The sequence below is a fragment of the Molossus molossus genome, unplaced genomic scaffold, assembly GCF_014108415.1.
Source record: "Molossus molossus isolate mMolMol1 unplaced genomic scaffold, mMolMol1.p scaffold_m16_p_12, whole genome shotgun sequence".
Classification (NCBI taxonomy): domain Eukaryota; kingdom Metazoa; phylum Chordata; class Mammalia; order Chiroptera; family Molossidae; genus Molossus; species Molossus molossus.
The window spans coordinates 101805163-101938053 of record NW_023425347.1 but is presented as its reverse complement, the minus strand read 5'-3'; the positions used below and the strand labels follow the sequence as shown (position 1 = coordinate 101938053).

The following is a 132891-nucleotide window of genomic DNA, read 5'->3' as shown; positions in this document are numbered from 1 at the left end:
GGGCTGAAGGGGCAGCTTAGCCAGCACCCCGCACCTTTCTCAGGTGGTCAGGGGCGAGGAGAGAGGCAGCAGCAGGCAGGAGAAGCCAATTAGCCCCCAGGGATCCAGTGGGTACCTTGACACCACCCCGTCCACCAGGGTCCTCCCCTAGAGTGCAGAAGTGGCGCATCAGGGACAGGACACAGCCCCAGGCCCAACCCCTGGCCGGGGCCACCGGTGACCGCAGGCAGGGCCCTGGGCCCTGCTCCTGGTGTCTCGATCAGTGTTGGCGCTGATGCTGCCTAACAGCGAGCGGCTCTCTGGGTGCCACCGCCAGGCCAAGCGCCCCAGAGCTCAGCCTCCGTGGGCAGCGGGGCACGGGGCACGCGGTGCTGGGCGCGGCTCTGGGCGCGCAGTCGCCGGGCAGGGGACAGCTCGCAGACAGCAGCCTCAGAGGGCGCTCTCGCCCAAAGGTCGATCCACTGGGCAACGGCAATTACACTTTCACAACGACTGGCATTTACTCAGTTGTCATCTTATTAAATGTCCCTCCTCCTCGACTAGGAAACGTGTAAGTCAGAGTTCTTCCGAGTACAAGGGTGCTCCATTCCGACCGTGAGGAGCGACGTGCCGAACACACTGGTCAGCGCTCAGGCCACGGCCCTGTTCGTCGGGAGCCGGTGCCAACAGCCAGCTCCTCTGTGTTCCCGCCGACACCCGACCGGGCCCGGGGGCATCTGAGTGGAAGCTGGCACAGGGTTCAGGGAGGACCACGCTGCCATCGCGGGACACAGGCCCAGCTGCGGCTTCCAGTCTCCAGGAGGGTCCCAGGACCACACCAGAGTCTCCCCAGCACGGACCCTGGGGAAACCAGAGACATCCCCACCCCCTTAGCCAGAGTGGGGAACCACCGTCACCCCCACCCCACCAGCCTGCCCTCGGGGCAGCACGAGTGACCAGGCAGTGGGCGGGGGCCAGGGCCCCTCCACCCTTCACATCCCTCGCGGAGAAGCCAAGACCAGCCGAGCTGGCCGAGTGGGGGACTGTCTCCTCCCCTAGGCTGAGAGCATCTCAGAGGGGAAGAAGCCCACAGAGAAGGAAGCCAGCTGCTGGGCCAGGTCGGGGTGCACACGTGTTGGCAGGGACAGCAGGGCACCCCAGTCAGCTCCGCGCCCTGAGGCTGCCTCTACGGGAGTCAAGCCCACAGGGAGCGTGTGGGGCCTCACTTGCCCCTGGAGACCGGGAGGCTTCTCCCTTAGGTCTTGACGCAGACAAGAGAGAACACCTTGGGGAGACCCCTCACCCGCCACGCCCCGGGGAGGGGCTGTGAGCTGTCCCAGCTCCTCGTCACTGCGTCACGGACATTCCGCCAGGGGCACCCTCCTGCGTTAGCCCCTTCGGGCTGTGTGACAAACATACCATAGACGGGGTTTGGGGGGGCTTTAGACAACAGAGACCTACTTCCCACAGCTCTGGGGTGCAAGTCCAAGAGCAAGACGGCAGCAGACTCGCCTCTCCTGGTTCACAGACCGCCTCTCCTGGTTCACAGACTTGCTCTCTCCTGGTTCACAGACCGCCTCTCCCTGGTTCAGAGACCGCCTCTCCCTGGTTCACAGACTCGCTCTCTCCTGGTTCACAGACTTGCTCTCTCCTGGTTCACAGACTTGCTCTCTCCTGGTTCACAGACTCGCTCTCTCCTGGTTAACAGACCGCCTCTCCCTGGTTCACAGACCACCTCTCCTGGTTCACAGACTTGCTCTCTCCTGGTAAACAGACCACCTCTCCCTGGTTCACAGACTCGCTCTCTCCTGGCTCACAGACCGCCTCTCCCTGGTTCACAGACTCGCTCTCTCCTGGTTCACAGACTCGCTCTCTCCTGGTTCACAGACCACCTCTCCCTGGTTCACAGACTCGCTCTCTCCTGGTAAACAGACCACCTCTCCCTGGTTCACAGACTCGCTCTCTCCTGGTTCACAGACCGCCTCTCCCTGGTTCACAGACTCGCTCTCTCCTGGTAAACAGACCACCTCTCCCTGGTTCACAGACTCGCTCTCTCCTGGTTCACAGACCACCTCTCCCTGGTTCACAGACTCGCTCTCTCCTGGTTCACAGACTCGCTCTCTCCTGGTTCACAGACTCGCTCTCTCCTGGTTCACAGACTCGCTCTCTCCTGGTTAACAGACCGCCTCTCCCTGGTTCACAGACTTGCTCTCTCCTGGTTCACAGACTTGCTCTCTCCTGGCTCACAGACCGCCTCTCCCTGGTTCACAGACTCGCTCTCTCCTGGCTCACAGACCGCCTCTCCCTGGTTCACAGACTCGCTCTCTCCTGGTTCACAGACTCGCTCTCTCCTGGCTCACAGACTCGCTCTCTCCCTGGTTCACAGACTCGCTCTCTCCTGGTAAACAGACCACCTCTCCCTGGTTCACAGACTCGCTCTCTCCTGGTTCACAGACTCGCTCTCTCCTGGCTCACAGACTCGCTCTCTCCCTGGTTCACAGACTCGCTCTCTCCCTGGTTCACAGACTCGCTCTCTCCTGGCTCACAGACTCGCTCTCTCCCTGGTTCACAGACTCGCTCTCTCCTGGTAAACAGACCACCTCTCCCTGGTTCACAGACTCGCTCTCTCCTGGCTCACAGACCGCCTCTCCCTGGTTCACAGACTCGCTCTCTCCTGGTAAACAGACCGCCTCTCCCTGGCTCACAGACTCGCTCTCTCCTGGTAAACAGACCGCCTCTCCCTGGTTCACAGACTCGCTCTCTCCTGGTTCACAGACCGCCTCTCCCTGGTTCACAGACTCGCTCTCTCCTGGTAAACAGACCACCTCTCCCTGGTTCACAGACTCGCTCTCTCCTGGCTCACAGACCGCCTCTCCCTGGTTCACAGACTCGCTCTCTCCTGGTAAACAGACCACCTCTCCCTGGCTCACAGACTCGCTCTCTCCTGGTAAACAGACCACCTCTCCCTGGCTCACAGACTCGCTCTCTCCCTGGTTCACAGACTCGCTCTCTCCTGGTAAACAGACCACCTCTCCTTGGCTCACAGACTCGCTCTCTCCTGGTAAACAGACCACCTCTCCCTGGCTCACAGACTCGCTCTCTCCCTGGTTCACAGACTCGCTCTCTCCTGGTTCACAGACCGCCTCTCCCTGGTTCACAGACTCGCTCTCTCCTGGTAAACAGACCACCTCTCCCTGGTTCACAGACTCGCTCTCTCCTGGTTCACAGACTCGCTCTCTCCCTGGTTCCCAGACTCGCTCTCTCCTGGTTCACAGACCACCTCTCCCTGGTTCACAGACTCGCTCTCTCCTGGTAAACAGACCACCTCTCCCTGGTTCACAGACTCGCTCTCTCCTGGTTCACAGACCCGCCTCTCCCTGGTTCCCAGACTCGCTCTCTCCTGGTAAACAGACCACCTCTCCCTGGTTCACAGACTCGCTCTCTCCTGGTAAACAGACCACCTCTCCTGGTTCACAGACTCGCTCTCTCCTGGTAAACAGACCACCTCTCCCTGGTTCCCAGACTCGCTCTCTCCTGGTTCACAGACCACCTCTCCCTGGTTCACAGACTCGCTCTCTCCTGGTAAACAGACCACCTCTCCTGGTTCACAGACTTGCTCTCTCCTGGTAAACAGACCACCTCTCCCTGGTTCCCAGACTCGCTCTCTCCCTGATTCACAGACCACCTCTCCCTGGTTCACAGACTCGCTCTCTCCCTGGTTCACAGACCACCTCTCCCTGGTTCACAGACTCGCTCTCTCCCTGGTTCACAGACCACCTCTCCCTGGTTCACAGACTCGCTCTCTCCTGGTAAACAGACCACCTCTCCCTGGTTCACAGACTCGCTCTCTCCTGGTTCACAGACCGCCTCTCCCTGGTTCCCAGACTCGCTCTCTCCTGGTAAACAGACCACCTCTCCCTGGTTCACAGACTCGCTCTCTCCTGGTAAACAGACCACCTCTCCTGGTTCACAGACTCGCTCTCTCCTGGTAAACAGACCACCTCTCCCTGGTTCCCAGACTCGCTCTCTCCTGGTTCACAGACCACCTCTCCCTGGTTCACAGACTCGCTCTCTCCTGGTAAACAGACCACCTCTCCTGGTTCACAGACTTGCTCTCTCCTGGTAAACAGACCACCTCTCCCTGGTTCCCAGACTCGCTCTCTCCCTGATTCACAGACCACCTCTCCCTGGTTCCCAGACTCGCTCTCTCCCTGGTTCACAGACCACCTCTCCCTGGTTCACAGACTCGCTCTCTCCTGGTTCACAGACCACCTCTCCTGGTTCACAGACTCGCTCTCTCCTGGTTCACAGACCGTCTCTCCCTGGTTCACAGACTCGCTCTCTCCTGGTTCACAGACCACCTCTCCCTGGTTCACAGACCACCTCTCCCTGGTTCACAGACTCGCTCTCTCCTGGTTCACAGACCACCTCTCCCTGGTTCACAGACCGCCTCTCCCTGGTTCACAGACTCGCTCTCTCCCTGGTTCACAGACCACCTCTCCTGGTTCACAGACTCGCTCTCTCCTGGTTCACAGACCACCTCTCCTGGTTCACAGACTCGCTCTCTCCTGGTTCACAGACCACCTCTCCTGGTTCACAGACTCGCTCTCTCCTGGTTCACAGACCGTCTCTCCCTGGTTCACAGACTCGCTCTCTCCTGGTTCACAGACCACCTCTCCCTGGTTCACAGACTCGCTCTCTCCTGGTTCACAGACCACCTCTCCTGGTTCACAGACTCGCTCTCTCCTGGTTCACAGACCACCTCTCCTGGTTCACAGACTCTCTCCTCCCTGGTTCACAGACCACCTCTCCCTGGTTCACAGACTCGCTCTCTCCTGGTTCACAGACCACCTCTCCTGGTTCACAGACTCGCTCTCTCCTGGTTCACAGACCACCTCTCCCTGGTTCACAGACCACCTCTCCCTGGTAAACAGACCACCTCTCCCTGGTTCACAGACTCGCTCTCTCCCTGGTTCACAGACCACCTCTCCCTGGTTCACAGACTCGCTCTCTCCTGGTTCACAGACCACCTCTCCTGGTTCACAGACCGCCTCTCCTGGTTCACAGACCGTCTCTCCCTGGTTCACAGACTCGCTCTCTCCTGGTTCACAGACCGCCTCTCCCTGGTTCACAGACTCGCTCTCTCCTGGTTCACAGACTGCCTCTCCCTGGTTCACCAGACCTGCCTCTCCCTGGTTCACAGACCGCCTCTCCCTGGTTTCACAGACTCGCTCCTCTCCTGGTTCACAGACACCTCTCCCTGGTTCACAGACCACCTCTCCCTGGTTCACAGACCACCTCTCCCTGGTTCACAGACCGCTCTCTCCTGGTTCCACAGACCTCCTCTCCCTGGTTCACAGACTCACTCTCTCCTGGTTCACAGAACCATCTCTCCCTGGTTCACAGACCACCTCTCCCTGGTAAACAGACCACCTCTCCCTGGTTCACAGACTCGCTCTCTCCGGTTCACAGACTCACTCTCTCCTGGTTCACAGACTCACTCTCTCCTGGTTCACAGACCACCTCTCCTGGTTCACAGACTCGCTCTCTCCTGGTTCACAGACCTTCTCTCCTCTCTGGTTCACAGACCGCTCTCTCCCTGGTTCACAGACTCGCTCTCCTACTCTGGTTCACATACCCCGCCTCTCCCTGGTTCACAGAACTCGTCTCGCCTGGTTTCACAGACTGCCTCTCTCCCTTGGTCTACAGACCGCCTCTCCCTGGTTCACAGACTCGCGCTCTCTCCTGGTTCACAGACCACCTCTCCCTGGTTCACAGACTCGCTCTCTCCTGGTTCACAGACTCGCTCTCTCCTGGTTCACAGACTGCCTCTCCCTGGTTCACAGACCGCCTCTCCCTGGTTCACAGACTCGCTCTCTCCCTGGTTCACAGACCACCTCTCCCTGGTTCACAGACCGCCTCTCCCTGGTTCACAGACTCGCTCTCTCCTGGTTCACAGACCACCTCTCCCTGGTTCACAGACTCGCTCTCTCCTGGTTCACAGACTCGCTCTCTCCTGGCTCACAGACTCGCTCTCTCCTGGCTCACAGACCACCTCTCCCTGGCTCACAGACCACCTCTCCCTGGTTCACAGACTCGCTCTCTCCTGGTTCACAGACTCGCTCTCTCCTGGCTCACAGACCACCTCTCCCTGGTTCACAGACCGCCTCTCCCTGGTTCACAGACCGCCTCTCCCTGGTTCACAGACTCGCTCTCTCCTGGTTCACAGACTCGCTCTCCTCCTGGTTCACCGACCGCCTCTCCCTGGTTCACAGACTCGCTCTCTCCTGGTTCACCGACCGCCTCTCCCTGGTTCACAGACTCGCTCTCTCCTGGTTCACAGACCACCTCTCCCTGGTTCACAGACCACCTCTCCCTGGTTCACAGACCACCTCTCCCTGGTTCACAGACCACCTCTCCCTGGTTCACAGACCACCTCTCCCTGGTTCACAGACCACCTCTCCCTGGTTCACAGACTCGCTCTCTCCTGGTTCACAGACCGCCTCTCCCTGGTTCACAGACTCGCTCTCTCCTGGTTCACAGACTCGCTCTCTCCTGGTTCACAGACCACCTCTCCCTGGTTCACAGACTCGCTCTCTCCTGGTTCACAGACCGCCTCTCCCTGGTTCACAGACTCGCTCTCTCCTGGTTCACAGACTCGCTCTCTCCTGGTTCACAGACCACCTCTCCCTGGTTCACAGACTCGCTCTCTCCTGGTTCACAGACCGCCTCTCCTGGTTCACAGACCGCCTCTCCCTGGTTCACAGACTCGCTCTCTCCTGGTTCACAGACTCGCTCTCTCCTGGCTCACAGACCACCTCTCCCTGGTTCACAGACCACCTCTCCCTGGTTCACAGACCGCCTCTCCCTGGTTCACAGACTCGCTCTCTCCTGGTTCACAGACTCGCTCTCTCCTGGTTCACAGACCGCCTCTCCCTGGTTCACAGACTCGCTCTCTCCTGGTTCACAGACTCGCTCTCTCCTGGCTCACAGACCACCTCTCCCTGGTTCACAGACCGCCTCTCCCTGGTTCACAGACCGCCTCTCCCTGGTTCACAGACTCGCTCTCTCCTGGTTCACAGACTCGCTCTCTCCTGGTTCACCGACCGCCTCTCCCTGGTTCACAGACTCGCTCTCTCCTGGTTCACAGACTCGCTCTCTCCTGGTTCACCGACCGCCTCTCCCTGGTTCACAGACTCGCTCTCTCCTGGTTCACAGACCACCTCTCCCTGGTTCACAGACTCGCTCTCTCCTGGTTCACAGACTCGCTCTCTCCTGGTTCACAGACCACCTCTCCCTGGTTCACAGACTCGCTCTCTCCTGGTTCACAGACCGCCTCTCCTGGTTCACAGACCGCCTCTCCCTGGTTCACAGACTCGCTCTCTCCTGGTTCACAGACTCGCTCTCTCCTGGTTCACAGACCACCTCTCCCTGGTTCACAGACCGCCTCTCCCTGGTTCACAGACCGCCTCTCCCTGGTTCACAGACTCGCTCTCTCCTGGTTCACAGACTCGCTCTCTCCTGGTTCACAGACCGCCTCTCCCTGGTTCACAGACTCGCTCTCTCCTGGTTCACAGACTCGCTCTCTCCTGGCTCACAGACCACCTCTCCCTGGTTCACAGACCACCTCTCCCTGGTTCACAGACCGCCTCTCCCTGGTTCACAGACCGCCTCTCCCTGGTTCACAGACTCGCTCTCTCCTGGTTCACAGACTCGCTCTCTCCTGGTTCACCGACCGCCTCTCCCTGGGTTCACAGACTCGCTCTCTCCTGGTTCACAGACTCGCTCTCTCCTGGTTCACCGCCGCCTCTCCCTGGTCACAGACTCGCTCTCTCCTGGTTCACAGACCACCTCTCCCTGGTTCACAGACCACCTCTCCCTGGTTCACAGACCACCTCTCCCTGGTTCACAGACCACCTCTCCCTGTTCACAGACCACCTCTCCCTGGTTCACCGACCGCCTCTCCCTGGTTCACAGACTCGCTCTCTCCTGGTTCACAGACCGCCTCTCCCTGGTTCACAGACTCGCTCTCTCCCTGGTTCACAGACCGCCTCTCCCTGGCTCACAGACCGCCTCTCCCTGTGTCCTCTCGTGGCCGAGGGGCCAGGGAGCTCTTGGGGTCCCTGCTGTGAGGACACTGATCCCATTCACAAGGGTTTCGCCCTCACGACCCAGTCACCTCCAGAGGCCCGGCATCCTAATACCATCACATTGGTGGTTAGAGTTCAGCATACAAACTTGTGAGGCACACAAGCATTCAGAACACAGCATGCTGCACCCCCAGACTCGGCCTCCTGATGGCAAGGCCCAGAGACACTTGAGGCTGTTCCCTCGGAAACAAGTCAGCACAGAGCTGAGGTCCCAGATTCCTCAGTGTGGGGTCTTACTGCTTCCAAAGGGGTCAGGGAGTGGGGTTAGCCTGGGGCGGCACAGGCCACAGGCACCCCAAGGGCACTAAAACTGAAAATGTGGAACCCCAAAACCTGTGTCCGCAGCTGGTGAGGGTCAGGTGCTGTGTTGGACATTTTCCCTCCGTGTTATTTAGCAGGTGCCATCATTGCCCTTACTTCTCAGATTGGAAAGGGGCTCAGAGAGGTTAAATATCTTTTCCAGAGTCACACAGCAGCTAAGCAGCGGTTCAACCCAGGCCTCTGAAGCCACAGCCGGAGCTCATGTCACTGCTTCCAAAGACCTGCGCTTTTGCACTGTGCAGTCTGGCCCCCCGCCCTCCCGCCTCTGGGGCGAACACCCCTCTGTCTTCAGGGCGGAGGCAGAAAGCCTCCTGGGACAGAGCCCTCGGCCCAAGCACCCTTGGAAAGCAAGTTGGCCCCGAAATGCTAGCCATCTTTCCCCTGCCAGGGACAGGGGCTCCTTCCTAGGTTTGGGGGTTCATTGTGTCCCCTCAAAAGATGTTGAAGCCCTAACTCCAAGTCCCTGTGACCTTATTTGGAAACAGGGCCTCTGCGGGTCTCAGGTTCGGACAGGTCATTCGGGTACAACATGGCTGGTTCTCATGAAGGGGGTGTCCAGACAGGGGCGCGTGCTGGAGGGTGGGCTTCTCCTCCGCGGCCCTCGGAAGCCACCGGCCTGGCAGCAGCTTGACCTTGGATTTCTCTAGTCTAGACCCAGAACTGTCGGCCCTTCCCGCCACCCGCCGGGTGCTTTGCCGCAGCAACCCGGGCAAACCAGCGGCCAGACCAGGTTTCTAGAACCAGCAGAATCCAGCGGCACCAGGGACAAGTAGGCTAACCAGCCACCGAAGGTCCTCTGAACAGGCCGCGGGGCGGGGGCGGGGGCGCCCCGGGCGGATGGCTCGGGGAGAAGGACCTGGAGACAGGCTGCGACCCCGGAGGGGGCAGCGGAGCCCAGGCAGCAGCTCCGAGCGCAGGCGGTCCGCGGGGTCACGGAACTGTTTACCTGGGATTAGTCTAGAGCGCTCGGCCGCTGCCCGGATCCGGCGGTCCGTCCTCAGGAGAGCGCGCTCGGATCCGAGCTGCAGGAGCAGGAATGTCTGCAAATTCCTGGCAGATGCTGCTCTTTTCCCCACAAAACAACTACTTACAGAGCCTGTGGGGCAGAAAGAGCATCTCAATGAGGACGGGGCCTGGGCCTCTCATTCCAGGGACGAGAGCGCCCCCTGCTGTCCCCTACAGGCCACAGCTGCCCCTGAGCCCGGAGCCCGCTGCTGTCAGTGTGAGGCCACAGTGGGGTGCTGGCCAGGGTCCCCCAAGCCCCGAGGGCCCTGAGCGCCCTCTCTGGGGGAGAGGGGTTGGAGGGAGGACATAAAGCAGCCGCAGGAGCGAGAGAACCTCACACGGGCACCTCACTTCACGATGGGCTCCCAGACCCTGCTCCGGCTCCCTCTGCCCTTGGAGACCCTCCAAAAGCTACCGGGGACTCTCGGGGACCCTAGCCCAGCCATCTTTAAAGTTTCCCACTTGAACTTTAAAGTGCAGGCTCACTTTGCTTTTCACTCCTCGTGCATTGATACTTTCTAACATAAAAACGATGCTCAGCCTCGAAACCCTACAGCAAGAAGTGCTTGGTGACGCCTCTCGTTCAGATGACGATGACTCAGAGCAAGACTCCGGCCGCCTCCTCGCACATCCCTGGGCTCCCTGCTGCGCCCGAGTCCTGGCTCAGCTGCTCTCCTGGCTGGGCGACCCTCTCTGCCTCGGGGTTCTCATCTGCAAAGTGGGGCACTCATGCCTACTCCACTGAGAGGGGGAGAGCTGAATTAGCTCATGCAGGCTGTGTGCTGGGAACAGGCGGGCCCGATGGTTACTCCTGGAGTGGTCCCCTCGAGACATTGTGAGGAGTCAGGACAACTGGGGAGGGGGCTTCTCTGCAGAGCTCAGGAGGCCACACACTTCCTGACACACAGGCTGGACAGGGGCAGACGTGGGCGAGCCCCCACCCCGCGGACCCGGCCACCACAAGCCAGAGCCGGCGGGGTGGCCGGGAAACCCAGATGCCCACATAGGTGCTCCATCACAGCCCGCTCCAGGAGGAGCCCTCCGCCCCCACCGCCTCCGGGCCGAGCTCCTGAAGCCGGAGGTCACACCAGAGCTTCTGAGAGTGTCTGCGGCCCTTTTTGTCCACAGCGACCGAGCCCACGCTGGCCTCCGAGCCCTGTGCCTGAGGTCCCGCTCCAGCCCTCTTCACCCGACGGCCTGAGGAGGAGGAGGTGTTCCTGGCCACACAGCCTCACTGTCAAGGGCACCGCCCCTCCGGCCGAGCCAGTGGGGGTACAACATGCACGAAGGACACCCCGCAGACCTCGGGGAGCTCTGCAAACCAGCTCTGACGCCCGGAGCCCCAGGAAGCCCACCTCGCTGAAGCGGCAGAGCCACCCTCAGAACCACACCCCAGAGATGGCGAGAGGGGCCTGCATCTGGGCGGGAAGGGATGCCATGTCCCGCCTTGCTCCAAACACAGGCTGCGGAGGAGGCTGGGGACTGAGACCCTGCCATCCACCCGGCCCTCTCTCTGGCGAGAAGAGCGGAGAAGTCCCCCGTAGGCTTCCGTCACCGCCATACCAATTGCCAACTTAGTGACCCGACCCAGATCAGTGATCTCACAGTTGTGCTGTTAGAAGGCTGGCTGAGGCCGCCTTGAAGGCTAGAATCGGGGCGTAAGCAGGGCTGGTTCCTCTGGACGCCCCTGCCTTTTCCAGCTGCGGGGGCACCTGCCATCCTTGGCTCCTGGCCCCTCCTCCATCCCCAGGGCCGGCGGGGTCTCTGTCATCCTGCCTGCGGTAACGCATCCTTCCTCTGACTCCCCGCCCCCTCCTCCCGCCGCCAAGGTCCCTGTGATGACGCTGGGCTCCCCTGGATTGTCCAGGACACTCATGAGCGACCCTGACTCCTGGCTGCCATGCCCCCTAGTGCATGTACGAGGAGGCAGACTTAGACCACTCTGAGGCCCTTCATCTGCCTACTGACATCATTACACGGGCGATGCCAACCGCCCTCACATGCACGTCTTTGCTGCTTCCTGGGTGCCAGGACGGGTCTCCGTGCTGTGTTGCGTCGCGTGTAGTCTGCCTCGTGATGGCCCTGCGCCGTGACCGCTGTTCTCCCCTTTCTACACACAGTGGAGCTGAGGTGCTGGGAGGCTGGGGGATTTGCCAAGGTCACTGGCACCCCTGGTGAGCCCAGGCGTCTGGCCCAGGAGCCCAGTGTCAAAACTGCTTTAATGTCAGGCCCTAAGGGACAGGAACACGCCTGAGCCACAGAGCCTGAGCCAGGACCCTGAGCACACCAGGTTCCCGCGGACATGAGCAGGAGCCTGTGGGCCAGGGGCCGTGGGGAGCAGGAACGAGCTCCGTGAGAAGCACCCGACCGGCAAAACCCACGCACCCGAAAAAGGCAAACGCCAGCACCCGGGCTGCGCAAAGGCGGAGCCGCGGAGTCTGCGGGGAAGCCAGGCATTATCTCAGCCGCCGCGGCCGCCCCCCGTGGGCTCCGGGCACCCGCAGAAGTGAGAACATAGCACAGTCGGGTGGCAAGTCGGAAGGCGGCTCATCTAAACACTTGTCATAGCTCTGGGCCAACTGTGAAGACAACGGTGTGGTTGTTATTACAAAGGAATAGATGTTTATTGTAGGAATTTTAGAAAAGGCAGATGAGCCAAAAGAAGGAAATAAAAATCACCCCAAGTCCCACGCGGCCCGCGTGCCCCTTGACATGCTCTGTCCGGCCTTCCAGGAATTCTCCTAAGCTTCCTGCCCATGCTTTCCAAGTCGAGCTCCCCGAGAATGGGATCATACTTCCCTTCCTACTTGTACCGTGAATATGTGGGGAGAGAGTTTTCTCCCCTTCTCATCCCTCCCCCCACCCCGATTCCTCCCCCCACCCCGATTCCTCCCCCCACCCCGATTCCCCCCCACCCCGATTCCCCCCCCACCCCGAATCCTCCCCAGGAAGGGGAAGCTGCCTGACCAGAACCCAGGTCCCAAGAGGGCTGTCTTTCCTCACGAAACTGCTTCCACATGAGTGGCCATGAGTTAATAGACCACACATGTGCACATGTGCAAATATACACACATGCATACACATGTACAAATGCATATACACTCACACGTGTGCACACATATATATGCATGCACGTTTATACACATGCACACATATATACCTGTATGCATGTGCATATACACATGTATATCCACATGTGTGCACATGGGTGTGCACATGTACAAATATATACATGTGCATGTCATGTGTGCATATATGCCTATACACATATGCACTTGACAGTGCACATATATGCACATAGATACATATGAATGCACATATGCACGTGTGCTCATACATACAGCGGTGTGCATGTGTGTGTGCATGTGTGCACTTGTGTGTTTGCATGCACCCATACACATACATATGTGCGCATATGCACAGGTACAGATATATGCATATGCGTCACATGTACACAAATACACCTATACACATATGCACTGCACACACATATACATGCACACATGTACACATGCATACACACACATATACACTTATACACACAGGTGTGCACACCTGCATATGCATGCACATGTGTACACATGCATGCACACACATATACACGCATACACATACACATAAGTTCTACTCCCTGCTCTCTCTGCACTGGGGTGCCTCCTGCCCAGGGCTGTTCCTGGGCTCACTCTGACTGTTATTCTGCCTTCACGTGTCCTCACATGGGCACCCTGGCACTCTCCTCCATGGTCTCTGCCATCTGCTGGTGAGCAGATCTGACCTCGAGAGAGCAGAAGAGCTACAGCGCCACCTGTCGAGTAGGCTGCCTTGCTCTCCTTGAACTGCTTTGCATCTTTGTCGAGAATCAATGGTACACATTTGCGTGGGCCTATTTCTGGGTTCTCTACTCTGCTCCACTGGTCTATGTGTCTTTCCATTTGCCTGTTTGACACGGTCTTGGTGATGGGAGCTATGTAACAAGTCTGGATTCAGGTAGACTGATCCTTTCTGCTTTATTCTTCTCTTTCAAAAAATGTTAAACTATTCTAGTTCCCTTGCCTTTCCAAATACATTTTAGAATAACCTGGCCCATAACTACAAAAAAAATTTTTTCTGAGATGTTGATAGAAATTATATTAAACTAGTGTGTTAATTTAGGTAGAAATGACATTTTTATTATGTTGAGTTTCCCAATTCCTGAACAAAAATATATTTCTCCATTTATTTGGATCCTCTTATATCAGAATTGTGCAGTACACGGCATAGACATTCTGCACATGTTGTTCGGTTTCTACCTAAATGTTTTGTTTTTGGAGCACTTGTAGATAGTACTCCATGTGTTTATGGCCAGTATGTTGAAATACAGTTGATCTGTGTGTGTGTCCATGGGTGTGTGTGTGTGTGTGTGTGTGTGTATTTATTTTGTATGCTGCAACCTTGCTGGACTCATTTACTACTTCTAGGAGGTGGGTTCCTTGAAATATTCTATCTTAATAATATAATCCACAGTGCAGCTTTATTTCTTCCTTCCTGATCTCTATGTTTTTGTTTCCTGCTCCTGCCTTCCAGCGCAGTCTAGAATTTGCTCCGCGGTGAATGAGAACCAGGAGGGGGAGTCGAAGGGGGAGGGAGGAGAACAGGGAGGGAGGAGCAGGGGGTGGAGGAGAGGGTGGAGGGAGGAGTAGCGGGTGGAGGAGAGGGTGGAGGAGAAGGGGGAGGGAGGAGAAGGGGGAGGGAGGAAAACAAGGAGGGAGGAGAACAGGGAGGGAGGAGAAGGAGGGAAGGAGGAGAAGGGGGGAAGGAGGAGAAGAGGGTGGAGGAGAGGGTGGAGGAGAAGGGGGAGGGAGGAGAAGGGGAGGGAGGAGAAGGAGGAGGGAGGAGAAGAGGGTGGAGGAGAGGGTGGAGGAGAAGGGGGAGGGAGGAGAAGGGGGAGGGAGGAGAAGGGGGAGGGAGGAGAAGAGGGTGGAGGAGAAGGGGGAGGGAGGAGAAGGGGGAGGGAGGAGAAGAGGGTGGAGGAGGGGGGGAGGAGAAGGGGGAGGGAGGAGAAGGGGGAGGGAGGAGAAGGGGGAGGGAGGAGAAGAGGGTGGAGGAGAGGGTGGAGGAGAAGGGGGAGGGAGGAGAAGGGGGAGAGAGGAGAAGGGGGAGGGAGAAGAGGGTGGAGGAGAGGGTGGAGGAGAAGGGGGAGGGAGGAGAAGGGGGAGAGAGGAGAAGAGGGTGGAGGAGAACAGGGGAGGGAGGAGAAGAGGGTGGAGGAGAAGGGGGAGGGAGGAGAAGGGGGAGGGAGGAGAAGAGGGTGGAGGAGAAGGGGGAGGGAGGAGAAAGGGGAAGAGAACAGGCAGGGAAGACATTTCTGCCCTGTTCCTGGCCACAGGCGAAAGCGTCTAGTTTTTCAGTATAAGCTCTGCTGCCGTAGATATTTCGTAGATGCGCTTTATCAGATTGAGGAAATTCTCCTCTCGTCCCATTTTTCCAACGTTTTTGCCATGAATAGGTGTGGGATTTCGTCCAATGCTGTTGTCTCCCTCAGTTTAATAGGACTGTGTGGTTTTTGTCCTTTAGCCTGTTCACATGGTGGGTTACATGAATTTGTCTTCAAATATTGAACCAGCCTTGCATTTCTGGATTTCCTTGGGAATTATACATAGTTATATATTGCTAAATTTATTTATTTTTGTACGTGCCCTCAGTGGGATCCGAACCCGGGACTCTCTGGTCCACTGGCCGACGCTCCAACCATTGAGCCAAACTGGCCAGGGCTATTTTGCTAAATTTTATTTGCTAATACTTTGTAAATATTTTTCATCTACATTCTTGAGAGAAACTGGTGTGTAGTTTATTGAGGTGGGGGTTGTTTGGTCGTGTTTCTGTGCAGGAGGCAACCGATCAATGTGTCTCTCTCACATCAATGTTTCTCTCTCTCTCTCTCTCTCTCTCCCTCCCACTCTGTCTGAAAATAAATGGAAAAATGTCCTCCGGTGAGGATGTTTTAAAAAGAGTGTTCATAATTGCTCAGGGAGCATTTTTATCGTGGCTGCTTCAAAATCTTTGCCGGGTGATTCTGACATCTCTACCGTCTCTGTGTTGGGATTTATCGACTAGTTTTTCGTTCCGTTTGAGACATTCCTGAGTCTTAATATAATGAGTGCCTTTTAAAGAAAAACAAAAACCTGGCCACAGCGGTATCACGTTGAGACTTGGGATCTTATTTGAAGCTTCTGTCAGGCGTCTTTCTCGGTCAGACATTTACTCCAGCGATGGGGCAGGAGAGAGGCGATGCGTCCTTCCCTCTGGTGAGCCTGAAGGCCCCCATCCACCGCCCCTGGGGGCCGGGGACTCCGCATTAGGGCTGGGCAGGGGCGGGAGCTCCAGCTGCCCGTGTGGGTGACCTCGTTCCTGCCTGGGGTGGGGAAGGTCCGGCCTCTTCACTGGGCCTCCTCTGATACACTCCGAGAGGAGAGAGGCCGGCACCTTGCTGCCTGCAGGTGGGGCGGAGTCCAGGCTTCCTGTGTGGTCTCCACTGACCCCATGAGAACGGGGGGCCTTGTTCCTAGCTGGCAGGGGTGAACGTGTCCACTTGGTTCTCTACGTGGCCTTTCCAGCTGGGGGTTTGGGGACACATGTTCTGCAGGCTTTGAAGGCGTTGACCTTGACACAGATAGACCTTTCCAATGGATTTCCTCTCTGCCTCCCACCAACATGGCAGCGCTGTGTCTGTGTGGGTCCGTCTTGAGCTTGTCCAATGACCGACGGACATCCGCAGATGGGGTCTCGCCCCTTCTCCCTGCTGGTGTCGGTGTGCGAAAGGTCAGGATGTTTCAACGCCAAGAAGATCTTGTTCTGAGGACGCAGCGCTGCGCCCCAAAGATCGAAGAGAAAACGCGTCCGCTCTGTGCAATGACAGCGGCGGCATGACCGGGGACCCGGAGGGCACATTCTTGTTCCCATCTCCCTGCCTGCTCTGACTTACGGCTGTGATCCCAGCACCGCAGACAGCGTCCCCGAAACCCGGAGTCGCAGACCGCGGGGTGGGAGGTGCAGGGTCATGAGCAGTGAGGGAATCAGCATTAAACGCATGGGGGTCGGGGCGGCAGGACTGAGGGGGTCCTCACCGCGTGGATACAGACGGGCTCCCGGGCGCCCGGCTCGGAGCAGAGCTGCCTGGCGGCCAGCGGGAGAGATAAGCTCAACGGGGAACAGCATTTAACAACAGGGACCCGGAAGGGAAGGTGTCTGGGCCCCGGCAGGAAGAGCTGGTGCCTGGACACCCAGAAGCTTCCTGTCTAAGGAACAATGACCGATACAGAAGTGTCATGAAGAAGCCTCTGCACCTCCCGCGGGCCCGGGCCTTGTTCACGCCGCCACAAAGGCCGAGCTGACCGTCATTCCTCCAGCCCGGTCTCTGCTCAAGGTCACCTCTTCAGAGAGGGCCCTGCCACCCACCTTCTCTCCCCAATTCTGCCTCACCCTTCTCTGCCCTTATCACCTCTGACATGGTCTGTGTTCCTCTGTTTGCATCTGTCTTTCCAGCAGGACGCAGGGTCTCTATTGCGAGTGCGCACTCCAGAACCACAGACAGCCACAGGCAGGGCAGGGGCCACGGCCCACGGTGGGGCGCACTGGAGCGAACGTGGGGGGCCACGGTGAAGTTCCGAATCGGCCTCAGCTCAGAGCTCGTAGCCTGTGGTCCCCAAAGGCCTTTCCCCGATGCAGACACCCTGGCCAAAGGCCGTAGGTCCCAGTGAGGAAGGCTGGGAAAAAAAACAGTGTCAATCTCTGACAGTGTAGCAGGGTCCTCCCTCAAGGGGGCCCGGGTTCCCCTTCATTCAAGGGGCTCTGGTCCATGAACCGGCTCAGTCTGAGGTTCTGCGGCTCTACCTGCCCTCGGGTGACTGCCCCAGCAGCCCGCCTTCAGGGAGCAACGGCTGTCCTAGAACAGTGCTCACGGTCTTCCTCACACTGTCCACACTGTCCGGGAGCAACAGAGCGGCCCAGGGGCATCACACCTGCAGCCCGGGCAGGAAGAGACCCCGCCCAGCTGGGGTGGGCAGGAGGCCAGCGGTCCCCCGTCCTGGGCCAGAGGAAGGCGAAAATACAAGGCAGGCTCAGATGGAGACCTCCCTCCTTCCCCGCCCTCAATTCAGACTCAGGGTCCCTTGCCGGATGGAGTCAGTGGGGCCCCACTTCCCAGCCCAAGAGTGGACCCTCCAGACCAGCTCCACCGTCCAGGCAGGAGGGGGAGCAGCCACACCCAGTGACTCCAATCTCGCGTGGCCTTTCCAGAGAAGAGGCTGGGGTGGGGGCGAACAGGGTTCCCCCCACAAGAGGACAGGAGGGTCTGTGCCCACATGCTGGGCTGTGCCCACACCCAAGCCCACTGCCCTGAACAAAAGCCATCGGCTTAACCGGAGCGTGGCCCTCCAGGAACACCGTCCTCTGCTTTTGTTGAGCGTCTGTTCGCATATCTGGGGTGTGGGGGCGGTTTAGTTGCTCCCTCTCTTTGCATTCTAAATGTGTGTTTTACAAAGATCAGGAAATATAGGAAAAGGGGGAAAACACACTGGTCATTTTCCACCCTAATGAAAACATAAAGTAATAAAGCTGCAGCGCGGAGCGTTGGCGCACAGAAGGGAGAGCGGAGGGTGCCTTGGCTCCAGGCCAGCACGTCCGGCTCCCACCTCGCCGGCCTCCTCCCCGCCGGCCTGGCCCCTCGCGCCGCCCCAGCCCACGCCGCTCATCTGCGCTCCAGCCGTGGATCTGCCTGTTCCCGACACCCGTGTCCACGGAGTCAGACACACGTGGTCTGTGGGGACGGAGCCGCATCGTTCCTCAGCCTCACCCAGAAAGATGTTTGCTGTGCGGACACGGCCCTTTTGCTCCTCACTGTCGTCAAGTCCCCCATCCTTCCGCGGGTGAGCCCAGCGCTTGGCTGCGTGCAGACGTCTTTAGTTAATAAATCTGGAGCCCACTGTCTCCAGTGGAGTGGGCTGGCCGTCTGGAGTCACGGCAGGTCCCTCCACCTTGGCCCTCGCGGCACGCAGGGGTATCACACTTCCTGGTGGTCCCGCTGGCTGTAGGGGGTTGGCAGCTCCCCTGGCCTCTACCACGCCTGCAGTAGCAAGAGCGCTCCGTAGGGGGCAGCAGAGCTCAGCGTGAGGGGCAGGGCCTGGGTGGATGTCCCAGCAGGGCCTGGGTGGACGTCCCAGCCCTGCCCCTTCACTGCTGAGTCCCCTGGGCAGGGTATTCGGCCTCAGTGTACCCACCTGTAAAGTGGGCATCCACCACCCAGGGGTTTTGTGAGCTTCAGATGTGAAAAGAAATAAACAACATTCAGCGAAGGATGCAGTACACGCCCGGTGCCCCCCAGAGGTCAGCCCATCCTTCCTGCCAGTTTGATCTGAGAGGCCCCCTTTCCAGCACACGGCTGCCCGGAACCACAGCCTCAGTGCCCAACCCGAGGCCCCTGCCAACCCGAGGCCCCTGTCCACACAAGGACATTCCGCCAGTGGAGGCGTGTCCGCGGTGGGGGGGCAGCTGTGACATTCCGCGGGCCACGCCCCTCCTGGCCGCCAGCCTCCAGACCACTCCCAGCCCAATGGGCGTCTGTGTTTCCCACAAGCAAACCTGCGGGTCAGGAGCCAGCGCGGGGGCTGTCTCTGAGGGTAAGTTCCGAAGGCTGAAGTTAGAGACCTGGTTAAGGACGAGCTAATGAGTTGGACAGAGAGCAGAAGCAGGACAAACCCAGGGTGGAAGTCAGGTATCAGTCATCGGAAGGCGAGGCTTGCACGGCGTCAGACGCCAGCGCTGGGCTGACGGGTGGCAAACAGCAGCCTCTCCAAAGAGCTTCCCGAAATCTGGGGGGCAAATGGCAGGGACACGGGGAGCCGGGGAAGTCCCAGCAGCCGGGAGAGACCGGTGCGTCCCTGGAAATGAGGGGAACTGTCAGCTGTCCCACGCCCCTCGGAGCTCATGTTCCCCCAAGGTGCTGGGTGGGAACTGTGGGCAGGAAGAGCCCCCTCTTCATCCTTCGCTGCCCTCAGCGATGACATGAGTCACCTCGGGCCCTCGCACCGAGTGCTGCCCAGGACACTGGGGCTCCCAGATGGCACTCAGCAGTGCCGCCGGGGCTCCAACCTGGGCCCTCTGGTACAAGCCCCGCCCTCCCCAGCACCATGCGCTGCCCCCACCCCTGCCGAGGGGTGCCTGCCCACAAGCCACGGAGGGGAGGGCAGCACAGTGGTGTGCGTGGCAGAGAGGGAGCCATCCTCCCACCACGTCCCAGCCCTGCCCTCGGAGCACCCCGACAGCTCCCCCTGCCCAGGGCAGCAGCTGCCCGCCCTTCAGGAAAAGCCCTGGTCCCCTTCCGAGCAGGACGGGAGCAGAGGCACTGGCCCTTCTGCATGGCCAGCCCTGCACTGCCCCTCGGCCCTCTGCTGGGCCAGGCTGACGGGCACTGGTGTCCCGGACCAGCTCCTTGGCTGCTGCGCTTGTCCCTGGGGCTGCCCCCTAACCGAGGGCTTTAACCAACAGACATGCATCTTCTCCCCGTTCCAGACGGCAGAGTCTAAACTCCGGGTGTCGGCAGGGCTGTGCTCCCTCTGAGGCTCTAGGGGAGGGTCCCTCCTGCCTCTCCGAGCTGCGGGCGGCTCCAGGTGTCCTTGGATGGTGGTGTCGCGTCCCCCAGTCTGCCTGTCTTCGCGCGGTGGTCTTCCCTCTCCCCCGCCTCCCCCGCCTCTTCTCCTCTTCTTTAAGGACGCTGGTCCCTGGATGGGGGTCCCCCTGAACCCCATATGACCTATTCTCCATTTGTTTACATCCGCAAGATTCCAAACAAGGTCACATTCACAAGCATGGACGTCAGCATATCCTCTGGGGGACCCCGGTCAACCCCTGGGGAAGCTCGGACGTGTGTTCTCAACCATGTCATCCGTGGACCAGCAGAGCCTGCCTCGTCCGGGAGCTTGTTAGATACAGGACTCAAACTGCCCAGGGCTGCTGCGCGGGACCGCACCTCACGAGCTCCGGGGGCACAGGGGACTCTTCTGCACCGTCACACAGAGGCCCCAGGGGGCCCGAGCCTGCCGGCCTCGACCCAACGCTTTCCCGGCCACGTCGCGTTCCCCTCCGAGACCCTTCCTGAGGTCAGCTTCCCATCAACCACGCACACCCGGGGCCTGTCTCAGCGTTTGCCCCTGGGGACCCACCTAGGAGAGGGGTCGAGGGCCCGAGTCCACATCCGCTCTCGAAACACAGCCCATGGCTGCCAGCTCACCCCGAACACAACCCCTCGGGTTGTTGTCACCACCAGGCCCGCGAAAGGTGGAGGGAGAAGGCATGAGAGGAGCCCCCAGCTCTGGCCGGTGTGGCTCAGCAGTTAGAGCGTCGACCTGCAGACCAAAGAGTCCCGGGTTTGATTCCAGGCAAGGGCACGCACCTCGCTTGTGGTTCGTCCCCGGCCCCAGTTGGGGTCCTGCGGGTGGCAGCCAATTGATGTGTCCCTCTCACCTCGATGTTTCTCTCTCTCCCCCACCCCCACCCCCCACTCTGTCTGAAGATAAATGTAAAAATATCCTTGGGTGAGGATTAACAAAACAGAAAGGAGCCCCCAGCACCAAGCGAGCTGACGCAGGGCCCTGGGGACACACGGGACTGGGTGAGGGCTGGGCATCAGCTACTGCAGAGCAGCTGCCTCCTTGCCAGCCTCCCCTCCAACCGCGGAGCCCGCCTGGACCCCAGGGCAGGGAGAGAGGGGGAGGGGCCATAGGTTCAGCGGAAGCAGAGGAGAAGCACCCCGCCCCCTCCTAGGCCCCTCAGTTTTCTGAGGGACATGTTTGGAGATGAACTCGCCTTTGCCCACCGTGACTTTGATCTCTCCCGGCCAAGGAAGAGCGTGGCAGTTGCTGGTCCCCCCCGCTCGGAGTTTGCCACATGGGCACAAGGACCCCAACGTGTCTGCTTACCTCTGGCCTCTTTTAAAATGTCCCGAAGAACAGGTTGACCTGGGTGTTCCGGGGCTGTGCTCCCATCAAACAAGGAAACTGTTCTAAGGAGAAGCGGAGTCCAAAGGCTCCGTCCATCCACACGCAGGCTTCAGTCTGAGCAGCTCTGCGGGGTGCAGCCCTCCCAGGCTCCCAGAGGGTCGGAGAAGGGTGTCTGCGCAGGTCTGCGGGCCGCGCTGCTGGGGTGTCCGCTGCTGGACTGCCATGCGAACCCCCAGGCACAGAGCTCGGCATCTGCAGATGCCCAGGAGCGCGGGCCACATGGGATGTGGGCACACACAGGCCACGGAGGGGAGGAGAGTCCAGCTCAGCTCCCAGCAACCAGGATGAGTCTGATGCGCTGCACACTTATTGGAGGGCTTGGGTGGGTGGGTGGCCGGGACCGGGGAGGGGTCCGCCAGGGTCCACAGCGGTGGGCTCTGGGCGGCAGCCTTCGGCCACGGGACTCACCCTCAGTGGACGCAGGAAGGAGACTGTCTTACCGTACCTCAGGGTCACTGTGAGGAGCGGCCTTCCTGACGCACACAGTGTGGTTAGCATGGCACTTGGGGACAGTAACGGAAACCCACACAGACAGGCTGGGGTGCCTCGGCTTCCTGATTGGGACCTCCAAGGGCTGGGACTGGGGTGGGTGTGTGTGTACACGTGCGTGCACACGTGCATGCTCACATACACACTCCCTCTCTCTCTCATTATCCAGCTCTCTCCCGACCTCTCAGCTCCCCACTCCTCTGTGTGGCTTCCTTTCCAGGCATGGTCTCCCCCATGGCAGCAGGATGGCCACCAGCAGACCAGGAGGTCCTGGTTTTGACCATCTTTCCCCCATTGACGAGAAAGAGAGCGGGAGAGAGAGAGATCGCGTCTCTCTCCATTACTCCAGATAAGATCCCAGGAGTGAATCTGATTGGCCCCGCCCACCCCTGAGCCAATCACAGTGGCTGAGGGACGAGGCGCTGCAACTGGCCAGCCAAAGGCACCCGATCCATTCTGGGCAGATGACAAGTGGCCAGTGGGCACTGCACCGTCATGGCAAATCCTCAGGCGGCGTTGCCGGCTTTTCCGTTAGTGCACAGATACGGAGAGGACAGGCGCCCCGCCGGCAGCCCCTCAATTCCCGGCACCCCGTGCTCAGCCCACAGCCCTGTGGGAGCTGCCCGGCCCCGCCCTCCGCTCCCCTCCACTCCTCCCCTACTATGGGCACTGCCAGCAGCTGCCGGAGGCTCCCCGGCCCAGCCTGGCCATCTGCCCTCCCTACTCACCAACTGCTCAAAGTCCTCGCCCGACCTGCCCTGGCCACGCCCGAGGACAGCCGTCTCGACCATCTGCCTGAACAGCAGAACTGGCTGCTGGCAGTCAGGGGCTGCTGGGTGTGGCCGGGACCCTCAGGTCTGTGTTGAGGCTGCAGGGCAGGGGGAAGGGCCACAGCCCAGACGGTCACTGCCTGCGGAAACGGGCCCGGGGGCACTTCTGGGGGACAGTGCCCTGGCTGCTCACCACCCCCACCTGAAACAGATCAGAGCCGGGCACAGAAGCGCCAGAGACGTCCTGGGAGAGCCTGGTCCAAGGCGGAGGGCCCTGTCCCAGGGACCGGAAGGGCGGGGAGGAGGAGCACCCTGGGCGCTGAGCCAGCAGGTGCACAGAAGGAACTCAGGTCTGCCCACCAACAGCGCTGGCCCCTGCTGCAGAACAGGCTCCACCAGCTCTGGGGGCCGCAGCCCCCCAGCTCCCTGGGGACCAGCCGCCGGCTCCCTGGGGTGCGCGCACGCACGGAGGAGAGCTATCGAACCTGCCGTTTACAGAAGGTGATGGTGCAGTTACTAACATCCATTGATCAGGGCTGTGGGAAGGGTTTTCAATGCACAGTGCAGGTGACCTTGGTCGAATCACCACGGTAACCCACCTCCTTGCACCAAGCAAGGCACCCACAGCCCCGCTGCGGCCGACCAAAGCTGGAATTCAGTCCGGAGCCCCTACCCTGGCTGCTGCCCGCTGCCCGCTGCCTGCTGCCCGCTGCCTGCTGCCCGGGGCAGTCCACGGCCAGGGGTGAGCAGCTCTGTTGGTGCAGAGGGGACAGAAGCTGGCGCTCCAGGCATGGACCGCCCAGACCACCATCGTCTGGAGGACAGACGGGCCGTACGGTGCAGCCTGAGGACCTGGGCCAGGACCTGAAGAGAGGGCGGAGTGATGTCTCCATGGACACGTTTCAGGGGCTCTTAACCTACATGGGGCTCATGAACCCCCTGGAAAATTTGGCCAGAATTCCGTGGCTCTGTCCAGGTCCCCTTTCTGAAAGACTCACCGGGGTCCATGACCCCCCCCCCCCAAGTCATCCCAGTCTGACGGGGTGGACACAGCACCTTCTACTCTGACTCACTTTCCTACAGGGCACAGGGACCTGGGCTCTGCTCACCCTGACGCCGGGTGCCTTTTGCTGGGGACACCTGACTCTCTCCAAACCTGCTCACCTCTCCATGAGACCTGCCGAGGTTTTGTTCCCACAAGGGCAGTGCCCACAGGAAGGAGCCAGGTGGGGGAGGACCCGGGAGGCTCCGAGCACGGGCCGGTCCTGTTCACCCGAGGACACTGCAGGCGGGTGGGGGAGAGGCTGCAGAGCCCAGGCTGGGCAGCCCAGTGGGGACAGTGGGGACCGAGAGCCCTGCTTTCTCCCCAGAGGTCACAGTCATGGAGGGTCTAGGCAGGCCGCCCACCTTACCACTGTCCCAGCACATTCAGGGTTGTCCAGAAAGCCCGAGACCCGACACAGGCTGGAGCTGGAAGGAAACCCCAGGACAGCTTCAAGCCGAGGGCAATACAGTGTCCGATCAGTCTGCACCAAGGGAACTGGGTCTGGGGACACAGGTGACGTGGTCCCTGCACCGAGGGCACGGAGGCCTGGGTTCCAATCAGCTCTGCCACTTCCCGCTGGGTGACACTCACACATTTCAGTCTCTTGGGGTCTCAGCTACATCATCAGGTGGGGGCTGGCAGCGGGACCTGCATCCCAGGGCCCGCCATGGGGACCAGATGAGCTGGTTCGGGCCCAGCACTCAGGACAGGGCCTGCCCAGGAAGCCTGCAGGGCTGGCTGCTGCTGTTACATTGTAACTCTCGCCGTATTGTTACATATTAAATCACTGTACTGTATGTTACAGTACTATAGTGTGTCATGTTCTTACATTATAACTATTCTGTATTACAGCGATGGCATAAATCCTGTGGCTAATTATAACACATGCCGTTATCATCGTCACGGCGGGACAGCAGACCCACCGCTTCCATGAGTCCCTGTCTCACCAGGCCTCCAGCAACTCTCCGAGCTGGAGGCGTGTGCGCCCATTGCACGGATGAAGGCAAGGCCCAGGGAGGAAGGTCGCGGCCCAAGGTCATACAGAGGCACGCACAAAGCCCTCCCGGGCCTTGGCAAGGGGGCAGCAGGGCACCGAGTGGCCCGCACACTGCCCAAGGGGGCAGACTGACTCGCAGGGGGCCGCCCGCACGCCAGCTCCCATCACCTGCTGCCAGGCCCTGTCAGACCCCAGGGACGCACCGCTTGTATCAAAGACCACGACAGCACTTTGAACGCTTTACACTTTGAAGCTGCCTTTGACTCTAATCCAGGCCTGCAAAATATCTCTGCAGAAAAACAGGCTCGGTTTGTCATGGCCCCGACGCGCGTGTCGTCCCTTGATCCATCTCTGGCTGCCAGCCGCTCCCCAGTCTCGCTTTCAATGAGAACATCCACAACACAGACAAGAGGCATGGGGGCAGAGTGGGAAATCGCTGTAAGAAGAAATAACTTTCATAAACGGGAAGACAAATTCCGTCTGCGGAGAACGGTGCCCAGCCCCGTGACAGATGGGCACCCCAGGCCTCTGACCGGCCGCGGACAGCGCGGAATGAGAGCGAGGCCGCTCAGGAGCGGGTGATGGGATTCGGAGCCCTCCATTGGCAGGTCACTGGTTTTAATTTGGCCCAAACGCCCTGTCTCTAGGAGTTGCTCCGTCCGGTCGCTGAGGAGGAACAGGCCAAGCCGGGATGTTGACGGGAGGTGGGGACCGCGGAGCTGGTCAGGCTGCTGCTGCTCAGGAAGGCCAGGTGCAGAAGGACAGACGCCAGGGTCCCGTCTGGAGTTGGACGTCAGTCTGCGGCTGGGACGGGAAGGGCAGGTCCGTTTCACTCTGTCAGCCCGCTGTAGCCTTCACTCCAAACTGATGGAGTCCAGCCTCGGCCCTGGGTCCCAGCTTCTCCCTGCCCTCGTGGGAACTCAGCACCCTCCGTATCCGGCCCCTGTTCCATTTCTCGGGGCTCAGAGAACACCCAGGTCTGCCCTGGGTAAGAAAGGGCCGGCCTCACACCCAGGTGTGGGTTACGGCCAACTCCGTGGCCGCTCACTCAGTCCAGTGGGCAAATTTCAACACGCAGCGGGGTGTCTTCAGCCTCTAAGAGGAAGGAGATTCCACCCTGGTTGGTTTGGCTCAGCGGTTAGAGCGTCAACCCATGGTTCAGTTCCTGCTAAGGGCACGTACCTCGGTTGCAGTTTGTCCCCGAACCTGGTTGGGGTCATGTGGGTGGCAGCCACTCGATGTGTCTCTCTCACATCGATGTTTCTCTCTCTCTCTCTTCCTCTCTCCCTCTCGCTCTCTCTGAACAAAATATGGAAAATGTCCTTGGGTGAGGATGAAAAAAATAAAATAAAATAAAAAATAAAAAAAAGCAAGGAAGGAGATTCTAACACGTGCTACAATGAGGATGCGCCTTGCGGGCACCATGCCAAGTGAGATAGGCCAGACTCAAAAGGACAGAGCCCACTGACTCCACTTGTACAAGGGTCTTAGAGGAGTCAGATCTATGGAGACAGAAAATAGATGGTAGGTGCCAGGGGCTACGGGAGGGAGACGGGGTGAGTGTTGAACAGGACAGAGTTTCAGTGGGGGTGATGAAAAGTCTGGAAAAGGATGGTGGTGATGTTCGCACAACAGTGTGAATGTATTTAATGCCACGAACTGTACACTAAACATGGTTACAATGGTTAGACACGTCACATGTACATTTGACCACCGTCTCAGGCCGTCCCAGCTGCTGTCCCAAAGGGCCACCAACTGGGGAGCGATAAACAACAGAAAGTTATTTCTCACGGCTTTGGAAGCTGGAAGTCTGAGGTCAGGATGCCGATGGCCAGGTTCTCTGTGTGTCCCTCCATGGCGGAGGGTGCCCAGGGGACTCGCCGGTGTCCCTTTCATAAGGGCACCAATCCCACCTATAAGAACTCCATCCTCTGACCTAATCACCTCCTGACCATCACCCTGGGGAGGAGGGTAAGATTTCAACATGTGAATCTGGGGAGACACAATCAGACCATAGCAACCACACACACACACACACACACATGCCCCTAGACGTGGTCCCCTTCGTGTCCCCCCAGCACTGGGTCCCTTTGAGACCGGTCGCTCAGTCTTCATCGAACAACCGTTTCTTACGGACTCATTAGGTGCCGGGCGCTCTGCTGGGCACTGGGGCTGGAGATCAGAGATGATTTCTGCCCGGGGAAAACTTGAAGCTCGGGAGGGGAATGGGCCAGAAAACACAGCTCCTGACTGTGCCTCTGTGCCGGGTGCCTGGGCGGGAGAGGGGCCGGTGGCCGTGGAAGGGCAGCAGGGCCAGGGGCGTCAGCTAGAGGCTCAAACATTCTGCTGCGGAAACCTCTGGGCCGCGCAGAGAAGTTAAAGGTGTGGCCAAGCTCCCTGCCCCGCCCACCAGGCGGTCTGTCCCCTGTGGTCTCCGTGGGAGTGAATGGCGGCCGTGCTCACGGGAAGAGAAGGATGTGATGTTGACCGGCCACCCCCCTGGCCGTCCCTCACGCTCCATCTGCAGGAACTGCGGAGAGATGGACGGCCACCACCTCCCACGCCCTGCTCCCCGGGAGCCGCGACACACGAGAGCCGGGTCCAGAGCTGTCCATCTCGGCCGTGCTGCATCCCGACAGCTGTGTGAGGGTCTGACATTTCCATCCCGAGGCTTATTGTTCACGTTAGACCACTTGTCAAAAGCACTTGGTCCCGCCGTGATTTCATCCTGGAGCCCTCGGTCCGTCTGGCTGGGTCTGAGCCCGCGGGATGGCGTTGCTCACGTCGAGTGCAAGTTCCATATCCGGTCATTGACCAGTTCATCTAAAAAGGACCCATTCAGGGGGCCAGCTGTGCCGCAGGTGACGGTGCCGTGTGGGTCTCCTGCCACGTCTCCATAAACACGGGACGTGTCCCCTGCTGGGGATGGGCCCATGTCACCAGGTCAGAGGCAAGGCTGGCCCCAGCCACCTCCTGCTCGGGAGGGATGCGCCGTCATGTGAGGGGCGTTGTGCTGGACTTGGTCCAGGCAGACCCACCGAGGCCGATCGTGGGACAGCTACAGCGGGAGCGTCACAGGTGCTTGGACACCACACGCACATTGAATGTCTCAGTTAGCCAGTTGGAGCTACGGGCCCGCAGGCCCTGGGGACTAGAGTGGGGGCGGGTCACACAGGCGTGTCCGGACTGTGGAGGGTTGGCAAGTCGGCCATGAAGGAGCCCTGAGCCTCAGCACCTGGGTCGGACATTCAGCCACGGCTGGGGACCTTCCAAATGCTGTCCCATCGATACTGTTGCCACCAGGCAGGGATCACAGTCCCCTCTGGATGGTGCCCCCCTCCACAAGGGTCAGCCCCCGCTGCCCGCTGGGTCCCGTGGTCCACCAGCTGAATGCAGCCGATGGGACCAGCAGCCCACACCTGACCCGAAATGCGTGGTGGGCCCCCTGAGAATGCCGGGTTCCAGCCAAGAGACGTTGCCTGTCTGAGCAGGTGGCCTGTAACCTGCCTGCTCGGGTGCAGCCAGGTGGGCGGGGAGGGACTCCCGCCACAAAGCCGAGGAAGAAGGAAGAGGAGCAGAAGGAGACAAAGGAGAGGAAGGGAGACACGCTCCTGCCCGCCTGCAGCTGCCCCGTGCCTGGTGTCCGCAGTGTGAGCACTTCCCTCCCAGCCCCGGCGAGCAAGGGGGACGGTCCGCGTGGGCTCGTCCCATCTCAGAAAAGGTCAGGTGAAGGAGGAGGGACCAGGCAGCCCAGGTCAGAAGAGCCCAGCGCTGGGCCCAGGACAGGGTTTTCATGCTTCAAGAACAAGACAAGCCCTGGCCTGTTTGGCTCAGTGGTGAGAGCGTCAGCCCGCGCACCACAGAGTCATGGGTTCGACTCCAGTCAAGGGTACGTACCTGGGTTGCAGTTCATCCCCAGCCCTGGTTGAAACATCAATGTTTCTCTCTCTTTCTTTCTCTCTCTCCCTCCCTCCCTCCCCCCACTCTATCCGAAGATATAAACAAAATAAATAAAATCCCTTCACCGTGGTCATGCAAGTGACCTAATCACCAAGGTTTGAGGAGGCCCTGGCATCCTGGTGACCTTGGGTAAGAGCCTTCTCTTTGCTCCCTCCAAGAAAAATGCAAATAGAAATGGCTGCTTGTGGCCACTCAGAGATCTGGGAAGAGGTGAGGGTCCCCACAGGCGGTGCAGCCCCTCCCTCTGTAAACTGCACCCACAGGGCCCCTGCTGTGCCCCCCCAGCCCTGCAGAGGACAAGGAGGAAGGGGGTTGGCTTCCGGGGTGCGGATGGCATGGGGCAGGGGCAGGGGCAGCGCAGGGAGGAAAGGGACCCCGTCCAGTCCCCGCTCCATCCTCTCTGGGCACCGAGTCCAGACCTCCGTGTGTGACAACCGGGACCTTCTGCAGACATCAGATGTGAGCAGGGACCACTGTGGTGTGGCAGTGTTTGTGATGTGCTCGGATATTTTGCTCAGCTTCCCGGACTTGGTCGTTCCTGCGAAGGGGGGATTGCGGCTGGCTTCCTGGAGGAGGAGGCATGGGCAGGGCCGGGCTCCCTGGCAGTTCCAGACCCTGAGCGTGGGCAGCTTCCCTGTTCCTGGGTCCACACGCACACCCCTCTCATGTCCTCGAGTCTGAAGAGGGGACGGGGTGACCTTTGCAGACTTGGGAAGACTCACGGTCACATCGTCCACCGATCTGGCTGCAGGTTCTGGGCCCCGCCCTACAGTGGTAATGGTGACTTGTACAGCCTGTGACACCCGGGGTCCCTGCTCCCCTCAGCTCTGCTTAGGCCTCTGTGTAGGGCCCCAAACTTTCCCTACCGGCTCTCACCGTGAACGGTTGTTCTCTAACACGGGCTGATCAACCATCTGTGGAAAAGGACACATTCCCTTTTATTTTCAATTTGTCACGGACCAGTGCTTTGGTAAAATACATTGAAAATGAATGACTAGAAAAATGAAATGAGAAAAAACACATGCCCAAATTTTGTATCAGAGTCAACAGACATAAGATTACCCTGCAAATTGCTACAAAGCTTCCTCTCAATTTCTGCACTTGCCTTATCCAACCACTAACAGTGTGGGGACCACCCAGTGAGCAGCAGCAGGAAGCAGCACCGTGAGCCCGGGAGTTTCTGAGTGAGGTGCTTTAACACCTGTGAGCAGGCGTGAGCCAGAGGCCCTGCCCGGATCGTCTGCCCTGGGGCCTTGGCCGGCAGGCAGGCTCCGTGTCCCCTGGGAGCCGGGGGCCACGTCTAGGCAGTCCCCCCGATGCCGATGCCGGTGCTGGCCCAGGACCTTCAGCTTCTCTGGGGCCAGAATCAGTCTGGCCATGAAGAAAGCAACACCTGCCTTGAGAAAGCCGATGTTCTGGTTGGAAGAGCAGACAAGAATGAATGGAATCTGTGACGCCAGGCAGGAGACGTCAGCAGAGCGGGATGGGAGGGCAGCGGTATGGTTATGAGGGCCCGACCAAGGAGGTCACAGTCACCTGGAGGGCCCGACCGAGGAGGTCAGACACCTGGAGGGCCCGACCGAGGAGGTCAGACACCTGGAGGGCCCGACCGAGGAGGTCACAGTCACCTGGAGGGCCCGACCGAGGAGGTCACAGTCACCTGGAGGGCCCGACCGAGGAGGTCACAGTCACCTGGAGGGCCTGACCGAGCAGGTCACAGTCACCTGGAGGGCCCGACCGAGGAGGTCACAGTCACCTGGAGGGCCCGACCGAGGAGGTCACAGTCACCTGGAGGGCCCGACCGAGGAGGTCACAGTCACCTGGAGGGCCCGACCGAGGAGGTCACAGACACCTGGAGGGCCCGACCGAGGAGGTCACAGTCACCTGGAGGGCCCGACCGAGGAGGTCAGACACCTGGAGGGTCCCACCGAGGAGGTCACAGTCACCTGGAGGGTCCCACCGAGGAGGTCACAGTCACCTGGAGGGCCCGACCGAGGAGGTCACAGACACCTGGAGGGCCCGACCGAGGAGGTCACAGACACCTGGAGGGCCCGACCGAGGAGGTCACAGTCACCTGGAGGGCCCAACCAAGCAGGTCACAGACACCTGGAGGGGCAGGAGGGAGCCACGCCAACAGGCAGCCACGGGTGTCCCAGGCAGTGGAACGGCCGATGCAAAGGCTCTGGGTAGGCCGTTCCAGGGAGGACCTCATCCAGGAGGAGGTGGGAGGAGGGAAGAGCGGGGGGGGCAGGGCATGGGGACTGCCAGCTCACCACGGCAGAACGTCTCGGCTGGCAACAGAGCGAGAAGCAACCACATCTTGCTCTGTAGTCCCAGATGGGCCTGGGATGCAGTTTGGGCCGGAGCCTCTCTCTGATGCAGCCAATTCGAAAGAAACCACTGACCTCTCTGAGCCTCTCTCCTGCAGAAGGACAGGACACACCCACACCCGAGGATGTTGCAAACATTTCATGAGAAGCCACGAAAGGTATCTGACACCCAGGCTGGAGCATTCGACGGAATGACTCAGCAAACATTAACAAGGAAGAAAACAGAACGGTGAACTTGGAAGGAGACACACTTTAGGCCTAGTCAGTCATTTCCACTTTAGTGAGAAGTAGCCTCAGAGTCTTTCCCTGGGACCTCCAGTGAGAGCTGAAGGGGAGGGAGTATCAAGGCCGACTTGGCCAGGCCTGTATCCTGCCAGGGTACCACCCAGTCTGAGGGAGCTGACCCCCCTCAGAGTAAGAAGGAATCCTAGAGGTCAGCCCATCCAGCCTACCCAAGGAGGCTCCTCTAGGCTTGAATGCCCCTAGACTTGGGCACTCACTGTCAGGTGGAGGGCACGGGGCAGGTGGGCAATGGTCCGTCACTCCGAGCCTGGTGTGAAAGTTTAGATCTTTTCTCCTAGAGTCATTCTCTGAACTACGCCTGCGTCTCTTCGTGGCCCCTCCCTACACAGAAAGGACGGGAGCTTCTAACCCTGATAGATGATTGCTCCTGCTCCGGGGCGGGGCAGCAGCAGGGACCTCTTCAGAGCGGTCGGGATGGGATCCCCCTTGCCAGCTGTCCAGTGATCTCATGCCGCCTCCTACACAGACGCATAAACTCACACCCACACTCATGCACACACGCAGGTATACGTGCATACGCACACACATGTGTGCATGCTCACAGACACACATTGAAACCCACACTCACAGGGACACATGCATGAGCACACACATGCCTATATGTACACACAGACATGCACACAGACACAGTGCACATGTGCTCACATGTACATGCACACACCCACATTCACATGCCTCTGTGTGCATGCATGCGTGCACGTACGCATGTGGACACGCATGTACATCACAACATAGAGGCGCGCGCACGCACACACCCGCGCAGGTTGAAAGGGTGAGCCAGTGTGGGCTGAGCTTCTGCTCCACAGGACACCCCGCAGGGCCACCTGGAGCCTGCAGGGAGCTCAGCCAGAGCCCTGCCCTCAGGGCAAACGAGGAGACCGGGCGGGGACTGTGCTCGTGGATTTGAAAGGGCTTGCAGACACCGCCATGCCCAGCTGCCCACCCCATGAAGAAGGGCCAGGTCAGGCATCGATGGCCTGTGGCCAACAGTGTCCACACCGCCCGCCTGTTCCATTCGGGAGTCCTCAGTGGAGAGGAACTGGTTGTCACCTGACCATGCTCCAGGCCTGCAGACACCTGACAAAACGAAAACGTACTCCCCACTCCACAAACAGGGATCACGCAGAAGGCATCCCCTTCATCCGTGAAGACCCCGCACCGAGGCCCCTGACCCCAAAGTGTGGTCCACATCTGAGAACCGGAGGAGAAAGTCTGCCCGGCAGGCCTGGAGGGAGGTGAGCACATGGCAGCCAGGAGAGAGGGGTGCCCGGGGACCGAGGCCCTGCGCCCAGTGGCCCAGCTCCCCCTGGGGGGCTCCCGGGAGCCAGATCTGAGACCACATGAGCAGAAAAATGGGTAATGACCACAACGGGTTAGAGCCCACTGCAACAGGTCAACCGTGCGTTCGTCCACATACACACCAATGAAAACATTCATTACTACACGGTTTATAGATGGCATACACAAGTGTAATAAATATGATTATGATGAGTTTACCAAGTTAATGGGGGAGAAGAGAGAACGCTCCCTGACCGGAGAATGCCTAGCGACACATCTAGACGGAGTAAGATCAGAAAGTCATCAGCTCACGCTCACGCTCACTCGTGGATGCTAGGCTTTGCCCAGGAGCACGATGTTCACCTCGTCTCCGAGCGTCCCCCTCAAATCACCTCCTAAGGGCAAAGGGAAAGGGTGACTTACAGGAAGTGACAGAGGCCTGGTGGGCACCCCCGGGCCAGGCGAGCCAGGTCGGCGTCACCACCTCTGGGACATCCCGCCCCGATGTGACGAGCGAGGCCCAGCAGCGCCTCGGGAGGCTGCCTGCCCAGACGCTTACCCCACATCCAAACACGAGGCAAAGACAGAAACGCAGACTGAGGGACATCACAAAACAACCAGGCTGTTCTCCTTTAAAACGGCAAAGTCAGAAATCCCAGAGAAGGCTGAGCGTTCACCCAGGCTGAAGGGGAATAGGTAACATGTTGACAAAACACACTGTGTGACCCTGGATTAGACCCTGGACAATGGGGAAAACAGGGATAAAGGGCATTATTGGACCCAGCTGGTGTGGCTCGGTGGTTGAGCGCCGACCCATGCACCAAGAGGTCACCAGTTCGATTCCCCTCCAGGGCACATGCCCAGGTTGTGAGCCTGATCCCCAGTGGGGGACATGCAGGAGGCGGCCAATCCATGTTCTCTCTCATCGATGTTTCTGTCTCTCTTTCCCTCTCCCTTCCTCTTTCTCTAATATCAATAAAGAAAAATTTTTTTTAAATAAAGGGCATTATTGGGACAGTTGAAGACATTTGAAGATACAAAGAGAAAGACTGATAAAGCAAATTGGGAAAAATGTAAGCAGCAGTTGGATTTGGGTAGAGAATGCTAGAATTCCTGCTCGAGCTTACAACTTTGGTACAGATTTGGAATTACATCAAAATTAGAAGCTACGGGAGCTCTCAGGAGGCTCTGTCCACCCACGAGGCACGTTGCTCTGGGGGTGAGGGGTGGGGAGGTCTCCGTGTCTATCCTAAGGTTCAATAATTTTCTGGAAGGATTCCCAGAATTCAGAAAGGACGTGATACTCGTGGCTACGGTTTGTCACAGTGAGGGGACACTGACCCAAGCCACCGGGAACAGGCCCATGGGACGTACAGACAGCTCTCACTTCTCCCAGAAACGAAGAGTGAAAATGTGTACACGGTGCCCTCCCCCCACCGGAAGCTCAGCCAGGCCTCCGTGCCCAGGGTCCTCCTTGGTGTGGTCGGTAGGCACCGCCGATGGCTTGTGTGGCTGACCTTGTCTCAGCTTCCACAGAGGTCAGATTCATTCCCTGGGGCCCAAGGCCCCACCTTTAACCATACTGCCAGCTTCTGACTGGCCCAAGGCCCCAGGGGAACAGAGGCACTGCCGTAGGGCAGGGCATTCCAGGGGCTGAGAGGTGACACCCAGGAGCCAGGCGAGGGCCAGACCTTTCTTTGGAACAGGCAGGGTTTGGACAACCCAGACCCGCTGAGTCTGTCCTTCTCTGCAGCAGTGAGCAAACTAGCGTGGGAATAGGTCAGAGGGAAGGAGCAGGAAGCAGCAGGGGGGTTTGCAGAGGACAGGCTGGGTGGGTGTGGGGAGTGGGCCTTGGGGACAGTACGGTGAGGCCACCGGAGGCCATCCGGGAGGTCACCGGAGGCCATCTCATGAGGTCAGCAAACCGCATGAGAGCTGGGAGCTCAGACTCTAGCTCACAGTCCCAGCCCATGCTCTCTTCCACCCTCCAACGACCACTCGCAGAACCCTGGGGCGTGCTGATTCTGGGACCGTGGAGACGGCCAGGTCCCCGCCTCCCGCAGCTGACGGTCTGAGGGGGGGACAGACAGTCCCTAAGCAAGCAGGTCATAGAAAGGCACTGTCCCAGGCCCGGCTCCTGGCCCTGCCGTGCCCCGGGAGGGAGCTCCCTGACTGTCCGCCTCCTGTTCCCGCTCTCAGAGGACGGGGAGGCTTCGAGAGGACCCCAGGCTCCCCCCGTCTCTTTCCTTCATGTTTCCTTCAGTACCAGTGAGAACCCAGCCCATGCGCCCGAACCAAAGGCAGCTTCGACAGCCCAGACCTGCCAAGGCTGCCGGGCTGGGAGGGGTCCCTGCTTCACCTCCCGCTGGCCTCCCTCCCTCACGCCATCTCTGGGTCCCTGTGGGACGCCAGGGACGCCAGCAGAACCCCCCCCCCCCCCCGGCAGGGATGACAAGGAGCCAAGAAGGGCCTAGAGGCTGGAACCAGCAGTCGGGCCGCCCCTCCTACGCAGCGGTGATGCGCGGTCGTCCTTGTGGGATTTTCTCGTCGTCCCGTCTGCGGGGTGGAAGAGGGCACCTCACCAGGCGTTCTCTGGTCTCTGTGTCTAACGCAGGGGCCGACGGGCCCCCAGTAACAGCTCACGGCAGCACAGCAGGGTTCTCAGAGCATGTTGATCGTGTTGATCAGCAAAGCCCTGGGTCTGTGTTGCTCCCGTTACGGTTCCCATCAGAGGGACGAGGCCACTGGATCCCAGAGCCCGGTGACCCCCGCCCAGTGCCACCCCTCCTCAGCGCCCCTCAGAGCAGTCCCCACCCCTCCCCTGACAGCCTCCTGGAGGCCTAGGGGTCACAGACACGATGGGGTGAAAGATAGGTGTCGCCCTTCTCCCACGGAGCACACGGCCTGGGGGGGGGGGGGGGTCAGCCGCTCACCAAACACCCAACAATACTTCTCACTGCAAATCACGACGAGGGCGGGCGAGGAAAAGAACGCGGTGTTTCCAAGAGGAAATACCCGGAGGGACCTCGAATTTAGGCTGTGGCCGGGGAGAGGGGTGGTCCGGGCGGGACGGACTCGGGCAGGGAGGCAGCACACACCCAGGACCTGTTGGGGCTCAAGAGCGGCCAAGACACGACACCCCGACACCCCATCTCCCTGGCTGAGATCTGAACCAACGGTAACAAGGTAAAGTGGCGGGTGGGGGAACAAAACTGTCGGCCTCCTTACCCTCAAGGCGGAGCTGGAGTACAGAGAGACCCGGGTTCGGTTCCCGCTAAGGGCACGTACCTCGGTTGCAGTTTGTCCCCGGCCCTGGTTGGCCCTGGGTGGGATCCGGAATCAGAGGGAAACCATCGGCCCCCTGGAGCAGACGGGTGCTGGGCTCCAACTTGAATTTGCTTTGTTTAATTTCTTTTTCTGAGCTGTCACTGATGTGTAACATTGTATACGTTTCAGGTGCTGGTTTGATACATTTGTATATTACAACGTGATACCACCCCGGGCTAACACCTCTATCTGTCCACATGAGCAACATTCAAACCAGCAGAGAATTTCTGAGTTTATTTGAGCCAAGCTGGCCACAATCGCCAGGAAGCAAAGTCTCAATGCCTGAGATGATGCACCATAGAAGGGCACTTTCACACCTTATTTTATACACGACAATCAAAAGAAGGGTCATCAGTGGGTTACATGAAATCCGCTGGTGATAGATTAGGGGGGTGGGAGAAAGTAGACAGGAAACCTCTGGGATTGGATGGAAGGTAAGTGATAGACACGTGCATCTTTTACACAGGTGGGTACAGGATGGTTAACAGTCAACAATGAACATGATAACAGTAACAATGAGAGGACCATGGTCTCCACCTTGATGCACGGGTTGTGACCTGAGGGGTCTGGAAAGAGGGGAGTTACCCTGACATTGCAACGATGTTATCGTAGATGGAAAAAAAACAAGTGAAGGTACAAACTGACCTTTTTGGGAAGATGCCGGCCTAGGACAGGACGACCTTCCATAAATTGTTGTAGTTGAAACGTCTTCATCGCAGACCATCCTGTATGGGTCTCTAGGTCTGAGTTTGCAAGGCCGCCACGCAGGCCTCCCCTGGGCTCGTCAGGTCAGCACGGGGCCCCTTTTCGTCCCCAGCCCCATAATCCTCACTTCTCACAACTCGTACCTGTGCTGTCATGTTTATAACCCATAACTGATGATTGGTAAATTATTGTGCTGCCCCACACTTGATTGGGAAAGTCACTGTATGCCCTCTAGCTGAACCTGTTTAGTCAAAATAACCTCAGTAAATTGGAATACTCCCTGAACCAAGACATTGTTGGGAGCCTGCTGCGTGTCTGACAGAGTCCACGGAGCCTGGAGGTCTTGAGTCAGAGACTCGACCTCCCCCACAATCTCAAGGAATCAGGCTTGCACTGTGTTTGTGCAGCTCGGGGCTAAGTGTGACCCAAAGGACCTTGAAATACTGAAATACCTGGGTGTTCCTGGGTGCACCTGGGTGTTCCTGGGTGTTTCTGGGTGTGCCTGGGTGTTCCTGGGTGTTCCGGGGTGTGCCTGGGTGTTCCTGGGTGTGCCTGGGTGTTTTCTGGGTGTTCCGGGTGTGCCTGGGTGTGCCTGGGTGTTTCTGGGTGTTCCGGGGTGTGCCTGGGTGTTCCTGGGTGTGCCTGGGTGTTTCTGGGTGTTCTGGGGTGTGCCTGGGTGTTCCTGGGTGTGCCTGGGTGTTTCTGGGTGTTCCGGGGTGTGCCTGGGTGTTCCTGGGTGTGCCTGGGTGTTCCTGGGTGTTCCTCGGTGTGCCTGGGTGTTCCTGGGTGTGCCTGGGTGTTCCTGGGTGTGCCTGGGTGTTCCTGGGTGTTCCTGGGTGTGCCTGGGTGTTCCTGGGTGTGCCTGGATGTTCCTCGGTGTGCCTGGGTGTTCCTGGGTGTGCCTGGGTGTTCCTGGGTGTGCCTGGGTGTGCCTGGGTGTGCCTGGGTGTGCCTGGGTGTGCCTGGGTGTGCCTGGATGTTCCTGGGTGTGCCTGGGTGTTCCTGGGTGTTCCTGGGTGTTCCTGGGTGTTCCTGGGTGTGCCTGGGTGTTCCGGGGTGTTCCTGGGTGTGCCTGGGTGTTCCTGGGTGTGCCTGGGTGTTCCTGGGTGTGCCTGGGTGTTCCTGGGTGTGCCTGGGTGTTTCTGGGTGTTCCGGGGTGTGCCTGGGTGTTCCTGGGTGTGCCTGGGTGTTCCTGGGTGTGCCTGGGTGTTCCTGGGTGTGCCTGGGTGTGCCTGGGTGTGCCTGGGTGTTCCTGGGTGTGCCTGGGTGTTCCTGGGTGTGCCTGGATGTTCCTCGGTGTGCCTGGGTGTTCCTGGGTGTGCCTGGGTGTGCCTGGGTGTGCCTGGGTGTTCCTCGGTGTGCCTGGGTGTTCCTGGGTGTTCCTGGGTGTGCCTGGGTGTGCCTGGGTGTGCCTGGATGTTCCTGGGTGTGCCTGGGTGTTCCTGGGTGTTCCTGGGTGTTCCTGGGTGTTCCTGGGTGTGCCTGGGTGTTCCTGGGTGTGCCTGGGTGTTCCTGGGTGTGCCTGGGTGTTCCTGGGTGTTCCTGGGTGTTCCTCGGTGTGCCTGGGTGTTCCTGGGTGTTCCGGGGTGTGGCTGGGTGTGGCTGGGTGTGCCTGGGTGTTCCTGGGTGTGCCTGGGTGTTCCTGGGTGTTCCTGGGTGTTTCTGGGTGTTCCTGGGTGTTCCTGGGTGTTCCTGGGTGCACCTGGGTGTTCCGGGGTGTTTCTGGGTGTTCCGGGGTGTGCCTGGGTGTTCCTGGGTGTGCCTGGGTGTTCCTGGGTGTGCCTGGGTGTGCCTGGGTGTGCCTGGGTGTGCCTGGGTGTTCCTCGGTGTGCCTGGGTGTTCCGGGGTGTTCCTGGGTGTGCCTGGGTGTGCCTGGATGTTCCTGGGTGTTCCTGGGTGTGCCTGGTTGTTCCTGGGTGTGCCTGGGTGTTCCTGGGTGTGCCTGGGTGTTCCTCGGTGTGCCTGGGTGTTTCTGGGTGTTCCTGGGTGTGCCTGGGTGTTCCTGGGTGTGTCTGGGTGTTCCTGGGTGTTCCTGGGTGTGCCTGGGTGTTCCTGGGTGTGCCGGGGTGTTTCTGGGTGTTCCGGGGTGTGCCTGGGTGTTCCTCGGTGAGCCTGGGTGTTCCTGGGTGTGCCTGGGTGTGCCTGGGTGTGCCTGGGTGTGCCTGGGTGTGCCTGGATGTTCCTGGGTGTTCCTGGGTGTTCCTGGGTGTGCCTGGGTGTTCCTGGGTGTTCCTCGGTGTGCCTGGGTGTTCCTGGGTGTTCCGGGGTGTGCCTGGGTGTTCCTGGGTGTTCCGGGGTGTTCCGGGGTGTGCCTGGGTGTTCCTGGGTGTGCCTGGGTGTTCCGGGGTGTTCCTGGGTGAGCCTGGGTGTTCCGGGGTGTGCCTGGGTGTTTCTGGGTGTTCCGGGGTGTTCCTGGGTGTTCTGTGGTGTGCCTGGGTGTTCCTGGATGTTCCTGGGTGTGCCTGGTTGTTCCTGGGTGTTCCGGGGTGTTCCGGGGTGTGCCTGGGTGTTCCTGGGTGTGCCTGGGTGTTCCGGGGTGTTCCTGGGTGAGCCTGGGTGTGCCTGGGTGTTCCTGGATGTTCCTGGGTGTGCCTGGTTGTTCCTGGGTGTTCCGGGGTGTTCCGGGGTGTGCCTGGGTGTTCCTGGGTGTTCCGGGGTGTGCCTGGGTGTTCCTGGGTGTTCCGGGGTGTGCCTGGGTGTTCCTGGGTGTTCCGGGGTGTTCCGGGGTGTGCCTGGGTGTTCCTGGGTGTGCCTGGGTGTTTCTGGGTGTTCCGGGGTGTTCCTGGGTGTTCTGTGGTGTGCCTGGGTGTTCCTGGATGTTCCTGGGTGTGCCTGGTTGTTCCTGGGTGTTCCGGGGTGTGCCTGGGTGTTTCTGGGTGTTCCGGGGTGTGCCTGGGTGTTCCTGGGTGTTCTGTGGTGTGCCTGGGTGTTCCTGGATGTTCCTGGGTGTGCCTGGTTGTTCCTGGGTGTTCCGGGGTGTTCCGGGGTGTGCCTGGGTGTTCCTGGGTGTGCCTGGGTGTTCCGGGGTGTTCCTGGGTGTGCCTGGGTGTTCCTGGATGTTCCTGGGTGTGCCTGGTTGTTCCTGGGTGTTCCGGGGTGTTCCGGGGTGTGCCTGGGTGTTCCTGGGTGTTCCGGGGTGTGCCTGGGTGTTCCTGGGTGTTCCGGGGTGTGCCTGGGTGTTCCTGGGTGTGCCTGGGTGTTCCGGGGTGTTCCTGGGTGAGCCTGGGTGTTCCGGGGTGTGCCTGGGTGTTTCTGGGTGTTCTGGGGTGTGCCTGGGTGTTCCTGGGTGTTCTGTGGTGTGCCTCGGTGTTCCTGGATGTTCCTGGGTGTGCCTGGTTGTTCCTGGGTGTGCCTGGGTGTTCCTGGTGAGCCTGGGTGTTCCTGGGTGAGCCTGGGTGTGCCTGGGTGTTCCTGGGTGAGCCTGGGTGTGCCTGGGTGTTCCTGGGTGAGCCTGGGTGTGCCTGTTATCCACAAGGCAAACTAATTCTGCACAGCATTGCTGTGGCCCTGGGCATTCTATCAAGAAGGTCCTATTTGCTGTAGGGTGTAAAAAGCATGTAATAAAGCATATGGGGCTGGTTCCGAAGACTCTGTCACAGGGGTGTTCGGAGTCAGACGCCGGCTGGCTAATAAACGGCTCTTGCTTGGACTTCAATTCTCCAGTGGTCTTTCTTTGGCTCTGTCGCTCGCACCACAACATTCGGAGGCCCCAGGGCTGGTCTCCGAGAGCTCGGGGTCAGTCGCCGGCCGGCTGGGCTCTCTATTTGGCTTTAACTCGGCTCTGGTGGTCTCTCGGTTCTCTCGCGCCACAATAGTGCCTACCTCGCTGCTGGGGCGGTAACCACAGCGTAGTGAATATAATTAACAATACGTATTCTAAACTCCTATGTTGCTAAGAGACTATATTTTAATTGTTCCAACTTACGTTTTCAAACGAGGAACCATGGAGAACGGGTTGAGGGGGGAGCAGACACGGGGGCGCCGGTGGGGAGCTGGCCCTCAGGCCCAGGACAGTGGTGGTGGCAGTTCAGGGCGGGCAGGGCCGTGACAGCTGGAGGGACGTGAGAGGCGCACTGGGCACAAGCAGGCCCGGCGGTCCACCCCGAGGAGGGCACCTCACACCCTCCACCGCAGGACTGTCACCAGCGCCCCAGCACCACGTCTTTCTCTCAAGCAGGTATTAAAGGAGAGGAAGAAGATGCACTTCATGATGCTGACGCCGTGGCGATAACCCGGTTACCGTTCACAGGAAGGGAGTAAAGGGGAGACTAGCTCGTTTAATACTCCAGGTCTGATCCCCGAAGGGGATGGGGGAAGGAACTGGACAAAGGCACTTTAGACAAATGGCCAGTAAGGTCTGAGAGACATGGGAAGGTGAGGGCCTGGGAGGGAGTCGGTGGCCAGAATGGGCCCCTGCAAGCGCGAAACCTGAATATTTACTCTCCTAGGCAAAGGAAAGCGCGTTCTCTCTCTCTCCCTCCCTCTCTCTCTCTCTCTCTCTCTCTCGCTCACTCTCTCTGTCTCTCTCTCTCTCTGTCTCTCTGTCTCTCTCTCTCTCTCTCTCTCTCTCTCTCTCTCTCTCTCTGTCTCTGTCTCTCTCTCTCTCTCTGCCTGTGCTGGACTCCCAGGCCCTGCATGCTCCCCACATGGCCCACAGCCACCTGGACCCACTCAATGGACTAATGGACTAAATTCAGCCTGTTCCTGACCTGGACCCAGCTGCACCATGGACAGACTCTGGCCCTGTTTCTGGCCTTACTAACCCCACAGCTGCCCTTTGCCAGAACTGGGTTAAGGGGACTGGGACGCTAAAACCCCAGGAATATAACCCTGCACCCATAAAGACCATTCATTCTCCCACTGGGCTTCTGAAAATGCCCATTTCAGCGGTACCCCGGAACCTCACACCCATGATGTCGGAGGGATGTGGCCCACTCGCCCCTCTGGTGACAATGCGATGTGGGGAGCAGTAGGGTTCTCGTCCCAGGCTTCTAGGCACACAGTGGGCGGTGCCGTGGCGGTGGGGTTCGCCGCACACGTGGGGAATGCCCGGCCCGGCGTGGCATCCAAAAGACACTGGAGAGAGAAACAGAACTGCCTTTTCAATCATGGAAACAAAGCCCCTCGGCGTTCCTTTGGAGCAGACTGGGGGATCGGGAGGGCGTTTAGCCCTTACAGAGCGAAGCATCCTGTTAAATTACTAAAGGGGGAGATTCAGGTTTCTGTGAACCAGAAAGATGAAGTAATTACTGAACCAGGACTCACAGCAGGAGATGTTTTATGGAACCTAATTAAAGTGAGGCGGGAGGAGCGAGTCCTCAGAACTGTGTGAAGGAAGACACCGTGGGGCGCCCAGTGTGCTGAGCAGAGCGGAGCAAGCAAGGAGGTGGCCCTTCAGGGACGGGAGGCATCCCACTCACGCAGACAGCACACGGGGCGAAGGCGGGACAGTGCTGTGCTGGGCAGCCAGCTCCTAAAAACACGGGGCTCTCTAGGGTCCCCTCCAGCTTCCCCCTGAGGGCAGGCCACTTGTGCATGCATGCACACACACACATGCAGACATCATGTGCATGTGTATACACACACACAATGCATGCACACAACACATGCAGACATCATGGGCACTGTACACTCACACATACACAATGCATGCGCACACACATGCAGACATCATGGGCACTGTACACTCACATACACAATGTGTGCACACACATGCAGACATCATGGGCACTGTACACTCACATACACAATGCGTGCACACACACATGCAGACATCATGTGCACTATACACTCACAAATACACAATGCGTGCACACACACATGCAGACATCATGGGCACTGTACACTCACATATACAATGCATGCACACACACATGCAGGCATCATGTGCATGTGTATACTCACACACAATGCATGCATACACACACATGCAGACATCGTGTGCACTATACACTCACAAATACAGAATGCATGCACACACACATGCAGACATCATGGGCACTGTACACTCACATACACAATGCATGCACACACACATGCAGGCATCATGTGCATGTGTATACTCACACACAATGCATGCATACACACACATGCAGACATCATGTGCACTATACACTCACAAATACACAATGCATGCACACACATGCAGACATCATGGGCACTGTACACTCACAAATACGCAATGCATGCACACACACATGCAGACATCATGGGCACTGTACACTCACATACACAATGCATGCACACATACACATACAGACATCATGTGCATGTATATACTCACACACAATGCATACACATGCAAACATGCATGCACATGCACACAGCACACGCATATGCACATGCATGTACACACATAATCAGGTCCTCTCTCCCTCACTCCGTCATAGGGAATACAGCCCTCTGGCCTCCTGATGCACCCACCAGGACCCTTGGGTGCCATCAGAAGCAGGAAGACAACATGGACGGATGCTTGTTTCTTCTCCAGAGTGATGTTTTATATCAGCAGATACCAGGAGACCCGGGAACAAAGCAAAAACCCCCTCTACCCCAAGCCAGACAAAAAGAGCAGGTCTTAGCAGGTTTTCCAGTAGATCAACTCAGAGAAAAGGATTATCAAGCTCGACTGTCCCTGGGTAGTCCACACCCGGTCAGGTGAGGGAGGGGACCAGGCACAGGGAAGTGTGAAGCAGGCAGAGGACGCACCGTGGGCTGCCCTCCGCTCCCCCAGGGACACTCCCTCTCAGGTCCCGGGTAGGTGTGTCGACCTGACAAGTGAGCGTCTCTGGCCAGGCTTCCAGGAGACACTGTGCCCTTGATTATTCCAGGGGGGGTGGTATCTGCCCAGGTCGTGCAATTTTCTATTGGTCAAGGTCAGTGCCCAGGGCTCCGATTCCCCTACATTCTGCTCAGAATGTCAAATTCCACACCGAGAAGTGAGAAGTGATGGAGGGAGCCTGAGACCCCTGGCTCATGTCAGGTCGGCCTGGCTGGTTTATATCCCCAAGGGATCCCAGATCTACATCCGATACAGTCACCCCACATCCTGCGTGAGCTGAGCATGTGCTGCCTGCCCCCTGGGTTCCCACCGGCCCTCGGTGAGCCCACTACCGCGTTGGCAAGTCAGAACTGTGGGTGCGAAGTTAGCTGCCACGCACCGAAGAGCCCAGAAGCCCGTTTCTTCCTTCGAGAGGAAGGTTTTGTTTCCTGGAGCCAAGAGCATGGGATCCACGAAGACTGCGACTTTTTTTAAAGGAGAAATGACATTGAACGAAGGAAACGCGGGAGCCCAGCTGGCCCGAGAAGTGGGACTTGCTGTGTGGGTGACAGAGGAGGCTCCTTTGATCAACTCTGCCCAAGCTGCCGGGGTGCAGACAGCGTGGGGCGAACGCCGTCCGTGGAGACCTCTACCCGGAGCAGAAAGACGCCGACCGTCGATTCGTGGTCCTCCAGCGGAGAGGGGCAGCCTGCTTCCTCAGCCGGTGGGGTACCCCCACCGCCCAAGACAAGAAGCACAGTGGAGGCAGCCCTGGGTAGAAAGGGCTGATGTGCCCAGGGAGGGAGGCAGCTGGGGGCTTCTGTGCCGAGAGAGGGGTGACCAGGCCTGAGAGTTAAGCCTTGAACCTGCTCCCTCCTCCTCATTCTGAAGCCCAGAGGGGATCCCCTGAAGTCATTATTTCTCTTGCTAAGGCCCTGGAGGGTGTCCAGTCGGGGAGGGAGCAGGGCACAGCTGTGACACTCCCTTTACCTAGTGGGGTTCCAACTTTTTGCGCTGGGAACAGGGTGCAGCGCGTGGGACCAGCTCAGCACAAAGGGGTGGGCGTGACCGGCGAAGCCTGGCAAAGCAGCTCTGGGGAAAAAGCATTTTAAGTAGCTCGGCAACCAGGCATCACCACAGAGACACCTGGCGACCAGCGGGCGGACGCCTGCGGCAGGAGGGGCAGCCAGGCTCCGAGGGGGCGGGGCGCGCAGTGGACACCGCCAGTCTGGCCAACTGAGCATTTCAGGCCCAGAAAGGTGCAGTTAGAACGGCTTCGAGAGTCAGCCACCGGCTTCCATTACCCAACACTGCCTCGAATTAGGATCTGACTTGGGAGGCAGTGTCCCCAGGTCCCCCCACTGCACGCAAGTCCTCCTGTCCTGCCTGACACTCCGACATCCGGCCAGGGCTCCACTTCCCCCAAGAAGCTCAGCTTCCAACCGCACTGCAGTGAGGAGAGACAATGCGGGGGCTGCTGGCTGAGGCTGCCCCTTTGCAGGACAGGGCGAGCACCCCGGGACAAGCCGCCTGCTCTCTGGCCGTCCCTCCGATGCACCCTCAGTGAGAAACGACACTTTCTAAAGCACTTAGAAACATACTGCATGGGAGCGGGTGTGGATGGACCCCACCTAGGAGCCCCGTTCTCCTTCCTGACCCCCTTCTGCAGGAATCCTGACCTGGGAGAGGCCCCACACCCACTCCTGCAGGACACAGCAATGGCTCTAGGGGCCCCACGCAGGACCGTACCCCAAAAGCCTTTCTGAGAGGCACCGGCGCCGGAGATGTGCCCGCCTCCAGTGACCCGAGGATGTGTCCATTCAGGCCCAAATCAAGTTCCCATAAGTTCCGTGCAGGACAGAAGACTTAACAAGATGGGCTGTTTCAGAGAGAAGATGCTCGATGACTCCAGGGCAGGTCACAGCCAGCGGAGAGCCTGGTAGTGGGGGGCGTAGGAGGCACAGTGTCCGTGCTGAGCAGCTCGGGAGGCCGGGCTCCATCTGTAAGGCCCACCCCTAGCCACACCCATGATTTACAAAAATCCTCCCCTCCCCGGCCGGTGTGTCTCACTGGGTGAGCATCGACCCTGCACCAGAGGTCACCAGTTCCATTCCCGGTCAGGGCACATGCCCAGGCGGTGGGCCGATCCCCAGTGAGGGGCGTGCAGGAGGCGGCCAATCGGTCTCTCTCATCGATGTTTCTATCTCTCTCTCCCTCTCCCTTCCTCTCTCTCTAAAATCAATAAAAAAAAAATTTTTTAATTCCTCTCCACCCAAGGGAATGGGGGGGGAAACCCAACATTTCTTTCCTCTGCCCTTTGGTGGGCCTCCCTGTACATTCGAGCACACCCTGGAAAGATTTTTATGCCCGGTGTTCAGGCCTGGGGAGTCGACGGGAAGGGCAGTGGGTTGTGGTGGCCCCGAAGGGATATGTGTCTCCTATCCCAGAACCTGTGACTGTGACTTTTTTGGAGAAGGGGTCTTTGCAGATGCGATCTGAAGTGTAGGATCGCTACATGAGTTCACTCTGGACTGTCTGGGTGGATCTTAAATCCAATGACAAGTGTCCTTCTAAGAGAGACACAGAGTGACACGGAGGAAACAGAAGATGGGGCAGAGGTTGGCATGATGCGCCCACAAGACTCGCTGGTGGTCACGGGAACTGACAGAGACAAGGACGCTCCCCCAGAGCCTCTGGAGGGCTGCTGGCTCCTTGCTCTCGGACTCCCCGTTCCAGAACCGTGACGGAATAAACGCCTGTTGTCTTAACCCCGTTTGTGGTCATTTGTTCTGACGCCACAGGAAACCAATCCCGGGGGCCTGGCCCTGGCGAGCCTGACTTTTCCAGGTCTGACCATGGCCCCCACCTGTTCAAGGACTTCTGTGACTCTCCCTCCCACACACACAGTGAAGGTCACATTTCCTCACTGGTCTCTGGGGGCTTCTGTTTCCTGGGCCTGTGTGGCATTTCAGCAGGGTTAGCCCACCCCACCGTCACCCAGCCTCTTCACTCTGCTGAGCCGGGGTGCTGGCATTGGGGGTGCAGGCCTCGGGTGCTCCTGGGTTGAGAGACCCTGAGCCAGGCTACAGCAGGCAGTAGGACCCTGGGTCCACAGGTGACTTCACCCTGTAATCTGCATGGTTGCTGGTCCCTGGCTGGCCTTGTCTGGCACCAAAACTGAATGACCTGGGGCCAGGGAAGGGAGGTAGCATTTGATGGCAGCCCCATGGCCAGTGTTAGTGAATTTCAGATAGACCCACCGGAACAAAGCCACCAAGGATACAGAGACCCTGCCCTCCCTCGGCTAGCCCCATGGGACGCAGCTGACCTGCCCATGGCAGGCCTTGATGAAGCTGCCTTTCTGCCAGAATCAGCCTGCTGCTGCTGTCCCGTGAGACGGCTGAAACCCCGGCTGCATCACCAAGCTATGAGGGTCACACCTGAGACCCTCTGTCCACAGCTGGGCTCCGCGTCCCAGGGCCAGAAGACCCAGCACAGTGCCCTCAGGTAAGTGAGGCCACAGCCCTGGGGCCCTCTCGTTGACTTGCCCAGGGTGTGGCCAGAGAAGGAGGACTGGGGGATGGGCAGGTAGCCAACTACAGTTACTACACATGTGACTGAGAAAATCGCAGCCCCCAAACACCCAGCCTGGCCCTCCACCAGCTCATTGCAGGAGAACAACACAGCAAGGCCCTGCACCGCTCAGACGCAGTTCAGTCCTGCCTCAGTCACTTACTAGCTGTGTAACCTTGGGTAAGTTACCGACCTTCTCTGTGCCCTAGTTTCCTCATCTATCAGTTGATAGAGACTGTGATAAGAATACCTATTTCACAGGGTTGTTGTGGGGATGGCCTAGCATTTATAAAGTTAGAAATAAGTAGTTCAACTCTCTATGAGCTTCTGCTTTCCCTCTATAAAAGTCATAGAATTGTCCTGAGAAACAAATAAAATGAGGTATGATGGTATTTTAGCACAATCCTTGGAATATAATCCAGAGTAAAGAGTAGGTACAACCTGTCATCATCATTGCCATCATTGCCATCATCACCATCATCACCATCACCATTATCACCATCATCATCATCATCACTGTCACCATTATCATCATCATCGTAGTCATCATCAGTAGTCGTCATCATTACCACCCTCCTCATCATCATCACCACCTTTCTCATCATCATCACCACCACCACCATCATCATCAATATCATAGTAGTCATCATCACCATTATCATCATCATCATCATCATTGTAGTCATCTCACTATCCATACGCAATGGGGACAATGGTGTCTTCCCCATGGACCTCATGGAGCTGGAGGGAAGGCAACTGAAATTAAATAATACCTTGAAAATGTATTATTTTTTGTTATTTCTAATCTCTGAGAGAGCTGAGCTGTGTTTTTTCAATCCCTTCTCAAAAATAGATTTCAAAATCCTGTATCACTGTTATTGTCATTCAGTTATCAGCTCCATGATTGAGACGTCTCACATCTTCCTCAACTCAGAGATGACTACATCTCCATCCTGATGGTGAGGGCTTCATCTGTTCCCCAGCATCCAAGCATACTGCCCTGACCCCACTGAGCCAGAACCAAGCCCCATCAGAAGAAAACACCCACCATAGTGACTGAGCCCCTGACCTGTAAGTATTCAGCCTTCCTCAACCCCCAAACACTGTGAAGTCATACATGAATTCACACACACACACACACACACACACACACACACACACCATCCCCTTGGTCAAGGAGCCCAGGAATAATTAGAGCAATAACCTAAAACTTCCCCTCTCAAAAACATCTTAGCACATCATGCTCTCTCTGGCCGGATGCCACCCAGGTCTCTGACCCCTCTGCAGTAAATAACTCTTCCCAGTGACATGCATTTAGACATCAGCTGGCCTCACATGATACTTCTGAAAATGTCAAGTCCATCGGGTTGGACATGAACAATTTAAGAGACGCTGAGTGAGCCTATTCAGAAGCCTCCATTCCCTACCGGAGCTTCCAATAGCAGAGATGATTTCCCTCCTCAGACAGAGGTCAGTGCTTATCAAGATGCTTAACAGCTGAGCCTTCTCAGCAAGCACACTCTCAGAGAAAAGAGGAATCATGAAAGGGGCAAGAGTCAAGGACTTAGAGGTTTCCATCGCAGCCTTGGGGTATAATGCAGTCCATCAAAGAAGTTATTCCTTCTATCCATCTACCCGTCCATCCATCCTTCCACTCATTCATCATCTTTTCCATTCTTTGGTTCATGCAGATTTTCCCCCTTTTCCCATGGGTTTTGCATGCAGACTGGAGCTTCCCACATCACCCTGGTCTCTGTAGGAGATTCACTCAGCTGTGGACAAATCAACCCGCTTTATGTACTTAAGAATTCAAGCTACAAATGGTTCTAGAGGGCAGTTTTAAGCAGTGGTAAAAATTCAAGACTAGACCCTGTCGTTTTTCTTAATGACTTTTTTACATATCTCAACAACAAAATAGTTGTTTGGAATATTCCCACTTTGCTCCTACTTGACCCAATTTTTATAAGATCATCACTGTATTTGGAAAAGCCTGGGGGCAGATCATTCAGCAAATACTAAGATATGCTAGAAACCTCACCCTCATTGGGATCCCTTCTTGCTCCTCCACACACAACCTTCACCGTAGCATTTTATTCCTTCAAATAAGGCCATCCACCCGGGCTGGTTTGGCTCAGTGGTTAGAGTGTCAGCCTGCAGACCAATGAGTTGTGGGTTCAATTATGGCCGAGGGCATGTACCTCAGTTGCGGTTCATCCTGGCCCTGGCAGAGGTCATGTGGGAGGCATCCAGTCAATGTGGCTCTATCACATAGACGTTTCTCTCTGTCTCTTTCTCCCTTATTCTCCTCTCCCTCCCTCCCACTCTGAAGATAAATGGAAAAGTATCCTTGGGTAAGGATTTAAAAACATAATAAGACCATCTAACAGCCTCAACATGGCTTCCCACCTGACCTTGGCATAGCATCCCATCGGGCAGTTCTAGGTGGTGAGGAAATTGAATAACACCAAGTCACCATTTTCCCTCAGGAAAACAGCAATGATGTAAGCAAATCAGGAATAGGGGTATCAAATTGCTGTGTGTAGATTTTTTTTAAATTCTGAGGCTAGGCAACCAAATTTTGCCTATCTTTTAACAAAAATCAGCATAGATATATTTCAGGTTGCCTCTCTAATTTTGTCAGGTTGGATCTCAAAACAAGCAGAGTTTGTGACACCCCATTCCATATATCACCCTGGAGAGAGATCAATTTTGAGAGACAGGAATTATTAAAACAGGTCCAAAACTACCCTTAAGTTTTATGATCAACACCCTCTCCCAAGCCTGGCAAAATTAGCTGGCCTAAATATTTTTGACTACATTCATCTCTTTCTGCAATTTGGAATGACTTCAAGAGCCTTTCAGAATACACTTGATGTAATGCTGCTCTGTTTCATTATTGATTTTAGTCCCGGTGCAAAACAGGAAGTTTATGTCCACATTTAGAACATAAATACGACCCTGCTGTCTAAATATTATACCTCACTGTTACAGAGCAGGAAGGAAAACATAAACATGCTTTTAATTGACCTTCAGGCACCTAACGCGAATGCAATGGACCTGCCAGGATTGGAATCTCCTTTCATCACCAATACAATATCCTTTGGCTAGGAAAGCTCTCCCAAAGCCATTTCTCTTCATTAAAAAGCAAAGACAGGGACATCTGTAATCCTTTCAACAATGAAGTTTTTTTTTTAACAGCAAAGATACACAGAATCCTCCCTTGACAAGAGCCACTCCATCTATTCATTCCAAGAAGGCTGAAGAGATGCTGAACAGAAGTAGTGTGTCCTCCTACACGAAGCGCATGCGGGTTGGTCTCACCCCCTAGAAATCATCTTTTCTCTCTGTTAACAATGCTTTTAACGAGCGAAGGCCAAACGTGTTCAGTACCGTGGACAGAGAGCCAGCTTCGCGGGGACGAGGGTGTTCAGTTCCATGGACAGCGCGCCGGCTTTCAAGGGCGCGGCATCTTCAGTACCAAGGACAGATCATTGGATTCTCCATCCTCCAAATTCCTAAGAGAAAGTTTTAACTATTTTCTCCCCCACCCCCTAAAAAAGAGCAGGAGTAAAATCTAAATTAGACACTTTTTCTTTCACTTCTTTAAACTAGAAGTCAACAAATGTTTTCTTAAAAGATCAGATGTGAATATTTTGGCTTTGCCAACCTTACAGTCTCTGTCAAAACTCCTCAACTCTGCCTTGTAGCCCAAATGTAGCCAAATTAATGAGTGTGACTATGTTCCAAACAAAAATGTAATTTACAAAAGAAAGCAGATTTGGCCTGTGGGCTGTAGTTGGCTAACACCTACTTAAAGTTAGAAGTGCTGAGAAATGGGTGAGGGGCATCAAACAGATGGAAATCTAAGGTGTCTCTGTGGAGCCAGATCACAACTGCCCAGAAACTTTCCAGTAAGAAGCCAGCTTTGTATGTCCTGATACTCAATGAGGACCCATCAATAAAGGTTTTCTTTCTTAGTTCTCCTGCAATTTGACCTCCTTAATCTTTGCTTTACATCCTTGACAATTAGAAGTAAGAGCTGAAAGAATAAACACAGTTTGAGATGCCAGTGAGCATCTCTCTAAAGGTCATTCCTCTACCGTCTACCCAGGCAGTCTCCCTGGGGTCAGAGAGGGCCCCTGGAGGAAGGGGAGTCAATACCCAGCTACTGACCCCTCACGGGCATCCTGGAGCCAAGTAGCTCTGACAACCCCACTCATCTTAGAAATGGCACAGGCCTAAACAGGAGGTTGGTAGGGGAACCTGTTCTTTGGAAACTAAATAAAGACTGGGGTAAATAAAGAAAGAGCAGGCAGAACTGAGCTGAAACGCAGCTTCAGGGAGGTTCTCTTCAATTGCAGATCTGAGTGCCTCTCTTATATTAAACATGTTAGCAGTTAATTGGCTTTAGCAATTAAAAAAAAAAAAAGGACGAGATTCAATTTCCACTCCCTTAAAATACAATCTAGACAATTTATGAAAAGCAACCAAATATACTGCGGAGATGAATAGACTTTTTTTGCCATAGCCTTTCTTAAAAGCACTTGAAGAGGTAAAAATATTCTTAAATCAAAAGGAATGCCATAGTTAATAAAATGAAAGTTGGCATAATTAATTTAGTGGCTTCTTCATTATAAAGGACAACTAAAGAGTTCTGTTTCTGGCTGTTAGGTTTCTTCCTAGATGGATCCATTCAGAATGGGCAATTATGAAATAAAGAAGGATCAAGATGCTAAAGAGATATTCAGGCCCCATATTGAGCCTCCTGCTATTCAGAAAATGCCCATGACCTTGGCAGGAAACACAGCCCTTGAGGACAGTGAGGCTGAGAGAAATGGCCTTGGGAGGAGCGAAGAGAAGCAGGAAGCTCATCACTGCCGACCACAGAATTAAGTGCACAGCCAAGGAGGAAGTTTCCAGAAGGGGGATCGAAGACCTATAAACAGGAGAGATAGAGGCTCGGAGGGAGACGGGGAGGGGGGAGGAGCTGCCCCTGCAGGAATCCCCATGTAGACAGGGCTTCACCCGTCAATGACAGTGAACGTGCATACACACAGCCCGACTGAGGCCCACACAGAGCCATGGAAACACACGTAGACACACACCTCACACAGCCACCAACACATGAACTCACGGACACACACTGGGGCGCAAACACACAGGCACAGAACAGGCTGAAACACAGACTCCTAAGTACACACATGTAGCCTTGGCCGGTTTGGCTCAGCACTTAGAGCGTCGGCCTGTGGACCAGAGAGTCCCGGGTTCGGTTCCCGCTCAGGGCACGTACCTCAGTTGCAGTTTGTCCCCACTCCAGTTGGGGTCATGTGGGTGGCAACCAGTCGATGTGTCTCTCTCATGTGGATGTTTCTCTCTCTCTCTTGCCCCCGTCTCCCTTCCACTCTATTTGAAGATAAATGCAAAAAATGTCCTCGGGTGAGGATAAAAATAAATAAATAAATACACACATGTACACGCTTACATGCCAACACAACATACTTATTACACTCAGCTGCCGACGAAGACAGGTTTGCTTCGGGCCCAGGTGCAGCATCACGGACGTCTCTCCAGGGGACGAGGGACACTTGGCATAAAGCAGCAGCAGCTTTCTCCACGCCTTGCGGGCGCTGTGTTCTGAAGGCGAGGGAGCATCGCTGCATGCCCAGCTCTCACACATGGCCGGCACACAGTAGGTGCGCAGGGTATGATGCAGAAGTACCGAGTTGGCACACAGTAGGTGCGCAGGGTATGATGCAGAAGTACCGAGTTCGGCACACAGTAGGTGCGCAGGGTATGATGCAGAAGTACCGAGTTCGGCACACAGTAGGTGCGCAGGGTATGATGCAGAAGTACCGAGTTCGGCACACAGTAGGTGCGCAGGATATGATGCAGAAGTACCGAGTTGGCACACAGTAGGTGCGCAGGGTATGATGCAGAAGTGCCGAGTTCGGCACACAGTAGGTGCGCAGGGTATGATGCAGAAGTACCGAGTTCGGCACACAGTAGGTGCGCAGGGTATGATGCAGAAGTACCGAGTTCGGCACACAGCAGGTGCGCAGGGTATGATGCAGAAGTACCGAGTGTCCAGCGTTTCAGTCTAGTCTAACAGCAGTAACCGGAGGCCTCTGGCTCCTAACTCTCTCCCAGACCTTCCCACACAGTGCTCAGGGGTGCCCTCGGAGCTGACCGCCCCTCTCCACTCACTCCCGGCGGGCTCAGCACACCCCTGTGCAGGCCTCTGCCTTCACCCCTTCATCCCACAGAAGTGGCCAATTGAGCCGCCCGCCTGCCTTTGAGGCTCGTCCCCCACCCCCATCCCCAGCTCTGCAGCCTCAGGACCGGTGCTCTGCTCTCTCATCCCCTCCTTGTGCGTGTAAGGGAATGCGTGTTTTAGATGAGAGGAGGCGCATGAAGCTCTCGGGGGATCTGCCTGCCAATCCCGCCGGCCCTGCCTTCCAGACAGATGCCGAATCCACACTCTTCCTCTACCTCCACTCCGTCATCCTGACCCCCCAGCTTCTACCCTGAACCCCCTACAGTGAGTCCCTAACTCACGCACCAGAGTGATGCTTTACAACACCCATCCGCCCACCTCACAGCAACACGAACATCCTTACCCTGCCCACAGGCCCACGTGGTCTGCCTCCACCACCTCGATCCCGCCCCAGCTCCTCCTCTCTGTTCCCCGAGCACAGCCGACGGATGCCCACCTGGGTCCCCTGCAACGGCTGCTCTCGGCGCCTGGAATAGTCCTCCCCAGGGACCAGCAACCGACTCCCTCACCCCTCCCACGTGTTTGCTCAAAGGCCATCTTCTTCCGGAGACCTAGCTCGACCACCCTGCCCCTCTCCCGTGCTGGCACTAATGTTCCTTGGCTTTCCTTTTATTCCATACCAATACCACCTTCCAGCCCAGCATTTTCCCTCCCTGGTGTATTGTGCACATCTTCACTTTTAATCATTTTGTTCACCAGGGTGTCCCGAGCCCTTAGAACAATGCCTCACACACGGGAAGCATTCGGAGAAGATCGGCTGAACAGACGAATGGGTGGACTGTGGACCAGATGCCTGCTCGCGCACTGTTCTGGACGTGGAGACGAAAGGGACAGAAAGAAAAAGGCAAATGCCCGACACCTCCCCCACGCGAGCCTTTTTCCATGTTCACAGCAGCTCTGTGAGGTAAGACGCTCGGATTTCCTCCGCATTTCCGGGGCTTGCCCGAGGCACGGAGTAGGGGGCAGGTGGAGTACTCTGCCGTCTAAGCCGCTTTCGAAGACCAAGGGGTCGTGAGCACGCTCGGTGAACTCTCCAACACCAGGCCAAACTCCGGCAGCTGTGGAAGACGCCCCTCACCCTGAGTCTCAGAGGTCAGCCTGAGAAGCAAGCGCGGTGCCAAGGGGAGCAAATTCAGAGGCCACGATCCGAAGTCAGCCGGAAGAATATGTAGGGACATTCTAGTAATCCACCCGTGTGTTCCCCTCCATTCTCCCGCGCACCTGAGCCACACGAAGCATTGTGAACAGGTCACTGTGGGCTCTGAGAAACCTCGGGCAGGAAAGAGGAGACCCCTCTGGTTTTGCTCTAAGCATGGATGTATTTCTATGGAAACTTGCTGGTCCAGGAGAGCATCCTAGACCCCAGAGGGCCCCTGGGGTTGGGGGACGCCGGGGACCTGCTGCAGGGTCGGGCTGAGGAGGCCGGCTAGGGGCTCACCACCAAGAAAGGTCTCTTTTTTTGAGAGAGAGAGAGGAAAGAAGAGATAGAAACATCAGTGTGAAGGAGAAACATCAATCTGCTGCCTCCTGCACGCCCCCTACTGGAGACTGAGCCGGCAACCCCGGCATGTGCCCTGACCAGGGATCAAACGGGCACCTCTCAGTCCATGGGATGATGCTCAATCCACTGAGCCACACCAGCCCGGCATCCACGCCCCCTCTTATTGTTCTGGGAACAGTCTTTGGAGGACCATGTTTATGTCATGTGCTTCCCTACCGGGGTGTCTTCCACCTTAATTTAAGCCAACGTCCTTGTCATTGCCCTCGACCCAGAGAGCCTGTCAGCTCTCCCTCATACGGTACCCTCCACCTAAAGGTGGCCTCTCTGAGCTTCTGTTTTCCCTGGCCACTCGGGCGGGGGGGCGGGAGGATTTAATGGGACAAGTGGGGGGACCCCCTCTTAGTCATCCTTCAACTTTCCCACTGGCTGACTTCCTTTAACTTCTACAACCCAGTTCCAGACTTCAGCTACTTTCCTGTGATAGCGCCTCTGTGGTCTCCCCATGATTCACACACACACACACACACACACACACACACGTGCACGCATGCACACACAGTGTCTCACACACATACCCTCTCTCGTCTATATACCATATAACCCCATGCCCATACCCACATCCATACACACATTCTCACACTCACTCTTACACATGCTCTCACACATTTACACCCACACCCACTCACATACGTGCACATGTACACACGCTCACACATGGTCACATGCACAGTACACACATCCGCATGCACACTCCCACGCCCGTGTGCGCGCTCACATCCATGATCATGGTCACACACGCTAGGGTGCAGGTATCCGTGCAGACTACCCTCTCCCCTGCAGAAGGCGAAGCACCAGCCAGGTAAGGGGCTCCCCCCGGCAACACGCCTACCAGATGCTTCCGCCCGAAGAGGACTTGAACAGGGGAGGACTCCTCCCTGACGGCTCCGGCCCCCCTCTGGATGGCAGACTGCCCTCAGATCCATCAGGGGGGCGCTTGCCCAGTAGACACAGTGGCCAGTTATGAATCTGGAGAATTGCAGCCACAGCACGACCAGCCTGGTAAGGAAGGAAGACCCCCTCTTCCTCCCAGCCACTGGCTCCATAAATACTCAACACATGTGCCTGGGACCAGGTGGTCGGCCACTGCCAATGGCCTCCACCAGGGCCTGTGGACAGCAGCCCCGCCAGCCTGGGGACTCTGAAACACTGCCCTGGGTGCTGTGACCACCCTCCAGAAAGGAAGCCTTCCTTCCCGGGCCCGCAGGCGCCTCTGGGGTCCGCACAAGGTGGAATCTCTCGGAAGCCGAGCGAAGGAAAGCATGGGCAGAGCTCGACGCCCCTGGGCAAGCCTAACCGTGTCTGTCTGTCTGTCCGCTCCCGGCCGTGCCGGGCTGCTCCACACCCATGTCCCCAGGGAAGGAGCCTCGGGAGTTGGTGGGGTCGTCGCGACTGGACCCATCGCGCAGGAAACTGAGACTCCATTGGCCTCCGCGGGTCACAGCGGGTCGGGGCGTGTTTGCAAGGTCTGAGTTGGGAAAGTTAGAATGTTTACATCAGGACAACCTGAAAAGAGACATCAAGTGTCCACGGCTCTGGGAAGCCCCTTACCCAACCGAACGTCTCAGCGCTCACCCCCGGGATCGAAGGAGACAAACTCCACGCCTGAAAATGAGGTCGGCCACCCGGAAACACCCTTGGAAGGTGTGTCATCCGATCAGCAGAAGGCGTGGAGCCCGCATCACGGACGCCAGGCGTGGAATGAGGTAAAAGGACGCCGGGAAGAGAGCGAGACATCGGATGTCACATCGGCTGAGCAGGTACTCAGACGGCAGAAGGGTCTTGCCTACCAGTGGGCTGTGTTCTCCATCAGTGAGCTCATGAGCTAACACTTTAGATCCCCAAAGCAGACGCCACATCAAGAAACGGTTTGGCTTAGCGTTTGGAGCATCGGCCGGTGGAACAAAGGGTTGCGGGTTCAATTCCGGTCAAGAGCACCTACCTCGGTTGTAGTGCGTCCCCGGTCCTGGTCAGGGTCGTGCAGGAGGCAGCCAATCGGTGTGTCTCTCTCACATCGATGTTTCTCTCTGTCTCTCTCTCTTCCACTCTGTCTGAAGATAAATGAGAAAATATCCTCAGGTGGGGATTTAAATAAATAAATAAATAAAAGGACAAACGTGTCTGGCGTGACGACAAACAGATGGGTCTCCGGGGGGCAGAGTGCGTCCAATCGCCGCCCTGGCTCTCGCTGCCTGTGTGAACCTCTCTGGGTTTTACGTCCTCACCTGTAACCTGGAGACAGGAGTGCCTACGTCCCCTCAAGCTGACCTGGAGATGAAATACAATGACGCGCGTGTCTGTCCCACGAGGCGCTAAGCAAGTGTTGGGGATCCGACTCAAGACGTCACGGCCCACGGCCTCAGCCTCCACTCACAAGGACACTGGGAGCAGTGTTCTCTGCTGAGCCAGTTCACTGGCTACGTGGACAGAGTGCCTACAACCAGCACCACGGTCTCAGGGTTCACATCCCAGCGGCTCCTGCCCCCCACCCCCTGCCCATGGCACAGCCCAGAGCAGGCCAGGTGGCTTCTGGGCCTCTCCTCCAAGCGGTGACTCAGAACTCCAGGCTCCTCCGTCTTGTGACAATGTCACCTTCACACCTGGTCTCTGAAGTCCAGGAAGGAGAAAGGCAAGTGTGGACGGCCAAGGCCAGCCTGACGCTGCCTCCCTCCTGTCCTCATCCCAGTGGCTAGAGCCCGTCACGTGACCCTCACCCAGTGCAGGAAGAGGAAGTGGAACTGACCAGGAGAAGTACATAAAGTCCTCTTTGTTCAATCATGGTCTTTGTAAGCCTCTTTTTTTTTTTTCAAGGAACATCGTCTTCCTCCGGAAGCAAGTGTCCTGACTCAAGCCCGTGTCTCCCTGATGACCACAGGGTCACTAGCACTGCCGGAGGTGCCCGACTGCCCCGGCTTGGCCTTTGAATACCCACAACCGCACATTCGGTGGGAAACTGTTATTGAAACCTTGGTAGAGACTTCGCTTATTTCTAGACATTTCCCAGGGGGACAAGTGGTTCGCTGAGACGCTATTTTTACTGCAATGTACATTTTACTTAGAAATCCATCCAGAAATCAGCCCCATCAGATACTCGTGTTCCTTGTCGGAAAGCGAGCCAGCAGACAGGTGCGCGTTCCTGGAAGGAGGGAGCGCGGCGCGTGTGCGGCCAGCACACCTGGACGGGCCCCGGGCATGTGCCACCAGGTCAAGGGTGGACATCTGACCTGACCCTGGTGACGGGGAAGGGCCCAGGTGACGAGTGACACAGTGCCAGTCCAAGGAGAGCCCACCAAAGCTGCAGAAAGGGAACAGCCTTTGGAGGTCAAAAGTCCTGGATTCCGACCTGCGCTTCGGTTCTTGGAAGGTGTGCTCCGTGGGCGGAGGTACGAACACATCCTGAACCTCGGTTTTCCCATGAAAGGAAGGTGATTCCCATCCCCAGGTCACTAAGATGAGTTAAGCGGAGGTGACCTCCCCCCAGTCACTAAGATGAGTTAACAACAGGTGATCCTTCCGGGTCACTAGATGAGTTAACAACAGGTGACCCCCCCCCCAGTCACTAGATGAGTTAACAACAGGTGACCCCCCCAGGTCACTAGATGAGTTAACAACAGGTGATCCCCCCCGGGTCACTAGGTGAGTTAACAACAGGTGATCCCCCTGGGTCACTAGATGAGTTAACAACAGGTGACCCCCCCCCCCAGTCACTAGATCAGTTAACAACAGGTGATCCCCCAGGTCACTAAGATGAGTTAACAACAGGTGACCCCCCCCCCAGTCACTAGATCAGTTAACAACAGGTGACCCCCCCCCCAGTCACTAGATCAGTTAACAACAGGTGATCCCCCCGGGTCACTAGGTGAGCTCACACACCCCTGGGAAGCACGCAGTTCAGAGTGGGGGACAGAGCAGGCACGTCGCCCGGGCTCTGGCCCTGGCAGAATCACCCCACACGATGGGCGTGGCCACTGAAACCCCAGGACCATGAAGCTGTTTTTACCTGAAAATGTTCTAAGATGCCCGTGGTGGACAGAAGAAGGAGGCGGACACGGGAAGGCCGGCGGTGGGGACCCCATGGAAGTAAACCTGTTCCAGGGGACCCCATGAGCCAGTGGTGAGAACGGGGGTCTCACGGGGCTCCAGGTCAGCCACTTCCCCAGAGGCCGACAGAGCCAGAAAGGCCGGCCCCCGACAGCTAACCCGGGCTGCCCCCAAGGGTGGGGTTAGGGAAGGGGGTAGCGGGGCGGGGGGCAGCTGAGGAAAACCCCCTCTTTACTGGTGTTGGCTCTGGGAAAGGTCCCCAAAGTGTGGGCCACAGACCCAGAGGGGCCCGGGTGGGGAAGCAGAGACACCGCTCTGAAGTGGGGGGCGGGGACCAAACAAAGCTGATCCCAGGGAGAAGCCGTATTCGCTACATTAAAAGCATTATTTTTCCTTCTCTTTCCGAAGTCCCCGCCTCTAAGAGGATGCGGTGTTTTATTTCGAGCGATGACACACGTGCCTTCCCTTCTGAAATGAACACGCTGCGCTGAGAGCCCAGTGCATCTGAAGAACAGCGATGATAACACGGTACGAGCTCGAGAGGGTGCGGGAAACGGGGGAGAAGGGAAGAAACGAAGGGGGTTGGGCGGGGAAGGGCGCTCCCTCCCCTCCACCCTTCACCCCAGGATGAGGACAGGGGAGCTAAGGGGACACCTGCCTCATCCCTCCAGGTGTAAATGGTGTGACTACTGCTCTAGTATGAACCCCAGCTCTCGGCCTACCCCCCGACACTGGCAGATGTGGTTTTCATGCCGCCCACGTGACCAGGTCCGAGGCTCCAGTTGGGGTTTGGGGAGAAAGTGGGGCTGTCAGGTCAGCCCAGCTGGAGGGCGCTGCAGGGGCGCAAAGCATCTCTGCTCCCTCAGCCTCTTTCCAGCGTCTCTATGGAGGCTGCGGGGGGGGGGGCTGGGCCAGAGCAGAAGGTGGGCTCCCTGACCAACACCCCTGCCATAGCTCTCTCGTCCCCAACCTTCTGCACTGTGGGACCAGCCCTGTGGTAGAATCTTCTGCGTGTGTCTCAGTTCAACGCATTCAAACTCTTCAAAACACGTTCAGTGGCCCTGGGCTGCCGTCAGTACCCTCGGCTGGGACACTGACCTGGACGGCCAAGTGGAACACACCGCCATCGTCCATGGAGATCGCCTGCCCTCCGCAGCTGACCAGATCCAGCAGCTCTGACACCCCCCCACCGCCCCGTCACAGGTAGGAGTCCATCAGAATAAGGGGTGCTAACTCTGCCACAGGTGACCCACACAGGGCACCCCCAAACACAGAGCATTGTTCCCAACGGCGCCTCTTCTCTCCCAGGTGAGAGTAACACGAAGGCCCCGAGGCAGGGGCTCCCCATGAAGGCAGCAAGATCACCCAGTCGTCTTAGGAGTTTTCCCCCTCTCTGTCCTTACGATGGTGGGAACATCACATGCTCATTAATACTAATGATGTATCCCAGCCTTGGCCAGTTTTGCTCAGCGGTTAGAGCATCAGCCCCTGAACCGAAGGGTCACAGGTTCAATTCCCAGTCAAGGGCGCATACCTGGGTTGCAGGTTTGATCCCTGGTCAGGGTCCTGCGGGAGGCAACCAACCAATGTGTCTCTCTCACATCAATGTCTCTCTCTCTCTCCCCTCCCTCCCTTCCATTCTATCTAAAAATCAAAGGAAACATATCCTCAGGTAAGGATGAACAAACACAAAACAAAAATATGCGTCCCAAACTTTGGAGAAGGAAAGATGCTGACCGCTGGCTTTGCGGATGACCTGCCTGAGCACTTTCTAAGTCGGTCCAAGCATCCGACTCCGTGTCGCTAACAAGGCTCAGTGAGGAGCCCAGACATCTGCAGCCCCGGAGGTCCGGGGCACAGCCGCTGTGTTCTAGTGCATGAGCTGTCCTCCTGGGCCGGCCCCCGGGCTCGAACCTAACGCAGCAGGACTATCTCTGCTCCCAGCGGACTTGGAAAAGCCTCCTCCTGAGTCGCTCTGCTAATCAGCAACTTTTCACTTCCTGCTGGTTCATTAATGCATTCATTAGGGAACTAAATTAAACTCTAACACGACCGCACCATCTATGTGTAATAGAATCTGGTTTAAGCCACAGATTGACAGAGACCCTGACTTGTAGGACAGACCTGATCCTAATAATAACAAAAATCAACATGTGTTCAATGCACACTCCGTACTTCCTCAGTGCTTCCTAGGGATCGCCACTGTGATCCTCTGGGGAGACTGAGACATGAAATGTAGTAGGTGTGCCCATTGTACAGATGAAAATGGGAATCAAGGAACTTGCCCAGAGTCCAACCTCTAGCCTCAAAGCCTCCCCTCACCGAACACGTGACAATTGTATGGAATTGATGAATTGGGGTCCACGCAGGGGCGGGGCCTCCCGAGGCTCCCGAGGCTAGCGTCGGTCTTCAGTGACGTCACGCGGCACATTGAGAAGTCCCGCGCTTTGTTCTTGTGTTGGCAACTTACCATGAGTCTAAGGGTCTGAGCGCCGGGCTGTCCTGCAGGGAACAGACCTGTTCCACCCCCTCCTCCTGAGCTCTACCCGGGGCCTGTAGGGAGAGCAGCAGCTGTGTGCACTGGTTTCACTCGCGTGTACACCAACTGGGCACGGAATTGTCGAAGCATTCAGACGTCCATGGTGTTCCTACAATCAGGAGCACGCACCCTTTATCCAAAGGGGTTCTGTCCGCGGCTGTGCACATTCAGAAGGATCGGGTCCCTTTGAGAGAGTCCAGAGCCCATGAAACAAAACGGCCCCCGGCCGCGGGGAAGCCCCGCTGGACCACAGGTCGCCTGACGGGAAAGACCCTCGGAGCCAGAGGTGGAAAAGGCTGCGTCTCGAGGGGGGTGGCCGTGCAGGTCACTGTCCCTCCTGAGGCGGGTCCCTCTGCCCTCCGGGAAGGAGAGGTGTTGCTGTGGGTGCCGCTGGGCAGTTCTGCAAACATAGTCCGGGTTCTCAGCTCCAGGTGGCAAAGGGTGGGCTTCTTCGTGACCTGGGAGACGAACACGGAACAAAACACACTGGTCACCACGGAAGCTGACGAGCACACACGGGAGGTCCGCTCACCAGGACGGCGGGTTGATGTCACCTGAGGGCCCAGCAAAGGGGAGACAGAGGCTCTCTGTGGGGGAGGCACCCCTCTTGGGCACACCATCCTGCCCTGCGTGTTCAGAAAGTGGGGCTCCTGGGAGGGACGCCCACAGCCCGGAGCACTAGTGTAGACACAGCTGTCTGAACCTCCCAAGCAGGGGCCACACTGCCAGGGGTACACGGGGCACAGCCTCTTCCCTGAGGCCCCGGCTTCCCTCTGAGAAGCAGCGGCACCCAGTGACCCCTACGGCCATTGGTCCCTGCACTGTGGGCCCTGTATGTTCTCGTCCCCAGACAGCTGTGCCCTGGGAGTTGGGGGCCCTGAAGTTAACTCCATCTCTGCTTGTGACTCAGGTCATTCCTGCCTGGATGTCAGGCTCCCGATGGAGCAAAGCAGGTGGGACGGGTCACCTGTCCATCCTCCTGCTGGAACGTTCTGGGTCTCTAAGTAGCTTCCCGCTCCTGTGCCTGTGCTGTTCCCACTGTCGTCGCTTCTGGTGGCTTCCTGATGCCAAGGGACCTGCTCGTGCCCAGTGCAGGAGGCTGGGGGAGGCTGTGGCTGCCAGCACACCAGGGTGGCGGGGCCACACTGCAGAGCCGCTGGCTCGGTGCCTGGCCTGAGGCAACAGCGCCACCATCAGCAGTCGGCTGGAAACCCTCCCTCCCGCAGCACGGAGACCCACACGGTCCATGGTCTGCCTTAAATACAGTCCTCCTCACCCTCCCTGCCAGGGTCCGTTTCCCTTAACAGACTGGGGGAAGGGAGAAGGTCTGGAGGCACGCCCCGCGGAACGTCTGCTTGGAAAGCCACTGCCTGCTCCTTCCTGCCGTGCCCAGGGGTTCACTGTCCCCAACCACCTAAGCCTGGCTGGCAACACAAGGCAGCATCTCAGGCTGTGAGCTCAGAGCCATGTCGGGGTGCCGAGGGGGGGCTCCTGGTGATCACTGAGATCCGAGCTCCCTGGGGACGGGACCCCTGGTCTGCCAGGTGCCCGGAGCCCGTGCCCAGAGTAGCCCCAATGCCGCAGCGAGCCCTGGCCACTGCTGTGCAGGGAGGCCCACTGTGCCATGTGGTCCCGCCAGGGCAGGGGCGCCTCTGCTCCCCTCGAAGGGACAGCGAGCCCAGGTGACAGAGCTCGGAGGACGGCACACCTGGAAAGTGCCAGAGACAAACACAGGAGCTTGGCAAAGCCAGGAGGGTTTCCACGGTGACAGCATCCCTCGGGGACCCTCTCCCCACACACACTGCGTCCCCAACACGCGGCTCCTCTCCAGCGCTGTGGCTGACTCCAGGCTTCGGGGAGCAGCTGAGGACACCCGCACTCCTAGGAGTGCAGGCAAACCCGTCCCCTCGGTGCCCAGAGGGGGACACAGCTGGGGCTTCCTGGCTGGTCACTGTTCACTCAGGTGGCCCGAGTCTCAGGGAGCTGAGACCAGGCGAGTGCCTGGCTGGAGTCAGGGTCTCCCCAGATCTCTCCCCTCTCCTGGCGGTAGGGACCCGCCTCCTCTCCTCTGCTCATAGGGGTCGCAGTAGGCGTGGCCCGAAATACAGAATGAGCAGCAGAGCCAGGGGGCTGGTCACCGGCCTGGCCTCTGGGCGCCTGAGTCTCACCCAGCAAAGGTCTCCTTCCCCTTGGCCCAGCTCCACATGCTGCGGCAGGGGGCACAGCTCCAGCCTGGCTTCCTGGGCTCCTCCCACAGCGATCCAAGCAAAGCCTCCCCCCTCCACCCCCTCCTCTACCCCCCACCCCCCTCCTTCATCCCCCTCCACCCCCTCCCCATCCCCCTCCTTCATCCCCCCTCCACCCCCTCCTTCATCCCCCCTCCACCCCCTCCTCCACCACCTCCTCTACCCCCTCCTCTACCCCCCTCCACCCCCTCCTCTAACCCCCTCCACCCCCTCCTTCACCCAGGCAGCCCAGGTGTGCAAAGTCCCCTCCTGCTGAGTCCCCTTTCCAGAGGTTTGCCCAGCCCCCTCCTCCACCTGCGGAGGAGTCTCCAGGCCCCCTGCCCCCCAGGCAGCAGAGGGGAGAATCCTCAGAGGGTGCCGGTGGCGAGGGCCCGGCTGCTGTGAGGTCAGAGGAAGCCCAGGTTCAGGTGCCCCATCTGGGCACAGTCTCTAGTTGAAAGTAGAGCTTCAGCCCAGCCGAGAGCTCCGCTCAGGGTGGGGAGCAAGCTTCCCCTGCGAGCCCAGTTGGAGGCTTCCTCCCCCCGGGAAGCTGAGCTGGTCCCAGCCCCAGGGCTCCAGCCACACAGAAAAACAAGACTTCTGACCCGGAGGTGGCAGCTGGGTTCCCCCTCCCACCACCCCCCTCCCCGCCCACCAGCATCAGAACCCGCTCTGGAGGCTTTGTCTACACCAGGGCTGTGCCCCCCCCCCCCCCCCCCCCCCCGCCCAGGCAGCTCTTTCCCAGCCCCACCCACCAAGCTGGGAGGGGGGTGCCCTGGGCCCTGGCCCCGCCTCACCTCCTTCCCAGAACTGCCTGCCCAACCTGCAGGCAGAAGCTCAGGGCAGGGCCTCCCTATCCCGAGAGGAGCCCATCACTGGTGAGGTGCCACCAGCCCACCAAAAAACGGGGTGCTGTATAGACCGAAAGTCTGTGTCCCTCAAATCCCTGTGTGGAACCCCTAGCCTCAAGGGGATGGTGTTAGGAGGTGTGGCCTTTGGGGGGTGATTAGGTCATGAGGGTGGAGCTCTCATAAATGGGGTGAGTGCCCTCAGAACAGGGGCCCCAGGGAGCTCCCTCCCTCTTCCGCCCCGTGAAGGAGGGGGAACCATCTAGTAAGCGGGAGGCCACCCCCGCTCTGCCCGAGCCCAGATGTTGGCCTTCCCGCCTCCAGAGCCCGGAGCAATAAATGTGTGTGCTGCATCAGTCCTAGCAGGGCCCCCCAACTGTAGCAGGGCTCCCTCCCCTCCCCCCCCCCCCCCGAGCATGACACCCTTCCCCCCGAAGCAGGACACCCTCCCCAGCAGGACGCCCCCCCCCCCCGGAGCCTGACCCCCCGCAGCAGGACTCCACACGCACTAGCCCGCGTGGCTTTGCGGGGCTCCCCAGCAGGCCGGGGCCCACAGTCCGGCCCAGGGTGCTGAGCTGGTGGTTTCACTCGCCCTCTGTCCTTGAGAGGACGGAGGTCGCTGGTCCCTGGGGGTCGCTGGTCCCAGGAAGGGGTTCACAGGGAGCCTGACCCAGGGCCGCCCCTGCGACCACAGCACCGTGAGCGGAAACGGAGCGAGGGAAGACGGCGCTGTCAGCCCGAGTGCCAGCTGCTCTTCCGCAGCAGGACTGTCGCGTGAAGCTGCCCGGGGTGCCCCCTCTTCACCCACCAAGCCCTGACGCCACTGAGGTACAGGCAGCCCCGGGCTGACGGGTGAAGATGGGGTTTCTGTGATGGCCCCGGGGACCACGGCTCGGCGTGGGGCAGACCTGGTAGAGCGGCCTCGGGTAGGGCTACAGAGACTCACCGTAGCCTGGCAAGTCCCCAAGAGGGCTGTGGGGACAGGCTGAGCTGCACAGGCCAGGGCTCCCCCCAAACTCTCCAACTAGGGGCTCCCGCCACCTCCCTGGGGAGCCCCACCCTACCGCCCACCAGAGCAACGGGCCACGACCCTGTACTGTTTGCAGAGACGCCTGGCCTGGAAGTCATCCCCAGTCACGGTTCACCCCACATGCCTGGAGCCGTCCGCCTGACTCTGACCACGTTCTAGGGAAGCCCGGGCCCGGCGCCCGGACGTGGTGGGACGCGCCCTCAGACGGTTCTGGCCCAGGGCAGCCCAGGGAAGACGTGGTAGGACGCGCCCTCAGACGGTTCTGGCCCACGGAAGCCCAGGGAAGACATGGTGGGACGCGCCCTCAGACGGTTCTGGCCCACGGAAGCCCAGGGTTCTGGCCCGCGGCAGGCCAGGGAAGACGGGGGCTTGCGCATGATCCGTAAGAACGACCAGCAGTCTGGGGAAATCACTCAGTCAATCTGGAGTAACCCTGTGCACGGCTCTTGACAGATGGAAGTCTTCCCAGGAGTCATTTCAGAAATATCAGCTGTCACTGTCCATCCCGGCGAAGCCACAGAGGCGCCCCGCGCGGCCGATGGGGGCCCATCCGTCAGCTCGACGTGCCGTGAACAGCAGCGGCGTGGATCTCCCGGAACAGAAGGGCTTCGGGGGGAAGGAAAGGAGAACAGGGGGCCCTGGCTGGTCTGGCTCAGCGGCTAGAGCGTCGGCCTGCGGTCCAGAGAGACCCAGGTTCAGTTCCTGCTAAGGGTACGAACCTCAGTTGCAATTTGTCCCCGGTCGTGTGGGTGGCAGCCACTCGATGTGTCTCTCTCACATCGATGTTTCTCTCTCTCTCCCTCCTGAAGATAAATGCAAAAGTGTCCTCAGGTGAGGATAAAAACGGAAGAGCAGGGAATGGCCCTGTAGCACCCAAGACAGAAGAGAGAAGCCCCTTCCTGCCCAGTGTGGCCCCCTGAGCACCTGTACCTGTGGCCACCTCACCCCCGAGGTGGCCCAGCACCACCTTCTGCCTGACACCCAGGGAACCCGAGCTCGTCTCCGGCAGCACCCTGACCTCAGCGTCTGGAACTGTGGGGTGGGACCAGCTGTGTTCAGGGGTGTGGACGGGAGGGTCTGTCTGGGACAATGGACGCTGCTCAGCATGTTGGAGACACACCCTGAGACACAGATGTGGAGGGAGGGAGGGAGGGAGAGAGGGAGGGAAGAGGAGGGAAGGAAGGAAGGAAGGAAGGAAGGAAGGAAGGAAGGAAGGAAGGAAGGAAGGAAGGAAGGAAGGGAGGAAAAGGGGGGAGGGGGAGGGAGGAAGGCGGGGAGGGAGGGACACAGCCCTCTGGAAGGGTTGCACATGCCCACCTGCTGGCCTGCGGGGCCATGTGCCCAGGCAGATCTTCGGGTGCTGAGGCGGTGCCCACCCTCACACCAACCTCACTATCCCAAAGTCCACCGTCCTCAGCTGGAGGCCCCCAGCCTGGAGTACCTGCCGCAGCAGCGGCCCAGTCTGAGGACTGACGGGTCGGGGTCGGCACAGCGGCAGACCAGGCCTGCGGGGGCCCCGAGGGTCAGGGAGAGGTTCTGGGGAGGCAGCTGCTCCCTGGGGCTCGGGGCTCCTCTCCAGTCTGGCCCCAACTTGCAGCTCTGCCCCAGGCCACGCCGCTCCTACACACAACAGACTCTAGCCGTGTCTGTTTCCAAACCCTCCTCGATTTTTCTCTCTGTCCCTCCTGTCACAACGGGTTGTTGTGGGCAATGGGTCAGAAGTCGCCCTGCACTGATCCCCCTCTTCAAGGTCACCACAGCAGGACCCTGCCGGGGCGCCCAGTCACGGGGCCAGTGTGCACGCACCTGCTGTGTGAGTGCGGCCGGGCTGTGGAGGGCTCGGCTTCTCCTGGTGCTTTGAAAGCAGAGCAGCCCGACCAGGACAGAGGCCGTCCCGAGGTGTGGGGGTCAAGTGTTAGCATCACCACGGCCAGACTGGGGGCAGCCCGGCAGCCTCCCAGCAACCCCAGGGCGGGGCCCCCGCCGCTGGCCGGGCCCCACCTGCCCCAGATGACAGGAAGACGGTCAGGCTTACCAAGGACCCAAGGGACTCCAAGGTGGCACCGGGGAGGGAGCGTTGACCATGGCCAAGGGCACACCTGGGGGGAGGGCAGAGCTGAGCGGTGGCGCTGTGAGGAGGGGACGTCTGGCCAAGCCGCAGTGGGTGCCATTCCGATACAAGCCTCACAGTGCTGGCGGGCGGCCGTCCAGACCAGCCCAAGCGGCCGAGGCCAGAAAGACTTGACCAGCAGACAGGCTGAGCCTTCCCCTCAGCTCAGCCCAGGAAGGAGGCGGCACCGCCCCTGTGCGGCCCTGGGAGGTGGGCTCCGGGTCGGCGGCCAGGCGATTGCACAGGTCGTCCACCTGCTGTAACAGGTGCCCGAGGGCTGTGCAGCCGGGAAGGGGCGCCACCAAGAACCTGCGGGCAGCGCAGCGTCCTGGGAACCCCGGGGCTCACCCCCAGCGCACGCCTCCTGGCTCGTGACCCCCTCAGTGGCGAGGTGGGCACCACAGCCCTGGTCATGCGTAGCTGAGGAACAAACATCCCCTGCCCGGTGCCCGGGGCCACACCCAGAGCAGGGCAGCGAACAGCAGTCACGGCTCCCCTGCCTCCAGGGCTCCGGCCGGCTGTGGGATGTGAGCAGAACAGCTCCGCTCCCTCCCTCAGGGCCCCCCTCTGCCTTCCAGGGCCGGGGCATCAGGACAAGGGCCACCCACACCGGGCTCAACCCCTGCGGGAGCCGGGCTGGACCGATGCTCAGGTTGGTGCAGGGCCCCAGTGAGAAATGCCACCGCTGGCCGAGGGGAAGCCCGTGAGCTGGCATTTGAGTCTCTTGGTTCTGCTCCCTGAGCCGTTGGCAAGTGAACCCCGAGCTCCTTCAGCACGAAGGGGGTGGAATGGGGGCAAGGTTCCCCAGGCAAGCACCAAAAAGGAATATGATGAAAGCAGCTTCCCCAGCAAGGGAACCTCCGACACTGAGGCCTCGCCCCCCCCCCGCCCCCCATCCCTGGAGGGGTGCTATCTGAGTTCCCAGGACCCAGCCCCAGGCCCGGCCAGCAGCACCCCGAGGTGCAGGTGAGCCTCCTCACTGCGGGCCTGAGAGTCCCCAGCCCCAAGAGCTCCGTCATCTGGGGACAGCTGGGCTCGGTGAAGGGCAGACCCAACCCCCGCCAGCCTGGCACTGCACCCCGCTCAGGGCCCAGCCAGCCTGGCACCACACCCCGCTCAGGGCCCAGCCAGCCTGGCACCACACCCCGCTCAGGGCCCCGCAGCACCCTACTCAGGGCCCAGCCGCACCCCGCTCAGGGCCCACCCATACCCCACTCAGGGCCCAGCCGCACCCCACTCAGGGCCCAGCCGCACCCCGCTCAGGGCCCAGCCAGCCTAGCACCACACCCCGGTCAGGGCCCCGCGGCACCCCACTCAGGGCCCACCCGCACCCCGCTCAGGGCCCACCCATACCCCACTCAGGGCCCACCCGCACCCCGCTCAGGGCCCACCCATACCCCACTCAGGGCCCAGCCGCACCCCACTCAGGGCCCACCCATACCCCGCTCAGGGCCCACCCACACCATACTCAGGGCCCACCCACACCATACTCAGGGCCCAGCCGCACCCCGCTCAGGGCCCACCCACACCATACTCAGGGCCCACCCACACCATACTCAGGGCCCACCCGCACCCCACTCAGGGCCCAGCCGCACCCCACTCAGGGCCCAGCTGCACCCCTCTCAGGGCCCAGCCGCACCCCACTCAGGGCCCACCCGCACCCCACTCAGGGCCCAGCCACACCCCACTCAGGGCCCAGCGCACCCCTCTCAGGGCCCAGCCGCACCCCTCTCAGGGCCCAGCCGCACCCCACTCAGGGCCCAGCCGCACCCCACTCAGGGCCCAGCGCACCCCTCTCAGGGCCCAGCCACACCCCGCTCAGGGCCCAGCCGCACCCTACTCAGGACCCACCCCACCATACTCAGGGCCCAGTCGCCGGGTTTTCGGTTTTCGGGTGTGTTGGTCCCCGCGCTCTGCCCCTGGCCCTAGGTGTGACACCCATCAGCACAGAGCCCCGGGGGGACACTGCCGGGCAGATGCTGTCAGGCAGGGGTGGGGAATGGAGTGGGGACTGGGCACAGCACTGCGGCCACCACACGGGACCCACATGGCCCTGAGCTCCTCTCCTGCAGCTTAGTCCTCCCAAGACCTGTGTGGCGGGGGCTCCCAGACCCACCTCACTGAGGAGACGAAGGCGCCCCAGAGGGGCCGCGGTACAGGACACAGCTGAACCCCGATCCGGGCCCAGGTCTGGTGCCAGGGCCAAGGGTGTGGGAACGGGTGGAGGAAGAGGGAGAATGTTAGGGGCCTCAGCCTTAAACAGGGTTCCTGCCTTCGTCCCACCCACTGAAGGGTGGACCCGGGGAGCAGCAGACACCTTGCATTGCAGAAATTCAACCTCAGAGTAACGGCCGCCAAAGCGATGCGTTTCTCCACGGGAGGCGAGGTCTCCACCACGGCTCTAGTGACGTCTAAGGGAAGAGTTAGCAGACCCTCCTTGCAGAAGTGCAGGCGCAGGGACCAGAGGCCTGGGGGGGAGGGCGAAGTCTCCAAGGCCGTGCAAAGGCCCTGGGCTGCGGGCTCAGTCCCTGCCTCCACCTCTCCCTCCGCCGCGCCCGTCACTGCCTCCTGGCTGTGCTCCTGGCTTTCACACCGCCTCTGATCCGAGGCCGGCGGCAGGCAGTGTGACCGCTGGAAAATGCAACTCAGACCACACCTGACAGGGACCCCCTGGACGCCCTCTCACGGCAGGCGGATAACCGCGCCCCCGCCCTCGCTCTCTGTGGCAAGTTCTCACGCACCCCTGGGAATAAAAGTGACAGTGTTCCATTTGGCGGTCAGGGGCCAGAGCTGCACGCCCCCAACCTGCACCCGGGGAGGAGAGAGCGGTCGTTAAGCAGACCTAATGGTTGTTTTCCCCAACCTCTTGGAACCTGAGGCAGCAATTTTCAGAGGCGCCTTGATTTCTTTCTAAACAGAGACAAACATGGCATTAAATCATCAGCACACTCAGAAATCAGAGCGGCTAATCTGGCTTCCCTTCCACTCTGTTCCGGTTGCAAGGAGCTTCCAACGGGAGGGGAGGAGGGAGAGAAGCGGGGAGAAACAGCCAGCGCACCAGGACGCCCTGGGGGGATGACGGGCCCTGCCCAGGCTCCCAGTGAGCCGCGCATGTCTGTCTGCGCCCAGCGGCCCGGCCCGGGGTCCGGAGGCCCGGCTTGCTCCTGTGAATCACCAGGGGCCGCAGTGCTGTCCGGCCGGGGCACCACTGAGCGCACCTAGTCATGAAGGGAGACGGCCCTCCGTGTGTCCCGGAGACAAGCACGGGGCAGTGCGGGCTCTTTCTTAACAGTGAGCATTTCTCCTAGAAGGAATCTGTCCCTTGTGAGGAGAGAGAGGGAGGAAGGAGACCTCGGACTGGCAGGACGTTTTGAAAAGAACAAGCTCCCACGGTGTGTGCAATTCTGACTCCTCGGAGGGTCTTCACGTCCTTACCTGTGCCCAGGGCAGGCTCTGTGTGCCAGCCGGCCACGGGCCCTCTAGGGGAGGGGACTGAAGGGACAGGTGGGGGGACAGGGCAGAGGAGGAAGCCATGTGTGTAGAAAACTGCTTTTCTGACGAAGCAGACCCCCCACCACCACCAGCAGCTAGGCCCAGCTTCCTCAGCCCATGGGCGCCGGGGCCCTGCGTGGCATGTTCCTACCGCAGTGCCGTGCCTCGAACATGTGAGGGGAATGACAGGTCACTAACTCGGGCCCCGGTCCTGACTGGGGCAGGGTACCTGTGCACCCCAGTCCATCAGCCCTTACAACCCCAAGAAGCAGGCCCAAACCCCCAGGCCCCGTGCCCTGGCCTCCCCCAGCGCCTCCTGTCCACCCTGTCAGACAGCACCTCCTCTGCACACAGACCGCCTCCTGCCTCCCCTTTTCTCCAGTGCCCGGACTGCGGCCAGACCCCCTTGGAGATGCTCAGGGGCGACTGTCCGGGCCCCACCAGGACCGTCCCTGGAGCAGAGACCGTGTCTGTCCCCTGGCTTCTCGCAGGTGCCCAGCAGAGGAGCGCCCAGAAGTCCAGGTCAGAAGAAAGAACGAATGAGCCCTGGCCGGTCTGGCTCAGCGGTCAGAGCGTCGGCCCACCAGAGAGTCCCGGGTTCGGTTCCCGTTAAGGGCATGTACCTCGGTTGCAGTTTGTCCCCGGCCCCGGTTGGGGTCGTGTGGGAGGCAACCAGTCGATGTCTCTCTCACATCGATGTTTCTCTCTCTCTTCCTCCCACTCTATCTAAAGATAAATGTAAAAATGTCCTCGGGTGAGCATTAAAAAAAAAAGAATGAACGAATGAATGATGAATGAATGAATGAATGAGCACGGCTTCTCTGGCTGATCCAACCTCCCTTGCCAAAGCCAGGCCACTGCGTCCTTGCCCCCGACCTCCCTGGGCCCCCGCAAGTGTGCTGCTCACGGGCAGCCTGAGCAGACCCCAGGGGGGCGGCCCCCACCCCTCCGACAGCCATCTTCGTCTGGTGCCCCAGCAGCGGGAGCAGCACCCACTGGGAGTGCGGGCGCCTCTGCCAGCAGCGCCGCCTGGGCACCTGCGGCACTTCACAGCCCCTCCCCGCGCAGATGCGCCCAGACGTCCCCAAGAGAAAACCCGGTTTATGCTGCAGACAGAAAACACCCACGGAAATTGTCAAAAGAGAAAACGTGAAAGTTTACTATTTCATACATAACTGTAAAAAATATATGAAATATTTCCAGTATAAAAGATATAGCAAAAAGATATGTTTGTACAAAACCCAGTAAGAAAACAATTTTACCACCTCGGGTGACCCGGGGAAACAGGTGCGGGAAGCCGGTGGCCCGCCCTGGGCGGGGCCGCCCTGTGCAGAGCCGCCCTGCAGTGGGCACACCCTCACCCTGGCCCCGGGGGCAGCAGCGCCCTCCCCCCGCTAGCTCCCCACCCCAGCCCTGGAAGGGCGCCGGCTGAGGCCACCCCTTCACTGGTAGATGACCTTCACGCAAAAGGTCTCCTCGTTCTTGTCCTCGTGGTCGTTGATATAAATCAGCACCTCCTCCTCGCCAGCTTCGCGGCCTGGCGCGAACCGCAGGCCGATGGTGTAGGTCTCTCCACCCTGGACCTGGACAGAGCAAGTGCCAAGGTCAGCGCCCAGCCTAGCCCCCCTCCAGCAATGTCCCCACAGGTGTCCCTCCAGCAGAGGTCCCTGGCTGACCCAGGACCTGACCCCGGCTCCTGCCTCAGTCCTGGTGGTGGGGCCTCCAGGCTCTGGTTCTCTGGGCTGTGGTCCCCGTGCTCCCGGGAAATGCCTGAAGACCTCCTTCCTCGATCCCAGGAGACACCCTCAACCAGAGACACCCCTCCACTAACTGACAGCTGTGACTGGCCCAGCTCTCCTTCAAAGGCTCAGGACAGAGGAGGCAAACATGGGTGGTTCCGGATCAAACTATGGAGAAACCACCGGGAAGGCTGGTCACCAGGCTGACTCCCGAAAGGGTGCCTAGATGTGGGGCTCTCCGAGAGGAAGGCAGAGGCCCTCACAGAGGTGCCTGCCCTGTTCAGCACCACAGGAGAGCACAGGACACTCCCAGGCCTTCCTGAGGACTCCGGTCACGGGAGGACCGGCCCCTCCCCTCCCCACTGGAGGACCGGCCCCTCCCCTCCACACCCCACTGGAGGACCGGCCCCTCCCCTCCCCACCAGAGGACCGGCCCCTCCCCTACCCACTGGAGGACCAGCCCCTCCCCTCCCCACCGGAGGACCAGCCCCTCCCCTCCCCACTGGAGGACCGCCCCCCCACCGGAGGACCGGCCCCTCCCCTCCCTACTGGAGGACCGCCCCCCCCACCGGAGGACCGGCCCCTCCCCTCCCCACTGGAGGACCGGCCCCTCCCCTCCCCACTGGAGGACCGGCCCCTCCCCTCCCCACTGGAGGACCGCCCCCCCCACCGGAGGACCGGCCCCTCCCCTCCCCACTGGAGGACCGGCCCCCCCACCGGAGGACCAGCCCCTCCCCTCCCCACTGGAGGACCGCCCCCCCCACCGGAGGACCGGCCCCTCCCCTCCCCACCGGAGGACCGGCCCCTCCCCTCCCCACCGGAGGACCGGCCCCTCCCCTCCCCACTGGAGGACCGGCCCCTCCCCTCCCCACCGGAGGACCGGCCCCTCCCCTCCCCACCGGAGGACCGGCCCCTCCCCTCCCCACTGGAGGACCGGCCCCTCCCCTCCCCACCGGAGGACCGGCCCCTACCTCTCCCCCAACCTCCCCACCCCCCTCCGGAGGAAGCAGCCCGGCCCGGCCGGCGCCCACCTGGAAGGTGTCCTCCTTGAACTGCAGCAGGTCCGGGCGGTCGCTGTGCAGGTGGAAGGTTCGCCGGAAGGGGTAGGGGTTGGTGTAGGTGATGCGCTTGTGGGCGCCCCTCCCCTCCCCCGCGGCGATCGTGATCTCGAAGGCCTGCGGGGAGGGCGGCCGTGGGCTCCTTCTGCGGGCGTCCGGGCGCCTGCTCCTCGCGGCCCCCAAGCTGGTGTCTCCACAGACAGGACACACACGCCCTCCGGGCCCCGGGAGGGGCTCCCAGCCCAGGAGCAGCCCCCCAGCCCCCTGCCTGGGTGGAGACCGGGAGACAACGCGGCGACACCCCCGACCCCGGGGCCCACACACGGCACCCCCAGACCTTGGAGATGAGGGGCGGGCGGCAGGAGAGGCACACGAGCCACGAGGCCACGAGCTGCTGGCAGTCCACGTCCACCACGTTGAGGCGCACGAAGCGGCCGCCCGCTCGGCGGGGCCGCAGGGCCACGTGCAGGTCCCGCACCCCGCGAGGCGGCAGCACGAAGACGCCTTTGGGGTCCGTCTTCAAGGAAACAGAAGCAGGTGGGGACGAGGGGTTTCCCGGCATCGCCACCCGGCGGCCTGAGAAAACCCGAAGGGACCCGCTGCTCGGGGGACCACCTGCTCGGGGGGCACGCGGTGTGCGGTCAGAAAAGGCCTGAGAACCCCAGTTCTCCCTCAGCGCCCGGGCCACAGGTCACAGTCGTGTCACCCCGTCTGACGCCCCCTGTCGGCAAGCCCCCTCCCACGAGGCGCTGGCTCCCACCGAGGCCACTGGCGGAGCCCGCAGGGCCCACTGCGCAGACGCACCACGGGCCACACCTTCCCCGGAGGGACGGTCCACATTCACCGGCCTGTGGGGCCATGTCCCTCGGCCGTCATGGTGCGGAGGGGACACGCACAGACCGCCACAGCCCCGGAGGTGCCGGCACTGAGCCGCCCACTGCCCTGCCCCACCCCGCCTCGGGCCAACCACTGAGCCGCCCACCGCCCCGCCCCGCCCCAGCCCCGCCTCGGGCCAACCACTGAGCCGCCCACCGCCCCGCCCCCACCCCACCCCGGGCCAACCACTGAACTTCCCCCGCCACATCCCCGCCCCACCCCGGGCCAACCACTGAGCCGCCCACCGCCCCCGCCCCACCCACACGTCCCAGCTGGGGTGAGGATGGCAGAAGCTAGAGAACATCCAAGGAACCCAGCAGCGCCCACAAAGCCGTACCGTCAGCTCCTGGGGGTGCGAGGTGAAGGCCCTCACTTTCCTGACTGCCTGCGTCCCCCGGAGGACAAGGGACAGGCGGGTGCGCTGGCCGGTGACACAAGAGACGTCCACCCGCTGCAGGGAGTGCAGGTGCACCTGCCATATCTGCACGGGCCTCGCCAGCCAGCGGTCCCTGTGGGCAGGACGGCCGGCTGCTGTCACCCACGCCACCCCCCAACCCCCCACCCCCGTCGAGTGGCTCTCGGCAGGACACAGCTCAGGCGTAGCTCGGACTGCACAGCCCTAACGGGAATGGCAAGGGGGCCCCCGCAGCGCAGCGCAAGGCCATGGGCAGTGCTCCGCGGGAGACCTCGCTGGTCACACAGGCCTGAGCGTGCAGCCCACATCTGCTGCCGAGGCCATGGGACTGGGCACTTTCCCGTAAAACAGGCCCAGGGCCGCGCCCCGCATGCCCCTCGGCCCGCCACCCCAGGGGCGCTGCACACAGGCTGTCCGCTGCCCGTTCTCTCGGCCTGTCTGAAGGTCCTCGGAGGGCTGGGAGACGCCACTTCCGAGGGGCAGGGGACCAGGGCTCTGCGGCTGGGCCAGGGAAGCAGAGGCCGATCCAGCCCGTCTCCAGCACTCTCCCCCTCCCTCGGCCTCCGCGAGGGAGCCCCGTGACAGTGGCAGCCGGTGGGCCCGGGCACTGAACGTGGGCACAGCTGCCTCGACCTCCTCTCCTTGGTGGGCTCTGGACCCATCGTCCCTCGGGCCGCTGGTGCCACCCTGAGCAGAGGGCGCCTTTGCCGGGCTCCTGCCAGCCCGTCACAAGCGGAGAAGGAACCAGGACTGGCCCACTTTTGACCCCCCAGCACCCTGGCTGCCTCCCCACCACTGCTGACCACCAGGCTTGCGTACTCACGCGTAAATGGTGACAAAGAAGTCTTTGATCTCCGGGCTCAGACCACTGGCCACCTTCAAGAACACGTCCCTCGGCTCCCCGGGGCCCTGCCAGACAGTGGGGGCATTGCAGGAACATGCCCGCCTCCTCGCTGCCCCGGTCCCCATGAGCCCAGCAGGGCTGAGTCAGGCCTCCGACACCTCCGGTTTTCTGTCCTAATCAGAACTCACTACTTCTTTCACCACAAAGGGAAAACCTCTCCCTTCCTGATCTTATACTGAGTTCATTAATCACATCTGCAGAGGACGGTACCCAGTGTCCCAAGCGGTCATCACACAGTGACAGCCGTCATTCTGTACACGGTGGCAACTAATAAATGCCCTTATTACCATGTGCGCCTCACTCATTTCGCCTCTACCGAGGAACGGGTCTGCTAGCCGTAAAAATGAAAACCCATCCCCGAGGCACCCACACGGACGGCAAAGCCCTTCAGCCCCTTGGGAAGAAGTCGCTCCCCCTGGAAAAGCACAGTGAGGAGGCTGCAGCCGGACGCAGGTGCGCGGGCCCCGTAGGGAAGGATGGAGCCGGCCAGACTTACCACATTCTGGGTCTCACAGATGACGCTTGGGTCGCTACATCGGACGTGAACTGGGGGGTCCTCGCCAGGCATCCCCACAGGAGCCCCTGGGCCAAAGATAACAAGACAGATGTCTTTCCCGACAGGCCTGGCCAGCACCGGTGCTGAGGGGACCAGCACGCCACGCTCCCTGCCCAGGCCCTCAGGGACACGGCACCGGGGACTCAGCCAAAGACAGTGGGTGCGAGTGCGGGAGCAGGTGCCCAGCCTGGGCCCCAGGGCTCTACAGGCCCCGAACAGAGAGCAGGGCTGGCGGGTGGGGAGCAGTGTCCCAGGCTCGAGCCCAGAGCTGCGGCTCTCCGGAAGGCGCGACCGGCCAGCCAAGGGCCCGTCATCTCGGATGAGACGAGAGGATGGTTACTTCACGTGATGCAGGCAGGAGGCGGAACCGACAGACTTGTCGGGTGTGGATGTAAGGGCATCACACGGTAACATGGCGAAGCCACTTGTCACCCTCGAGGGAAACCATTTCCCACCTGCTGACCCCACAGAACCCTGGCACGGGGCAGACAGGACCTGCCTGGGAGCGTGTGCCAGGGAGGCAGGCGGATGGCCTTCTTCAGGAAGGTGAGCTCTGGGTGGTAGAAGCGGAAGACCTGGTGCACCTCGTGGGGCTGGGGCTGCACGGTCAGGCGGAGCACCGCCAGGGGCTTGCCGCTGCCGGCCCGGAACACCACCTGCGGGAGGAGGGCGCAGCGTCAGGACGCACGGGCTGGCGGCCGCTGTGTGCGCCAGGCCCCTCCCGCAGACACAGTGTCCCCAGGGTCCTCTCAGCCCCGAGGGGGACGCCAGCACCACCGCGGATGGGTCTGCACAGCAGGTGCTGCACACGGACACGTTCCCCCCACAAGCATGTCATGCGTGGCTGCTTCTCTGCTCATTCCACCCTGGAAGGCACAGGCCCGGATGGCAGCGGACAGTCTGCACCCCACTCCAGCCTGTGTGCAGGAGGGTGCAAGGGTCTGCCCTGGGCCTCGCCAGGTCCTCCCACGGTGCTGGAGTGTCAGCTCTGTGATTCCAGATGGCAAGGGCGGGAAGTATGCGCGTCCTTCGGAACCAGTGACTTACTAACACACGTATCTGTCAGAAGAGCCCCCGTCTGGGCAGCTGACGGAATGGGTGTCTTTACCCCCCGGCTTTGGTCAGGCCCAGGGACCAGGCCACCAGACTACCCTTCCACTGGAAGGATGCTCCCCTCCTCCAGCAAGGGTTACTGTGAAATCTCTTAGGTGCACATATGTAAGAGGGTAAGTAGAAAAACGGTTCAAGTCACAGAGTATAACAGGACAGCCCCCACGACCCCGTCCCTGCTCACCCCGTTCGCTGTCCACATGCGAGTTCTGTGCCCCCAGCCCCGCCTGACACACCCTGAACTCCAGGGTCACCCTCCCCAGCAGATGCAGAAAAGCCCATGGGCTGCGCTTCTTCCTGGAACCCAGAGCAACAGGGAGCAGCACCGGGAGCCACGGGGGCCAGGGGGGAGCAGCACCAGGAGCCGCGGGGGGGGGGGGGGGAGCAGTCCTGCCTCTGCAGACCTGCCAAGGAACCTGGATCCTCAGACCGAGCTCCGTGCTCTCTGCAGCTTCCCTGACCCCGAGAAGCCCTGAGACAGCTGACGTCTGTCCAAGTGAGTGGACGTTCTAGAAAGGCTGACCAGGTGACCAGGGCGGGGCAGGCAGCCCTTCAAGAGGGTGTGCAGAGCTACACGCGTCACACGCGTGGAGCTGCAGGCTGCGGACACCCCGCGCGGGGGATGGGGGTGAGCGCTGGACACCCGGCATGGGGCATGGGGTGAGCCCTGGACACCCCGCGCGGAGGATGGGAGTGAGCACTGGACACCCGGTGCGGGGGATGGGGGTGAGCGCTGGACACCCGGCATGGGGCATGGGGTGAGCCCTGGACACCCCGCGCGGGGGATGGGGGTGAGCCCTGGACACCCCGCGCGGAGGATGGGAGTGAGCACTGGACACCCGGTGCGGGGGATGGGGGTGAGCCCTGGACACCCCGTGCGGGGGATGGGGGTGAGCCCTGGACACCCCGCGCGGGGGATGGGGGTGAGCCCTGGACACCCCGCGCGGGGGATGGGGTGAGCCCTGGACACCCCGCGCGGGGGATGGGGTAAGTGCTGAACACCCGGCGTGGGGGATGGGGGTGAGCACTGGACACCCCACGCGGGGGATGGAGTGAGCCCTGGACACCCCGCGCGGGGGATGGGGTGAGCCCTGGACACCCCGCGCGGGGGATGGGGTGAGCGCTGGACACTTGTCCCTATGACAGAGGCTCGGCCAAAGAGCGGACGCGGAGGCGCTGACTGCCAAGCGTCTCGGCCACGTTCACGCTCTGCACACGGGCACACATATGTACATGGGGGGCAGGCTCTTTCTACCTCTATCTCATTAAATAGTTTAACTTTGGACTCATGTAAATGTTTTTAATTAACGTAAAAAGTCCTCCTTTTTTAAAGGCTCTCCACATAATAAAAATGAGTGGAACAAACCAAAGTAGCTACACTGAAGCGGTGAGGTAAACCAGAGACGCGTTCCTTCGGTAACTCCGTGCTCAGGCGAAGGAAGCGCTCAGAAAGCCCGCCTCAGCGCCCTGTCTGTGGCTGGCGCTGCTAGCTTGAGATACACACACAGACCAGACTGCAGCCAGTGCGGCCAGCGGCTGTCACCCTCAGGAGGACAGCGCGACTGGGGGAGCGGGTGGAAGACGACGGGTTTCTCACCTACAGAAAGAGAAGGTGCAGGCACCAGGAAGCGGCCTGGCCCTCCACAGCTCGCCCGGGGCCCCTTGGCGCTGCAGGTGGCTGCCTGTGCACTGCCCCCCACAGGAGGGTCCCCCCAGCTCTGCCTGCAAGACCATGGCTGCCTGTGCACACGTCCTCTACAGGAGGGTCCCCCCAGCTCTGCCTGCGAGACCTGGGCTGCCTGTGCACACGTCCCCTACAGGAGGGTCCCCCCAGCTCTGCCTGCGAGACTATGGCTGCCTGTGCACACGCCCCCCACAGGAGGGTCCCCCCAGCTCTGCCTGCAAGATCTGGGCTGCCTGTGCACACGCCCCCCACAGGAGGGTCCCCCCAGCTCTACCTGCGAGACCATGGCTGCCTGTGCACACGCCCCCCACAGGAGGGTTCCCCCAGCTCTGCCTGGGAGACCTGGGCTGCCTGTGCACATGCCCCCCCACAGGAGGGTTCCCCCAGCTCTGCCTGGGAGACCTGGGCTGCCTGTGCACACGCCCCCCACAGGAGGGTTCCCCCAGCTCTGCCTGGGAGACCTGGGCTGCCTGTGCACACGCCCCCCACAGGAGGGTTCCCCCAGCTCTGCCTGGGAGACCTGGGCTGCCTGTGCACATGCCCCCCACAGGAGGGTTCCCCCAGCTCTGCCTGGGAGACCTGGGCTGCCTGTGCACACGCCCCCCACAGGAGGGTTCCCCCAGCTCTGCCTGGGAGACCTGGGCTGCCTGTGCACACGCCCCCCACAGGAGGGTTCCCCCAGCTCTGCCTGGGAGACCTGGGCTGCCTGTGCACATGCCCCCCACAGGAGGGTTCCCCCAGCTCTGCCTGCGAGACCATGGCTGCCTGTGCACACGCCCCCCCCACAGGAGGGTCCCCCCAGCTCTGCCTGCGAGACCATGGCTGCCTGTGCACACGCCCCCCACAGGAAGGGCCCCCCAGCTCTGCCTGCGAGACCTGGGCTGCCTGTGCACACGTCCCCTACAGGAGGGTCCCCCCAGCTCTGCCTAGGAGACCATGGCTGCCTGTGCACACGCCCCCCACAGGAAGGGCCCCCCCAGCTCTGCCTAGGAGACCATGGCTGCCTGTGCACACGCCCCCCCACAGGAGGGGCCCCTCAGCTCTGCCTGCAAGACCATGGCTGCCTGTGCACACGCCCCCACCCCCACAGGAGGGGCCCCTCAGCTCTGCCTGCAAGACCATGGCTGCCTGTGCACACGCCCCCCCCCCCCAGGAGGGGCCCCTCAGCTCTGCCTGCGAGACCTGGGCAGTGAGCCCACCAGCACCCAGGTTTGGTGTCTGAACACCACCCTCCACCAGAAGCGCCGGGGCACATGGCTGGTTCCAGAAGGGGGCGGGCAGCCTCCAATGCCCCTGCAGCCCCTGCTTGCCAGGCGGGCAGGAAGGGCCCCGAGAATGACAGGGACGCGTCGACGAGCCAGGAGCCAGCTCGAAGCAGCTGTCGCTGGCTGGTCGGGGACAGCATGAGCAGCAGAACAAGTAATGCCAGTGACGAGGTACAGCCCACGGACGAAAACAGAATGAAAGCTCCGTCTTGCTCAGCATGCCAGCCAGAGGAACGCTGAAGTCTGAGAGCCACCCACGGCCGCCACCGTGCCAACCGCCCGCGCCAGCAGGGCCCCCACGGGCGCTGAGGCCAGCGGGCAAGGCTCGAGAACGTGGTGTTTACATGGCCTCTGTGTGCCCTGGCCTTTCGGTATACTTCTGGGGACCAAGTACAGAATGCCCCCTGCTTCATCACAGGGCAGACGCCTGGCACCGCATCTAAACCACGTCAGTTACCAGTAGCAGGACAAAGGGGCACCGCATCCCTCCCATGAGGAGGGTTCAGGAGGACACAGCAGAACGCCTGGTCTCCCTGCGCAGCGTGCACGAGCTGAGCCTCACCCAGCACCCGTCCACAGACGCTCTGCAGGACCACTGGCCTGTGGGCTTCCAAGCACAAGGCCATGACGGGTGAGGACAGCGTGGGCGGTGCTCCCACAGGGAGAGACCAGAGACGGCAAGGACCCCACGCGCCATGCGGACGGCAAGGACCCCACGCGCCACACGGACGGCAAGGACCCCACGCGCCATGCAGACGGCAAGGACCCCATGCGCCACGTGGACGTGGGGCATCAGTGGGCTCGAGTGGGGACCTTGGCTGATGTGCAAACGGAGTCCGAGTGGCCGCATCAGGGACCGCTCCCTCGTTCTCCCCGCCACACAGCCGTGGCAGAGGCTGTGCCAACCTTCGGGGCACACCAGCTCTAAGTTTCACGGAGCGACGGGCATGATGTCGACAACTTCGTCTCAGAGCCAGACTGGCGAGCCCTGGGAAATCGGGGCAAATGCGGGGATCCCTGCACTGTTCATAAACTCTCTAACTCTGAGAGTATTCAGAGTGAAAAGTTCACCAACAAAGGCACAGGCTCCGGCCGGTTTGGTTCAACAGTTAGAGCATCAGCCGGCAGACCAAAGGGTCGCAGGTTTGGTTCCCGGTCAAGGGCATGTACTTAGGTTGCGGGTTCAATCCCTGGCCCCAGTGGGCAACCAATCGATGTCTCTTCTCTTTCTAGCCTCCCCTTCTACTCTATCTGAAAACAATCAATGGAAAAATATCCTCAGGTAAGGGTTGAAAGAGGGAGGGCCCAGGAGCTGACTTGAAGGGACAGCAGCTGCTCAGAGGGGACAGTGTCCGCACCAGGCCCTCTTGGACAAGAAGCCATCTTCACATGGAGACACCCAGGTACCACTTGCTGTCCTGAGATGAAGGGCAAAGGCCCAGCAGCCCTCACTTTCTGCCACGAAGCAGGTCCCAGGGCAACCTGAGCGCTGGCGGGACGTGGTGCCGGAGGAGCCCCGCCGAGCAGCGCAGAGGTGGCGAGCACTGTCCCACCCCTTCACCCCGATGCGTGGTGCACCAGCCCCAGGGGGTCACATCATGCCACCAGGACCAACCCGCCCCCTTGGCCTCCCCAGGTGCCCAGCAACCGCAGAGACAGAGCACGGGACGGTGGGCACCAGGGCACATGGTGGGCTTCACCGAAAGGGTGCAGATGGTGAGAAATGTCCATGCTACACCCCGGCCCAGCAGCCGTGCCAGCATCTGGACATGCAAGTCCCTCTGAGCACCCTGCCCCCGCCCCCGACCCCTTTCCCCAGGAGGCAGGAGAAGGGCAGAGGGGCGGGGCCCAAGCAGCCTGACACACAGCAGAACTCATGAGGCTTTGCCTGGCCCACTCAGGGAACATGCGGCTGACACCCCAAGTCCTCGTGCATCCCCGGGTGGGAATTCTGTCTTCTGCTCCTCACCTTGGCATGTCTGGTGGGCATCACACTGGACTTGCCAGGCCGTCCAGGGTCTGTGCCCTTCTCAGATCTCGGCTCAGCAGAGGCCTACAGAAAGCCAGTCAGCACCAGAGGGTCATGGGTGGAGTCCTGAGGTGACAGGTACTGCTTTCTACCTGCAGGGACTTCCACCTGTAGGAACAGCTGCTACCCAGAGTCACATCTGGGTGGCCACAGTCATAACCAGCCTCACAGTCCCAAAGAGGCTGCCGTGGCTTCGTGAGCTGTGCAGGGAGGAGTCCCACAGACAACCCAGCTCTGCCTAAAGCCAGAGACCTGACGGCCTCACCACTGTCCTTACAACCTCTTGTCCCCAGAGTGCGTCCCAGAGCCTGCAGGGAAATCTGTGAGCCCAAGGACTCCCCAGGTCACTGGAGGGGTGATCGCTATCCCACAGGACTGCCCTCAAGGGTCAACTGTGCAAAAAAGGAGACACATGCCCACGCACTCTGCATCACACACACACACACACACACACACACATACACCTCACACCCTATAGGAGGAACGCTCAGTCCCTGCATCACCTACTGAGCAGCAAATAAAAGTCACAAGCCGGCAAACAGCTGTACCTGGAGAGAGTGCGCCCCGCCCAGGGAGAACAAGCCCCGCCCAGAGAGAACAAGCCCCGCCCAGGGAGAACAAGCCCCGCCCAGAGAGAACAAGCCCCGCCTGGAGAGAAGGGGTTGTTCCTGGTGGCATGACCTGGGCCACGGTGCACAGCGTGGGTGCCAGGATGCGTGAGGATGAGTGGAGGCCACCCCGCTGCCGGTGCCCCATGGCTCAGGGCTCCTCGAGCTCCCACAGCTGCCTGCGAATGGGATCCCTCCCTGCATGACAAGCAGCCCCTGGCTCTGGAGGAACCGCCTCCCACCTGCACCACGGAGAAGGTCTGGTATCTGAAGGGGATGTGGGCGGTCTCCCTGGGGCGCAGGAAGAGCTGGGGGGCGAGGCTGCCCCGCAGGTGGAACATGTCCTCCTCCACGGGCGTGTGCAGGTTGGCCACATCTTTGAAGTATCTCCACTCCCGGCTGTCCAGGATGAGGCTGGGGGGAGACGCGGGGCTGGCACGAATGTCCTCCGCAGCCGGCCCCAGCCCCGCAGGCGCTCCGGCTGGTCTCACCTGAGCTCAGGGCTGTCCACCTCGATGGTCACCGTGTGCGGCGTGCTGTGAGGGTTCCTGAGCGCAAACTCGAAGAACTCGGCGGCGCCCAGGGTGGCGTAGATGGTGTGCTCCGTGGTGATGGCCAGGCTCAGCGCGCTGCTGATGTTCTCGGCCTTCGAGCGCTCGCGGTAGGCGGCGATGACCTGCAGGTCCCTCGCGTGCTGGGCACGGACGCTCTGCTGGGCCTGCGAGACACCGGCGCCCACGCCAGGGCGCTGTCCTGTGGCAAGTGCTCCTCCACCCCACCCCGCCCTGAACACCCGGGTTCTTCTGGACTCGCCGCCCCCGCCTCCCTCGCGGGCTGGGTGGGGCCGGCGGCCTCCAGCTCCAGCAAACAGAGCGGGGTGTGCCTGTCCTTCCACATGGACATCTGCGGGCACCCCTGGCTTCTCTCTGCCCACAGGTGGTGCACCCACGGGGGGTGGGTCTGCCCTGCAAGTTCCCTATTGACGACAACCAACCGCCAACTGCCCCCAACTCCCCCACACCCATGAGGCCGGTATGAGGACGGGGGGAACTAAAACCAAAGGTTTCAAACAAAAGAGAAAAGAACCTTAAAACTAAGACAGGTGACCGGCCCACCAACCAGGCTCTGTCTGCAAGCTGAGTCCCTAGGAGGGGACGTGTCCTGCCCTGACTGACCCCAGCGGGGCCGGACAGTGGGCATGCCGCCTCGACGGAGCTCAGCCATGGGACTGCGTCCCCCTCCCCACAGATGCTGCGGTCAGTGGGCGTGGCCACCAGGTGTGCTGTGAGGCGGAGCCTTCCACCAGCAAGTGAGGCCCCAGGGGCTGCTCTGCGAGAGCTAAGACCAGAGGGCCACGCCCAGCAGGACCCCCAAACACGGAGGAGGCCCAGGCGTCAGGAGGAGAAGGCCGGCCGAATGCCTCTGGACTTGAACCCAAAGGTGAGACCAAGTTTGGTTTCTGACGTAAGTGACTGGAGACTGACTCTCCAACGCCCACACGGTGGCCTTTCCCAAGGAGGGGCTGAAGCTGGGCCTCTCATTTCTGCCGGGGCCTTGAAAACGGGAGGGTCGTCACGCTCCCACTCGGGGCCTCCCTGGGGGACATTTCATAGAGCTTCTGCGTGGAGGGGCCTCTGACAGGCTGTGCTGGGCAGCAGCGCCAGACGGGGGGATGACGGGACAGAGTGACTCTGCAACCCAGAAGGGACCAGCGGGAGCGATGGGCGGAGACAGGGACCCTGGGGCTGTGGGCAGGGCAGCTCTGTGCCCTCCTGCTCCTCCCAGATGGCAGAGAAGCTGTCAGCCTCCCTCCTGGGCAAGGCCACGGATCTGACGGGAAGCCCCTGAGCACACCCCCGCAGGCAGCGCCCCCCTTCGTCCTCTTCCTCTCAGGCTCCCCGAGTCTGAGTCAGCAGGGCTCACACCGCTCCTGGCCGGGGTGAGGCTGGGGCACCCGCCTGCGGTGCCGGGCGCGACGGACCGGACCGCGAGCTTGCCGGGTCACCCCAGGCTCAGGACGAGGACACCTTGCCTTCAGATACAAGCCAGCTCCACCGTCAGCTCCCCGTAGTCGTCAGCGAAACCGCGTGACGTCGGGCCTCTCCACTGTGCGACGCTCCTGCCCGGTCTCTCATTCGAGACCCTGCAGGGAAGGGTGCCGGTCCTACTGGACCTGGAGCTGGCTCAGTGGGCCCAGTGAGCGGCTGGCTGGGATTTCTGGACTGGAAAGGTCTCCCCCGTGGCCCTGACGGCTGACAGCCTGGCACACGGCAGCAGTGCCGCTCTCGCCGTCCTGGGGGGCGGGGGGGCGGGGAGTGGCCTCCGGGAGCTGCTGGGATGTCACTGCAGGGCACACAGAGGCTCTTCCTGGGACTGTCCTGTTACTGTGGCCACAGTGGCACCAGGCTCAGAAAGTTGGGTACCTCTCCAATGGGGAGCAGGGGAGCCAGAGTCCAGGCCAAGGGCCCCAGGGACCCTGCCGCTCCCCACAGAACTGGCAGAAGGATAACCCGCCAGCCCTCTTCCCAGGCGGGGTCCACGGAGAAGGGCCTGGGCCAGGGGCTTCACCGCACACAGTGACCGACGCAAAACAGTGACAACCACCAGGACCAGCACTGTCCGAAGCCCTGGGCAGAGTGAGACGGGCGGCCCGCAGAGGCCGTGACTGTCCCAAGGCGCGGCAGGGGCTCGCACGCTGGCATCTGGCCCCATTCTGCGCTGGGGGCCCCCAGGCCACACCACCGTAACCAAGGAACCTGAGACACTCGGCCTCCCCCAAGTCCATAGCGACAGCCCATGAGAACGACTCGGGAAGGAAAAAAGCCACGTGCGACTGTCCCTGCTCGCTGGTGACCTCCAGCGGCTGAGACCCCCTGTGCGGAGGACCCCGCACTCCCTCCTGCTCCCGTCCCTCCCTCCGAGGGGCCCGGGCTCCACATCCTCACCCCGCTTCAGGAGAGGAGTCAGCGCTGGAACGGAAACTGCGGTGTGTTCATGAATCAAGTCACTTCACTCAGAACTCTCCGGGGCGACCGGCCCAGGAAGTCATTAGAATTCAGTGGAAATTTTTCTTGTATTTAGAAATCCGATTACCTCGAAACTCCTGCTGTATTCAGACGAGGAGTATGAGCTGTTGATTTCCCATCACGGTGACTTCCAGCCTTTTCCATCTCAGGCACATGAACTACCTACTAAAACTGTGCGACGCGCCAGAATGACATTTTTTGCCTATCTGACAAAAACAGGTGTATCTTGGTCCATTCGCACTGGGTGGCCAGCGCTACTGGCTGCTGTCACTGGCTTGACAATCGAAGGGAATGGAGGTCTGTGCCCAGGCTAGAGGGACAGGCACCACACGTGCTAAAACTCTCGTGGCGCACCCGCTGAAAATCGCTTTTCTATCAACACGTCACCGTGCAAACTAATAACAACACCACCACTAACGACGACAGCGGCCGTCCCAAGTAGGCCTTGCCATGGGCCAGGCCGAAACACTGAGCGGGAGGAGCTCCCTGGTGGGCTGGGGAACAGGGTCAGGAAAGGAGCCCTCCTGCCCACCAGCCTCCCCAAAGCACAGCCTCAGGGCCACCCCACCTGCTGCCCCCTCCCTGGTCCTGCGGCTCAGACCGGCCGGCCTTGTCCTCCCTCGTCCTCTCCTTCCCCTTAGACTGGACGGCCCTCGGCTGGCCGGTTCATTTCTGCCTCCCTCCTGACGCTGCACACGGTGGGGGAGCGGGGGACCACGGACCCCGGGCACAGCTCTGCCCGAGGAAGGGACAGTGGGATTTCTGCCCAAATGTAAGGGGACCTCAGGGGATCTCTCTGGGGCCTGTGGCTTCTCTGCTCTGAACCATGAAGGACGACCATTCTTCCCTCCATTTCGAACTGCAAAATGTTACAGGGTCTCATTTAGGTTTTCGGCCCAAAATGGGAATGTCTGCTCAGCATGAGCTCTGAGAACCCCGAACAGAGAAGCTGCCGCAGCCCCCGGCCCAAACCCAGGGCCCTTCAGACCCCTTGTAAAGCTTTCTGAAAATCCGAGGCTCCCAGGAGCCCCGAAACCAATCAGAGACAGGGTCTCCAGGGTGGAGCCCATGGGTCCACTTTAACCAAAGCTCTCCAGGTTATTCCAACATGAAGAAGTCCAGCTCTCGTCCCGCAGTAGGACTTGGAGGAAACGGCCGCTCGGGAGGAGGGGGCGCGGGGCGCACAGGGCTCGGGTCCCCTGGGACAGCCAGGGGAGAGGCACTCACCAGCACCCCGGCCCTCCGGCAGCCCAGCTCGCCTCCGGCCTCCTGCAGGCGCACGGCCCTCATCCGCTCCAGCTTGCGCCTGCGGACCGCGTCCCCCTCTCGGCCGGAGCCCGGGGGCCCCTTGCTCCTCGGCGGCATGGGGGTGAGCAGCATGGCGGCCAGCTCACTGTCCACGTCGGCCAGCTTCTGAGCCTGGACCACATTCTTCACACCTACAAGGTGCAGAGAGGAGCCAGAGGTGAAAGTGCACAGTTCGTGTGTTTTAAGCAGAGCAGGGACCAACCTCCCGGCCACCTGGCCCAGAGGACGCTCAGCGTGTCCCTCCCTCTTGCGTATTCTACGGTGATGTAGATGGTAACTGCAGGCCTGGTCTCCACGTCCCTCCCACAGCTCAGGTAAGAGGAAGTCCCATCTTAGCCCTAAGACCACATTCACCAGGAAGCGCTAGGGGGCTCCCAGGACGCCCCAGGTAACACCTCCCCAGGACTGCCCACCCTGTCACACAGCCCCTCCAGGAGCACCCCTCAGCTCTCAGGCGCCCTGTCCCATCAGGTCCTCAAACCCACCCCGGTGGGGTGTCACTTGACCAACGCTCAGACCGGGAACTGGGGGCTCCCGAGGCTTGTGCCCTGGGCTGGAGCCACCTGGCCAGTCACAGCGGGTGGAGTTCAGACAGAGCCAGGCTGACCCCTGGACATACACGTACACGGGGATGGAGAAGACCGGCCCAGGGTGGGAAAGGTGGACCCTGAGCCAAGTTCACCCCTCTAACCACACGTGCCCCCTTTGCCTCAGGTCCTTGAACATCACAGTGAGGATCGTGGGCCAGGGGTGAACTTGGAGGGCCGCCCCCCAGAGAACGTGGAGGGACCCGCAAAGTGTTGGCTGGAGTCTCAGGAGCCCGTGGGGCCCTGGAGCCCTCCTAACATGGAGCCAAAGGCCTCCGGTTCCAACCGGCCAGCCAGCCCTGCCCGCCCTGGAGCACGGGCTCCAGGCCCTACGAAGTCTGAGGCCCAGCAGCACAGGGAGCTCGTGGTGGACGGGTTCCCACGAGATGTGCGACATCGGGGGCACGCTGTTTACATGACGCGTCCCACTTTCTGTCCCGACGAGCATTTTCTGTTTAGGTGTGTGGGTCACTTTAAGGGGACAGAACAACACCCCTGCTACGGGAAATTTTTCTCACCAAGCCCTGGTCTTCATTTCCCAAGCTTCATAATTAGTCTGCCCCTATTCCCAGCGCAGGGGTTTCAGGTTCATTTCTATAAATCAGTCTGCGCCCGCCTGACCTTCTCTTTCCCTCTTCCCTGCAGGAGGGCAGCTCACCGAAAACAAATGCCCCTCGTGGGACTGCCGCTGCCCAATGCCAGGCGGCGTCCACAGAGCCCAGCCTGGGCCTGACGAGCGCGGCGAGCCGACGCGGCCCGCAGTCCGCCGAGGCACCACGCTGGACACTGGTGGCCACCCCTCTGCCCCAGACGGGGGCACGAACACCACGGCACATCTCACGTGCGTGCCGCAGCCTTCTCCCCGTGTGCTGCACCCCCCGTCACACCCACGCGAGGCCCACCCTCCCGCCGTCTGTCCACTCACGTCTCGGGCCCCCTTGCGTGAGGAGGCTGCCTCCCTCGAAGCGGCTGGCTCCATCGTTCGAGATGATCCACGACCTGGAAGGTGGCAAAGAGCTGGACTCTCGCCCTCTCTGCTCACACAAGTGACCTAAACGAAGAACCCTGGCATAAGACATTCATGCCAGACGAGGCTGACGACGTGCCCACGTGCCCCGAGGGGTCTGGATCCCACCCGGCCGCCCCAGCCCTCTGGCCCACGGCCCCCACATCCCGCCCTGGGCTCTGAGTCTGCAGCGGAGAGAGGACAGGCAGGTCGCTCCAGCCCTCCTTCTGGGCGAATGTCACCTCGGAGCGCTCCCCGTGTGGGGTCACCCCAGCAGCGCCATGCTGCCCATCGGTGCAAATGTCCCCTGAAAGGCATCTGGCGGTACCAGCGCCCCCACAGCCGAGAGTCTTCCCGGCTGCTTTCACGATGAAGCTTGCGGGACAGGCGTGGGAGGGCGGCCGGGCCCAGACCCGGCACAGGTGGGGCAGCGCCCAACCTGCCGGCGCCTGAGCGTGGGGGTAGGAAGTGTCCTGGGAACCGCGCCTGTCCGCGTGGACTTCACCCCGGGGGGGGGGGGGGCGCGCGTGGCCGATGAAGGCACCTTCCCAAGTGAACAGCACACAGGCTCCCGCTGCCCCCTCCTGGCCCTCGGGCCGAGCTGAGGTCGCAGGCACGAAGCTCCGCTGGGCGTGCTGGGGTGTCGCTGTGGCCCCCCCCTCTCCTGGGTGCCCTGGTCCCACTCCCCACCCCGCTCTGCCCGGGAGACCGCGTGACCTCCCTGCTCAGCTCGGCCCCTGCTGCCCCTGCAGAGCCCCTGCCGCTCTGGGCCTGCGGGCGACGAGCTTGGCACCTCTGGAGGCTGCGGGTTCCCAGGGCGAGCTCAGGGCCGAGCGTCAGCACGCCGCCTGCGCGTCTTCTCCGCGACAGGTGAGTTTTCTCGTCCAGCTGCTGGACGAAGTGTCGCTCTAGACCCTTCTGAGCTGGGGTGAAAGGGGAGGCCCGTGTCTCTGTACCGCTCCTAACGGCTGTCCTCTCCAGACCCAGGGGAGGAGCCAGCCCCTGTGGTTTAAAGGCTGGTGCGAGTGAACAGCGCCCCCACCTGGAGAATGCCTGTGCTCCCTGCCTTTCCAGCCCTGCGCATCCTGGTGCTCTCCAACCTCAGCTCCCGCGGCCTTCCTGCGGCCTTCCTGCGCGGAGCCACCTCCCACAGCCGCCCTCAGGGCGGCCACCCGTAGGGCAGGGGCAGAGCCTGCTCAGAGCCACGTCCACAGCCCAGCCTGGGCGCCCTGGGCAAGCCGCTGCCCACCACACACTGAGGGTTCCGCCTGCAGAAGCTCACGCCAGACGCTGGACACCACGCCGAACGCTGGATGCCACCCCGGACGCTGGACGTCACCCCGGATGCTGGACATCACCCCGGACGCTGGACGCCACACTGGACGTCACCCCGGACGCTGGACGTCACCCCGGATGCTGGACGGCAGGGCTGTCTCCTAGCCCACCAGTGAGCTCACGTCCTCTGCCGCGGTAGCCCCGACAGTACCGCCGGTCTCCTGGGCGGCGGGGCCAGCCTCCGTCTAGCACAGGAACTGTCAGCCCCTACCTGCAGATCCGCTCCCCCACAAAGACGGACCACTGCTGCTCCACACAGCCCCACTCACGCGGCCACGACGCCCCCACCTCCTGACCACGAGAACACGCACCTGCACTGGGACCACCAGGGCCTCTCCTGTGCTCCGCCCGCCCCCGCCACGGCCTCCATTCTCTTCCGAGGGCTCTCCCTCCTCCCTGCAGCCGGAGGCCACTCAGTCCTTTGCCAAACATTCTTCTTGTCCACGTGGGACCTATTCTTGACCCAACAGCAGCTCATCACAGGATCGCATGCTCATCGGGATTGCATGCTCATTATGGGATCCAATGTTCATCCCAGGATCCCACTCTTGTCACGGGATCGCACGCTCATCACGGGATCTCAAGCTCATCATGGGATCGGACGCTCATCACGGGATCCGACGCTCATCACGGGATCGGATGCTCATCACGGGATCGGAAGCTCATCACAGGATCGGAAGCTCACCACGGAATCGGAAGCTCATCACGGGATCGGACGCTCATCACGGGATCGGACGCTCATCACGGGATCGCACACTCATCACGGGATCTCAAGCTCATCACGGGATCGGAAGCTCATCACGGGATCACACACTCGTCACAGAATTGCACACTTGTCCCAAGGGAAAGAAGCTGTATCAACACGCCCTTCGTGAATGAGCTTTTCCAACACTTGGTGTCCAGGGAGCACAGCTCCGGGGCCGGCTGGGTCCCCAGGCATGGTGATTGATCCATCCTCAAACCTTCTGCCCCCAGGCGAGCTGTGGTCACTGCCAGGACGGACATCACAACCAGGAGAACCAGCAGGGCCCTCGAGGAGCCGGTCGTGAGGAAGACGGACAGCCAACCAGCAGGACGGGAGGGGACAGGGAGACTGGCTGAGCACGAGGGGACAGCGGCCCGCTCCTGGGCCCAGCAGTGGCACTGCCCGGTCCCCTCGCAGCTCCCTGATGTCACATGATGGGGGACGACATGCCCTGGTCCCCAGCCCTCCCTTCCTGCCACCAGCTCAGAAAGGGTCCAGGCTCCTGGCTCTGCACCGTTTCTTCCACATCGAGGGGCACGTGCCCCACAGGCGCGGACGAGCTCTGCGCCCTGGCCCGAGACCCACGCCGGGCTGCCCAGACAGCGGCACACGCCCCTGCACTCACCATGCGCACGAGGGCTCACACCACACTGAGGGCAGCTGGCTCAGCGCGGCTTCCTCCAGCACCCAGTCCTGCGGCTCGGGGTCCCCTGCAGGGCAGGCAAGGCCGCCCCTTGTCCCCCAATCTAACTGAGGCAGGCACCAGCCTATTCTAAGCCTCTGAGTCACGCAGAGACCAAGGAAACCGCCAGGTCAGGACCCGGGCCCAGGGCAGGTGCCCACATCCATGGAGCAGGGCACTCATGGGGACTGACGGCTGTCACTGAGCATGTGGGACAGCAGGCCCACACGGCCCCTCCTGGACAGACAAGGGGCGTCCCCAGGCTTCCTGGACTCGCATCTGGGGTGCTGGCCGGTTCACGAGAGGGACAATCACCTGGAGAAGCTGAGTCCACCTCTGCGCGGAGACTCGAGGACTGTGTGGGGCCAGGATGCTGCACTCCAACAGGGCAGTTTCCAGTCGGAACCTGCTGCCGGTTTTTTTCCCCTTCCATGAGACAGGTCCCAGCTGGCACCAGCAATGTGCCACGAGGGCCGGAACCCCTCAAACACAGAGCTCCTGGAGCAGCCCTGCAGCTCCCACGATGCCACGGGGCCGCGCACGCCACCACGGTCTGACCCCGCACCCCGGTTCTCCTGCAACCCTGAGAGCACGGGGAGGCCTCTCGGGGGGTAGCAGACAGCGCGGTCACACTGCACGCCCACGGCCCCTGGGACACAGCGAGCACACGTCCTCGATGCCCACATGATGAAGGTCGTCGAGAGACGGCTTGCAAAGCAGGCTGCTGGGAGTGTCCAAAAGCTCGTCTGAGCCTGGCTGGTGTGGCCCAACGGTTAGAGCATCAGCCGGTGAACCAGAGGGTCCCAGGTTCAATTCCGGTCAAGGGCACGTACCTGGGTGGCGGATTCAATCCTCGGGCCCGGTCAGGGCGCATGCAGGAGGCAACCTATCGATGCATCTCTCTTACATTGATGTTTCTCTCTCTCCCCCTCCCTTCCTTCCTTTCCATCCTGAAAAAAAAAATATCCTCGGATGAGGATGAAGTAAATGAATAAATAAATGCCTGTCTGAGCCAAGAAGCCACCGGGTCCAAGGACGCATCTCCAGGAAAGAGCCCCAAGAGCCCCCATGGCCTCACGCGCACACGCACTGCCCCGGCGAGGCCGACCAGGCGCAGCGACGCTGGCCCCACGGTCATCGGACGGCTCCACGCCGTCACCCAGTCTGCCGGCCTGTGCCTGCTGCTGGGTGCGGAACAACCAGGTTCAGAGGGTAAAAGCCAGAGGACAGCGCAGCGGCCGGGCAGGCGCAGCTGCTCCCGTCCGTCCTTTGTTAGCCGCTCCTCCCGTGCCCGTCTCGCAGCGTCTCGAGCAGGTATCGCAGACGCTTCCCGGAGCTTATCTCTCTCTTGCAGGCAAAGCATGAAAATGACAATTTAAGATAACACGTAATGGAGCTAATCTTTCTTCTGAAGATAAGATTTTAACACCCCGAGTCACTGCGCATTTGTGGGCTGGCGAATTAAATGTAAAAATAGCAGCAGGATCTGGGAGCGCAACGCTCCCTGCACCGCCCTCGGCCGAAGGGCCTGCGCATCTGTCTCTTCTCACACGTGGCTCATTGTTCCTCCAGAACCTGATTGAGCGCTGCGGTTTCCGCAGTTTCCCCAGCTGCCTGGGACCCTGTGTTTGTAAACAAGCAGGCAGAACCCTCGACCCCGGCGCAATGAGCTGTGCGCACCGTGCTGCCGCAGGTGGATGTGGCCCCGGGGGCTCAAGCCTTTCCGCCCCGGCTGGTTCTGAGGAATGGAAAATCCCCCAGTGAAACAGCAGAGTCCGAGCCCCATCCAGACAGACAGGGCTCCACACACCCAAACCGCTCAGCTTGGTCCGAGAACAACCCACGTTGCCCAGGACGACCCCAGTCCCTCCCAAGTCCCCTCATGGGAGGACGAGTGGGCTTGTCACTGGCCCGCAGGGGCCAGCACTGCCCTCTGCCCTGAGGCGGCCTCTGTCTCTGGTCCTATCGGGCCTCGGTTGCGCCCCCAGAAGGCCACCCCCAGCCAGGCTCCCTGCACCCTGCACATGGAAGAGGGAGAACCAGGGCTCAGTCTCCCCGCAGGGCACCTCTCAGGGCACCGTGGACGGAAGGTCCGGCACTGTGCTCTAAAGAAATGCGTCTCTGTCCCCGCCCCCAAGCTGTGCGGGAGTCCAGGGACAGGTCTCTTCCCTGCTCCTTGATGAGGCAGCTCTGTGGGCTGACACTCCCAGAAAATCTCTCCTCGTCGCTCTATTTGAGGGTTGGCACAGCAGGGCCCCAGGGACAGCACCAAAAATTAAACAAGGGCCAGGCCAAGATGACTAAGGAGCCCAAATCCTGATCCGAAACCAAACAACTGGTGTCAGGACAGACTCTGTGGTCAGATGTGAGGGGCAGGCCGGTGGTCAGGGGCAGGCCCGGTGTGAGGGGCAGGCCCGGTGGTCAGGGGCAGGCCCGGTGGTCAGGGGCAGGCCCGGTGTGAGGGGCAGGCCCGGTGGTCAGGGGCAGGCCCGGTGTGAGGGGCAGGCCCGGTGGTCAGGGGCAGGGCCAGTGTGAGGGGCAGGCCCGGTGTGAGGGGCAGGGCCGGTGTGAGGGGCAGGGCCAGTGTGAGGGGCAGGGCCAGTGTGAGGGGCAGGCCCGGTGGTCAGGGGCAGGGCCAGTGTGAGGGGCAGGGCCAGTGTGAGGGGCAGGCCCGGTGTGAGGGGCAGGGCCGGTGTGAGGGGCAGGCCCGGTGTGAGGGGCAGGGCCGGTGTGAGGGGCAGGCCCGGTGTGAGGGGCAGGCCGGTGGTCAGGGGCAGGCCCGGTGTGAGGGGCAGGCCCGGTGGTCAGGGGCAGGCCTGGTGTGAGGGGCAGGCCCGGTGGTCAGGGGCAGGCCCGGTGTCAGGGGAAGACTCATTGGTCAAGAGCAGGCTCACTGGTCAAGCTAATAAGAATTTCTGACTTCCTACTGAGTACATGATGCCCACAATGTGGCCACTGCCCCGAGGAGCTCACGTTCCAGCTGGGAAGACGCAGAGGACCAGACCAAGCTGTCAGGAGTCTTACCCACGTTGGCCAAGGTCAGGTGCAGCCAGCCCTTCACCACCGTGTGGACACCAATTGGCTTGACGCTGCCGAACCCAGTCAGGTCTCCGCTCAGCACCAGCGCGTCCTGCTCGTACTCCGTGGCCACGACCTCGAGCTCGTGGGACACCTGCACAGCCGGCCGCCCCTGGCGGAGGAGATGCTGCAGAGGAGGGAGGCAGCCATCAGGGGGGCTGCGGCAGAGCCCCTCTGAGAACCTGAGCCCCTGACAGGTCCTTCCCACCGATTCTTAGGAAGTGCAACTCGACTCACCCACTGAGTCAACACCAGGGGGCTGCCAGGTGGAGCCTCCCCCTTGGGGAGAAGAGGGGACAAAGCAACGGAGCAAGGTGGGGACAGAAGCAAACCCCACCCAGTCAGTCAGAGCTCCAAGGTCTGAGGCAGACCTTTCAGAACCAAGATGCACCCACAGGAAGGAAAGGATCAGGGACACGCCAGGCCCAGGTGCAGAGCACAGAGCCCCAGCCCCTGGGAGCGTGGGCGCCAGTATGGCTGGAGGACGGGCCTCCATGGCCGGCTGGGGTCAGACAGCCAGGATCCCCACCAGGCCGGTGGGCCGGACAGTCAAGGGCAGACTCTGTGCGGGGTCAGGACCATGCTGACCACAGGCTACTCTGCTGACCAAGCTTAGCCCCTCCGTCCTCTGCCTGAGCTGAAGGCTAGTGGGGCCCTCGGGGAGGATGGGATCACAGGTCACCTCTGGGCCCAGCGGGGCCCCTCTTCCTGTGAGGCCTCGGGAGAGCTGCCTGACCTCCGGACCAGCGCTTCTCACGCGTGAAGGGGACGGGAACAGACCACGCCCAGCCTCCGGACCAGCGCGTCTCACGCGTGAAGGGGACGGGAACAGACCACGCCCGGCCTCCGGGCCAGCGCGTCTCACGTGTGAAGGGGACGGGAACAGACCACGCCCGGCCTCCGGGCCAGTGAGTCCCACGCGTGAAGGGGACGGGAACAGACCACGCCCAGCTCCCAGACGCCCGTGCGTCCCCACGGCCCACAGTGCCGGTCTCGGAGTGAGCCCTCCTGCTCGGGTCTGGGGCTTCCAGCTGCGCAGACCCTCCTCGCTCAGTGCCCTGCTCCTCGGTGCCCTGCTCAGTGCCCGCGCAGACCCTCCTCGCTCAGTGCCCGCGCTCAGTCCCGCACATCCGACCGCACCACTGGCACAGTTCGGAGCCTCAACGGCTGAACACGTGAAAGGCCCTCTGGAGAGCGACCAGTCAGTGCAGGGAGCACCGCCACCTCTCAGCTGGGGGAGGAAGAGCCTTGCTTGGAAGAGGACCCGTGAGGCAGGGCACAGGCAGCGGGTCCCTGGCGGCCCAGCACCGCTCCCACCCCTGCTCCCGAGCCGCCGCCCCCCCCCCCCCGCACCTGGCTCAGAACCGTGCTTCTGGGGAGTCTGCTTGGGGAGGGCACAGGGTCTGGAGCTGTGAGTTCAGTGGTGCAGGGCACCGAGGAGCAGGGAGTGAGGGGCGGCTGCAGGGCTGAGGCTCGGGCAGGGAGACAGAGGGCCGCCCTGGCCTCCAGAAGGAGAGCAGCCATGGGGGCGGAAAATGTGACGACAGGAGCGTGTGGGGAGCTGCCCCCACAGTGCGGTCTCCTCTCCCACCCTCACCATGGCTGGAAGGGGCCCCAGTGTTGGAACAGAGCGGGCTTGGAGAGACCCGGGGCAGAACAGCGGCTAACACGACGGTTTGGGTTTCAGTACGAGGGATGGGAAGCCCACAGAGAAAGGGTTCTATTCTAATCCCCCCGGAACTCCAGCACGCCCACCTGACCCCGCCCTGGCCGACTGAGGCCGGCCTGGGCTGCCCTCAGGGAGAAGGGGCAGAAGGTGACATCACCTGGTCATTCGGTTTGCGGGGGAACAACTAACTAGCAAGTGTAAGCCAGCGTCACAGAATGTAGATGTCATGAAAATCATTCCCTTTTGGGAAGGAGAGCCCTTGGAAGGAGGAGGCCGGACCACAGTCCAGGACAGGACAATAGCCAACACCACGGGCAGAAGGGCCTTCTCAGCCCCCCTCCCCCGACAGGGCCTGGCCTGGGAACCACTACCTTCAGCTGCACGGCGGCAGAGCCGATGAGAAGCAAGGAGTCTCCGTCCCACACGTCGATCTGCAGGGTCTGGGCGGCCAGGTAGCGGGTGAACCAGCGCCGCTCCCCGGGCTTCAGGAATCCGGAGTCCACCAGGTACCGCAGCTGGAAGCCGGGAGACCCTGTGCGGAGAGGCCCCCACGTCCAAACGTAATTGGACTCATTCATCATCTTTACACTCTGAAGAGGTTTCTGCTCTGGTCACGATTACTAATTTCTGCTCCCGTCATAGCTACGGTTTAATAAACACATTAATCAAAGACACCATAAAAACCCAAATTAACAAAATGAAGAGTGGAATTCAGAAGACTACGCTTCTTCCGATAGGTACAATAAACTCCTCCCGAGATGAGATCTACGGTTTTCACCCAGTCCTTGCGGGACAGTCCATGCTGGGTGGGGACCGGGCCCTCGTGGGCGGGCCGGGGAGTTGACTCTTCAGGGCACAGCAATTCGGGAGAAATTAGTCAGCATCTCCCATCAAAACTGGGATATTCAGCCCTGGCCGGTTTGGCTCAGAGGTCAGAGCGTCGGCCCACAGACAGAAGGGTCTCGGGTTCAATTCCCAGCCCAGGTCGGGGCTGGGCAGGAGGCAGCCGATCAGTGTTTCTCTCTGTCTCTCTCTCTCCCTCTTCCACTCTATCTGAAAATCAATGAAAAAACATTCTTGGGTGAGGATGCTCATCCCCCCCCACCCCTCACCCCTACACTCTCACCCACCCCACACCCTCACACATACCCACATACACCCTACCCCCTCACACACACACCACACACCCTCACACACACACACCCCCATACACCCCACACCCTCATACACACCCACACACACCCTCACACACACACACCCCACACCCCCCACACACACCCTCACACACCCCACGCCCCACACACACACACCCTCACACACTCACACATACCCCACACCCTCACACCCACGCTCACCCCCTCTAACACACACACACCCTCACACACCCCCACAGACACCCACACACACACCCTTACACACCCACACCCCCACACACAAACCCTCACACACACCCTCACACATACCCCACACCCTCACACCCACACCCACCCCCTCTAACACACCCTTACACACCCACGCCCCCCACACACAAACCCTCACAGACACCCTCACACACACACTCACATACCCCACACCCTCACACCCACGCCCACCCCCTCTAACACACCTTCACACACACCCTTACACACCCACGTTCCACACACACACCCTCACACACACCCCATGCTCCACACACACACACCCTCATACACGCACACACCCTCATACATGCACACACCCTCATACACACACACACACACGCCCCACACAACCCTCACACACACCCCATGCTCCACACACACACCCTCATACACACACACACCCTCATACACACACACCCTCACACACACACACACCCTCACACACCCCATGCTCCACACACACACACCCTCATACACACACACCCTCACACACACCCCATGCTCCACACACACACACCCTCATACATGCACACACCCTCATACACACACACACACACGCCCCACACAACCCTCACACACACCCCATGCTCCACACACACACACCCTCATACACACACACCCTCACACACACCTCTGGCTCTCACACACCGAGCACCAGCCCCACAGGGAAGGGCCCCTCGGAAGGGTCGCCCCAGGCTACCAGGCTTCTTACTAAGAGGTGGGCACCAGCTTGCCCCCGCCTTCATCTTCTCCAAACGGCATCATCATTAATTCTAAGTTGACAAAAATGTCACTGAAATCACCATTAACGTAAGCGCAGGGAACAGCAGCACTGGGCCACATCCAATCAGCATCCCCCCTTCCATCAATAATGTAGCCACACTTCACGAGCCCCGCCCAGCAGAACATTAGCTCTGGGGAGGGAGGGGCGAATGTTCACCTAGCACCCCTTGCAGCCCGGGCCAGGCCGAGATCCTCACCCCACCCCAGCCACCTTGTCCCTGTGGGTGCCCACTCCATAATGGCCCCTCTGCTCCCCTCAAGACCAGGCCAGCACTTTCAGTGGAAGGATCGGAATGGGTTGGGACGGGACACGGCACTGGGCACGGGGGTGGGGGTTGGGGGCAGAGGGCCTGAGGGAGACCGAGGGAGGCTCCAGCCACAGCGGGTGAGCGGGCTTACAGGGGCCCTCACGAGGGGTGACAGTACATGACGCAGAGCATTGGTCTAGAGCTATACAACGCACAGCGCCAAGAGTAACCTTAGTGTAAATTATGAGCTTTAGCTAATAACAATGTATCGATATTGGTTCGCAACTGTAATAAATGCATCAACCGCACTAATGCAACATACTGCTCCCAGGGAGACTGTGGGGGCGGGGAGGACAAGGGGCTCTGCGACCAGCTCCATTTCTCGCTAAACCTAAGACTGCTCTGCAAAATAAGGTCTGCTCATTTTAAAACGCTTGGAACTGTGCCCTGGCCGGTTTGGCTCAGCGGTTAGAGCGTCGGCCCACGGACCAGAGAGGCCCGGGTTCGGTTCCCACTAAGGGCACCTACCTCAGTTGTAGTTTGTCCCCGTCCTGCTTGGGGTTGTGTGGGTGGCAACCGCCCGATGTGTCTCTCTCACATCTATGTTTCTCTCTCTCTTGCCCCCTTCTCTCCTGCTCTATCTGAAAAAAAAAATTTTTTTTTTAATAAAAATAAATAAATTTTAAAAATAAATAAATAAAACGCTTGGAACTATAACTGTGTTGCATGCGCTGTGTTTCAAACGCAAAAGACAACCTCTCAGAAGTGAGGCGCAGGAGAGACGCAGCGCTGAGGAGTGGCCGTCCGGGGGGACGCCCAGGCAGAGGGCCCTTTGATGGGGCCTCAGCGGTACCAGAAACTGCAAAACACTTTCCTTAGACTTTAACTTAGGAATGTTGGACTTCGAAATTTCATTCATGATGGCAAGAAAATTTGATTTTGGAGTTTAATATTTCTGGACTTCAACTGGCAAGGAACTTAATTCTGGACTGATTTCTCTCCGAGAATTCGTGATGGAAAAGGGTGTGCATTCAAATCGGGAGCACCTGGAGGTGGCTGCATGGCCACCGAGTGACTACCCCACCAGTGCCCTCGCTGCAGGGCCTCCGACAGCTGCACGGTGACATGTGGACCAGGGACGCTCTCGGCGGGGGGTGCAGAGGAGCCTTCAATCCATGCCTCATTCTGTTCCACTGCAGAGCCTCGGGGACTGTCAACCGTCCCCCGAGGGTCCCACGAGGATCAGCAAAGGAAAGGTGTCCCGTTTGGAAGAAGTGGTCCCAGGAAGGCTGGGAAATGGTACCTGGTTTTCCCTACCCCCAAGCGCAGGAGGAGGAGCACACCCCAGCTGGCGTAACTCAGTGGTTAAGCCCAGGGCAGACTGCAGGGGAGCACCCCCCCCCAGTACTCTTCCATGCAGGGGCCTCCTGTGCCCACCCTCTGACCAGCGCACGCTCCTCCCCAGGGCAGGGAGCTCATGGGCTGGAGGCTTTGGGAGAAGGAACGGGGCCTGAGCTGCTCACCCTTCCCCCTGCCCCTTCCTTTCAGAGCTGCCCAGAGGAAGAGGGGTCCACAGCTCTGCCCGGGGTCCCAGGCGGGCCCTGCCCTGCCTGCAGCAGAGGCCGCCCGAGCTGGGGTGAGCCACCAGCAACCACGTCCGGCCCTGGGAGGAACCCCCGTCCCCTACAGCTGATTCTAACTGAGCCCCACCTCGGGCGGAGAGAGGAGCAGCAGGACCTGCTCACCTGGGACCCTCGTGCCCGACAACCTGGATGACCCTTCCTATCATTCTCTGTGTTCTCAGCATTTATGCTCATTTTGTACTTTCTCTCCTCCTTTTATCGGGTTTGTTCTGTTATTTCCCCCACCAGAACAATCAGGTCAGCCCTTCAGAAGATACTTCCTTCTCTCCCAGTATAAGCATTTAAAGCTGTAAATTTCCCTGTAATTACCATTTTACTTGCCTCCTGTTAGTTTTGTGTGCAATGTTACTTTGTCGTTCAGTTTTAAATAATCATTTCTATTTCTATTTCTTCAGGGACTAGGGAATAATTAGAAGCACGTTTCAATGTTCAAAGAAGTCCAGTAGTTTGGAGGCTTCTGGGGGAGGCAGTGACTGCTCTCCGACCTTGTGGGGTTCGAGTCAGAGAATGCCATAAAGCTAAAGCTGACAGATTCTCCTGGTCTATGGGGATACCTGCCTGGTGACCTAATACTCATATATATGTAGGATTTATCCATTTTTATAAGTTTCAAAGTGTGTTTGAAAGTAATGCACATTCTCCAAATTGGTTGTACAGGTTTTTACAAGACGGTCTTTCCAGACTGTACGTTATAACACCCTCATCAATGTTCTCTGCTGGATCGACCAGTCGGTACGTTATAACACCCTCATCAATGTTCTCTGCTGGATCGACCAGTCGGTACGTTATAACACCCTCATCAATGTTCTCTGCTGGATCGACCAGTCGGTACGTTATAACACCCTCATCAATGTTCTCTGCTGGATCGACCAGTCGGTACGTTATAACACCCTTATCAATGTTCTCTGCTGGATCGACCAGTTGACTGAGAAAGGTGTGTCGGGGTCTCATGACGGCGGGCTGTCCATTTCTCCTCAGCCCGCCGCGGCTCCTTTACATTTTGAGGCCACGCCCGTCACAGTTCACAGACCCAGAACCAGCCTCCCAGGGAATCGCCCTTCACTGCTCTGTGACGCGTGTCTCCGTCCCACCCGGGCCTGCATCCGCCCTCCGCCTTTCCTGTCCGATGCTGACACTGATAAGCCACTTCCACGAGGTGTCTGATGTCCTCCTCCACCTGGGACTTCTGCTCAGGAGGAGCTGTGCTTCAGGTCCCAGCTCTGTCCCTACAAGCCAGGTGACTGGCCAAGATGGGACAACTGGGACCGTCCAAAAAACCCACTTGGTATGTTTCAATCCCCTGCAGTTTCATTCCATTCGTTCCTAACGCTGCCAGGAGGACGTGCCATTGGTCCCTCCCTTGAAGGATGCCGGAGCCATCTCATGACTTTGAAATGAGTAAACACGGGAAGAACCCCGCAGGAGGCCGCCTTCCCGACATGACTGCACCCCGGGTAGGCCAGTGGTGCTGAGGGAAGCGTCTCTGCGGAAGCTCCCCTCTGACGCACGAAGGAGGCATTCTAGAACGAACATGTCACCCCCGAGCTACCTCGAGCGCCACAGCCCTGATGGCCACGGACGCAGCAGGAAGAGCAGACGCCGCCGCCGGAGGGAATTGACGCAAAGCAGAAGCACACCCCGGCCACGCGCTGAGACCCAACTCCCAACTTACAGGAAAGCGAGGCAGAGGAATGCCCTCAATGCCACCTCGGGGTCGCACAACCGAAGGGCAGACCGTGGGGAGCTCTGGGGACACGGCCACGGCCACGTGAACAAACAAAACGAGAGACAGAGGATGGCGGGGGCGACTGCAGACCGGAGACGGGCCTCGCGCAGATCCTGATTTGAACTACTAAAAACGTGTATGAAGTTATTGGGAAAATTTATCATTGGCTAGATATTTGATGATATTAAGGAAGCAGTATTAATTTTTAGGTGGGATAATACTACTGTGTTTATGTTTTTCAAAAAAGTCTCCTCAGTTTTCCAGGAATACGCGAGGCAACAGTTCCAGCCGGCACCGTGCAGGCTCTGGGGCCGGCTGCACAACGGCGTGGGGTGGGGATCCGGTGGGGTGCGGCGGAGGGGTGCTAGTCTCTCAGCTCGGGGTGCTTGAGATTGGCTCCCAGTCCGCATCTTTAATAAGAAGACTGACAGACGCGCTCACGGGCGCACCGCACTTACCAGCATCAGCGCCGTCCTTACTGACGGGGACCAGGACGTGCGACAGGGCCCCCGAGGGGGTCTCCCCAGGCTCGCCCAGCTTGTCCAGCTTGAGCAGCTGCAGCCGAGGGGTCGTCTCGGGCGGGAAGCGGTAGAACTGGAAGGTGAAGTACACCGTGCTGGGCCACGGCGTCTCCTGGTCCCCCTGGGGCACCCTGGGGCCAGAGAGCCGCGCATCAGCCAGTGTCCGCGGCACGGAGCAGGGCCCCCGCACACGCTTCATAGGAAGCCAGCCGGGCAGCACGGTGGCCCGCTGCCCCCTTCACCCATGTGCACAGCTCGCCTGGGACCTTGGGGAGCCCGCCTGACATCAACCCACTTCGGGCGCAGCCAGAGAACCCGGCTCTCTCAGCCACGCCAACCCCCGAGAACTGGCCGACAAGTTTTCACAAAGGACCATGGAAGACGGGGCACAGCAGGGCTCAGCACTGAGAAACAGCCGTGCATGAGTCCTCGTGAACCCCCAAAACAGGTGGCGTTCCTTCATCTACTGAGACCCGAACATAGCGAGTTCCGCCAGGGCAGAGGCACGCGGAGGTCTTTCTTCGAGGGAGGAATGGGAGAGCCGGGCACACGGGGGCCGCGGCAGGTGCTCGGGAGCCCACCTGCTGAAGGCCAGGAACTGCAGCACGATCTCGCTGCTCTGGAGACAGTCTGCTTCCTCCTTCTGAGGGCTGAACTGCACGGGGTCGGCGGGGCTCACGGCCTCGACCGGCTGCTGGCTGGCATCCAGAATGCCAGGGATGCCGGAGGACTGCAGCAGCGCCAGGCAGGCCCTGGAGAGCTCCCTGCTGGAGCTGAAGCACAGGGCTGCTGGGAGGCGGCGCCTGGGGACCCGCCTCCTGGGCAGGCCCTGGAGAGCTCCCTGCTGCAGCTGAAGCACAGGCCTGCTGGGAGGCGGCGCCTGGGGACCCGCCTCCCCGGCAGGCCCGCGTGCAGAGGGCCCGATGGTCTCACCTGCGGGTCTGGGTCCCCACGACGATCGGGGCGTGCACAGGGGTGAAAGGCAGCTCCTGTAACTGTCCGGCAACACACGCTCCCGGGACCGAGGACGTCCGGCTCAGGTCCGCTTCCAGGTGTGCAATTCCTGCCTCCAAGGGGGGCCCCTGCGGGATGGAACCAGGCCCCGGTGAGGCCCCCAAGGATACTCATCCCTGCGCTGCCTGTCACATCAGTAGCATTAGCAAACAAAACACAGGAGGCAGCCCCGGCTGGTCTGGCTGTGGTTGGAGCGTCAGCCCAAGGACCAAAGAGTCCCGGGTTCAATTCTAGTCAAGGGCATGTACCTCGGTTGCCGTTTGGTCAGGGTCGTGCAGGAGGCAGCCAATCAATGTGTCTCTCTCACATGGATGTCTGTCTGTCTCACTCTCTCTTTCCCACTCTATCTGAAGATAAACAGATAAACACCCTTGGGTGAGGATTAAAAAAAAATGCAGGAGGCTCAGTGCATTTCAACTGCAGGTAAACATGAACAGCCTCACTGTGCATGTGTCCGCACAGTATCTGGGACAGCTTACAAAGTCATCTTCCTCTGAAATGCGAATTTATCTGCACACCCTGTGTTTCCTGTGAGCTGAGAGGCAACAAGGAAGGACTCGCCGATGTGATGAACAGCTCAGTACCGCGGGAGAGAGCGGTGCCCGAGAAGGGACGTCAACATCCACCGTGCACGGACAGAGCGAAACCTCCTTCAACGCTGCCACGAGGTTGGCACCGAGCCCGGCCAGCACATCGGACACAGGTCCCCAGGCCCCTCAAACTGCACCGCCCACTTCCCCCGAAGCCGAGACGCACGCTAAGCGGCCAGCACACCCTCTCTCAAGCTCGCTCCCCAGCCGCCTGTCTCCGCTCAGGAGGGACTCCACATGATCGCAGGCAACCCCAGGGATGAAAGGGGCACAAGTCCAGGTGGCAGAGGAGGTTTGCACTGGGGAACTGCAGACCTGCGCCCCGTCCCCGCCCTGAACTCAGAGTCCCCCACAGGCTGGGTGAGGGCACTCCGGGAGCTACTTCCCCTCGGGACTGCCTGGGCGAGACCACAGGCAGTCTGCAGGTGACCCAGCCAGCTTCCGAGAGCAAACCGTGAGTTCCCCAAGGTCAGTGGAAATCGGGTCTACTTTGGGCCATCAGCTGCGTGAGATCGGGAGGGACCTCCCCGCCCCGGGACAGCAGTGTGCTGGAGAGCGGCGGCCGAGTCAACCTCGGTCCCTCCACGAAGGCTCCCGCGCCCTCTCCCTCCAGACACCCGGGCTGCTTCCTCAGGGGCAACAGCCTCCCCCAGGCCCTGGCAGGAAGCCCCAGACCAACCGCTCAGACCCCTGAAGCCTGGAAGGTCCGGGTGCCCGCGTCACAGAGCCCACAGTGGTGTCTGTCGCCCAATCAGAGACCAGCGTGCTGGCAAGGCCAAAGCTCCCCAGTGTCAGGAGCCTGGGGCCACTGCCTGGAAGGAGTTGGGGCGCACTTACCACCTGGGCCCGAGAGGGCTCGGAGCCGGCGGGCTGCTGGGAAGAGGGCTTGGCGGTGGCCGGGCGGCAACGAGTCGGGGACGGCGGGGAGGCTGCGAGCTGGGAAAGCGACAGCTGAGGGGAGAGAGCTCCGTGAGAAGATCCGGGCGCTCCAGGGGCCCCTCGGGACCGCCCCCCCGCCAGCACAAACCCACAGGAAGGAGGGGGCTCCGGCACAGCCACAGAAGGCGCTGAGGCCAGCAGCCTCTAGTCAGTGGCCGTGGGGAACCCCAAACCATTCTGATTTCCTCGATCTGAATTATTGAGAGGAGGACGGGCCAGGGACAGGCCAGCAGGGAGGCCAGCAGGGAGGCCAGGGACAGGCCAGCAGGGAGGCCAGCAGGGAGGCCAGGGACAGGCCAGCAGGGAGGCCAGGGACAGGCCAGCAGGGAGGCCAGCAGGGAGGCCAGGGACAGGCCAGCAGGGAGGCCAGGGACAGGCCAGCAGGGAGGCCAGGGACAGGCCAGCAGGGAGGCCAGGGACAGGCCAGCAGGGAGGCCAGCAGGGAGGCCAGGGACAGGCCAGCAGGGAGGCCAGCAAGGAGGCCAGGGACAGGCCAGCAGGGAGGCCAGGGACAGGCCAGCAGGGAGGCCAGCAGGGAGGCCAGGGACAGGCCAGCAAGGAGGCCAGGGACAGGCCAGCAAGGAGGCTAGGGACAGGCCAGCAGGGAGGCCAGCAGGGAGGCCAGGGACAGGCCAGCAAGGAGGCCAGGGACAGGCCAGCAAGGAGGCCAGGGACAGGCCAGCAGGGAGGCCAGCAGGGAGGCCAGGGACAGGCCAGCAGGGAGGCCAGGGACAGGCCAGCAGGGAGGCCAGCAGGGAGGCCAGGGACAGGCCAGCAAGGAGGCCAGGGACAGGCCAGCAAGGAGGCCAGGACAGGCCAGCAGGGAGGCCAGCAGGGAGGCCAGGGACAGGCCAGCAAGGAGGCCAGGGACAGGCCAGCAAGGAGGCCAGGGACAGGCCAGCAGGGAGGCCAGCAGGGAGGCCAGCAGGGAGGCCAGGGACAGGCCAGCAGGGAGGCCAGGGACAGTCCAGCAGGGAGGCCTCTGCATTCGTGGGCAGCAGGGCCGTCCAGTCTTTGACCCTCCCTGGTTTCACCTCCATCCCTGGACTGACTGTCACCAGGTCCCTTCTGGTTCTGACCCTGTGCTCCTTGGACATTAACCAGCTGGCATGGGCTCGAGGAGACCACTGGGGATGGGCCCCAAATCTGCCACTTCATCACCGTGTGACCGTGGGCAAGTCACCGACATATTTGCCTGTCTCCTAATCCGTAAAATGGGGATGCTAGTGGTGCCCAAACCACGGGACTATGGAGAGAATTAAATGAAAATTCATGGAAGGGCTAGGCCCGGTAGTTGGCACCTGTGAGCCTCCTACAGAAGACTGGCGTGGAGGGATGGGGCCCGCACGCTCCTGAGATCCCTCCGTCTGGCATATCCTGGACTCACACTGCAAAGCGGACACTTGCTGTCAGCAATGACAGCTGGCCCGGGGAGGTGCTGGGCCAGAGAGGACTCGGAGCACACAGAGGTGTCCAAGAGGTGAGGGGGTGTGGCTACAGGGGATCCCAGTAGCACCTTCAGGGGACAGAGGGCACCTTTTGGGTCTGCTCAGCTCCCCTCAGGCCCCCGAGCTGCCCCTGGACGTGAGGAGTGCTGTCCTGTGGCCCCTGAACCTGGGTGACATGGAAAGTTCTGGACAGATGGTGCTGGGACAGGCCAGTGGGGAGGCCGGGAAGCTGTCCCTGGACGGGTGTCTTCAGGCACCCAGTGTCCAAGCTGCAGTGTCCAAGCTGCAGGGGACACACCAACCCTGCTCCCTGGGGACAGCTTTGATCCCGAATTATCCAACTTTTCTAGAAAGTCGTCTCCAGGTGACGCTGGTGGGGTCATGGGGAGGACAAACCAATTCTGACCTCGTTCAAAATCACATGGACGCCAAGCAAGCCGGAGCCCTCTGTCCACAGGGGTCCTTGCCCAGGGACAGGGCCCCTGACAGGCGGCTGGCAGCGTGCAGCCCTCTGCTGGCCCTGACCGGCTGCACCAGCAGCAGCTGCGCGGCTGGCTCCCTGGGCAGCGGGGCTGCCACGCCCTCTCCTGGCACAGCTCAGAGAGGAGACCACGAGGCTGTCCAGCCCTGGCGATGCTCAGCCCGCAGACACACTGTCAGGGAGAGCACTTCACCGGAGGTCACGGACAGTCTGGAAGCCGTCACCCTGACAGCGGCTGCACGGAAGGCAGAGGGAGACCAGGACGCCCGGCCACCACAGCCTGTGGCCCTCCCTTCCGGCTCCCCAGGACCCTGCCCAGCCTCAGAAAAGACACAGGGCACCCACTACCCTTAAAGATGCCAAGAGGACACCCCTGCACCCGGAGCCTGTAAACGATTGGTCTGGAGCCCTGGAAAGGCCCCTCGGCCTGAACTTACCCCTGGTCCCACAGGCGAGTCCTGGGAGGTGAGCCCCTGGGGCAGCGGCACTGGCGGGCCTGGCGGAAGCACAGGGGAGGGAGGGGACCGTCAGCCTCGGCAGACACAGGGCGTCCCCAGCCCCACCTCATCAGGGCCGCCGCAGGGCACAGGGCCACAGCAGGGCAGCTCCCCCACGTCACCGCCCTGGGGAATGACCCCGGCCACGGCTGCTGCTCGCGCCCTGCGTTGCTGGCCAGTGCTCCTCACGCAGCCCCCCCGAGTGAGGCTTCTCCATGGGGAATGACCCCGGCCATGGCTGCTGCTCGCGCCCTGCATTGCTGGCCAGTGCTCCTGACGCAGCCCCCCGAGTGGGGCTTCTCCATGGGGAATGACCCCGGCCACGGCTGCTGCTCGCGCCCTGCATTGCTGGCCAGTGCTCCTGACGCAGCCCCCCGAGTGAGGCTTCTCCATGGAGAATGACCCCGGCCATGGCTGCTGCTCGCGCCCTGTGTTGCTGGCCAGTGCTCCTGACGCAGCCCCCAGAGTGGGGCTTCCCCAGAGCGAGCCGCAACACGCCAGGTGCTCACGGCCGCCCGTCCACCGCTCCGTCTGCTCACACCTCCCCCTCCGGAGCGCCGGCGGCTGCTTCCCTGGCCGGCTCGCTCACTGTTACTAAGTGAGAAACTGCAGGCAGACGTGCCGGCCGGGCAGCTCGGCTCTCTGGTTGTCTCGTCACTCGGCCCCGCCGATGCCCACTACCAGAGCCTGGCCTCGGAGCCTACTCGCTGGCGGCGTGGGCCTGTCAGTACCAGGAGGAGCCCAGGAGGGGCCAGGAGCACCCTTTGACCTCGGTGACCCCAGGCTGGCGCGAGCAAGCAGCCTCCTCCACAGAGCCCCCTGCTGAACAGTGTCTGCATGGTGGTCACGGAGGGCCCGGTGGCTGTCAGCCGGGCTGCTTCCGCCCCCGCCCCCAGGCCACGTGGGAAGTCCAGGCCAAGCAGTCCCCAGGGCGTGGCCCCTGCACAGGAGCCCAGGGCACCCGTGGCCTCCCGGTCATTCCCACGTGCTGCACGCCTTCCGTCTGCACCGCCAACCTCCCGCCTCTGGTCACCAGTGGGGCCCTGGCCCTGAGCCCCTCCGGAAGGGGCCCCTCTGCCCACCTGAAGTCCAGGAGCGACCAGGGCACGTGCCTGCCAGGGTGACGCAGCTGGACTCCCTGAGGACCACGGCCTGGCTCCAGCCCTCGGGGCCCCACCCTGCCTCGCTCACCACGGTTCCCTTCAGACAGCAGACTGCCCACTTCGCGTGACCACCCCCCACTGGACTTCAGGACAGCACAGACCGGAGGAGCCACAGCCCACTCCGGGCGCCTGGCCCTGCCGCCGTGACCCTCGTGGCCGTGGCCCCCCTCCCCCTGCGGGCTCTGCTGCCGAAGCCCTCCCACGGCCACGTCGAGCCCAGGATGGGCAGGTGCCAGGGCGCAGGGCGGGCCCTGGGGACCCGCAGACAAACCGGCCGAACCCGGGGCCATGAGGGCAGAGGCCTTCCTGGGACCCCACCCCACAGGCGGAGCGACGGGACGGCCGACACCAGAAGCAGCACCGACCGCCGGCTGCGCCCACCAGGCCGCCAAGGCCCCTTCCGGCCGCCTCAGCACCCACCTGGGGCCCTGGCCGTGGTGGCTCGGTTGGGCCGGAGCACCATCCCGCCATCCGCACACCGAGGGTCGAGGGTTCGATTCCCGGGAGGGGCACATACAGGCGGATACCAACAGACGTTTCTCTCTGTCCCGCGCCCTCGCCCTTCCTCCCTCTAGAACCAATGAAAAGCACATCCCAGGTGAGGCTTCAAACAGAATCCAGCCCTGGCCGGTGTGGCTCGGCGGTCAGAGTGTCGGTCTGTGGTCCAGAGAGACGGGGTTCAGTTCCCACTAAGGGCATGTACCTCGGGTGCAGTTTGTCCCCGGCCCTGGTTGGGGTTGTGCAGGAGGCAGCCACTCGATGTGTCCCTTTCACGTCGATGTTTCTCTCTCTCTCTCCCTCTCCCTCTCCCTCTCCCCCACTCTATCTGAACAAAAAATGGAAAAATGTCCTCGGGTGAGGATAAAAAAAAAAAAAAAGAACCCACCAGAAGGAGGCAGGCAGGTTCACCCCAGCTGAGAGACTGGGCTAATGGGGGGTAGGGACAGTCAGGGGACGCAGAGGGAGCTCCTCCCTCAGGTGGTCCAACCTGCCAGCATCTCGCCAGCCCAGCTCCCGTCTAACAAGCCAAGTCAATGTGGTTCCCGGACCCTGAAACACACCCTCGTCCGAGGCGTCTTCAGCTCCCGAAATGAACTCACTGGGGAGTCAGGAAGCCACCGAGCAGGCTGGGCTTCCCAGGAACGATGTCATCTTACAAGAAGCAAAGCGCAGGTGAGGATTCTGCCGGGGCTCAGCCGTCCTCCAAACGGCAGCCTCTCCCAGAATGCCTCGGGGCCCTGCACACACCCCACTGCCCAGCCCCTGCCCGACATGGTCAAGCAGCGAGCAGTCCCCTTTGTCCTACCCTAAACAGAGACAACGGCACAGGCTGACTTTGGTGACGAGGAAGGGACGGCAGGAAACGGCTCCATCGCCCTGTGCGAAGAAAACCCGGCCCAGGAGCCGCCCCTCCACCGTGGCCTCCGGCTGAGTATGGTCTGGGTGCTGGGACCTTATGCCCTCGGGGCATCAAACCGGCTGTCTCAAAGCTGGTATTGTGCTGTATATTCTTTAGGGTAGTTCTTTACATCATGAGGTATGCAGTCTTATCTTCCCAGAGGGTAAAACAGCACCCCAAATAAAGGCTTTGCTAGTGACTAAAAAGACGCCCCCTGGTGATCCACGGGCCACGGCCCAAATCCACAGGCCCCGGGGAGGCACAGACTGGGAGAACACTCACCAAAACCACAAAGTGACTCGGTTCCGACCCGTTTTAATGTTCCACGGGGTCACCGCTGGGTACGTCGCTTCCCCAACCACCCTGTCTGAGTCTCACCCGGAGAACACGGCGCCCTGCAGACAGCGCCCACTTCAACTCCTCCAAGTCTCCCAAAGCCCAGGTGAGGGTGTCCGACTGGGAAGCCCCCTCCCGCCAGACAACCAGGGGCAGCACGCGTGCAAAGGACGCGCGTGTGCAAAGCATGCGTGTGTGTGAAGCACGCGTGTGTGTGAAGGACGCGTGTGTGAGAAGGACGCGTGTGTGCGAAGCACGCGTGTGTGCGAAGGACGCATGTGTGAGAAGCACGGGTGTGTGCGAAGCACGGGTGTGTGCAAAGGACGTGTGTGTGAAGGACGAGTGTGTGCGAAGGACGTGGGTGTGAAGCACGCGTGTGTATGAAGCACACGTGTGTGCGAAGGACGCGCGTGCAGTAACACCTGGGGCGTGGACGAGGCCTGCGGCAGCACGGCTGGAAACAGCCATCGTCAGGCCACCCCACACACCCCAGAAACGGGAGCCCTGGAGGCGGATCCGGCGTCGGTGTGGGGAGCGCGAGCAGTGGACAGGGGAGGTCGCCCTGGGTCCAGACAGGGAAAGGGCCGGGACAAGCTGCAGAGTGGAGAACGCAGTCGCCACACGCTCCGCACAAGGGCAAAGGGGAAACCACCCGCGGACGTGGGGGTGCGGGTCAGCTCACCAACAGGATGGACTCGGGGGGCCACAACGCCCCCTGTGCATGGTGAGTGAGCACGCACCCGTGTGGACCTGTGGACCAGACTGGCTGCAATCTCAACATGATGGGCACTATGTCTCTGTCCCCGCGAGTCCCCAAAACACTCCTGGCCCGACCCACTCACCGCTCAGCCCAGCACCGAGAAAGGAGGTGCCCTGTGCTCACACCCGTGTGCAGCTCCTTCCGGGGGGACATCGGGGTGGCAGGGCCACCACAGGGCTCGGGTTTCAGGTGAGTAACCTGGACGTTCACAGAACGCAGACTCAGAGCTGCCTGTGGGTGGCGCTGGCGAGCCGTGACGCTGTCCCCCACCAGCGCAGCAGCAGGGACTAAGCCAGGAGCCCCACGCCCGAGGCCCGCAGAGAGGAAGCACCCACGCCACGGCTTGAACAAAGGAGGGACTCACCCCCAGCTACAGCAAGTCTAGCCCGTCTCAGGACCAGCTCCCCTGACGCTCCATCACCCCGCTCCCTGCGAATCGCTCACGAGAGCCCAGTTGTCTCCCGTCCCCAGTTCTGCTTCCAGAAGCCCACACGCCCTACACTTAGGTACAGCGGCCCCCGGGCTGAGTGTGCAAAACTGGGGTGCGTTCCCCACTAGGAGCAGAGGCCCTGCGCTTCCAGCCCACACCTACCAGGCAGCACTTAGGGGCAGGTCACAGAAAGGTAGCGACACAAGCGCAGACACTGAGATGGGGCGGGCCTTCAGGGAGACCCTGGGCCGGGGAGGGCAGCGGCCGCCAGCACGCTCTCCGGGAGCTGGGCCGCCCTCCTGCGACTGCGGCCGGCCGGGAGCAGACGGGCAAGAGGCAGGCCGAAGGCCTTGCTCCCGAAGGCCAGCTGAGCTCCTGGGTGCCCGTGCTCGGGCACAGCTGCGGGCTCATTCAGCGGGAGGCTGAGGAAGCAGAGGGCGCTCAGGAGGAGAGGCTGTCCGGGACACACCGCCGTGAGCAGCTGAGGCTGTTCCTGCAGGTGCTGCTGCTGAGTGACTTGCAACCGCTCGCGCCAAGGCAGGGAGGGGGCAGGCCCTGGAGGGTGGGCTCTGGCAGTGTCACCGGACAGGGGACAAGAGCTGTCCCCAAGAGGCTAGGGGGAAGGGAGGGTCATCACTGCTAAAGACCTAGCCAGATGCTCAGAGGAAGACTGTGACAAATGGCTCTCCGCATCAGACCCTGGAAGTGAGGAAGGGATCCATCTTTAACGGTGCTCCGGACACTAAGAGGTCATCGGGCAAAGCCACCTGAAAGGCCCTCGTTCCGAGCACCTGATCCTGCAGTCACAGGGACGGGGAAACGAGCGGGCGGGGGTCTCCGTGCTGGAGGAGCTCCGACTGAGCGTGGGACTGGGAGCCGTGACGCTCTCCCTGCCCCATGGTCCTGGGTGGCGGGACGCCCACCCCACCTCTGCTCCCACCGGGAAGGATGCAGCCTGTGGGAGAGGAATTGCACTACAGTGTAACAGCACAGAAGGTCACGACCACGTCGAGAATGTAACTCAGCATATTCTGGGAAACACCATGATTGCATATTTTCAATGACCCCCTTGCACACGGCTGTTTTTAAACCTATTAAGCAAACACAATGAATTCTTCCACCACCATAACATTCGAAAGCAAAATGTGGGTCAGGGAAATTCAGTCACAAAACATAAAGGCGGAGCGCCCTCTAGTGGCTCCCAGCACACTTTCACGGAGGCTGATGAATGGACCCTTGTCCCCTGGTCCTTTTACCTCAGGAATAAAAAGAATTCATAACAGAAAGCCAAAGTGCCTCACTGAAAGTGACAGCCACAGAGATTTCTAAAGGACCCACAGAAACGTAATCCTGAGCAGGGAGTGTCCATCACACGTTAACCGCCGATGACAGTTAAGTCAGGCACACGGGTCTCGGGAAGCGATGTCTGAACACTCGAAACCCAGGTGAGGGCGAGCGTGCTGGTGTGGGGTGAAGGCAGTGCTAAACCCCTTCAATGAACCCAGTGCGACCAGGCTCCACCCTGCAGCTCGGCTGGTCCCCACGCGGCAGCTGAAAACGGAGGGGGCGCTGCAGCCCCAGGTGCGCACAGAGCTCCGCCTCTGCCCCTGGAGGACGGGCAGTGTGACCCCCACAGCTCCACACCAAGAACGTCAAACTGCTGCTCAGTGTGCCCCACGCCAGGGAGAACACATCCTCGGCCGGTCACGCAGAAAGAGGCTCGTCTGGGGGCGACAGGACCCCGCGGGCCCAGAGCGCACTGCCTCTGTGGGGAGGCCCTGGGAGGTGCCCACCTGAACCCCACAGGCCCCTCACAGCCCGCCCTGCTGTGCCAGCCCCCGTCGGGGGCTGGGTGGGACTTCGGGGGACAGGCACCCGGAGAGCAGCAGCAGGAAGGACTGATATCTCCTCATACGAAGATCCTGAAACACAGGAGATGCGGTCAGAGCTGGCCGCGACCACGCAGAAGCAGCAGCAAAGTGCGGGGGAGACCCTCAGTCGGGGCGGCCACGCCACCGGGTCTGCCCACCTGGACTCCGCCCTCTGGAGATCACCCTCCCAGTCCCACCGTGCGGCCAACATGAAGAGGGGGTGCCCAGGACCCATCGCCCCCACCCCACCAGTCACACGAGGTGGCAGCAGGGGACAAGGCGCCAGGGCGGCACACGCGCTGCTCTTTCTGCGGACCCTGAGCCTGAGGACAAGTGCAGGGACGCCCTTCCCGGGAGACGCCAACACCGACAGCCTGAGGGCGAGGGGCCGGGTGTGGGGGAGAGACAGACAGAGGGACGCGTCTCACAGCCACAGGAGCCCCTCCAGCCCTGATGCAGACAGACATCTGTGCCCCACGGGCCAGACGCAGCCCACGGCCTGCGTGTAAGCACAGTCTGATGGAACGTGGCCACGTGCGTCACACCTACCCGTGGTTCTCACGACAGAAGAGCAAAGATGAGGGCCTGGAACCCAGGTCACCTGGCCCACAAGCCTCGAACACTGACCACCAGGCCTGCGTCAGCTGACCTCCGCCACCGGCAAAGCTCGCTGTGGACGTGGAACAGACACCCTGAGCACGAGCAACCCCGTCCAGACAGGCAGGGCCGTGGAGTCCCCACAAGTCTGCGCCTACGTTTTCAACAGACGTGAGCTTTCCGAGCAGTTTTATGCCCGCGGCGACATGGAGGGAAAGGTCACAGACTCCCCGGGACCCCGGGACCCCGGGACCCACGTCGCACGCTTCCCTCGCCTTCCACGCCCGCACCAGAGGAGAACGTGTCCTCTCTGCTACCCACAGCGTCTGGTGACGGGTTCATTTATTTTCTCTTTTTAAAATGCAAGCTCCATTTCAATAAAAAAAAGTCACAGGAACTGAGAGTTTACAGAAGAAAAATCAAATAAAAATAAATAAATAGTAAAACACGAGCTCTGTGAAGACAGGAGCCCACAAAGTCCTGGGTCCGCCACAGACACCCTGCGAGGCTCTGCTGGGTGGGCGAGGGGAGCACGAGGGGACAGGAGGTCCCCTGAGAAAACGCCCCACGTCCTTCCAGAAGGGCAGGGGCCACGCCCACAAGCAGCGGTCTGGGCCCAGCGAGAGCCCACTTCCCTGGACGGAGTCAGGGCACAGTGTGCACTCCAAGGACTTGGGGTCAGGGGATCTCCCCGAAGACATGTTGGCCCACGCCCGCCCTGCTGGGCCTCCTGTTCCCAGGACGACCTTCTGGATCTGGGTGTGACTGGCTCAGCGGGTGGAAGGGGTGTGACCCGGGCCAGCCGGAGGGATGGCAGAGCAGCAGCACAGTAACAGTGCGGACGACAGCCCATGGCAACCGCGGAGGTCTGTCCTGGGCCAGGCAGCCCTGAGACCCAGGGCGAATCTCTGCTCATTTCATCCGCTGGGCGACTTTGATGTCCTTGGCCCACTTCTCTCCTTGGCTGTTTATCTACCTCTTATTGATCGAAGCAGCTTGTATAATCGTCCTTCGTGCCGACGCCCGGAGCCTCCCGTCAATGTTAATGGCCACAGGACTGCAGTGTCCCCCCGCCGAGGTTCCTTTGCCTGTGCATGGCGTCGTCTCGCTCACAGAAGCTCCTGGTTCACCAGCCACGCTTCTCCGCCTTCCCGTTCGGCTTACGGTTTCTGTACAGTGTTAAAGAAAGTCTTCCCAACCCGAAGGCCAGAAAAACATTCTCCGACTTCTCCCCGGCACGGCACACGCTTGGTTTTCACGGTTAGGTCGGCAACCATCCCACACCGCGGCCGAGGCCGAGGGACAGAGACGTCACCCAGCCGGCGAGGCCGCCCACGGGGGCGCACGCACCCGTGCCCGTGGGAGCTCGCTGCCTCTCGTGACGTCCTGCCCCGCAGGTCCGTCCGCAGCGACCACCGAAGGCCGTTCTCACGCACTCCAACAGCTCACGCGGCGAACCTCTGTCCAAACAGAGGGGCTTGCTCCCGGACGCCGCGGAGCGCCGTGCACACCGCACCCACCTCCCCGCACCCACCTCCCGCACCCACCTCCCACACCCAGAAGTAGCCGGTCCGGCCACATCGCCTGGGAGGGCACCTGAGCTGCCGGGAACTCACCGAACCCCGGGAAGCTGCTCTCAGAGCCGGCGGGGTCGCACCCCCTTGGTCAGAGCTTCTGCTTCCCCGAATCCCACTCAGCCTTCGTCAGTGCACACCCCCTTTTCCCAGCTGAGCGGGTGAAGCGATTTCTCTTGGATCGTCTGAGGAACGGAGCACTTCGCAGGGCATGGTCCCTGGTTTCTTTGCGAATCCCGGTCCGATCCTCGGCCGCTTTCCCCCCTGCTGTTCATTAGTTCTTATTGATTTGGAGCGGCTCTTTCTATGATCTTTCTCCTTTCTAATCTAATTCTGAAATGTCTGCAGGTTTGTTTCTGAATCCATCTAGAATCTATTTTTGGACATGACATAAAATCGGATTTTACATTTCCCACAGGGGCAGCCATCCCAGCACTGTGGACGGACTGGTGCACCCAAAACCGTCCACACCCACGGGAACTACAGCTGCTGAGCAGCCGACCCTGGGGTGGGGGGCGTCCTGGGAGCCCTGGTGGGCACGTGGTGATCATAGCAGTCCCAACGGGGAAGGGGTCAGGAGGACCAGAGCCGGGAGAGGTTCGGAAATGCCAGCCGCTGCCCCTGGAGGCGGAGGGGGGGCCAGAGGGCGCAGGTGGGCTCCAGAGAAGGCAGCAGGCAAGGAGGCGGTTCCGCAGGCCTCCAGGAGCGCAGCCCCGCCCACGCCTGGACGGGGGCCAGAAGGCTTTGGACTCCCACCTCCGTGCCACGGTAAGTTCCTGCTGCTTGAAGCCACTGAGTTTACAGTGATCTGTGGTAACAGTAAGAGGAAACCACCCGGTCGCCTGGTGTGGCTCAGTGGTTGAGCATCAGCCCTGTACCAAGAGGTCGCCAGTTCAATTCCCAGTCAGGGCACATGGCCAGGTTGTGGGCCCGATCCCCAGTGGGGAGCATGCAGGAGGCGGCCAGTCAATGTTCTCTCTCATCAATGTTTCTATCTCTCTCTCCCTCTCTCTCTAAAATCAATGAAGAAGAAAAATGCTTTAATAAAATAAAACAAAAACACACACAACAAGCATTTAAAATAAAAAACAATAATAGAAAATCAACACACCCCTTCTCTGGCCCTTGTCATACATCACACTCTGTCCTGCTGTCTGTCTGTCTGGCACCGACGCCACACCTTCCGTAACTGTGTGGCCAGCCAGCACCCGAGCGACAGCCTCTCTCCTTCAGAAGGGCCTGGGCAACTCCCGACGACGCAGCCTTTCCATGTGCAACAGGCCTCGGCCTCCCTCGGAAGCAAACGCCGCACGAGGGAGACAGCCCGGGCGGAGGCCAGGCGGAAGCCCGGCGGGCCCAGGTCCTCGCGGCACGCAGCGCCGTCTTTCCCGACTGCAATGACAACGGCAAACCCAGAGATCTGGGCAGCTCGACGAGCCACACGCAAAAACGCGTCCGAGGGCAAAGCTGGGAAACGGAGCCAGCGGCAGGTGAGGGTGTAAATCGCCCCCAGTGCCCCCCCGAAGACAGGCCGGGCACCAGGAGAGCCAAGCCAGAGCCCAAAGGCACCCCAGCCGACCCAGGCCAGCAGGAGCAACGAGGGGCCATCCCGCCCGGGTTCACAATCAACGTGATCAGGTCTTCCCCTCGTGACCAGTGCCACAACCACATCATACCACAACCACACTCCCCTCCACAAAGGTTGTCCTCTTCTGGCCTTGGACATAGCTGTGCGGGCTCACCCTGCAAGGAGCGGCCGCCCAGGCGCCCCACAGACGCGGGGAAGCCCGTGCATCACCTTCTACTGTCCTCTTCAATGACAGCCAGAAACCAGAGGAATCAGACTTATTTTTAATCACAAAACACACCTATTTTCATAATCTGGAACACCATCCTCTCTCACATTATGTGTCTTAGAGGTTGATGCTTTTTTTTTTTAATTTTATCCTCACCCGAGGACATTTTTTTTATTTTTTTTTTTTTATTTTTTTTTTTTATTCAGATAGAGTGGGGAGGGAGAGAGAGAGAAAGAAACATCGATGTGAAAGGGACACATCGAGTGGTTGCCACCCGCACGACCCAACCAGGGCCGGGACAAACTGCAACCGAGGTACATGCCCTTAGCGGGAACCGAACCCGGGTCTCTCTGGACCGCAGGCTGACACTCTAACTGCTGAGCTAAATCAGCCAGGGCTGCTTTTTTTTTTTAAATGTGACTATGACCGTCAAAGAAGGAACCAGACGAGACTGGATGTGAAACAGGGAATGGGTTGGAGATGAACTTGAGCCTTCGTTCAGTATGTTTAAACTATACGTTCCAGCCTCCGATGCATCAGCGTGACCAGATGAAACTGAGAGCTACCCCGAGCTGAGGCACCCGGGCAGCGCGCACCTGCCCCACCTGGGGGTTCCCAGGCCCTGGCGCCGCCCCAAGGGCAGCGCACACCTGCCCCACCTGGGTGTTCCCAGGCCTTGGCGCCGCCCCGAGGGCAGCGCACACCTGCCCCACATGGTTCCCCCCACCCCCCCGGAGGCAGCGCACACTGCCCCACCTTGGGGTCCCAGGCCCTGGCGCCACCCCGGAGGGCAGCGCACACTTGCCCCACCGGGAGTTCCCAGGCCCTGCCGCCACCCGAGGGGCAGCGACCACATGCCCCACCTGGGGTTCCCAGGGCCCTGGCGCCACCCGCGAGCAGCGACACCCCCCTGCCCCACCTGGGGGTTCCCAGGCCCTGGGCGCCACCCACGAGAGGGCAGGCACACCTGCCCCCACATGGGGTGTTCCCAGGCCATGGCGCCACCCGAGGGCACGCGCGCACCTGCCCCACCTGGGGGTTCCCAGGCCCTGGCGCCGCCCCGGGGGCAGCGCGCACCTGCCCCACCTGGGGGTTCCCAGGCCCTGGCGCCACCCCGAGGGCAGCGCGCACCTGCCCCACCTGGGAGTTCCCAGGCCCTGGCGCCGCCCCGAGGGCAGCGCGCACCTGCCCCACCTGGGGGTTCCCAGGCCCTGGCGCCGCCCCGAGGGCAGCGGCTGTGCACTTGTTCGGTACCCGACACAGAGGCTTCTCAAGGTGCCTCGGGGGAGCAGCGGCCTGGGAACGGCCTGGTGAGCACAGGACACAGACAGAGGAAGGGCAGAAAGACTGCGTTTGGCGCCTGAATGTTTTTAGATACCAAATACGCTGCTTCCACCAACCGTAAAATTAAACCCAACAAGACCAGGTTCCATCAACAACAATCTCCACTCACATAAAGTCACGCCAGATGGGCTCAGGGGCATCCCTGCACCGGCTCCAGGACCGACGGCCGACAGACTGAGCCGTCCCAGGAGAACGGGCAGCACCTGTCACCGGCCAGCCAGCGGGAGGGGGACGAACGCTGAGCTCCCTCTGCCGCCTCACTCACTTGCGCATTCCCTGTCTTTCTAACCTTCCAACCACCTGTGGTCTAGAACATTCTTGCAGCTGCGAGATGTGCAGAAGCTCAGAGCCAAGGGTCAGCCACGGTGAACCTGTCCGAACTCCCCTCTAACCTCCGCCCGTTTCCGCCGCAGGGGAGTTCTCAACTCGGACGCCGGCCGGGTGTCCTCAGGCGTAAAGCAGGTGGCGCCGACCGGGTACTGGCCACGGAAGAAGGTGCTGAGCCCGCCAAACACGAAGCTGAGGCTGCAGCCGCTCCTCAGTCACCTACACGCACGCGGACCCGTCACCACGCGCATGAGGGACATCACTGCTGGTGACCTCGCTCCCTTTCTAAAGCCGCAGACTGAGGCCATAGACTCCCACTCCGGGACAGGGCCCGAGGAAGCAGGAAGCATCTTCAAAAACGACAAACTCTCAGCTACATTAACACGCGCGACAGAGCGGGTGGTCCGTGGCTTTCGGCCACCTCTAATTCTCGTGCCCTGTGTGTGCAGGGCAGCTAGCAAAGTGGCCCTTATGCCACCGACAGAACTGTCCACGGGCCTCGAGCCAGGAGCCGCAGGGCCACACCCGCCGGAGCGAGGACTCAGACCGCAGCCGCCCGCCGCGACCTGACAAGCGTCCCCGTGCTGCGGTCAGCCCTTCTCCTGGGGACAGATGGGAGTCGAGCTGTGTGCTTGCAGCGGAGTTTTCTGCAAACACTTACTTGACGGCGACGTGGGTGTCTTCCTGGGGGGCCGCCGCTCCACCCTGGGGTGCCCTGCGGGCGCGTCCAGGTGTCCACCGGGGCTCAGTGAGAACTGGAACTGGACTGTCCCCGACTCCACCTGCTTCACCTGCGAGTGAGCAAGAGCAACTGTTAGAGCCATTCTCCCAGGGACAGCTCGCCCGGCCCCACGAGTCCAGGAAGCCGTCTTCTGAGACATTACCAAGTAACTTCCTGAGCAGAAAACTATCAGCCGTGGCCTCAACATCCCGGAAGACCACATCGTCACAGGAAACCCTCACGGAAGTACAAATCACAGCACTTCTCCATTCCGGGTTCGAATGTGCACTTTAAACTAACCTACGCAAAACAGACGTTTTCAGCCCTGGCCGGTTTTCTCAGTGGTTAGAGCGCTGGCCCGCAGTCCAGTGGTTAGAGAGAGACCCGGGTTCGGTTCCCGCTAAGGGCATGCACCTCAGCTGCAGTTTGTCGCCGGCCCCGGTTGGGTCGTGCGGGTGGCAACCACTCGATGTTTCTTTCACGTTGATGTTTCTCTCTCTCTCTCTCTCTCCCTCCCACTCTATCTGAACAAAATATGGAAAAATGTCCTCAGGTGAGGATTAAAACAAACAAACAAAAAAAACAGACGTTTTCAGTTTGGGTGCAGAGTGACCCCCAGCACAAGCAGGGTGCAGAACAGCCCCGTCACCCCAGACAGTCCCGCATGCTGCCCCCTGGAGCCTGGTCCTTCCAACAACGTCATGTAACTGGAATGGATGGGACCTGCCTTCTGAGACGGGCTTCCTTCACACTATATACCAGGTCCCAGTGTATGTCGACCGTCCACGCCGTCCCACTGCCGCGTGGCTTCTGTTGTATGGGCACCACAGTCTATCTATCCGCTCACCCACTTAAGAACATCTGGGCTGGGCTGGCCAGTGTGGCTCAATGGTTAGAACGTCAGCCCAGGGACCAACGAGTCGTGGGTCCGATTTCAGCCAAGGGCATGTACCTCAGTTGCGGTTTGTCCCTGGCCTTGGTCAGGGTCGTGCAGGAAGCAACCAGTTGATGTGTCCCTCTCCCATCAATATTTCTCTCCCTCCCTCCCTCCCTCCCACTCCATCTGCAAATAAATAGAAAAATATCCTTGAGTGAGGATTAAAAAAACAAAAATAAAAACCGATGGAAAAAATACCCTCGGCCGAGGAGTAACAGCAACAACAAAGAGAACATCTGGGCTGTGAGCAGCCTGGCTGACAGTCAAGGGAGCACCACGAACCCCGGCGTGCAGGTCACTGTGGCCCGGAGCCCGCCTTGCGGAGGGAGGGCTTCTCTCGGACAGACTGCGGAGTCACGGCGCACGTGCAGACTCGGCTTCACGGGGACCTGCCGGCTGGGCTGGCCCTGCTCCCCTCTGCTCCGCCGACCTGCACGCCGTCCCCACACCCGCACCTCCCTCGGGGCTCCGCTGGGCCCTCCTAGCTGTGCGGCACGACTCCTCCAGCCGCGGTGTCCTTTCCGAAACTGTCTTCGCTCTTCTCGTTCCTTTGCTTCCGATACGCGTCTTACCATCAGCTTATCATGCCTACAAAACAATCCTGCTGGCTTTTCGACCGAAGCTGCATCATCCACTGGTCACCTCAGAGAGAATGGCTGTCTGTGTTATGCTGAGTCTGCCCATCCATGAAGATGCTGCGTCTCTCCGTTTGCTTAGGGCCTCTCTGAGGTCGCCGGAGTAACCGCAGCGAGGACGACGGCATGCAGCGGAGGGGACGTTTCCGTGTTCAGGGCACGAAGCCCGACATGTCTGGTTCGATTCCATTGCAGGGAGGCCTGTGTAATAACACCGGTTTTTAAATTCCGCTTTCCGACTTTCCACCGCCGGTACAGAGACAGATGGTCCGTTTCGTTCATATCTGACCTCTTGCATCCTGCAACCTCGACAAACGCACTTACTCATTTTAGGAGTTTTCTGTAGCCCCCTTGGGACGCTCTATGTAGACAATCATGTGGTCTGCAAACAAGAACAGCTCCGCCTCTCCTTCCCATCTGTCTGTCTTTCATTTGTCTTCTTGCCTGACTGCTCGGGAGGACCTCCAGAACGTGCTGGGTGAGAGTCGGGCTGCTCCGCGTGGACGTCCTGGGCCTGTCCTGATCTTCAGCTTTCCATCCACGCCACCGTGTGGTCTAAGGAAGGTTTGCGGATGCCCTGGGTCGGACCGAGGACATTCTCTCCCATCCCTGCTTTGCTCAGGTTTCTGTCGTAAACGGATGTTAACGTCTGTCAAGTGCTTTTCTGCATCAACGACTACGATCCTCTGGTTTGCCTTCTCTATGCTGTTACTATGGTGAATCACAGTTACTGGTTTTGTTCCGGGACAACCCCACTCGGCTGTGGTGTGACTCCCCTAGCTGGAGCCGTTTGCCAGCACCCTGTTAGTGTGCCCCTGTGGCGGGGGACACACACGCGTCCGTGGTTCTCGTTTCTGGTCCTGGCACAACACAGGCCTCGGGACGTGAACTGGGGATCGCTCCCCTCTGCCATTTTCTGGACGAGAGTACACAGAATTGGTATTATTTCTTCTTCAAATGTTCAGCAGAATTCATCGTGAATAGGCCTGGGTATTGCTTTTTCAATTTTTTTTTAAATTACGAATTCTATTTCCGTCACAGTTCCAGGACTGCTCGGGTTCTCTGCTTCCACGCGGGCCGTCTGCACGGTCTGTCGTTGAGGGCGAGCCGATCCGTTCCACCGTCCATGTTCTGGGCACAACTTGTTCAAAGCATGGGGCACCTCATATCCTTTCAACGCCTGTGTGGTGTGTAGTGACACCCCTTCTTTCCTGCCTCATCTTCGCCATCGGTGCCCCCTCTTTGTTCTTTTTCAGTCTTGCTAGAGGTTTATCAATTTTATTGATCTCTTCCAATGATCAGTTTCTGGTCTCCTTGGTTTTCTCCATTGTTTTTCCTCTACTGTTTTGTTTTGTTTTTTTTCCCTCATTAGACTTGTTTCTGCTTTTATCTTTATTATCAACTTCCTTCTGCTTGCTTTGTTTATTTTGTTCTTTTTCTAGTTCCTGAAGGTGGAAGGTGAGATTTAGGACTGAGACCCTTCTGTTCTAGTGTAAGCACTTGGCTACACACGTCCCTGCTGCACACCCAGGCTGTGTCCCACGTCACGTCCCTGCTGCACACCCAGGCTGTGTCCCACGTCACGTCCCTGCTGCACGCCCAGGCTGTGTCCCACGGCATGTCCCCGCTGCACACCCAGGCTGTGTCCCACGTCACGTCCCTGCTGCACGCCCAGGCTGTGTCCCACGTCACGTCCCCCTGCTGCACGCCCAGGCTGTGTCCACGTCACGTCCCTGCTGCACGCCCAGGCTGGTCCCACGTCACGTCCCTGCTGCACGCCCAGGCTGTGTCCCACGTCACGTCCTGCTGCCACGCCCAGGCTGTGTCCCACGTCACGTCCCTGCTGCACGCCCAGGCTGTGTCCCCAGTCCACGTCCTCTGCTGCACGCCCAGGCTGTGTCCCACGTCACGTCCCTGCTGCACGCCCAGGCGTGTCCCACGTCAAGTCCCTGCTTGCACGCCCAGGCTGTGTCCCACGTCACGTCCCTGCTGCACGCCCAGGCTGTGTCCCACGTCACGTCCCTGCTGCACGCCCAGGCTGTGTCCCACGTCACGTCCCTGCTGCACGCCCAGGCTGTGTCCCACGTCACGTCCCTGCTGCACGCCCAGGCTGTGTCCCACGTCATGTCCCTGCTGCACGCCCAGGCTGTGTCCCACGTCACGTCCCTGCTGCACACCAGGCTGTGTCCCACGTCACGTCCCTGCTGCACACCCAGGCTGTGTCCCACGTCACGTCCCTGCTGCACACCCAGGCTGTGTCCCACGTCACGTCCCTGCTGCACACCATGGCTGTGTCCCACGTGTCTCGACATGCTGTGTTTTCATTTTCGTTCCATTCAGACGAGCATCTACTTCTTCCTTGAGTTTCCCTCCTTCACTGCGGACTGTTCAGGAGTGTACTGTTAAATTTCCAAGTATCTGCAACTTTGGATGTCATCTTTGTTATTGATTTCTGCTTGGATTTCATTATGATCACAGAATGCACCCTGTATAATTTCTTTCTTTCAAAGTTGTGAAAGTCGCCTGGCCGGTGTGGCTCAGCGGAAGCATCGTCCCATGGACTGAGGTCGTGGTTCGATTCCCGGTCAGGGCACCTGGCCAGGGTGTGGGCTTTATCCCCAGTGGGGGGCGAGCAGGGGGCAGCCGGTCAATGTTTCTATCTCTCTCTCCCTTCCTCTCGCTCTAAAAATAAGTAAAAATATTTTAAAAAATAAAATAAAGTTGTGAAAGGTTGTTTTGTGCCCCAGGACGTGGTCTGTCTCAGCGAATGTTTCCCGTGCACTTGACAAGACTGTCCCTGCTGTGGGTGGGCAGATCCGGGGGGCTGAGGACGGCGTCCAGCTGCCCCAGGTCCTCGGGGATTTCCTGTCCACACGTCGTGCAGTTTCCCCAGGAGGAGGGGAGGCTGCGGACTGTCACTGAGTCTGCCTGTTCCTCCTTTCTGCTCCGGGGCTTCTGCTTTATGCATTTTGAAGCTCCGCCGACCTTAGCCGTACGCTCCCAGGGTTACGTGTCTTCTTGGTGAGCTGGCTCCTCTACCCCAGGTGACATCCCTCTGACTCCTGGAAACGTCCTCTGCTCCCAAGTGTCTTTGGTCCCCGCTGGTTCTCTCTGGCCAGCCTGTTTGCAGGTGACGTCTCCCGTCTCCTCCTTCTCCACCTGCGTCACTGTGTCTGAAGTGAGCTCCTGGCAGACAGCGTGTGCTTGGCCTTGACTTCCTATTCAACCTGACAATTTCGGTCTTTTTTTTTTTTTTTTATCCTCTCTCAAGGACATTTTTGCATTTATCTTCAGATAGAGCAGGAGGGAGAGAGGGGGAAAGAGAGAAAAAAACATCGATGTGAAAGACACATCGACTGGTTGCCACCCACACGACCCCAACCAGGGCCAGGGACAAACTGCAACCGAGGTACTGCCCTTAGCGAGAACTGAACCCGGGACTCTCTGGTCCGCAGGCTGACACTGTAACCGCTGAGCCAAACCATCCAGGGCCATAATTTCAGTCTTTAAACTGGTGTGTTTAGACTATTTATGTTTTATGTAATCACTGGTGTGTTTGGATTCAGGACAGCCACTTTATTATTATTTGTTCCTTCATTTTACATTCCCATTTTCCCTTTCCCGACTTCTTTTTATTTTTCCTTTTAATCTTCACCTGAGAATATGTTTATTGATTTTAGGGGTGGGGGAAGAGAGAGAGAAACACCGATGTGAGAGAGAAACCAAATGGTTGCCTCCCATACACACACCAACCGGGGATCGAACCCACAACCTGGGTACGTGCCCTGACCTAAACAGGAGTCGAACCCGTAACTTTTTGGTGTATAGGATGACGCTCCAACCAACCAAGCCACCGTCTGGGGCCCTTTCCTGACCTCTTTTGAATTACTCCACTTTCTCCACCTACTGGGCTTTCCACTGCTTCCTCGTGTACTTTTGGTGACTGCTGGGTTACAATGTAAATATTTCACCTGTCACAGACGACTCAGAACTGGTATTTCATTACTTCAGGTGGGACGCAGAAACCCTGTCACCATGGTCTCTCCCCTCCCCCTCTACTTCACAGCTGCCCGGCAGTGTGTCTACACACCTTACAAACCCTGTCACTGTTACCAGTTTTGCTTCAGCCATCGAACTTATTTTCAAGAACTCACGAGGAGGAGGACACTATATTCATCATCTCTGTTGCTCTTTCCTCGTTCCTGATGTACCATGTTTCCCTCTGGCAGCGTTTCTCCTCCGCCTGAAAAAAGTCCTTTAGTAGCTATTTTAGAGCTTGTCTACTACCAATCAATTCTCCTCTGCGGATGTTGTTATTTCGCCCTCATCCCTGCAGGACTTCTGCTGGGTACAGAATTCTCAGCCCTGCAGCCTTTCTGCTGCCGCTTGGAAATGCCGCCCAGCCCAGTCGGTGCGGCTCAGTGGATGGAGCGTGTCCCATGGATGGAGAGGTCCTGGTTCGATTCCCGGTCAGGGCACGTGCCAGGGTTGTGGGCTCGATCCCCAGTAGGGGGCGAGCAGGAGGCAGCTGATCGATGTTTCTCTCTCTCTCCCTTCACCTCTAAAATGTCAATGACATGCTGCTCCACTGCCTCCTGACCTCCAAGGTTTGTGCTGCAGAATCCAAGCCACAAGTCAGTGATGAGCCATTTTTCTGCGGCTGTTCTGAACACTTGGTCTTCATTGCTCGGCGGTCTGATCGTGACGTGTCCGCCTGTGAATCGCTTTGCATTTATATCTGGGCGCACTGAACCTCTTCAATCTGTAGGGTTATCTCTTTTGCCAAATTTGGGAAGTCTTCGGCCATGATTTCTTCAAACATTTTCTTCCCACACTTTCTCCTCTCCAGGGCTCTGGTGACACAGGTATTAGCCGTGTCCCGTGAGTCCTGAGGCTCCGTCCACCGTCCCCCAACCACGTTCCTCTCTGTGGTCAGGGATCAGCTATTCATTTCTCTTCTGGTGACACAAGTATTAGCCGTGTCCCATGAGTCCTGAGGCTCCGTCCACCGTCCCCCAACCACGTTCCTCTCTGTGGTCAGGGATCAGCTATTCATTTCTCTTCTGGTGACACAAGTATTAGCCGTGTCCCGTGAGTCCTGAGGCTCCGTCCACCGTCCCCCAACCACGTCCCTCTCTGTGGTCAGGGATCAGCTATTCATTTCTCTTCACGTGCCGCGTCTTTCTTCTACCAGCTCCGCTGAGCCCGGCCAGTGAATCTCTATTTTGGCTACTATGTTTTTCAGTTCTCAAATTCCCACGGCTCTTCCTTATCTGCCGTCGCGCTGCCGAGACCATCTATCTTCCCGTCTGTCCCCGGTGTCTGCTCTCCGGCTGGAGCACTGTTACATGCCGCGCGGTGGCCCGGTAACCCAGCGCAGGGGTCACCTCGGGCTCCCTGCTGGATGTCTTGTCCCTGCAAGCTGAGGTCTTCCTGGCTCTGTACGTCAATGAAGTTCAGATGGTATCACGGACCTTTAGAATATTATGAGACTCCGAGTCATATTTCAGTCCTATGGAGAACGTTGATATTCGTGTTTGCTCAGGAGTCAGCCCAGTTGGGTTCAGGCCACGGTTTCCGACCCAGTTGGGTTTGGGACACGGTTTCCGACCCACCTTCTGTGGCTGAGGTTTCAATGCCCGATCCATTTTCAAAGCTGGCACAATGCGTTCAGATTTCGCTGCATGTGACCACCGAGGGCACCTCTGGGCTGGGCGGCAGTCCGTCCCCAGTTCAGCTCTCTGTCGTGGCTATGCTGCTTGGGGTCAGGTTCAGGGGGTGCAGCTTGGGGCTTAACCGGCATCTCTCAAACCCCTTTACGGGCTGGCTTCCCAGGCTCCTCCCTCTCACGACCTCCCATCTGGGTCCCATTCCCGGGCCGCTGCTCAGCCCTCCAGCCGGGACCCCTGCTGCACAGCTCCAGCGACTGCACTCGAACCCGAGGCCAAGCACGGGGGGTCGGCGTGTTTTTAAAGACGTGCAGGAGAGCTCAGCCGGTGTGGTGCAGTGGTTGGAGCATCGTCCGTATACCAGAAGGTTGCGGGTTCGGGTCCCGGTCAGGGCACGTACCTGGGTTACGGGTTTGATCCCCAGTTGGGGCGGGCACAAAAGGCAACCAATCCATGTTTCTCTTTCACACTGATGTCTGTCTGTCTCCCCCCCACGTCCTCACGTGAGGATTAGCGCAAGGAAGGGGAGCGTATAAGAGCAGAACTCCCCTGTCACCGCTGGGTGCCAATTAACACCTGAAGCTGTGAACTAAGAAAAAGCAGGGGATGCACAACACTCGGGAAACAGTGCACACACGAGTCACCGCCGAAAGCTGAGCACGGCCCCTCAGCAGACACGGCCTTTGGAAGACCTTTACTTGCTCAAGGGGAAGATACGGGAGTTACTGAGGAAGGAAAACCTACTCATAACTACTTAACTGTCACAATAAATGACATTGAAGTCATCACAACACAGATCCCAAACGTCCTCAGCTGGAGATTATGGGATGCTCTCCACGCGTACGCCTGCCTCTGACTCCTCTCCGCCAGCCGCTCCCAGGGCTGGAAGCTCAGTGGGCTCAGGGACATCTCCCGGCGCGCACCTCAGCCAGGAGGTGACGAGCTCCCCGGGGCAGGGCAGAGAACAGGTGCACGAGGCGTCCGCCCACCTGGCTGCCAGATGCCGGCCCCTCACCCACAGGAAGCAGCAGGGGTGCCCCCCGAGCGGCGGAGGGGGAGTCAGGGTTAGGACCCCTTACCTCTCCATCTCTGCTCAGAGTACGGCCCTCATCAAGGGGCCATCCCGCCCCCCGCCCCACCGAAGACATCTGGCAATGTCCATAGGTGTTTGGGGTGGTCACAATCGGGGTGGGGAACCTGCTGGCGTCAGTGGGTCAGGCCAGGGCTGTGCTGTCCTACAACGGGCAGGGTCACCGGGCCCAAATGTCCACAGAGCTGGTGTAGAGAAACCCACTGGAAGTGACATTCCTTGTCAGAAACAGCAGCATCTGCCCCGGCTGGTTTGCTCAGCCGTTAGAGCATCAGCCTGAGGACGGAAGAGTGTCGGGTTCGATTCTAGTCACGTCCCAGGTCGGGGTCGAGCGGGAGGCCACCAATCAATGTGACTCTCTCACGTCGGTGTTTCTCTCTCTCCCTCCCTTCTGCTCTCTCTAAAAATCAATGGAAAAATATCCTCAGGTGAGGATTAACAACAAAGTGAAAGGTGATATTTGGTGCACCTGTGTCCTTAGGCGAGTCAAACCTTCACAAAGGCTTGCCCGCTGTCGTTACAGGTAGAAGTGAAGGAAGGCAGTGCAGAAGCTAGAAGGAAAGGAAATGGACACGGATTCACACACACCGACGCGCACGCAGACGCACACTCGCAGAACGAGCGGGCGACCAGAGCCTGGCCGTGGCGCAGGTTTCTCACGGGGCAATTCTGAAACAGGGCTGGGAGCAGCCCTGCGGGGACGAGCAGGCCGGCCTGTAATGAGAGCCATCCCTCACAGAGCAGAAGCTGCCTGGTCAGCCGTCCCTCTCAGGTCCCCAGCGCCTCGTCGCACCATAAACAACAGCGCTGACTTCACGCTGGCTGCTGGAGTCAGCACACAGGTGACTCGCTGAAATGGCAGGCACGGTCCCTTTCCCCAAGATAAACGAGGCCGGAACGTCCTGCTGAGGCAGGCAGGGCTTTGGGAGCTGGGCTGGAGAATCGGACGACACACCCAGACAGAGCTCTGCGCCAACAGCGGAGCCAGGGTGTCGGTTTCACGCGTGTCCATGGCTCCCCGGGGAGCTTATCCCGCGAGGCCACCCGCGGCCAGGGGATGGGACCCCCACACGCACACTTCACTCGGCCCTGCTCCTCGGGTCTCTGTGCCTTCTACACTGGGGTTCAGAGAAAGCTTCGTTTCAAAAGTGGATTTTCCAAAACCTCCGTGGCTCCACCCCTCTGCACGTGGCCGCAGAGCCGGGGTCTACGGGTGTGAGTGACAAGTCCCAAGGCCGGGCTGGGCTGGATGCCGACCGCCTGACCCCCCCCAGCACCCGTGTCCCATGGGCCATCCCCCAGGGCACCGCACGTTCTCAAGCCCTTTTCTCGAAGACACGCATGGCGCAGAGGGACATCGCTGCAGAGTGTGCGCCCATGAGAGCCCCAGCCCGCAGGTCACCCCGAGGGCTGACCATGAGCCGCGGGGCAGGGCCCAGGGCAACGCTGGCCTCTGCGGGCTCACAGCCCACCGCAGCTCAGCCACCACACGCTCCACACCGCAAACCACTTCCGCCCCGAGACATCAGGCAACGCAACTGCCAGCGTCTGGAAACACACGCACTTGCTCACGGTGGGAAGAGTCCGACCTACGAAGTGCGACCCACTTACCTCTTGGGAGCTCATGCTGGCGGGGGGCACCTTGTAGACCAGACAGCGCCAGGGGTTGGGCCGGACCCCGCCCTGGAGCGGCACGGTGGCGCGGCCGGAGCTGGCCTCCAGCGAGGGCTTCCAGGCCGCCCAGCGGACGGTGTGCATGTGCGCCAGGCTGGCCACGGGCGTGGCGGGAGCCGCCTGGAAGGGAAGCAGAGCACAGGCCCCGTGACCGCACGGCCCACACGGGGGCCAGGGGCGCTCTGCCACAAAGCTAACGAGACAGAGGTGGCAAGCGTCATGTCCACTTTACAAAAGAAGGACCGAGGCCGAAGCAGGGCCCAGCATGCCACGGGCGGAGGCACAGAGCGGGAAAGCCAGCCTCCCGCTCTGAGACCCCATGAGACCCCACCGGCCCAACCAGGAACCGCATGTGGAGTATTCCGAGCCCCGGGGGGATGTGGGAAGAGAAACGGCCCAACGGAGGCAGGTCATCGCCCAGAACGTGCGCACAGCCTCACTCCTCACGGCCATGCGCCACCTGACCCTCTGGGCTGAGGAAAGTAGAGCAGGCGGATCCCCGTTCTGGGGGCAGAGGGGCAGGGCCCTCCGGCCGTCCCTGAAACTGGCGGAGTGCGCCCAGGCAGCCCTTGCGACTGCAGGCCGTGGTCACAGGGCGGGTAGCGGCCTTGGAGAGCAGTGGAGCCCATGCCCTGCCCGGGGGGCGGGGGGGCGGGGTGAGAGCCTCCCCGAGGGAGGGGCCAGGGTCCCGCTGACCAGCTGTCACAGGAAGTTGAGGCCTGCTCATCTGACCGCACTCAGGTCCGAGGCAAGTGCCACACACACACACACACACACACACACACAGGACTGGCTGGGCTTGGAGGGACAGCGCATGGCCACGCATGGGCGTGAGCAGGTCCCAAACACCAAGGAGACGCACCCACTCAGGCCAGTCCTCCCAGACGGCTGCTTGCTCACCGATACCCCACCTATCACAGCCTTCACAGCCAGGGAGGAAGACACCCCGACTCAGCACGCAGCTTGGAGTTAGCCTGTTCCCCGCGTCCCCAGCGCAACTGGACCTCACCCCACCCGCTGACCCTTCCCTGGAGCCGAAGTCCGGGTCGCAGGTGAGGCTGGGCGACATCCCGCCCCGGGCGGTGGGGTGAGCAGGGAACGGGTCCCCAGCAACTCAGTGACGGAAAACCCACCTCCTGAAAGAGCAAAGAATCAACCAAGAGAGGACCCTCAGCGTCCGACTCCGCACCCACTTCGAACGTCTGCCTAGACAAGGACACCGACGGCCTTGCCCGCCAGCGCGGCCGGCCACACAGAGGCCCCGTGCTCCAGGGGGGCTGACCACAGAGCCCCTGCCTTTCAGAATGAAAGTCCCCCGTGTACTCAGAGAGCCGGCCACACAGAGGCCCCGTGCTCCAGGGGGCCGACCACAGAGCCCCTGCCTTTCAGAATGAACGTCCCCCGTGTGCTCAGAGAGCCGGCCACACAGAGGCCCCGTGCTCCAGGGGGGCCGACCACAGAGCCCCTGCCTTTCAGAATGAAAGTCCCCCGTGTACTCAGAGAGCCGGCCACACAGAGGCCCCGTGCTCCAGGGGGCCGACCACAGAGCCCCTGCCTTTCAGAATGAATGTTCCCCGTGTGCTCAGAGAGCCGGTCACACAGAGGCCCCGTGCTCCAGGGGGGCCGGTCACAGAGCCCCTGCCTTTCAGAATGAACGTCCCACGTGTGCTCAGAGAGCCGGCCACTGGAAGACGGCGTGGGTGGGAGAGCATCCAGGCGACTTCTGTGAACACTCGTCTATAAAACACAGTTTATTACAGAATCAAATTAAAACGAAATCCAGGTTTCCGTGCTGTTTGCGTAACTCCTTCCGGCCTAATGTTTCAAATGAGGTGACTCTGATACCCAATTTTCCAATTTCACTGTTCCTTGGGGTTTTTTACTTCGCAATCGATACAGCTCTGTTGTGGGTGAAATATCTATCGGTTACTCATATATCCATTTTCCCTCCTTTTGTTTTTAGCCTCTAACAGAAGGGATGCTTCGTGAGTTATTGATCAGGCCTTCACAGGACTTCCGCGGGACAATCAGACCCTGTGGCAATTCAATTTCTGTTCACTCGCTTGCCTGTTCTCCCCAGCAGGCCTGGGCGCCTGCAGCGGGACCCTCCCTGCAGCCCCTCCCTGCTCTGAGCTCCTCCCACCAGTGGGCTCCGAGGCGGAGGTCAGATCTGTTACTTTATAACATCTTAACCTGCTAAACTGAGTTTGATTCCACACAAACTGAAAAGGAAAAGAGAATTCACTGAATTGTTTCCATTTAGACCTTTGATTATAATATAAACACAAAGGCGGGAGGAGCACCGGTCCGGGCCTGGCTTGTCGTGGGATGGGGGGTGTCATAGCCACGTCCACTGGTGAAGGGCGAACAGGAAACAGGCCTTGACCCCTGGGTGTGCTACAATCCGGGGTCCCTGCGGGGCGCTGAAGGGCAGCCCCAATGGACACGTCCACATCCTAA

At 60.3% G+C, this 132891-nt stretch overlaps 1 protein-coding gene across 1 annotated transcript; it reads right to left on the bottom strand.

Moving 5' to 3' along the window:
* Positions 1 to 72580: 72580 nt before the first annotated feature.
* On the bottom strand, positions 72581 to 120701 carry LOC118626068 (nephrocystin-4-like). The gene is made up of 21 exons (XM_036255341.1): positions 120590 to 120701; positions 120367 to 120496; positions 108049 to 108107; positions 105581 to 105694; positions 104073 to 104221; positions 103721 to 103912; positions 103077 to 103270; positions 97190 to 97350; positions 95096 to 95276; positions 89229 to 89354; positions 87636 to 87847; positions 83874 to 84100; positions 83625 to 83796; positions 82715 to 82798; positions 77186 to 77342; positions 76627 to 76712; positions 76050 to 76135; positions 75149 to 75320; positions 74273 to 74452; positions 73903 to 74052; positions 72581 to 72715 (listed from the first exon to the last, which is right to left on the bottom strand). The coding sequence occupies exons 1-21, from the start codon at positions 120647 to 120649 to the stop codon at positions 72581 to 72583; spliced, it is 3027 nt and encodes a 1008-aa protein (XP_036111234.1). The 5' UTR covers positions 120650 to 120701.
* Positions 120702 to 132891: the final 12190 nt, after the last annotated feature.

What these genes read in the sequence shown, in the direction of transcription:
- LOC118626068 (XM_036255341.1), bottom strand. Translation starts at nt 120,649, where the DNA reads ATGTGGTCTTCCGGGATGTTGAGGCCACGGCTGATAGTTTTCTGCTCA. An exon ending in TGCCCACCAGACATGCCAAG is followed by an intron (nt 77,343 to 82,714) that starts GTGAGGAGCAGA and finishes CTCCTCCCGCAG; the next exon opens with GTGGTGTTCCGGGCCGGCAG. An exon ending in TTCTTTGTCACCATTTACGC is followed by an intron (nt 75,321 to 76,049) that starts GTGAGTACGCAA and finishes TCCTGCCCACAG; the next exon opens with GGACCGCTGGCTGGCGAGGC.